The sequence below is a fragment of the Kogia breviceps genome, chromosome 6, assembly GCF_026419965.1.
Source record: "Kogia breviceps isolate mKogBre1 chromosome 6, mKogBre1 haplotype 1, whole genome shotgun sequence".
Classification (NCBI taxonomy): domain Eukaryota; kingdom Metazoa; phylum Chordata; class Mammalia; order Artiodactyla; family Physeteridae; genus Kogia; species Kogia breviceps.
The window spans coordinates 53,417,634-53,519,503 of NC_081315.1; the positions used below are offsets into that span (position 1 = coordinate 53,417,634).

Sequence of the window (101,870 nt, forward strand, 5' to 3'; positions counted from 1 at the left end):
TTTTTTACTGAAGTATAGTTGATTTACAATGTTGCGTTAGTTTCAGGTGTATAGCAAAGTGATTCAGTTATTCATAATATCTATTTTTTCAGATTCTTTTCCCTTATAGGTTATTACAAAATATTGAGTATAGTTCCCTGTGCTATACAGTAGGATATTTTAAATATTGTTCTAAGTGCCTGACGTACAATATTTCATTGAATCTACACATCAACCTTATATAGTAGATAACACCATAAAACTTATTTTACAAGTGAGGAAACTGAGAGTTAACTAACTTGTCCAAGGTCAAACAGCTAGAAAGTAGCTGAATCTGGATGGTTGGATGCTAGAGGTCCTGAGCTTAACTAATGGGCCCAATTTTATATCACTAGTATAAATGAAAGCCAGTATTTTTTAAAAAATTTATTTATTTAATTTATTTATTTTTGGCTGCGTTGGGTCTTCGTTGCTGCACACGGGCTTTCTCTAGTTGCGGTGAACGCGGGCTACTCTTCGTTGTGGTGTGTGGGCTTCTCATTGTGGTGGCTTCTCTTGTTGCAGAGCATGGGCTCTAGGTGCGCGGGCTTCAGTAGTTGTGGCACACGGTGTCAGTAGTTGTGGCTCACGGGCTCTAGAGTGCGGGTTCAGTAGTTGTGGCGCACGGGCTTAGTTGCTCTGCGGCATGTGGGATCTTCCCGGACCAGGGCTCGAACCCGTGTTCCCTGCATTGGCAGGTGGATTCTTAACCACTGAGCCACCAGGGAAGCCCAAAAACCGCTATTATGTGTCTCATATAGCAGAAGAACATGTAAATAAATTCAATTAGAGCAAAATACTATTAGGCTCTAGCTAGATATTGTTGCCTGCTGAAGTCTCTGGGTCTAAAGCCTGGGGCTCTTTTATAAAAAGGGATACTAAGTGTTAGAGAGGTGTTAAAGACATACTAGCATCAAGCCAATACTTTCTTTTTGATATAATCAGAAGAAATGAAAATGAATTTAAAGGTGACAATTTCCTTATTATGTAATTCAATATTATATAATGCTGTGTTTGTGTACTACCTAAAATTTCAACTCTTTAAATATACAAAGCTCTAGGATTTTTTTTTTTTTTGCGGTACGCGGGTCTTTCACTGTTGTGGCCTCTCCTGTTGCGGAGCACAAGCTCCGGACACGCAGGCTCAGCGGCTATGGCTCACGGGCCCAGCCGCCCTGCGGCACGTGGGATCTTCCCGGACCGGGGCACGAACCCGTATCCCCTGCATCGGCAGGCAGACTCTCAACCACTGCGCCACCAGGGAAGCCCTCTAGGATGTTTTGATTCCCCATGAAATAAATAGACCTAGTTTCAAATTTTGGATCTACTACTTATTACTGGTATTACGTATATTAGATATGATTTAATATCCTCATCCAGAGAACTGGGACAATAACATCTGCCTCATAAGGTTGTAGTGAGAATTAAGTGAGATATAAAGAGCTTTGCAAGGTACTGGCAGAAAATTATACAACAGAAAGTAAATATTAGTTCCTCTCATTTCCCGAAGATTCTGTGGTCCCTTTCCAGCACTGGCTTAGATTCTCATATGCTTCCATGATTATACAAGTTCTCTAAGAGCCATGGCAGGACAGGCAGCCACAGTTGGCTCCAGAGTACCACAGGGAACAAAGAGCTGCTTTATCCAGAGTAACCACTGAGGCCTCCTGGGAGGAACTGGCCTTTTGAGCCATGCTGTGTAGCCAACACCTTCCCCCCTACCCCCAGCTCCTGTGAAGGTTGTTGATGATCTGGGGAAGATTTATGGAATTTGCAAGCATGACAGCCCTGAGACAGTGACTCTGATAGATGACACAGGTCCCTGGAGGTTACCAGAGGGAGGAAAGAACAAGGAGAGAAAAAGGAGGCTTTGTTCCCAGGAACACAGTAGTGGATCCATCCTAATTTCTAAACACACACATAACTGCTCCAATTTTAGGCCTGCCATTTGGCCACACAGCCACTGAGTTTATGGCTAAAGGCTGTATTTTAAATATTCACAGCACCTCTTACTGGACTGGATTTGTGATTCTGTGATATCAGCTGAAGCAGAGTTCAAATGAGCATTGGAACTATTGTCTGCTTTTGTCTTCAGAATTTTGACTCTAAAATTTCTTCCCTACTTGATTCCTGATACCTTTATTCTTCTAAAATTTTCCTTTAATAAGGCTTGAGATTTCATGCCATAATCAGGGATAATTAAAATGCAAATACAACTAGAGAGGTAATACACTGACAAATTCAGAATATCTCCTCCTCACTAGAATGTAAACATCCTGGGGGGAGGGACTTAGTTTTGTACCCTACTATATCCCCAATGCTTCCATAAGTAACTAGCATATAGTTAGTGCTTAATAAATATTTGTTGAATGAATAAGAGTTCATACTCACGTGTAAATGGTTGTAGCAGTCAACAATTCCTTTGCCTATACATGTATTTTTTTCATGACTCTGGGATTTACACGTGCTGCATCATCTTTCTGCAATGCCATTGTCTGCCTCTTACTCCTCCATCACCCCTTCCTTACCTGGAGAAAGTCTACTAACCCTTTAAGACTTGTTTTTTGGGTAAACTCTCTTGGACCCTATCTTCCTCCTCAAATTAACACTCTTTCACTAGCTGGGCTCCTGTAGTCCTTTGCATATAATCCTGTTATAAGAGGGATGGTTTCGTGCTGCAATTATTTGTTTATAAGTCAGTCTCTGCCACTAGAAATGAGCTCCCTGAGTGTGGTAATGTCGCACCTTTCTTTTGTATCTTCATCCTTAGCATGGGTAACTGGTTTATGGTAGATCTTCAAAAAATGTCACTGACGCACTGAATCTTATAAGTGGTCCTTTATCCTGCAGGGCTCCAGGAACATCTCACTCCTTATCCCTTAAGGAGTACATTACAAGATTACTTCCTTTAAAAGCTCTATTTTGGACAGGAAATCTTCCTGCCCACTACTGTTTTATTTTACTAAATCTCTTTGTCCTATACTCAAATGGAATGATTCGTGTGGAAACACAGAGTACAGCTGATATAAATAAGGGATCTGGACATACTTGATCAAATTTCAAGGTGGGACTAATTATCTTGGTCGTCTTCTCTGTAGATGCTTCCTGGCTGCCCTGATGCCATATAGACCTTAAGGACAGTGATATTCTGGGAGGGCTGGAATATTTCTCCTGAGAAAAAACAAATGGTTTGACTATCTAACCAGATTCCTATTGGTGCAGGTCAGGGGAATTATATCGTGTAAAGCAGTAGCTCATGTCTCCAGCTATAAGAGGATTGTGGTCTGCTCAGGTTGCTGTGGTTGTGACTAGGACAACTATGGAAAACATGAGACAGATGCCAAGAAGAGGGTGTGGGAGTGGACACGGGCAAGAGAGAACGAATGGCCAAAGCTAGGGGCCACTTTAGGGTCCCTGGAGTTCAGTGGTTGTCTAGGCAGGGATTCAAGATCTGACTTCCACATTTCATTATTTATATTGATGCAAACCTTGAACTGCTCATAAGGTGATCCCTTTCATTCATCCATTCTGCTTTAAGTTACCCTGAGGAAAGGAATGGCGATGGGGGAGGCAGCATAAGCACCTAGGGCACAACCCAAAGAGCTGCAGCGCTTGAGAACAGGCGCAATTTAATTAAGCCAACTGTGAATTTGTGTGGGTGAAAGTAACAGCTGCTGATCCTTAGGATATTTTTAAGTTGCAGCCAGTTGGGATACTCTCTATGTCTATATATGGTCCTTCATGCTAAAGGACCTCATGGAGATGGGTGGGCTAAAAACTTAGACTCCTTGAAACTGCATCATCATCTCTTGGTCTTTGACAGCACGTCAGCAGCCTGCTCTCTGGGAAACTTCAGCAAGGTTAAAAGGTAAGCCTCTCAACTGACTCAGTAGGGACTCCTCCATCCCCCACCCCTCCCCCCAACATTGTTGCTAGGTTTTTTTGAGGTTAAAGGAGAGACTTATTTGTTTAGTCCCCATATACTTTCAAGCTGCTTAGTTACCACATCTTGTGCACAACACGCACTCCAGGCAAACAAACTTTGAAGAGCACGGTAGATTGAAGCAGCAAGCAAGCCCAGCAGACTGAGCCCCCTGAGTCCATGTGCTATATGAAGCAAACCAAAACATAGCTGGTGGAGTTAATTTTAGGCTTTCTGACCTTGGCAATGTACCGTCAACTGGGGAAAAGCAGCTCTGAATAGGTTCAAAAGGAGCCTTCCTCCTTCTTCTCCCCATGCAGCTGACTGGAAAAGTGGCTACATGGTTTAAGTTTAATGGGAAAAACAATTAATTAATTATAAACCAGGGTAAATTTGACAGATCAAGAAATTCAACATTTATTGAGCAAGTCTAAGGCCCATGTAAGAAATCTTTTAGGATGTTTGTCCTGTGACTAAGATCCTCAACATTATACTCAAAGTAGCACTTTCAGAAAAGTTCTACAAGACTGGCTTCTCATAAACAAAAATAAATTTCTATATCACAGTGCTTTTATTTTATTTTTGGCTGCTTTGGGTCTTTGTTGCGGCTTGTGGGCTTTCTCCAGTGTTTGTTGCGGTGCAAGGGCTTCTCATTGCGATGGCTTCTGTTGCGGAGCACGGGCTCTAGGCACGCGGGCTTCAGTAGTTGTGGCTAAGTAGTGATGACTCGAGGTCTCTAGAGCTCAGACTCAGTAGTTGTGGCGCACAGGCTTAGTTGCTCCGAGACATGTGGGATCTTCGCGGACCAGGACTCGAACCCGTGTTCCCTCCATTGGCAGGTGATTCTTAACCACTGTGCCACCAGGTAAGTCCATATCACTGTGCTTTAAGACACCAAAATGGTTTGGCAATGATGAGTGGGGAGATAGAAGTTTTATTAAATTATGCTCTTTATATATATCAAGAAATTAAGTGCAAGGAGTAAATACATACTATTTACTTCTTAATGTATAGGATCCAATTCTCTGAGCACCAAAATAGGTGAGGTTCCTGTAATACACTCACATACAACATGGACCTTTCCTTCCTGACACACAATTTCTAATTTTGCTTTTCTTTGTTTTACTGCTTGTATTTCCCAATGATCCATAGGATTCGTAATGGCAGCGACTATATCCTTGTTTTTTTGCTCACAGAGGCCCATAATAGACAATAAATACTTGTTGAGTTGATAAATGAATGATTTGCACCTCATCATTACCTTAAATCTAGCATCCTATTGCACAAAATTCACCTTCAAAGGAATGAACATCTTGAAAGGGAGGGTACTGTTTTCGGTTTGGGATCAATGGAAGATCCTTCTTCCATTGTAACACATTATAATGTGTTTTGATGCTCTATGGTTTTTGGTGATAAATGAACGCATTGAGAGACACCAAGCTTTACAAACAACCTTTAATACTTCCGTTCTTTTCTATTACATTAAAATAATGTATCCTCGAAATAAAGATGCAGACGTAGAGAATGGACTTGAGGACACGGGGAGGGGGAAGGGTAAGTTGGGACAAAGTGAGAGAGTAGCATTGACATATATACACTACTAATGTAAAATAGATAGCTAGTGGGAAACAGCTGCATCCCATGGGGAGATCAGCTTGGTGCTTTGTGACCACCTAGAGGGGTGGGATAGGGAGGGTGGGAGGGAGGGAGACGCAAGAGGGAAGAGATATGGGGATATATGTATACGAATAGCTGATTCACTTTGTTATACAGCAGAAGCTAACACAACATTGTACAGCAATTATACTCCAATACAGATGTTAAAAAAATAATATGTCCTTGAGAAGCATTTATAACCATTAACTGGTTTGTCTTTAATGAAGATATAGGATTAAAATCTAAAGACCATTGATAAGGATCAGGTTGAACTGTTAGCTATGTTAAATGGGATCGTGTAGCATGCCAAAATTCCTTTAGAATATATTCATTCTTGGGGCTTCCCTGGTGGCGTAGTGGTTGAGAATCTGCCTGCTAATGCAGGGGACACGGGTTCGAGCCCTGGTCTGGGAGGATCCCACATGCCGCGGAGCAACTGGGCCCGTGAGTCACAACTACTGAGCCTGCGCGTCTGGAGCCTGTGCTTCGCAACAAGAGAGGCCGCGACGCGACAGTGAGAGGCCCGCGCACCGCGATGAAGAGTGGCCTCCGCTTGCCACAACTAGAGAGAGCCCTCGCACAGAAACGAAGACCCAACACAGCAAAAATAAATAAATAACTTAATAAACTCCTACCCCCAATATCTTCTTACAAAAAAAAAAAAAAAAGAATATATTCATTCTAATTTAGGTCATCCTGGGAAGTGGGGGAAATGGACTTTACTGAATTCAGATTGTACTTACGAGCTATGTGATCTTGAGCAAGTTACATACAAAACCTCTCAGCATTAGTTTCCTTATCTATAAAAGAGGGAAAATAACACCTAATATCACCCTCATGGGGAAGTCTAAGAAATAAATAAAACAGAGATAAAAGATACAAAAAGCTTAGCAGAGTGAATGGCCCATCAGGAATAATCAAAAAATGGTAGTTATAAAAGCAAAAATAATATGTAATAAACTAATTAGATGGAATAATTACCACATCAATCTAGATATTATGTAACCAAAACACTCCTGCACAGCAGAATGCATTTTATCAGGTTTCTAAAGATTTGTTGCCCCGGTATACTTTATCTCATGTTTGTTGTTCAGGTATCTATTCTTTCAGAGTCAGATCACATTACCGAATCAGAAGAGAACAGCTACTTAAGAAATCCTGAGGCTCAGATTTAGCTACAGGGTTTGAATTCTGCATTTCTTCTCTCTGGCATTAGGAACATTTGCTTTTAGTTCTACAGATAAAAGAACATTTATATATATATATATATATATATATATATATATATATAGGTAGAAAAAGCTAGCTAATGTGAAGGCAAGGAAAGAACTCCATAGTCCGAAAACTCATCTTCTATATTAAAAATTTAAAACCCCATTAATAGTAACACTTTTTCTAGGCCTTTTCAAACTGAGACCTGCTATTTGTTCGTTTTCTTTTTATTATGGAAAATTTCAAAACTAAACAGAAGTAGACAGCACAGTATAATGATCCTCATGTACTCATCACCTGGTTTTGACAATTACTAACACTTCATCTATACTCTTACTTCCTTTCCCCCTCCCACACTATTTTGAAGCAAATCCCAGGCATATTATTTCATCTGCAATTATGTCAGTACATATTTCTAAAAAATAAGGACTCAAAAAACACAGCCACAACATGATCACTACAAATTATAATTAGTCCTTAGTAACATCATATATCCGATGTTTAAAGTTTTTGGTTGTCTATAAATGACATAAACATTTGCTATTGTTCTTTTTCAGATTGCTTATTTGAATTGAGATGCAAATGATTGTACACGTTACAGCTGGATGATATGTCTCTTATGTTTCTTTCAACCCCTATGTCTCTCCTTCAGCTCTATTGTTTTCTTGCAATTCATTTGTTGAAGAAATTAGGTCCTGCATATTTGCCCCACTGTTTGGATTTGTTGCTTACATCCCTGTTGTGTCATTTAACATGTTCTTTACCATATTCTTCTGTGCCCTATATTTCCTGTAATTTGATAAATCTGATATAGAGGCTTGATCAGATTCAGCTTCTATTTTGTTGGCAAGACTTCTTCACAGGTGATGATATAGTCTTCCATCACACATGGAACACAAGAGGACACACATAAAGTGTGGTTGTCTCTCTTGTGATACTAGCAGCCGTTGGTGATCAATGTCTAGATCCATTAATCCATTGGGGGTTGCAAAAATAGTGATATTCTAATAATAATTCAATCATTCCTATTTCTTTTTTTTTTTTTTTTGGCTGTGTTGGGTCTTCGTTGCTGTGTGCAGGCTTTCTCTAGTTGCCGTGAGAGGGGGCTACATGAACGGGGGCTACTCTTTGTTGCAGTGTGTGGGCTTCTCATTGCGGTGGCTTCTCTTGCTGTGGAGCATGGGCTATAGGCACGTGGGTTTCAGTAGTTGCAGCTCGCAGGCTCTAGAGTGCAGTCTCAGTAGCTGTGGCACAGGGGCTTAGTTGCTCCGAGGCATGTGGGATCTTCCCAGACCAGGGATCGAATCCGTGTGCCCTGCATTGGCAGGTGGATTCTTAACCATTGCGCCACCGGGGAAGTCCCATTTCATTTTTTTAAACTGAAATAGTTCTATAAGGAGAAATTTCCCCTGATCTACTACTTGGAAATTTGGCTTTACCTGGGTGTTATTTTCTTGGAGAAGGGTAACATATTAATTAACACATTGGCAGTGACTAACTTATCCTATAAAAAGATATGGTGAATTATTTTCTTTATGTTTGTAGAAACCTTCACCTTGAAGGAAAAGGAGAATGTAACTACAACTGAAAGAGAGGAAGTAAATGGTGATCAAAAACCTGAGGTATCTGGGAAGAGAAGAAAGAAACACAGATGCTTAAAGGTAACACTTTGCTAAGTCTGTTCTTATCTGGCATATAAATTCCTATTTGGAAGCCCACCTTAAGGCTTTGAATACTATCAATATTTACTTACTGAGGTGTCCTGCATTCTTATCTCCTGTTCAGATCTCTCCCCAGACTTTGCACAGCTGTCAAAACTCTACCTGACATGGCAACTTTGATGTCTAAAAGACATTTCAGAGTTAACATATCTTACATGGAACTTTTAGTTTCACCTCAAAATTGTGACTCAGATCTTCCCTATTTCACTAAGTGGCAGCACCATCCACCCATTACTAAAGCCAAAATAACAGGAGTAGCCGTTGACTCCTTCTTTTCTCCAATCCCTATAATCAATCAATGAATCACCAAGTGCTGTTCATTTTGAGATTATTAACTTCTTTCTATTATTAACGACACCACCCTAAACCAAGTCACAGCTGTTGAGAAACGATCGTGCTATTACAATAAGTCTTCTGGCATCCCTGCTGACATGTTGGCCTCCTCTGGAACATTCTCCACAAGAAGGGAGAGTGATCATCCTAAAATGTTAATCAAGAACCATGAGCTGATAATTGTTGAAGCTGTGTGATGGATTCATTATACTAATTTCTTACCCTCTTTATGGGTTTGAAATTTTCCAAATTAAAAAAATAAAATGTTATTCAGATTATTTATCTTAACTTCTTACTATTTTACTTCTCGGCTGACTCCTCTATGTTCTTAAAATAAAACCAAATGGCTGTGAGCCCCAGCCAGCCCTCAGTCTACATGTCCAGCTTTATCTGATGCCATTCTTCTTGCTCAGCCTGCCCAGGCCATAACCTGTCAGTTCTGAGAACCCTTTAAAGCTCTTTCTTATCTTAGAGCATTTGTACTTTTCATCCCCTCTACCAGAAAATGATCATTCCCTAGCTCTTCTTCCTTCAGGTCTCAGCAAAACTTCACTTCCTTAGAGAGGCCTTTTTTTTTTTTTTTTTTTGCGGTACGCGGGCCTCTCACTGTTGTGGCTTCTCCCGTTGCGGAGCACAGGCTCCGGACGCGCAGGCTCAGCGGCCATGGCTCACGGGCCCAGCCGCTCCGTGGCACGTGGGATCCTCCCGGACCGGGGCACGAACCGTTACCCCTGCATTGGCAGGCGGACTCTCAACCACTGCGCCACCAGGGAAGCCCAAAGAGGCCGTTCTTAACCACTCAGTCTAAATTAGATCTTCCTTCACCACTACTCTCTGTCACATTATTCAGTTTATTTTATACCTTACCACAATTTATAATTATCTTGTTTGTTTATATTTATATAGATATACTTACTTGTTTATTATGATAAGAAATTAACTTGAATGAATATTGAAAGATATGTGAAGGCATATACCCACTCACATTCTATTCTATTCTGTTCATGTTATAATTCCACTTCTTTGAGAAACTGGTGGATAGAATACAAATTTCAATATTCTTGCTTCATAAACAAAATAAGATTTTAACTAGGAGAGTAACTTCTTGAAATTGAAATTTTAGGAAGAGAGTGGTATGAAATTTGGATTGGTGAAGAAGAACATGGAATTATAGATCTCTATTTGAATATAGTCTCTCTTTGACTTTAAACTGCCCAATATTTTTTTAAGTGCTGAATAATTTTAAGTGACAGTCATTGTTTGATTTAAATGTCTAACCTCTGAAATTATATTTTGTATGATTAACATGACATCTCTCTCATTTTTACGACCAATACATTTATGTTTTATCAGCTGTTAATTTCAGGCAATTCTCCTAGTGGTATGATAAAGAACTCAGTATTTTTGCAGATTCTGTCCTCTCCCAATTATTGCCCTGACTCAAGAGTCATAGGATTCATTTAAATTTAGTTAGACCAAAAGCAAGGCTACATAAGCCAGCCTACCAAACCAGGGAGCCGATGGAAATTGTCTGCCAGTAATCTAAAGGATGCCCCTGGCATGACAGAATTTTAGAACTGGAAGATACCTTAGAGATCATGTAATAATCCAAAGCGCTCATTTTAAAGGGGGTGAAACTGTTGTTCTAACAGGTTTACAGACTTACTCTTCCCCAAATAAAAGATAATATCCTAATCTGGTCATTCAAGTCATTGTCAGAAGACTCTTATGGAATTGTATATTAAATTTGTATCATACCAAAATCTGGAACACAGGGTTTTTATGTCATAAATCCATGATTTTCACTATAGTAAGATAATGCCTCCTTCTCCCTCCTTTCCAGCACCTTTGGAGCCTTAAGTCTTTTCAAATTATTCCAGTGACCTCTGCTCTTCCTGAGATAGTATCAACACTTCAATATTTTCTTGTTTTAAAAAATGGTTTGATTTACTAACATGCCAAACTAATAGTACATAAACTCAACAGAACACATTTCATATTGGCACCTCCTTCAAGTCTATTAGCCCAAGGTGGGTTACTAGCTGCACATAATTTAAATTTTGTTCAGATTTTTTGAAAAGTTACTTGTAGATTTGACGGGTGTTGTGAGTAAAGAAGATGGACATCTCTTCGTAAAATAAATCGGTACCCAAATTGATAATGCTGTGGTGGGCTGGTGGCAACGCTGATTAAGCATTTATGGGGCTCAAGTCCATTATAGCCATTGAGCACTCTGATGCACAAAACATTTTAGAAGTTAGAAAGAATTTAGTACCCCCTTATAGAAGGACTTGCATTTCACGTAGTTAAGGGGCCCAGGGCAAGGCTTTATAATCTATTTGCTCCATATAACTTGGATATGTCACCACAGCAATTTTCCCAGCTGCTGATGACAGCCTCACTTGCCTATTCAGACAGTGATGGACCCTAACCATCTCCTTGTTTAGGGTTTTAAAACATGCCCATAAAACGACAGGGACCTTGAAAGCCCATTTAGATCCTTTCCTCTCTTCTGGCGGAACCACACCCAAACCATTCCAACTAGATGAAACTCACTCCTGTTTTTACATACGTAGCAGAGAGACTCCATAACATTTCATCTGGGCACTCAGAGTGGGCAGAACTCTGGTGGCAATTCCATCCCTCACTGACATCCCAGAGCTGCAGCCAATTTCCTTCCTGACCGCTGAAACCCAGCTAAGCAGCTCGGAGCGCTCTGCCACGACCCCCAACCGGGTGGACTGGCCTCGACCAAACGGGTGGCCCCAGCACACTTGCGGGGTGTGGCCCGGGGCTACAAAGGTGCCCAGAAAGTAGGGGACCCGGGGCCGCAACGGGAGGGGTAGGGTGGGCGCGCGCCACTCTCGCGAGAGCTCACGCGGTAGGGGCAGCGAGGGGCTGCAGACGAAGTGCCTGGGGAGCAACGCTGCGGTCGCGGTGGTTGTTCTCTGCGTAGGAGGCGAGTGGCCCTTTCCCCGCCCCTTTTTCCTTCTCCTCCCACTGAGTGATTCGAGCCTTGCGCTTCCCACTTCCGCCCCCTCTGCCAGCCATTGGAAATAGCGAAGCCGAACAAGTTGCGGCCGCCGAGCAGCCGGCGCTCCCCGCCTCCTCGTCCTCTCCTCCTCCTCCTTCTTCTCCTTGCCTGGCCGCCGACGTCGCCGCCACCCCGAGGCCTCGCGACAGCCGAGCCCGCAGCCCACGCCACGGCCGACATGAGCTTCTTGTTGTGAGTAGCCAGGCCCAGCGCGCACCGGCTTTGTTCAGGAGACCTGGGCCGCGGGTCCCCCACCCCTCTCCCAGCTTTGCCCCTAGCTGCTTGACCCGGGCGTTCCCACCCACCAGGTCTCGGGGAACCTGCCCCGAATCCTCGCGCTGCCTGACCGCCGCCGCCTCCTCGGCCCGCTTCGAGCAGGCGAGGAATCCTCCGGCCCCCAAGGAGGCTCTTTCTCCCCGGACCCCAAGTCCCGACACACCCCGATGCCTGTGCCCGCATTTCTCCATCACCCCAACCTTTCCTCTCGCTCTTCTCTTGAGTTTGTTTGCACGCTCTACATAGATACCTCCCACTCTTCCGCAAGACCCGTATCCGACGCGTGCCCGGTCGCCTGTCTCCGTCTCCCCTGTTCATTGCTTTTTTTCTGGGTCCCAAGCACAGAAGATAGAGCTTCTACTTTTCTTCTGTCACCCCAGGACCCTTTTCATTCCCCACTTAGGTTTTAGGAGTGGGAAGTGGGGGTGACAAGTCTTGTGGATTTAACACAACGCGGCTGCTTGCGCGTCAGGATCTTCTGGTGACAACCTGGGGTCTTGGGGACTGGAGCGCCTTGCTTTCCCGAGGTGCCCCTCCTCCCAGCGTGCTCCCCTGAAGAGTATGGGCTCTATCATTTTAGACAACCACCATATAGAGTCTGGGTAGTGTGCCCTGGGTTGATTAGGGAGTTGTTTTGCAAATCATTTGTAAATGCCAACTCAACGTCACATTTAGTGCTCGTCATTATTTCCCTTATCGTTTATTGCAGACGAGTTGAGGGGGATGGGCAGAAAGATGGGGTGGCCGGATGGGAGTATGGTGGCAGCAAACAAGCCTCAGCTCCTCCGAAAACAGGACCTTACACCCTGGGGAATTACTCTTTTGAAGGCTTCGCTGTGATTCACCTCTGTTTAATCTGTGGTTAGAAAGCTAATAAAAACTCGGAGATTGAAACCCACCCCATATGCTCCTTTACCGTTGTGGAGAAAATTAGCATTTAAAGATTTTCTTCTTTCCCCACCTCCCATAATTTTTCGTCATCACATTGGCACTTGAATCCTGAGAATTTAATTAACCCTTATTTTCACAAGCTTATATCTAGAACGTTAATCCTTTCTAGGGTGTTTAAGCAAAACTGAGCCATCACAGAGGCTAACCAGCGGGTGGACTTGCTAATGTTTCTCATATGCACAACGGGTGCCTGGCTTGTGTCAACCTGACCAACACATTTGAGCTTATGAAACCTCTTTCTTAGGCTCATCCTAGAAGTTGATTCTGAGTTTGTCAGATAGGTAGTACTAGATGAGAGGAGTGAGTGATTTCATAAACGTCTGTGCTTCCTATTTTAGTTTGAATCAAGATAACCAAGCATCTCCACTTGAAATTTCTCATCTTTGAGTATTTTGTGCATTGCTGTTTTTTGATTTCTTCAAGAGTTTAAAAGCTGTTTTTGAAATGGCAATGTAGATATGTCCTTGAGTGCTTCTGAGGGGCCTGTGTTTCTTGGAACTCATAGCTAAAATTGTTTGAAGCAGGGAAGAACCAGATTTGGCTGAAACTAGTGGATAGAGAAGGTTTGGGTGGTATTTTCTGAATATAAATACAATAGTATCCTGCTTTTCCATGGCTTAGTAATAATTACAGAAATGTAATGGATAAGTTCATTATCCTGAAGCATATTAGCTGCATAAGAAGAATCTTGCCATAACTAATGTAGATGGCACATTAGAGGGTTGGTACTATTTGGAACACAATTTTTCAGTCAGGTCACACGTAGCAGTTAATAAATTCTCAAGATATTTTGCCCGTGTGCTGCTTGACAGTCCAGAAAAGTTAATCTCATATTTTTGGTTTTGATTTTTGTCCACCGATAGTTTAAAATCTGAAGTGAACACCTCGTAAGTAGAAATAATTATTATCAGAAGTGAAAGAACAAAGTTTTGGTTATTATCTATTTGTTATTTGGTATAATTTCCTGAATATTATTTCTGTACAAACAGATAAGCAGAGAAAATTATTGTTGCAGTTTAGGAGTTAAATACAAATATTTCTCTCCGGTTCTTGGAAGCTTATTTGTAAAGTGTCTATAAGTGGATGCAGCTGCAAAAATAAGGGCAATGTGAGATAGGGTTATGAAGGTGATGACTCATAACTCTTGAGGGTTTTAAGATAGAAGAAAAGAACTATTGATTTAAAAAACATCATTCATTGTGCAGGCACTGGTGTGCCTGGTTCAGAATAAATTTGCACTGCTTTGATTCTAACTGGGACAAACCTTTGGTTGTGCTGCATATTGGCCTGTGCTCCATATTGGCCAGATTAAGCTAAACTCCCAGATAGTGCATACAAAAACTTCACAGGAACCTAATTTAACTTTGTAGACTCAAATCTTTAAACACATCCATGGTACCTTCTGTGTGCTAGGCACTGTGCAAGATGTGAGACTCTCGAAATGGTAGACAGTGTATAAACAGTCATCTGTAATAGATGCAATACAAGCATAGGGGTCCAAAGAATATAGAGCATTGGGTTCTATTTGAGCAGGGGAAGATTTCATGGAAGAAGTGATGGATAGTTAATGGAAGGGATAATGAGTTCTCTAAAAGGGTAAGGGGAAATGGGAGATTTCAGTTAGAGGGAACGTCATGGAGGTATGAAATTGCCTGTGAATTCTCCATTTTCAGGTTTGTTCAAGAGGCTGTAGAATTTGGGAGCTAGATGGGGTCTATCAGTAACACAGCTTACTCCTCTCTTTTCTGCTAAAGTGGCAAAATCACCAACCTCACGTTACTGGCCTAATTATTGGCCTGGGTAGAATTGGAACACAGGTCTCTTGACTTAGGGTTTTTCCTCTCCTGACATTTTATGCATATAAAATTGAGGGAGATTTAGGATCAGAGTTCTTAACAGTCATTCAAAAACTATATAGAGGGCTTCCCTGGTGGCGCAGTGGTTGAGAATCCGCCTGCCGATGCAGGGGACACGGGTTCGTGCCCTGGTCCGGGAAGATCCCACATGCCGCGGAGCGGTTGGGTCCGTGAGCCATGGCCACTGAGCCTGCGCGTCCGGAGCTTGCTCCGCAATGGGAGAGGCCACAACAGTGAGAGGCCCGCGTACCAGAAAAAAAAAAAAAAAAAAAAAAAAAAAAAACTATATAGAGTGTTCTCTATGTTTCTAGCATTTTTAGATTGCAAGTCTCTTCTGACATGGAATTCCACAGAAACATTTGACTAGGAAAAAAACAAGGTGTAATTTCCTAATGTAAAACTGCTTGGTTGGAACAGAGTTAGAACAAATATAGTTAACTTTAAAACAGAAGTTTGTAGGAAGGTGGTTTAGGAATGAGAATGAATATAAACCAGGTCTGTTTCTGTATAGGAAAAAACAAAGAGGTTGGGAAAGGAAGGAAATATTTATTGAACATTATGCTAGACAGCTGCCATTTGTGTTTTCAAAAGAATAGCAATTTGGGAAAGGGACCCAGGGTTTTAGCTGTGTTTATATGTGTCTCTCTCTGTCTCCCTCTCTGCTTCTCTCTTCTCTCTTACCTCCTTCTTTCCTCCAAACACCTCCCCCCACCCCGCCCCCCTTACCAGCATCTTTGTTTTCAGGCAGATGATTCAGCTGATTTGTGCTTCAATATCCTCACCTGTAAAATAAATTAATAATAAAAATAGCCTGCTAAGTGCTTACCATGTGCCAGACACCAAATGCTTTAGATAAGTAACTCAATTTAATAACTAGCAGGAACCCCATTTTTACAGATGAAGAAACTGGCAAAGAGAGGTTAAATAATTTGTTCAAATTATGTAGGTAGTCATTGGGGTCACTGGGATTTGAATCCTGGCAGTCTAGATCCAGAGAACCTACCTCATATTACCTTATCTCTAATTGATAAAATTATATTAAAAGGTGGTATTCAGATAGGCCTTGTTTTTAAGAAAAGTCTTTCATGACCAGGTATTAATATCTCATACTGTGAGGACTGCTTTCTAAGGGTCATCAAGAATATAATGGTGGAAGAGAAAATAGAAAACTTTAAATTTAAATAATACTTTAAAATTATCTTTGACTTTTATTTTTAGTGTAAGAATAATACTAGTTGATTCACTTTGTTATACAATGGCAACTAACAACAGTGTAAAGCAATTATACTCCAATAAAGATGTTTTTTAAAAAAAGAAAGAATAATACATTGGAGTAATCACAAAATACTTATACGAAAAGGAAGAAAATAAAAATCTCTCATAATCACACCTTCAGAGATAACTGTTGTATTTTGTGATATCACTTCCTAATCTTTTCTGTCATGGTTTTGTTTATACATATGTAAAAATACACAAATGGATCCCTACTGTCCATAGACCAGGTTTTTCACTTGTGAATTTTTTATGTCAGTATACTTCTACAGCATCACTTTGAGTGGCTGTTGACCAAGTATTATCTTTACAGTATTGTTATCTGACCAACCAATTTAATATGTTACGCTTTTTCGGGGGTTGGGGGGAGGGAGTTGAAGTAAGTATGGTCATCTTTTCAGAATTATAGTTTTGGGAATTGCAGATATCAATACTTGGCTGTCCTTAGTTTACTCTTACCATCTGATACAGGATTGCTTTTGTTTTACATTACTGAGTGCAAAATAATTACTATGTGATTACTTTTACCATTAACGACTTTTTTTCCTTGAGGTACTTGAAGAGTTTTTGTATCTTTTGAGTTTCTGATATATGAAAGCACATGTAGTACTTGTCTTCAACTGTATATTTGATTAGGAGGTATTGAAGCAGAATACTTGTGTTACTTCTTGAAAAATACAAGAAAAATGGTATCTATTAGGAATGTTAAGTCCTATAGAGAAGTTTTAAACTCTCCTTTCTTCCAACATTCCATTTTTAAAAGATTGAGATTTAATTGACGTATAACATTAGTTTCAGGGGTATAACTTCCAGTTTTGTTCTGTATCTATTAACTAACTTAAGGCCATCTTTTATAGCATGCTTAATTAAAGTGTAGCTGTGAAAACTGTTCATTTGCAGAAGTGATTTTTTTTTTTTTTTTTTTTTTTTTTTTGTGGTATGCGGGCATCACTGCTGTGGCCTCTCCCGTTGCGGAGCACAGGCTCCGGACGCGCAGGCTCAGCTACCATGGCTCACGGGCCCAGCCGCTTCGCGGCATGTGGGATCTTCCCAGATCGGGGCACGAACCCGTGTCCCCTGCATCGGCAGGTGGATTCTCAACCACTGCGCCACCAGGGAAGCCCTGCAGAAGTGATTTTTAAGTTTTATTTTGAAACATTTTCAAATTTTTAGAAAAGCTGCAAAGAATAGCGCAAAGAACTCCTATATATTCCTTATCCAGAGAATCCATTTAGTTTCATTAGTTGCTCCAATAATGTCATCCTCAGCAAAAGGATCCAGTCAGGAATCATGTATCACACCCAGTTTTGTGTGTGCTGCCTTCTTCAAACTGAAACATACCTTAGTTTTTCCTTGACTTTCAGGATTTTTATATCTTTGAGGGACTACAGGCCAGTCATTTAGTAGAATATCTCTCAGTTTGAGTTTGTCTGGTGTTTCCTTGTGGTGAGACCTGGTTGTGTATTTGAGGCACAAGTATCACAGGTGTGATGCATCTTGTTCTTACAGCATCTTATCAGGTGCACATAATGTATGTTTGTCCATTGTTGGAAGTGATTCCTTTGATTAAAATGTCTATAAAGATTCTCCAATATAAAGTTATTATATATTTTTTCTTTTTGTGATTAATATTTTGTTGGGAGCTATTTTGAGATTATGTAACTATCTCCTTCCATTTTCACCTACTAGTTTGAGTGTTCATTGATATTTCTTCTCTATGATACTTGCCAATATTCTAATTCTGTCATTGCTTTTACATTTATTATTTGACATTTTTACTGTAAGGGATCACTTATTCCCATTTATTTATTTTTTTAGTATCAGTGTGGACTCATGGGTTCCTATTTTATTTAATGAGTTATAATCTGTAATCATTATTTATTTTGGTGCTCAAATTGTCTCAGTTTTAGCTAGTTGGAGTCCTGTTCAGGCTGGCTTCTGTGTCCCTTTGATTTGTTCCTGTCTTTCTCTGAGTACTCCGTTACTTGCCGGCACAACCAGATATTCCAGGTTTATCTTTAAAAAAAATTTTATTTATTTAATTAATTTATTTTTGGCTGCATTGGGTCTTCGTTGCTGTGTGTGGTTTTTTTCTAGCTGCAGTGAGTGGGGGCTACTCTTTGTTGCGGTGCACAGGTTTCTCATGTGGTAGCTTCTCTTGTTGTGGAGCACGGGTTCTAGGCACATGAGCCTCAGTAGTTGTGGCCCACGGGCTCAATGGTTGTGGATCACGGGCTCAGTAGTTGTGGCTCGTGGGCTGTAGAGTATAGGCTCAGTAGTTGTGGCGCAGGGGCTTAGTTGCTCCACAGCATGTGAGATCTTCCCAGACCAGGGCTCGAACTCGTGTTCCCTGCACTGGCAGGCAGATTCTTAACCACTGTGCCACCAGGGAAGTCCCCCAGGTTTATCTTATACTTTCTCTGCATCAGTCCTGGAACTGGCCATTTCTCTAAGGGCCTTGGTTCTGGCCAGTGATGAACAGTATTTGGAAACCAGAATTTAGGTGATAGGTGTGCTTATTACTACATATGTTTTGCTGCTCCCAGGCCCTCTCATTGGACAATGCTAGAAAATACATACCCATGCAAATTTACATCCAAATATTTTAATCTATATCTATCCATATATACCCAATGAGTTCATACTAATTCCTGCAATTCTGAGCACAGGGTTCATCCTAGTCTTATCCCTTTACGTATTTTTCACTTTCTCCTTTGTCAGTGAGAAACCTGGCTCCCATTATCCTCAATATACTTACTTATTTGTTCAGACCCGGGTATATATAGCTATTCTTCTAACTCTGCCTGGCCACCTTCCCTGTGGCTTGACCTCCAGCTGTCATCCAGCCACCATTACTCCTCTCCTGAGCATGTGTGGACCCCTTCTTCGGCCATATTAAGGATGAAAGTAGTCTGAGACTCCACTATGTGTGGTATGAGGGTGATAGTAATCTAATTTTTTTCCCCATGGATCCTGTGTTTAGGACCAGTACCTCAGAGATGTTGGGAGGATTAGATATCCTGAACGTAAAAGGCCTAGCTCAGGGCTTCCCTGGTGGCACAGTGGTTGAGAGTCCGCCTGCCGATGCAGGGGACACGGGTTCGTGCCCTGGTCTGGGAAGATCCCACATGCCGCGGAGTGGCTGGGCCCGTGAGCCATGGCCACTGAGCCTGCGTGTCCGGAGCCTGTGCTCCACAATGGGAGAGGCCACAGCAGTGAGAGGCCCGTGTATGGCAAAAAAAAAAAAAAAAAAAGGCCTAGCTCAATGTGCAGCAGTGATATCTAGTTAATTGTCAATATCTCAACAGTGTGATGGTTGCTTGTAGCTGTTATTATTTTTTATAAACATAGTCATCATTTCTGATTAGTAAATCATAGCCAATTTCTGTAGGTTTATTATCATATGTATTAGTGCTACTTTGATTTTCTGAAGTTAGAACTTAAAAGCAGGAGTTTGAAGGTAAACAAACATTATTTGGGTAATAGTCTAAGTACCTCATAGTCAAGCAGTCTTATTAATATTTGTAATGGAAAGACTGAATCTTATTTTATTGCTACTATTGTTTTATTTTTTTTGCCCAAGTTCTCTTGTTGTTCTCAAATTGAAATTTGATGAGAATAGTTCAGTAGTTATAGTATTGGGTATTAATTTTTGTGTGTTTCTTTGTAGAAATAGTTAATGGTTTAACTTAAATAATTTCTTAGTATTCAGTGTAAATATAGAATAAAGTGGAAACAGTAGGGGTAAAAGTCTTTTATGTCAACTTTTCTGGTATCTCGATGCCCAGATCATGTTCCACACAGATTGGCATCAGCATGACCTTCTCTTTAGAGAATCCGTTTGTTTGCTGGTGCCCTGTAGCATTAGATTTAACTACTGAAATTGCTCTTTGTTTAAAAACTCCCTGTTGGTTATAGGTTGTACTCATGTATGCCTGGTTCCATTCTCCCTAACCCTTCCCCACACCCTGCCAAATGTTCAACTGGTTCTCTTATTTTCAACTCTTAGAAATTGTACTTTTGAGTCAGTGAATAACACCAATTTGTCAAAACTGAAGTCTCAATTGGAACACAGCACTGTTTTGAGGACTGATGCTTGTGTTTCCTCTCTATTGTTAAGGACTCCCAAAGGGGTCTTATTTGTCAGAATGTTCAACCTTTTAATCAATCCTTTGTTAACCTTGTCAAATTTTTTTTTTTTTTTTTTTTTTTTTTTTTGCGGTACGCGGGCCTCTCACTGTTGCGGCCTCTCCCATTGCGAGCACAGGCTCCGGACGCGCAGGCTCAGCGGCCATGGCTCACGGGCCCAGCCGCTCTGCGGCACGTGAGATCTTCCCTGACCGGGGCACGAACCTGTTTCCCCTGCATCGGTAGGCGGACTCTCAACCACTGTGCCACCAGGGAAGCCCGAACCTTGTCAATTTTTAATTTGGGAAATGGCAAGTTATGAAGAACTGAAATAAAAAAAATGTTTTCAGATTGTAGTTAGAGCCGGACTACCAAAAAGTACAATTCTAAGTAGCTAGACATTTGGGAACCAAAATGTTCCTCAGTTGAGCTGTATTAATTTTAGCCTTTGCCAATCTTGAGAACGAAAAACGGAGCTAGAGGAATCAGGCTCCCTGACTTCAGACTATACTACAAAGCTACAGTAATCAATACAGTATGGTGCTGGCACAATAACAGACATATAGATCAGTGGAACAGGGTAGAAAGCCCAGAGATAAACCCATGGACATATGGTCACCTTATCTTTGATAAAGGAGGTAGAAATATACAATGGAGAAAAGACAGCCTCTTCAGTAAGTGGTTCTGGGAACACTGGACAGCTGCATGTAAAAGAATTATATTAGAACCCTTCCTAACACCATGCACAAAAATAAACTCAAAATGGATTAAAGACCTAAATGTAAGGCCAGAAACTATAAAATTCTTAGAGGAAAACATAGGCAGAACACTCTGTGACACAAATCACAGCAAGATCCTTTTTGACCCACCTCCTAGAAAAATGGAAATAAAAACAAAAATAAACAAATGGGACCTAATGAAACTTAATAGCTTTTGCACAGCAAAGGAAACCATAAACAAGATGAAAAGACAACCCTCAGAATGGGAGAAAATATTTGCAAATGAAGCAACTGACAAAGGATTAATCTCCAAAATTTACAAGCAGTTCATGCAGCTCAATAACAAAAAAACAAACAATCCAATCCAAAAATGGGCAGAAGACCTAAATAGACATTTCTCCGAAGAAGATATGCAGATTGCCAAGAAACACATTAAAGAATGCTCAACATCACTAATCATTAGAGAAATGCAAATCAAAACTACAAGGAGGTATCACCTCACACCAGTCAGTATGGCCATCATCAAAAAATCTACAAACAATAAATGCTGGAGAGGGTGTGGAGAAAAGGAAACCCTCTTGCACTGTCGGTGGGAATACAGCCACTATGGAGAACAATATGGAGGTACCTTAAAAAACTAAAAATAGAACTACTGTATGACCCAGCAATCCCACTCCTGGGCATATACCCTGAGAAACCATAATTTAAAAAGATACATGTACCACAATATTCATTGCAGCACTATTTACAATAGCCAGGGCATGGAAGCAACACAAGTGTCCATCAACAGATGCATGGATAAAGAAGATGTGGCACATATATACAATGGAATATTACTCAGCCATAAAAAGGAACTAAACTGAGTTATTTGTAGTGAGGTGGATGGACCTAGAGTTTGTCATACAGAGTGAAGTAAGTCAGAAAGAGAAAAACAAATACCACATGCTGACACATATGTATGAGATCTAAAAAAAAAAAAATAGTACTGATGAACCGAGGGGCAGGACAGGAATAAAGACGCAGATGTAGAGAATGGACTTGAGGACACAGGGAGGGGGAAGGGTAAGCTGGGATGAAGTGAGAGAGTGGCATGGACATATATACACTAGCAAAGGTGAAGTGGATAGCTAGCGGAAAGCAGCTGCATATAGCACAGGGAGATCAGTTTGGTGCTTTGTGACCACCTAGAGGGGTGGGAGGGAGACCCAAGAGGGAGGGGATATGGAAATATATGTATATGTATAGCTGATTCACTTTGTTATACAGCAGAAACACAACATTGTAAAGCAATTATACTCCAATAAAGATGTTATAAATAAATAAATAAAAACGGGGAAAAAATTTTAGCTTTTGCTCAAATGGTAGCATGTTTATAAGGTGTTGGGAATGTATTGTCATGTGATAACTGTAGGTTCTAGAGATATCTTTACCTTTTTTTTTTTTTTGTCATTCAGTATTAAGGAAGTATCACTGTCATTTTATTTAGCACCGTTGGGACGAAAGGCTACTCTTGACCCTCTGGTGACAGAAGGCCACCCCCAGGACTGAGGAGATCATATCTATGCATAACTATAACTTTTAAAAAAAATTTTAGAATATGTTTATTTCTTGATTCCTTTTGGCCACACTGCATGGCTTGTGGGATCTTAGTTCCCTGACCAGGCATTGAACCCTGGCCATGGCAGTGAAAGCATGGAATCCTAACCACTAGGTCATGAGGGAACTTCCATAACTATAACCCTTGAGAAGTCTACTTTAGACACTTAAATTGAGGAGCTTTGGCATCACTTAGGAGCATGTTAGAAATGCAAGATTTCAGACTCCAATCCTCGAATTAGAATGCATTTTAATAAGATCCCTTACTTTAAAGAGCACCTTCAAGTTTTAGAAGCTTTAGACAATAGTAAGTCAATGGATGCCTGTGTATTGAGTTAAGTAATTCAAAGTAAGGTAAAGGAGAAAAAAAATCCTTGGGATTCAGTATAATACTACCTCTGTCTTTGAGAGACTCTGTGAGGCCCTGATGAAGATTCTTTGCCTGACCAAACTTTGGTCAGGTCTTGACCTTTCTAATAGGTCCATCTGTGCACTTCCTTGTAAAGTCTAGTTTTAGCAAGAACCCTGCTAGTCAGGTTAACCACAATCCCCTACCAGCCTCAACATCTGATCAGCTTGCTCCTCTGCCACCATCCCTCAGGTGATGTATGGATCACCCTGCCTGTCTTCAGCAAGAATCCTGTTAGGTCAGGGTCTTCCCTGGTGGCGCAGTGGTTAAGAATCTGCCTGCCAATGCAGGGGACACGGGTTTGAGCCCTGGTCCTGGAAGATCCCACGTGCCGCGGAGCAACTAAGCTTGTGCACCACACCTGCTGAGCCTCCGCTCTAGAGCCCGCGAGCCACAACTACTGAAGCCTGTGCTCGGCAACAAGAGAAGCCATCTCAATGAGAAGCCTGCTCACCTCAATGAAGAGTAGCCCTCGCTCGCTGCAACTAGAGAAAGCCCGTGCACAGCAATGACGACCCAACACAGCCAAAAATAAAAAAATAAGATAAATAAATTTATTTTTAAAAAAACCTGTTAGGTCAATTTAACCAGAAACACAACACCCCCCGCCCCTTCCCCTTCCTCCCTGATATTTCCTCTTAGTAATTTTTCTATCCAGTCACCCCTGCACCCTGCTTCTTTATTATACATTCCCTCTTGCCCATGCTGTATTTGGAGTTGAACTCCGTCTCTCTCCCATACTGTAAAATCCCATTGCAGTCGTCCCTATACCTACCTCATTGTTCTTGAATAAAATCTGTGTTACCATCTTTAACAAATGTTAGTGACTTTTAAAAAATTTATTTTCTTTAACAGCCCTCAAGGTTAGGTTCTCTGGTTGTCTTTGCACACTTGTAATTATTTATAATTATTATTAAAGGTCTTTTCCCCCTTCCTGGACTGTACGTTTCATAAGGTTTGTTCACTGTTTTATTTCCCAGCATGTTAGTACCTTGCTTGGCAAATGTGTCCTCAATATGTAAATATTTTTGATAGACTAAAGGTTGTCATGGAAAGAACAGTGGCCTGTGAGTGAGGACACCTGGGTTTCAGAGTCTTTGGTCTGTCACTAGCCATGTGACCTTGGGCATGTCACTTAATTTCTTCTGTTTCCTCTGTTTACTGGGAGGAAAGGAAGACCTATTCCGTTGGGTAACTGTGAGAATTAAATGAGAGAATGTATATGGAGGTTTTCAACAACCAGAGGATTCTGTGCAAACACTGTTAGTATCCTTGCTCATGAAATTCCCAAGCCCAGTATGTAAACTCTTTCTGAATTCAAATGTTGTTTAGCTGTCTTAACAAATGCATGGTATTGCTGCATAATATAATAAATATTTATTGGAGTCTCCTGTGTATAAGCAAAGTGTTATTAGGTGCTGGTGGTGGGAGGAGAAAGGTAGGGATTCAGAAATAAATAAAATGTGGTCTCTGTCCTCAAGAATCTTAAAATTGGAGACCAGCATATTAACATGGATATACTCTTCAATAAAATTGTTGTAAACTCATAAGTTTTCAGTCCACTGGCTAATGAAGGTTAAAGATTATTGATATTCCAGTGAGAATACAAACTTCTTTGGGCGTAGGTGTGAAATAGTTGTATTCGGTATTTATAAAAGTTATGTGTCTGGTATATTCATGTATTCAAAACAGAAATTTTGCAAATATGTGCTTCTGTATTTTTAGGCAGAGGCCTAAAATATGAATTTGGATGAATTCGGGGGCCTGCCCTGCTTAATTTTGCATTGTTGCCACTATTGCTCCACTCCAGCATCGCGTTTTTTAATAGGGAAAGGAGACGGGTGGAATCCTTTGGCCCACTTTCTTCCTGCAGTTTACTTGGGCTTCTCAGGTAGGGATTAGAATGGGCTGGAAGTGATTGGCAGAGTCCCAAGGCATAGAGAGCCCCCATGATAATGGTGTTTGCTAACACTGCAGCCTCATCTGCTCCTTCCTCCATGTATTCCCTGCACTGAGCTTAGCCATTTATTTGCATTTCTTTCAACATGCATTTTTCCCACATCTGCCTGCTTTTTTTTTGGCCTCTCCCGTTGCAGAGCACAGGTCCCGGACGCGCAGGCTCAGCGGCCATGGCTCACGGACCCAGCCGCTCTGCAGCATGTGGGATCCTCCTGGACTGGGGCATGAACCCGTGTCCCCTGCATCAGCAGGCGGGCTCTCAACCACTGCGCCACCAGGGAAGCCTTGCCTGCTCTTTTAAGTGCTGATCCTGTTGTTCTGGCTGGAGCCCTTCTCCATCCCACCTCCATTTCTTTAGTTCAGGAGCCAACTCTTTTTCCCTGACCTCTGTCCCCTTCCCAATTTGTTTGGTACCATTTCAGTGTCCTCCATAGTCCTTATAACTCGTATCAAAAAGATATTGTACTTGTCAGTTTTCAGGCCTTTCTTCCTCATCAGAGTATGTGACCTCTTTGAAGATGCAGCAGTTTCAAAAATTATTTTAAAATCTCTACCATCTAGCATAGTGCCTGTTATATATTACATACTTGGTAGTAAAAAATTTTGTATATGGTATCACATGTGGAATCCAAAAAAAATGATACAAATGAACTTATTTACAAAACAGAAATAGACTCACAGACTTAGAAAACAAACTTATGCTTACCAAAGGGGACGGGTCGGGGAGGTGCGGGGAGAGATAAATTAGAAGGAAAAAAATTTGTTTTTAACAGGTCAGTGACATTTTCAAGTATTTACATGGTGGTAGGTGGAGGAGATATGAGTGATTCTCTTCATTCTGCTCTAATTTTTCCCTTCCAAAGACTTTTGGGGAGCTAGAAATAGGTGGCTGTTGTGCACAGAAGGATTTGGAACAGCTATTTATTGGATCTTTATTTTATAATTTTGTAGAGACCTTGTTGTTTTACCCTTTTTTCAAGAATCGATGTATGCCAGGCACATTCCCTACCTGCCACTGTAAATTGTGTTCCAGTAGCAGTGAATGTGAGTGCTCATATCCCTGCATCCCCACTGTCGCACGGCTAGGAATAATAATTGTGACAGCTTCTTGGGCTTCAAATATATATATATAAATATATACTTTATATGTAAATCTATATAAATATATATGTATATATGTAAACATGTCTGTACATATAACCAAGTAAACAGGTTAATAATAAAGATTCTTCCAAAGAATTTCTGTTCTCTTTCTCTCTTTTCCTTCCTTCTCTTTTTTTTTTTTGTGGTAAATTTTTTGGCCACGCCACGCAGCATGTGGGATCTTAGTTCCCCAACCAGGGATCAAACCCACACCCCCTGCATTGGAAGCATGGAGTCTTAACCACTGGACCTCCCGGGAAGTCCCTCTTCCTTTCTCTACGCGGGCCTCTCACTGTTGTGGCCTCTCCCGTTGCGGCGCACAGGCTCCGGACGCGCATGCTCAGCGGCCATGGCTCACGGGCCCAGCTGCTCCGCGGCATGTGGGATCTTCCTGGACCGGGGCACGAACCCGTATCCCCTGCATCGGCAGGTGGACTCTCAACCACTGTGCCACCAGGGAAGCCCTTCCTTTCTTTTTTTATTGAAGTATAGTTGATTTACAGTGTTGTGTTAGTTTCTGATATACAGCAAAGTGATTCAGTTATACATATATATATTCTTTTTCATATTCTTTCCCATTATGGTGTATTACAGGTTATTAAATATAGTTCCCTGTGCTATACAGTAGGACCTTGTTGTTTATTTATTTCATATATAGTAGTTTGTGTCTGCTAATACCAAGCCCCTAATTTATCACTCCTCCACCTGCTTCCCCCTTTGGTAAGCATAAGTTTGTTTTCTATGTCTTTGAGTCTGTTTATGTTTTGTAAGTAAGTTCATTTGTGTCATATTTTAGATTCCACATACAAGTGATATCATATTGTATTTGTCTTTCTCTTTCTGACTTACTTCACTTAGTATGATAATCTCTGGGTCCAGGCATGTTGCTACAAATGGCATTATTTCATTCTTTTTTATGGCTGAGTAGTATTCCAGTGTGTGTGTGTGTGTGTGTGTGTGTGTGTGTGTGTGTGTATACACCCCCCCATATTTTCTTTGTCCATTCATCTGTTGATGGACATTTAGGTTGTTTCCATGTCTTGGCTATTGTAAATAGTGCTGCAGTGAACATTAGGGTGCGTGTATCTTTTCAAATTACAGTTTTCTCCAAATATGTGCCCAGGAGTGGGATTGCTGGATCATATGACAAGTCTATTTTTGGTTTTTTGAGGAACCTCTGTACTCTTTTCCATAGAAGCTGCACCAATTTACATTCCTTCCAACTGTGTAGGAGGGTTCTCTTTTCTCCACACCCTCTCCACCATTTGCTCTTTGTAGACTTTTTAATGTGGGCCATTCTGACCTGTGTGAGGTGGTATCTCATTGTAGTTTTGATTTGCATTTCTCTAATAATTAGTGATGTTGGGCATCTTTTCATGTGTGTATTGGCCATCTGTATATCTTCTTTGGAGAAATGTCTGTTTGAGTCTTCTGCCCATTTTTGATTGGGTTGTTTGATTTTTTGTTGTTGAGTTGTATGTCCCCTTTATTTCTAATGGCATAGTTAGGGTGTTTGCTTTTATTGTCATCAACCTGTTTTCTCTTTTATTTTAAAAGGGGAAAAGAATGTCTTTTATGTTAAAATAGAGAATGTAATTTTTTAATAAGTGAAATTTGAAAATTAATAGTCGTGAAAAGTAACAGTAGAATATAATTTTAAAATTCTTTAATAACTTGCTAGGAAAATATTACTTTTCTCCAAGATAGGCACAGATTATTTGTAGAGGTGGATTTTACAAAATGAGGTATTTAACTCCAATCGGATTTCTTGTTTCTAAGTTATCTTTCTGATATTTTAATGAGGATAGGAAATTGATAATTTAATGCAAATGATAAACATGTTTGGGAGGCAGATGACATACTTGGAGCTGTAAAAATGACCTATAGATTATGGAGGTAGATATAAAACTGCTTTTCATTTGTTACTCTCAACACATTTGTTGTCTTTCTCATGGAGTTTGATAGAGAGCTTCACCAGGGCTTTTCTTTCTGGATTATTTCAAAGTGGAGATCTTTTCCCCAAACTTTGAGTGAATAGTACTGTCTAATTGCTTGTGAATCTGAAGAATATGCCTTTATGATAAGCTTGTTGTTTTTGAGCACTTACAGGTCAAACTATTATCAGCATGAGTAAGTTATGTGTTATAAAAACTCAAAACACTATTACTTTATCAGTAAATACTTTGCATAATTGTGTGTGTGAGGAACCCTGCTAGCCTTAATGAATTTGTTCTTTTTATGGCAGTTCTGATATTTACATTTCACTTAGTTCAAAAAGAAACTGGAGAGAAGAGGGGAAGATCTTTTCATTTAGTTTTATGCGTTTTTTACTTTTTTCTCCTCTTTTATGGTTTTCACTCATTTGTGTTATTCTCTCTTACTTTTTTTTTTTTTTTTTTTGCGGTACGCGGGCCTCTCACTGTTGTGGCCTCTCCCGTTGCGGAGCACAGGCTCCGGACGCGCAGGCTCAGCGGCCATGGCTCACGGGCCCAGCCGCTCCGCGGCATATGGGATCTTCCCGGACCAGGGGTCGAACCCGTGTCCCCTGTATCGGCAGGCGGATTCTCAACCACTGCACCATCAGAGAAGCCCCTCTCTCTTACTTTTAAATAGTCACAGTTGAAGCCCTTTCCAGGTACTGGGGAGCATTACTGAATCTCAGATAATGTGAGATGTCACTTTTACAGTTGACTGTATTAGGATTAAAGGGGCTTTTTTTTTTTTTTTTTTTTTTTTTTTTTACTTGTATCTTTCCTGGAGTTTTATACAGCCCTTTCTTTGCCCTGTATTCTCAGGTTTGGCTGCATCTGTGTATTATTTTCACAGGGACTTTCCTGACATTACACTGATATCCACCAGCTGTTGTTGTTTTTTAGCCTTCCTTTAGAAGCATAATGATTTGTCCTATGCTTGGGCACCATAAGCTCATGCTTAAACCATTGGTGGTCTGAAAGATGGAAATCCTTGCTTCTGAACAGAAAGGGAGAATGAAACAATCTTGATTAAAAGAAATATTTTCCCTCAGTTCCTTTATAGAAGAATTCAGTTATTGTGATCTGGAGCGTGTAAGTTGGGTAAAATCGTACTTTTGTGCCTCGTTTTCTTATTTCTAAAAAAGACAGTTTTATATTTGACAACATTCAGTGTTTCTTCCTAATGGTGTTTGAAAAGATTTATGGTGGCTTGTGGGATTGGTAGGAATGAGATTAAATCTCTGGAGAAATAATTTACATTTAGTGATTTTTAGGAATAGAGAAGATTTTGTTCCAACCTCTTATTTTTCGATGAACCAGTTGAGACTCTGGGATCTTGTGATTTTCCAAGGCTACACTTAGTTATATAAACAAATTCTAATGACATTAATCTTGATTATATCGAGAATTCCAAGTGTCTTACTATTTTAGTTGTATTTTTTGACATTACATGACTTCACACTTTACAATTGCTTATTAAAAAAGGACAGTATGTAGCTATAACAAAGCTTATGTATGGTACAGATATATTTAACTGGTATCAGTTATTGAGCACTGATTGTGCAGCAGCATATGTTCTGTATTTCTATACATATCATTTGGTTTTCAGAACCATCCCACATGGTAGGTGATATGATTTCTCTTTTTTGCAATCAGAGCTATTAAGTAACTTACCCAAAGTCACCCAGCTAATACAAGGCAAATTAGGGATTCCAGCCTAGAGTACCCAACTGTAAAATCAAGGTTTCTCCTATTCCTTATGATATAGATAATGCTCAAGTTAAATAATAATGGTAGATGGCTTTTATTGAGCCTTGTGCCAGGCATTGCAGTAGTATTTTACTTACTGGTTTCTAATCCTTGAAACAACTCTGCAGCATAATGCTTTCTTCATTTTCAGATGAGGCAGATAAGTCTCCAGAGAGGCTAAGTAACAAGTAACTAAGTCAAGGTCTCTCAAGTAGTAGAGGTACTCTGTGATTCCAGGGCCCTAGGTCCAGTCAGCATCAGTGTTTTCCCATTACCCTGTGCTGCATGCTACTTTTACAAATTTCAACTTGATGTGTATTTAACTGATGGCTTTTGGTTTCCTCAGGGACCATTGGTATATCAAACTGATTGAATCTGGCAAGTTTCTAAGGTGAATATATGTTTTTGAAACAATTTTGATAATAGAGCTAAGGATGATAGCAATAGCAGCCACCAGCTAATAAACCATTAGGAGAAGTCTGCTTATATATATAGGTGATTTTGGCTTACTTACCCATAGTATACTGTAAATAATACTGGGGTCAGAAATATATTGCACAGTATGTTTAGATTTTAAAGATAGAGCAGTTCATTAACATTTCTGTAAATAACCCAATTTTATTGCCCTGTTTTGGTAAACATTCAAACTTTTTTCATAAGCTTTCAGACTTTTTTAGTTTTAATTTTTGTCAGTATTATACATGTACATGATTTAATTTAGAGTCGAATAATTTTATAAAGCTTTTCATAAAAACAATCCCTCTTTTCTTGCTTCTAGTTACAGCCATTTGAGCTCTTTTACCTGCTTGTTTTGATTTTTAATTTCTTATCTCTAACTAGTTTATATTGTTAAATATTGATTTTTTCATTTCTAGCCATTAACTATTGAATTCTTATTATGGAAGAAGAGACTATCACCCCCTCCCATACCATATATATATATATATATATATATATATATATATATATATATACACATGCATATCCCATCCTGCCTGCTTCTCAGTATAGCAGTTAATACTATATAAACACTGTTGACAGTTGAGCCAAGTATGTACAGTAATTTTATTTTTCCTTTCTTGAACAACTTTATGCTGTTTCTGGAAATTTTTTGTTTTATTTTCTGTGTAGTCAATACTTTTTTTAATCCCCAAACAGTCCCTCAGTTAACCTTCAAATACATTCAGATTCTCTCACTTTATCTTGGGGCTTTCTGACATGCTCCAGTTTGTTGATGTTATCTAAGTCTTGTGTAGCTGTTATTTTTGGAATCTACCTTCACCTTCATTCTGGGGATTCCCTTTGCATGGTTTTTGGTTGGATTTCTTCTTTTCTTGGGTCTCACGTCCTGTCTCTTGGTTTACTCTCTTATTTGGGGCAGACTGTCTAAAAGGTAACTAAAAACAGTAAGTGGAATATTAATATTTTGAGACCTCATGTGTCTAGAAATACATTCTACCTTCATACTTGATTGATGTTATGTCAGTGTATCAAGTTCTAGGCTGTAAATTTTCCCACAGAATTTTAATTTATATGGATGAGGTGTTCTACTTGTTATTGAGAAGTCCAGATGCCTTTCTGATTTGTGATACTTTGTATGAAACTTGTTTTTTCCCTCTGGACTATTGTAAGTTCTTCTCTTTGTTCTGAGATTTCATAATTGCATCTTTGGTTGTGGGTCTGTTTTCATCCACTGAGTTGGTGGTCTCTCAGTCTAAAAAAGGCATTTGGGGGACTTCCCTGGTGGTGCAGTGGTTAAGACTCTGCACTCCCAATGCAGGGGGCCTGGGTTCCATCCCAGGTCAGGGAAGTAGATCCCACATGCATGCTGCAGCTAAGAGTTCACATGCCACAACTGAGGAGCCCACCTGCTGCAACTAAGACCCAGCACAACCAAATAAAAGAAAGAAAGAGAGAGAGGGAGAGAGGGAGGGAAGAAGGGGAGGAGGGAGGGAGGGAGGACTTGAGAAGAAATTTAAAAATAAATAAATAAATAGGTATTTTCAATTCTGGGAAAATTTCCTGGTTTATTTCCTTGATAAAGTATTTTCTTGATAAAATATTTCCTTGTTTTTCTGTTATGTATTTCTGGAATTCTTATTAATTGGATATTGGGCCTCCTGGACAGACCCTTGATATTTTTCTCTTACATCTCTTTCTTTGTTTTCTTTTTTCTTTCTTTGTTTTTTATGCTTTGTGTTCTGAGAGATTAGTTCAGTTTTATATTCTATTCTTTCTATTATGGTTTTCATTTCTGCTACCATTTAAAAAAATTTCAAGGGTCCTCTATATATAGTATTCCTTTCTCATTTCATGAAGCAATATTTTTTTCCTATCACTGAGGATATTAATTTTAGGGGGGCATTTTTTTATTTGTTTTTTTTGTTTTTTGTGGTATGCAGGCCTCTCACTGCTGTGGCCTCTCCCGTTGTGGAGCACAGGCTCCAGATGCCCAGGCTCAGCGGCCATGGCTCACGGGCCCAGCCACTCCACAGCATGTGGGATCTTCCCGGACCGGGGCACGAACCCGTATCCCCTGCATCAGCAGGTGGATTCTCAACCACTGCGCCACCAGGGAAGCCCAGGGGGGCATTTTTATTCTTTGCCATTGTTTATCCTTTAAGTTGCTTTTTTCTGTCTATTTTGATGTCTTGTTTCACATTAGAGGCTTCCCTCAAGACCTGGTAACCCTTTTGCTTTCTGCTTTTATTTACAAGTAGGACAACCGAAAAGTGAATTGGAACTCTGTGCATGTGTGTGGTGGTCAGCTGTGGGCTTTGCTGAAGGGTGATATGGCTAGGCTGTCACCTTGAAGAACCCCTAGGATAAATTACTTTCTAGGTCTTTATGTGGTATGGTCAGATTTGCCAAAAAATAAAAAAATTAAAAAAGCACAATTGGTCTTTGCTTGGAGATTATTATCCTGACTGCAAGGTTCTGGGGATCCTGCTGGGGGAAAAGGCTAAGAGTCTCAAACATTGATTTTTTTTTTTCTTTTTTTTCTTTTTTTCTTTTTTTCTTTTTTTCTTTTTTTTTTTTTTGGAGGTACGCGGGCCTCTCACTGTTGTGGCCTCTCCTGTTGTGGAGCACAGGCTCCGGACACGCAGGCTCAGCGGCTATGGCTCATGGGCCTAGCCGCTCTGCGGCATGTGGGATCTTCCCGGACCGGGGCACGAACCCGCGACCCCTGCATCGGCAGGCAGACTCTCAACCACTGTGCCACCAGGGAAGCCCAACATTGATTTTTTAAACTCATCTAATCACCCAGTGTTAAATATGGTACATCTGCCTGCAGCTGTGCCTGTGACTGTATCTCCCAAGACAGACACCCTCTCTGTTTTGCCCTCTTCATGGAATAAACCTTTAGCTTCTAGTCTTTTCTTAGGATGGGGGGTAGTACAGAAGCCTACTGTGTAGATTGCAGAGGGTGTCTGGGTGTGTAACTCCTTCTTAAACAGACAGTGAAAGTCTTGTTCCATCTTCACTCCTACTTCCAGAGTATCCTACTTGTGCTGATTCCTGAATCTTTTATGGGATCTGTTGTATAAATTAGGTTGCTTCCAAGTTTAGGGTTAGGTTTCCTTAGATGTATGTGGGTTTTAAAAAATTAATTAATTAATTAATTAATTTTTGGCTGCATTGGGTCTTCGTTGCTGTGCTCAGCCTTTCTCTAGTTGCAGAGATTGGGGGATACTCTTCATTGCACTGAGCAGGCTTCTCATTGCTGTGGCTTCTCTTGTTGCAGAACATAGGCTCTAGGCGTTCGGGCTTCAGTAGTTGTGGCACACAGGCTTAGTTGCTCCACGGCATGTGGGATCTTCCCAGTCCAGGGCTCGAACCCATGTCCCCTGCGTTGGCAGGCGGATTCTTAACCACTGCGCCACCAGGGAAGTCCTTCCTTAGGTATGTTAATTCAGTTATTTATTCATCTACTTTCTAATTCCTAAAATTGTTGTTTTCTCCTCTTTTATCCTCTTCATCCTTTTGGGATTGATTTTTTAAAAAAATTCACTTTATTATCACTTTGAGTAGAGAGTGGAAGCTAATGTGTGTTTTCAGCCCACCATCTTTAACCATCACTCTTCAAAATAGTCTTCTTATAGGTGCTGATCCATTTTGTTGCCATGTTCTGTTAAGCATCCACAGTTTTGTGGTGTCTCTAAGAGAAAGGAAATTATATCACTGTGTTAAACTACTTAATGTTTTTTGAGTTCTTTGTTACTGTGACGTATTAGTAGGTAGTGAGTCTAAGAGTCCTTTTCCACCAAACAGAGTTCAATAACTCTAACTTTTACAAAAGTACAGATTAATGTAAATTTGAGCTGCAAGGAGCTTTTATTTATTGTTTATTATCAGTCCTCACTCATACTCCAGATTATTCAGGTTATGCTTCTAAAGTGTGCTTTAGCAAATCTCATTTAAACTTTAATTCCTTTGACCTGAACTACTCATTGGTTAAAAGTTATCTCCAAATCAGGAATTATCTCTGTTTTATTAAAAAAAAAAAAAAACAAGCAGCAAACAAAAAGCAGTTAGCTGCATTTGAAATTAGATTTATAGGAGAAAAATGATTTATAACTTTTGTATTCATGTTTCTAATATATTCCTCCAGTTCCAGTAATAAAAGAAATGGCTTTTCCTGTTTCCCAGGACACTTTATCAGTGTTTATAGGCATTAACATGGGCTTCTTCTTTTCTTAAAACTATTAATTTAATGCATTGACTTTTTATAAATGCCGTGGTTTTGAACTTTAATATAAACTGTTTTACAAATATGAACAAAGCTTTCTATTAGTTACTATTTAATAGAAAAAGAATAAACCATAGAATACAAACTGTAAATGTTTTTAATTGAATAAAAGACCTATACTTATCATCCTAACATTTGTGTGTTTTTATCCAAAAGAATACATCTAAAGGATTAGAAAATAAATGTGGAGCTCTTAGAAGATTTCAGGAGAAAACCAATGTTCTCATGATAGTCTGAGAAAAGGGAGACAGACTAGGGCAGGAGTTCTTTTTCTGGGTTTATGAGCAGGTTTTAGCACGTCCCTGAATTCCTGTATGCAAAATATTATGTCTCTAGAGAGAAGGTTCATAATGTCTTTCAGATTATCAGAGGCTCAAAATAGATTAAGAACTAGAGGTAAAAAGGTCAGTAAAGAAAAAATTGTATACATTTTTAAGAACATTACAGGAGGTATTTCCATCTTATGTACTTAGCTACAACTATGCATGTATAGTATGTACTATGCTTCTGTATCTGTTATGACTGGGCCTATTTGTATAAGCTCAGAATATAAATTTAGCAAATGTTGTCAAAATGTTTGCTTTTACTTTACCGTTTTTGACCTGGAGCCCTTTATCAGTTTAGCTCAACAAACTTTTGTTGAGGATGTGTTCTGACCTAGGCCTTCCTGCTAGGTTCTGGAGATGCAGTGATGGCTTGAAACAGTCCTTGCCTTTGAGAAACTCATGGTGCATTGTAAAATAGAGACACATTTTAGTGTTCTATGTGAACATGGAGAAGGCATCCTTAACATAGCTTAGGATATCAGTGAAGCTTCCTGAGGAAAAATGACCCTTGAATTAATTCTCTAGGGATGACTGGTAAAAAAAAAAGAAAGTTCAGTTAAAAGTGTATGAGATGGGCTCCCCTGGTGGCTCAGTGGTTGAGAGTCCGCCTGCCGATGCAGGAGACACAGGTTCGTGCCCTGGTCCGGGAAGATCCCACATGCCGCGGAGCAGCTGGGCCCGTGAGCCATGGCCGCTGAGCCTGCGCGTCCGGAGCCTGTGCTCCGCAACGGGAGAGGCCACAACAGTGAGAGTCCTGCGTACCGCAAAAAAAAAAAAAAAAAAAAAAAAAAAAAAGTGTATGAGATAAGGATGAGTAGACTCCATCTGATTTTAACTTTTTTTTTTTTTCCTAGTCAGGCTGGCTTTATTGTAAGAGTTTAATTTCAAAGTATTTAGACGAGTAAAACTGCTGTGTCACTGAGTTGATACCTATTGTGTTACTGCTTCATATTTGCAGGCAAATGATGGACTATAGGAGTTGTAGGTGAATCTTTGCTCTAGTGTTAACTTGAGATCTGTATCTGATGTAAAGATTGTTCCCTTACTGCCAAGACTGCAGACTTGATCTTTTGTTGCACTCTTTATAAAGAGCTGTGGTTTTGAAATAGGTGCCAGGGAAATTCTCCACTTGTACTTTGGTGGAAAAAAAAATCCTATTACTACAAGTAAGTGCTTATTAGTTTTTAAAGTATAGTTAAATTGCTCTAAACTATGGGAGGAAACCACAACCTATTTAGTTATTACAATTAACTAAATAAAACGAAAAATAAGAGCTACCTCCTCCCTCGCCCTCCCCTCCCCCAATGGGAGGAGTAGGCTTGCTTTGACTGAGATGTCTTGCTTTGATTGACTTATTTATTTAACTTTTTATTTTTTATTGGAGTATAGCCGATTAACAATGTTGTGATAGTTTCAGGTGCACAGCAAAGGGACTCAGCCATACATATGCATGTATCCCTTCTCCCCCAAACTCCTCTCCCATCCAGGCTGCCATATAACATTGAGCAGAGTTCCCTGTGCTATACATTAGGTCCTTGTTTGTTATCCATTTTAAATATAGTAGTGTGTACATCTTGATCCCAAACTTCCTGACTATCCCTCCCCCTTATCTTTCCCCCTGATAACCATAAGTTCATTCTCTAAGTCTGTGAGTCTGTTTCTGTTTTGTAAATAGGTTCATTTGTATCATTTCTTTTTAGATTCCGCATCATACAGTATTTGTCTTTCTCTGTCTGACTTACTTCACTCAGTATGACAATCTTTCGGTCCATTCATGTTGCTGTAAATGACATTATTTCATTCTTTTTAATGGCTGAGTAATATTCCTTTGTGTGTGTGTGTGTGTGTGTATATATATATATATATACCACATCTTTATCCATTCCTGTGTTGATGGACAATGGACATTTAGGTTGCTTCCATATCTTGGCTATTGTAAACAGTGCTGCAATGAACATTGGGGTGCATGTATCCTTTCGGGCCATGCTTTTCTCTGGATATATGCCCAGGAGTGGGATTGCAGGGTCATATGGTAGCTCTATTTTTAGCTTTTTAAGGAACTTCCATACTGTTCTCCATAGTGGCTGTACCAATTTACATTCCCACCAACAGTGATAAGGGTTCCCTTCTCTTTATACCCTCTCCAGCAATTATTGTGTGTTTATTTTTTGATGATAGCCATTTTGACTGGTGTGAGGTAATATCTCATTGTAGTTTTGATTTGCATTTCTCTGATAATTAGCGATGTTTAGCATCTTTTCATGTGCCTTTTGGCCATCTGTTTGTCTTCTTTGGAGAAATGTCTATTTAGGTCTTCTGCCCATTATTGATTGGTTTTTTTTTTTTTTTTGCGGTACGCGGGCCTCTCACTGCTGTGGCCTCTCCCGTCACGGGGCCCAGGCTCTGGATGCGCAGGCTCAGCGGCCATGACCCACGGGCCCAGCCGCTCCGCGGCATGTGGGATCCTCCCGCACCGGGGCACGAACCTGCATCCCCTGCATCAGCAGGCAGACTCTCAACCACTGCACCACCAGGGAAGCCCGTGTTGTTTGTTTTGATGGTATTAAGCCTCTTGAGCTGTTTGTAAATTTTGGAGACTAATCCCTTGTTGGTCACATCATTTGCAGATATTTTCTTCCAATCTGTGTGTTGTCTTTTCATTTTGTTTATGATTTCCTTTGCAGTGCAAAAGCTTTTGAGTTTAATTAGGTCCCATTTGTTTAGTTTTGTTTTTATTTCCATTCTGGGAGATAGATCGAAAAAGATATTGCTGCGGTTTATGTCAGAGAGTGTATTGCCTATGTTTTCCTCTAGGAGTTAAAAGGCCTAAGGTTGAAAATGAAATTTTGGTGTCAGGGTTAGGAAATCTCCCCAATCCATCTGTTACTTCTTTTGCTGTAGTTTAAAATCTTTTAGATTTGTTGCACCAAATAGATGATGGGTCAATTCCTTTCTTTAATACTGGGAACAATTGCTCCTTGCAATAAGAACAAGATTTTTCTCTCGTTTCAATATCATTATTTAAGATCATAAACATTTATTAGTAAACCTGTTATGTCCCAGGTTCTTTGTTAGATTCTCGGGATTCAAGGATGACCAAGACATGATCCATATTCTTGAGTAACTCACAGTCTAGTGAGAGAGAGAAAGAAAAATGAAAACAAGTAAGCATGAGGAGGTACTGTTTTAATCTGACCCTTTATGGATTAGTAGAATTGTGGCAGGGGGATTGCTGTGGTCTGAATGTGTCCACCCAAATTCATAAGTTGAAATCTTAATGTGCAATGTGATGGTCTTAGGAGGTGAGGCCTCTGAGAGGTGATTAGGTCTTCAGGGTTCCAACCTCATTACTGGTGTTAGTGCCCTTAGGAAAAAGATCCCGTAGAGCTCCCTAATCCCTTCCACCATATGAGGAGGTAATGAGAAGTGGCCAGTGAGAAACCCGGAAGAGGGCCTACAATGCTGACAGCCTGATCTTGGACTTCTGGCCATCAAAACTGTGAGAAATAAATTTTTGTTGTTTATAAGCCACCCAGTCTGTGGTATTTTGTTATAGCAGACTGAATGGACTAAGACAGGGATAAAGTGATGATTATCATATATGTGTGTATATGTATACGTATAAATGCATATACATATATTATCATATATGTGTGTATATGTATATGTATAAATGCATATACATATAGTCCTTCATTCACTGAGCATTTTTAAGCTGTCATTTCCTATACTGCACGTTTGCTGTGTGACAGCTACCTTAAAACTAAGCTGCTTTAGGGGCTTCCCTAGTGGTCCAGTGGTAAAGGATCTGCCTTCCAATGCAGGGGATGTGGGTTTGATCCCTGGTCGGGGAACTAAGATCCCACATGCCGTGGGGCAACTCAGCCCACGTGCCATAACTACTGAGCTCCCGTGCCACAACTAGAGAGTCTGCATGCCACGAAGTACAGAGCCCATGTGCTTTGGAGCCCACGCTCCACAACTGCAGAGTCTATGCACCCTGGAGCCTGCGTGTCACAACGAGAGAGAGTAAACCTGCACGCCACAACTAGACAGAAGCCCGGCACTGCAACAAAGAGCCCGCCTGCTGCAACGAAAGATCCCACATGCCTCAATGAAGGCCTCTCATGCTGCAACTAGGACCTGACACAGCCAAAAAAATAAATAAATGTTAAAAAAAGAATGTAAAAACTTATTTTAAAAAATTAATCTGCTTTAAATGTATTTATTCATTTAATTGTCATAATGGTCCTGCAAAACTGGTGATGTCATGTTCAGTTTTTAGTTGTAGCTTGGAGAAGTTATATGATTTATCTAAGATTTCACAGCTAGTAAGTTACGAAGACAGGATCTGAAACTGGGTCTTACTCCAAATCCTTTGCCCTTTCCTCTTCTGTATCCCAGATACCATATTGAGCAGTGTAGTTACAAAAATGAAGAGGCCACAGCCTCCTGTTTTTTTTGTGTGTGTGTGTGTGGTACGCGGGCCTCTCACTGTTGTGGCTTTTCCTGTTGCAGAGCACAGGCTCCGGACGCACAGGCTCAGCGGCCATGGCTCACGGGCCTAGCTGCTCCGCGGCATGTGGGATCTTCCCAGACCGGGGCACGGACCCGCGTCCCCTGCATCGGCAGGCGGACTCGCAACCACTGCACCACCAGGGAAGCCCCCTGCAGCCTCCTATTTAAAAGAGCTATCTGAAAGAGAACAAACACATATATATGTTACAGGTGTTTTAAGCTACGAGGAGACAGAAGAGAGGATGGAGAGTTTTTCATGGAAGGTTAGGAAAAGTTTTTATAAAAGAAGTGATGTTCAAGCTCCGTGGGTGTTTCTTAGTTGAGATATCAGTATATTTGGAATTACTGCCAACTCAGTTGCAGGTTGATGCTCATTCTGAGCTCTGCATGTGCAAGTTTTGGTTTCTTCAACAGTCCAGCACATTGTAGAGGATTCAGAAAATGCAGTTACTGCTGTTGCATGGAAATCACCTAGATATTCAACTATGGGCACTTCCTAAAATCTCCTGTGTTTTTAGTACCTATTTACTGAATGATGAATTCAGTTCTGGGCAATGGAAATTGCAGTCTCTATACAACTCAGAAGCTCAAGGGTGATTGGAGATGAGTGATTAAACTTTAGTGTCTTCATCTATAGCTGAAATTATGCCTCACATAACTTCACAGATGTAGAAACTAATTGGCCTTTGCTTGTGAAGTACTTTTTATTTTCTAAGGATTAGATTATAAAATTTTATGGGGTATTAAATAAATAGTGAATTGACCAACCCTCTACCTGTTCTTGCACGAAGTCATGGAGTTACATTTTATACAATTGAAGTGTTATGAATATGCTGAAAATTGAGAGGTAACGCAGTTAGCAGTTTAATATACTTGTGCAGTGATCCCTAATATGTGTTAAGGAGCAAGATGTTAAAATGTGGAAGAAAAGTCTCCATGACTAAAGTTGTTTGGGAAGCCCTGAGCGAAACCATAAGCAATTTTCTTTACTATAGGACTTCTCATAGCTTATAAAATACTTGTTTTAATAATATACTAGTGCATATTTTGGCACTGTGCTAACCAGTGAGGATGCCAAGAGTATTAGTTACCTTCAGTCTTATTTTTCCTCTGAGCCTGAGATGTGTAGGTACAATTGCCTGCCTAACTTAACCATTTGGATGTCTAATAGGTATCTCAATTTGTGCAAAATCCATCTCCCCAGACCTATCTTGATAAATGGCTCATTTTCTACCTGCTTGATACTAAAAACCTCGTAGTCTTTTTTTTTTTAGTAGTGAGTACACGGGCCTCTCACTGTTGGGGCCTCTCACTGTTGCAGAGCACAGGCTCTGGACGCGCACTCTCCCGATGCACAGGCTCAGCAGCCATGGCCCACGGGGCCCAGCCGCTCCGCAGCATGTGGGATCTTCCTAGACCGGGGCATGAACCCATGTCCCCTGCATTGGCAGGCGGACTCTCAACCACTGCGCCATCAGGGAAGCCCAAGGAGTCTTTCTTGATTGTCTTTTCTTCCCCGCTCTCCACAAATTCTGAAATCCAAAGTGAGTCCTATTGGTTCTACCAACCAGTATTGGAATCTGGCTTCATCTTTCTGTCCCTGTTTGTCCAAGCGATCGTTCTTTCTTCTTTGTAGTTTCTTAACTGGCTTCTCTGTTTCTACTTTTGCCCTCCTCCCAGTCCATTCTCTACAGGGCAACTAGAATGATCTTTTTTAGACCATTAAATTAAGTCATTTTATACTTCCATTTTTTTTTAATCTGCAAAGTCTTCACATTTATACTTAAAATGATAATCTCTATTCCATACTTTGGTCTCTAAAGTCTTAGCTAGTGTGGTTCTACAAGACTCTGATTTCTTATACCACTGTTGCCATCATTCATGCTGCCCATGCCCCTAGAGCCCACGCTCCGCGGCAAGAGAAGCCACTCTACTGAGAAGCCCACACACTGCAACGAAGAGTAGACCCTGCTCTCTGCATCTAGAGAAAGCCCACACACAGCAACGAAGACCCAATGCAGCCATAAATAAATAAATAAATAAATAAATAAATTTATATATTAAAAAGGGGCTATCCGTTTGAACATCTCTTAAAAAAAAAAGAATTTGCCAACATTAACAGAAGAATCCATCTCTTAAAAACTCTTAAAACCATTTCTAAGATGAGTTTCCATTGATTCATTTAAAAATTATATTTCTTTGTGTATACATACACACATTTAGAAATTTGAGCAACCATATTGTCTAGCTACTTATCTGCATACCTGGGATTCTGGATTAAGATTGCTGTTGCTTCCTATAATTGGATAGAAGCACATGTAGCTTTTCTTTCTTGCTCTAGGATTTTTGTGCTTTATTGATATAAAATTATACCTTTATGTGTTTTATACAAAGGAAACATTATTTGTATTAGGATGAGAGACTTAGAATAGGGGTAAAAAGGAATACAGTGACTAAAGATTATCACAGAAGTACTTTTTTGTTTTTTGTTTTAAATATTTATTTATTTATTTATTTGGCTTCACCGGGTCTTAGTTGTGGCACACAGGATCTTCGTTGTGGCTTGTGGGATCTTCGTTGCGGCACTTGGGATCTTTAGTTGTGGCACGCAGGCTCTTAGTTGCAGCACGCAGGATCTAGTTCCCTGACCAGGGATTGAACCCGGGCCCCCGCATTGGGAGCACAGAGTCTTAACCACTAGACCACCAGGGAAGTCCCCAGTACTTTTTTGTTTTTATAGATTACAATTTATAATCCTGAATCAGTAATTTATTGTTAGATTAGTTAGTTGGATTAGTTATAGCTAAAAATTCTTTTTCTCCTTTGGAGTTACAGTAGGGAATGTAGAAAAGGTTTGTAGGAGTTTTGGGTAATCAAACACAGTAGTTACAAAAGTGATGTTGCCAAGATTTAATGTAGCCGGACCAATTTAGGGCTGTTTATTTGTGGACTTTTAGGATCACCACTGTTATTTTATGCAGTAATATAGTGTAGTAGACTCTATTGAAAGTCATGCCTTAAACACTGATGTGTCTTTTTCTTCTTTTCTATTCATAGTGGTAGTCGCTCCTCTAAAACGTTTAAACCAAAGAAGAACATACCAGAGGGTTCTCACCAGTATGAGCTCTTAAAGCATGCAGAGGCCACACTGGGCAGTGGAAACCTCCGGATGGCTGTCATGCTTCCTGAGGGGGAAGATCTAAATGAGTGGGTTGCAGTGAACAGTAAGTAGCCTTTCTGTTTCTCAGTAGACTGTAAATTAGGTTAGTAGCCTCACTGTAGGTGAGTGTTGGGGTGCTCTCTATTCTAGGATTTAGTTAGCAACCTAATACCACAAGATAGTGGTACCTCAATTTACTTTAACCTTTATGGTATTTTATTTCTGAATATGGAGTTACATGAAATTCTTATCTCCTGTTATGTAATACAAAGCATAGATTTACCATTTTCATTGGAAAAGATGATAATAATAGCAGCAATTAATGTTTATGGAATACTGTGGCACTCTGCTATTCTTTCTACATGAATTATTTTTATTTATTTATTTTATTGAAGTTTATTTGATTTATGGTATTAGTTTCAGACGTATAACATAGTGATTCAAAATTTTTAGATTATACTCCATTTAAAGTTATTAGACTATAATGGCTATATTTCCCTGTGCTGTACAATATACCTTTGTGGCTTATTTATTTGATACTTGCTGGTCTGTACCTCTTAATTCCCTACCCCTGTCTTGCTCCTCCTCCATTCTCTCTCCCCACTGGTAACCACTTGTTTGTTCTCTATATCTGTGAGTTTATATCTGTTTTGTTATATTCATTCATTTTATTTTTTAGATCCCACATGTAAATGATATCATACAGTATTTGTCTTTCTGTGTTCGACTTAACTTCACTAAGCATAATACCTTCCAGGTCCATCCATGTAGTTGCAAATGGTAAAATTTCATTCTTTTTTATGGCTGAGTAATATTCCATTGCGCGCGCGCATGTGCGTGTATGTGTGTGTGTGTGATAAAGAAGATGTGGTGTTTAAATATATGTATGTATACATACACACACACACACACACCATTATCCATTTATCTGTTTATGGACGCTTAGGTTGCTTCCATATCTTGGCTATTAGCCTCCATATGCTGCTATGAACATTGGGGTACATGTATCTTTTCAAATTATTGTTTTTATTTTCTTCTACATGGATTATTTTATTTCATCTTTACAACCTCATGATGTAGGTACTATTATTATCCCAGTATATAGATAAGAAAGCTGAGACATAAAGATTGTGGTAATGTGCTTAGGTTATACAGCTAATTGAATGCTAGAGCCTGGGCTCAAATATAGAGCTCTAAAATTTCAGAGACTGTGCTTTAACCCCTATGCTCAATTGCCTCTTTTAGTACCATACTTAGTTATTTGTCTAAACTATGCTTTAAAAAGAAAAAAAGACAATTCAATAGTGATCTTATGAAATTAGTAAAATATGTTTATGATATATTGTTAAACCTCTAGAAAGAAAAAAATATAAGTAAAAAGTAAATATATTCTTGGGAATTAAGCCAGAGTAAGTTGGGGAATAAAAGTGGTACTTAAAAAAAATTTTTTTTTAAAAATTTTATTTTGATTCTGTTCTTTTTTAAAATTAATTAATTAATTTATTTTTGGCTGCTTTGGGTCTTCCTTGCTGTGCGCAGGCTTTCTCTAGTTGCAGAGAGAGGGGGCTACTCTTTGTTGTGGTGCCCGGGCTTCTCATTGCAGTGGCTTCTCTTGCTGAGGAGCACAGGCTCTAGGCACATGGGCTTCAGTAGTTGTGGCTCACGGGCTCTAGGGCGCAGGCTCAGCAGTTGTGCATGGGCTTAGTTGCTCCATGGCATGTGGGATCTTCCCGGACCAGGGCTTGAACCCATGTCCCCTGCATTGGCAGGCGGATTCTTAACCACTGTGCCACCAGGGAAGCCCAAAAGTGGTACTATTAATATTCAAGGTTTATCAGCATTGGTGAAGAAATTAATAGAATTTTATAACTGGAGGAAATTTATATGACTCTAGTTATAATAATGAAATTTAATTGTAAATCTACACTAAATGCCTAGGCTTTGATTAAGGAAAAACAGAGCAGTATTTTTATTGTAATATTTGATGGTATCTTATTGTAACTTGAAACATATCATGGGATTTATAAATTGAGCTGCCACCCACTAACTTTTAGGAACCTAAAGTATTTTACTGAGATGTTTTAAAACCTTACTGTGACAGCAGTTCTGTAAGAGCAGTATTATTAGAGTATGGTTATCCTCCTGGACGCAGAGAGTTTAGTTACTAAAGAGATAATGTGATTTGTTTGCTTTATTGATGAGAGTCATCTATAAGATAGTTCTATGACACTTTAAGGACAATATTCAGAATAAGTTTCCAATATATGTGTACATCCTTTTTTGGGGTACTTGTTTGTGCCTTTTTGTACCATTTATTTGAGAGCTCATTTTCTAATTTTAGAAATCTAAGGAAGGCAGTGTAGAGCTTCTGTACTACATGAGATTGTAACTTTTAAGTATAAAAGCAGGTCATTGTTTTCTGTCTGTATTCTCTCTGTTTCAGTTATCAGAACTGAGTGTCTATACTATTGAAATGTCTAGAACTTCAGGAACTTATAAAATTTCACAGACATTTTGCAGTTATAGCCAGAAAAATATTGCTTTGATACTACATGAGATTGTAACTTTTAAGTATAAAAGCAGGTCATTGTTTTCTGTCTGTATTCTCTCTGTTTCAGTTATCAGAACTGAGTGTCTATACTATTGAAATGTCTAGAACTTCAGGAACTTATAAAATTTCACAGACATTTTGCAGTTATAGCCAGAAAAATATTGCTTTGAACATCCCTGTAGAACATAGAATTCTGCCTTTAAAATATAGCAGTTGACTGAAGTATTGGATTACAATTTTTTTCTTATTTATAGTTATCTTTCCAAGTGACACTTGATGAAGTGAATAGGATTTGAGGCTAGATAGATAATTTCCATTCACTGACAGTGATTAAGTAAACATTTCGGGTACATAAAAGAGTGAAGGGGATTTGTTGATAAGATTGGCATCTTAATGGCCTTTTTCCTTCAGTTTACTTGCCAGATGAAGATAAATGGTAGAAGATGGGAGATTTTACAAATTCAACAACTAGTCTCATAACCAGAAACCAGAGGCTGGTTTTGAACATTCTGCTGCTAGAAAGAGTGATAGCTTAAAGAAGATACAAGGAGTTTTGGAAAAAGTGGGTGGATGGCTTATAATTAATTTTTGTGGCACAGAATCTTGAGGCCATATCTTCATTTATGGAAGAAAACTAACAATTACTAAATGTCTACTTTATGGTAGACATGTATTTTGTTTTTTAGCACTCTGCAGTAAACTGAATTTTAAAGGTGGGAAACTGAGATTCAGGGAAGTTAAGTAACTCAACTATTAAGTATAGAGTTGGGATTCAAAGCCATAGGTTACCCACTGTTCATGTGGAGGTCAACCCAATTAAAAATGGGCAGAAGACCTAAATAGACATTTTCCCAAAGAAGACATTCAGATGGCCAACAGGCACATGAAAAGATGCTCAGCATCACTATTCATCAGAGAAATACAAATCAGAACCACAATGAGATATCACCTCATACCTGTCAGAATGGCTCTCATCAAAAAGATCACAAATAACAAATGTTGGTAAGGATGTGGAGAAAAGGAAACCTTACAGTGCACTCTTGGTGGGGATGTAAATTTGTGCAGCCACTATGGAAAACAATATGGAGGTTTCTCTAAAATTAAAACTAGAACTACCATATGATCCAGCAATTCTACTGCTGGATGTATATTTTAAGAAAATGAAAACATTAATTTGAAAAGATACATGTACTCCAGTGTTTATAGCAGCATATGGAAGCTAATAGCCAAGATATGGAAGCAATCTAAGTGTACATCAACAGATGAATGGATAAAGAAGATGTGGTGTATACACACACACGCACACACACACACAATGGAATATTACTGAGCCATAAAAAGAATGAAATTTGCCATTTGCAACAACATGGATGGACCTGGAGGGTATTATGCTTAGGGAAATAAATCAGAGAAAGATGAATATTATATGTTATCACTTATATGTGGAATCTAAAATATAAAAAAAGAAGAATGAATATAACAAAACAGAGACAGACTCACAGATATAAACTAGTAGTTACCAGTAGTGAGAGGGTAGGTGGGAGGGGTAAGATAGGGGTAAGGAATTAAGAGATACAAACCTCTATGTATAAAAGAAATCAGTTACAAAGGTATATTGTACAGGACAAGGACTGTAGCCAATATTTTATAATAACTTTAAATGGAGTGTAATCTATAAAAATATTGAATCACTATGTTGTACACCTGAAACTGATAAAATATTGTAAATCAATTAATACTTCAATTTTAAAAAAAAAAGAAAGGAAAGAAAGAACCAGTCTTTCTAAAGCTTTTATGTGGAAAGGAGAAAATACTAGTGCTATGAGTTCTATGTGGACATATAAGAAAGGAAACCAGGTCATCTAACTTATGAACCTAGATGTAAAAATCCTAATAAAAATATTAGCAAATTGAATCTAGCAATATTTAAAAATTATAACATCATAACCAAATTGTTCTTATTCCTAGAAAACAAGGTTGGCCTAACACTTGCAAATCAGTTGTAATTCACTGCATTAGCCAAAATAAAGGAAGAGGAAGAAATCATATGATCATCTCAGTATAAGCAGAAAAAACATTTGGTAAAATTTAAAATCAATTCGTAATAAACTTATGAAGTAAAAGTTGAGAACTTTTTTCTGATAAAGCATATCTACAAAAAAGATACAGCAAACATCATATTTGATAATGAAATGTTGAAGTTTTCTCTCAGATTAGGAATGAGTTAAGGTTAGCCACCATCACCACTTTCCTGGAGTCTTAGCCAATGCCGTAAGGCAGGAAGAAGAATAAAAGATAATAATAACTGGAAAGGAAGAAACAACATTTATGTTCATAGCCAACATGAATGAATGTTGAAAAATCAAAAGACCATGATTTTATTACTGCACCATCACTATTACTATGAATAGGTAAATTTAATAAACTTGTTGGCTTTGAGGTCAATATAAAAAATTATGAGTAGAATAAAAATTATAAAAAAACAAGGAATAACAGTTTTCCAGTGAAACCTATGGAAAACTATTCCTTTATGATTGGTGCTTTCTGTGCTCTTCTTAAGAAATATTTGCATGCCAAAGTTCATGGACATATTTTTCTATGCTCTTTTAAACTTTATTGTCTTGCCTTTCACATTTAGGTGTATGATCCACTTTGAATTGCTTTTCAGGTATTGTGTGAGTGAAGAGTCAAGTTTTTTTCTTTTCCATAGAGATAACCAATAGACTCAGAAACCGTCTCACAGTTTTTTATGGTGTTGTCTTTTTCTTAGTGATCTATAGAAGTTCTTTATATATTCTGAATATAAGATTTTTATTGATTATATGTGTTGCAAATAATTTCTCCTACTCTTGCTTGCCTTTTTATTCTCTTAAGGGAGTCACTTAATAAACAGAAGTTCCTAAATTCAGTGAGGCAAATATTGTTTGTTTATATTCTTTTCACCTGTTCTTTGTTGAGGAAAGAACACTGATAGAGCTGAGATTCTGCTGGAATAAAAGATTGTTTGAGTAAAATTAAAATTTAACTTTTTACTTATAACTGATATTTGCTTTGCAGCTGTAGATTTCTTCAATCAGATTAACATGCTTTATGGAACAATCACAGATTTTTGTACAGAAGAAAGTTGTCCAGTGATGTCAGCTGGCCCAAAGTAAGACATGATTCATGATCAGTTCTCATTTTTACTTTATCATACAGTTCTTAGATAAGAAGAAAATTTCTGACCTTATAATTTCTGTATTTAGCTAATCTCCTTCAGTGATTTACCAATGACTAATATTTTGAGTCCAGATTCCTTAGCCTGAACTTTATAATCCTCCCTATTGTATTGTCCTCCATTCTGCCTTTCTTCTGTTTGCTTATGCCTCTCTATCCAAATATTTTTAAAAATCGAAATATAGTTGATATACAGTATTATGTTAGTTTCAGGTGTATTGCATAGTGATTTGACATTTCCATACATTATAAAATGATCATCATGATAAGTCTACTAACCATCTGTTCCCATACAACGTTATTACAGTGTTTTTGACCGTACTCCTTATGTTGAATATTATATTCCCATAACTTATTTATTTTATAACTGGAGGTTTGTATCTTTAAATCCCTTTCACCTATTTTGCTCTATTCCCACCACACTCCGCTCTGGCAACCACCCTTTTGTGTGCTGTATCTGTGTTTGTTTTCTAGATTTCACATGTAAATGAGATCATATGGTATTTGTTTTATTCTGCCTGACTTATTTTACTTAGTGTAATACCCTCTAGATCCATCCATGTTGTCACAAAGGGCAAGATTTCTTTCCCTTTTTATGGCTAAGTAATATTCCATTGTCTCTCTGGGTGTGTGTGTGTGTGTGTGTGTGTGTGTGTGTATACACACACACACCCTACATCTTCTTCATTCATCTGTTGATGGACACTTAAATTACTTTCATATTTTAGGTACTGAAAATAATGCTGCAATGAAAAACGGGTTGCACATATCTTTTCATATTAGTGTTTTTGTTTTCTTTGGGTAAATACCCAGAAAAGAAATTGCTAGATCTTATGGCAGTTCTATTTTAAATATTTTGAAGAACCTCTATACTTTTCTCCATACTGGGTGCACCAATTTGCAATTCCACCAACAGTGCATAAGTGTTCCTTTTTTGTCACATCCTTGCCAAAACTTGTTATTTGTTGTCTTTTTGATAATAGTCATTCTAACAGGTGTGAGAAGTATATCATTGTGGTTTTAATTTGCATTTCCCTCATGACTGATGAGGTTGAGCATCTTTTCATGTGTCCCTTGGCCATGTGTATGTCTTTGGGAAAAATGTCTATTCAGGTCCTCTGCCCATTTTTTAATTGGGTTGTTTATTTATTTATTTATTTTTGATGTTGACTTGTATGAGTTCTCTGTATATTTTGTATTTTAACCCCTTATTGGATATATCACTTGCAAATATCTTCTCCCATTCAGTAGGCTACCTTTTCATTTTGTTGATAGTTTCCTTACTGTACAAAACCTTTTTAGTTTAATGTGGTACCATTTATTTATTTTTGCTTTTATTTCCCTTGTCTGAGAAGACAGATCCAAAAAATATTGCTAAGACTGATTTCAAAGAGTTTTCTCCTGGAAATTTTATGGTTTCAGGTCTTACATTTAAATCTTTAATTTATTTTTATTTTATTTTATTTATTTATTTTAAAAAATATTTGTTTATTTGGCTGCTCCAGGTCTTAGTTGTGGCATGTGGGATCTTTGTTGCAGCATGCAGGATCTTTAGTTGTGGCATATGGAATCTTTTACTTGTGGCATGTGGGCTCTTCGTTGTGGCATGTGGGATCTAGTTCCCTGACCAGAGCTTAAACCCGGGGCCCCTGCATTGGGAGTGTGGAGTCTTAACCACTGGACCACCAGGGAAGTCGCTCATTTTTATTTTAGTTTATGTTTATACATGGTGTGAGAAAGTAGTCCAGTTTTATTCTTTTGCATGTAGCTCTCCAGTTTTCCCAGTATCATTTATTGAAGGGGCTGTCTCTTTTCCCCTGTTGTATATTTTTGCCTCCTTTGCAATTAATTGACCATTTAAATGTAAGTTTGTTTCTGGGCTCTCTATATTCTATTCCATTAATCTGTGTTTCCCCTTTTGTGCTTGTACCACACTGTTTTGATTAATATAGCTTTGTAGTATAGCTGTAGTATACTATATGTATGTTTGTTTGAAATAGGCAGTGTGATGCCTTCAGCTTTGTTCTTCTTTCTCAAGATTGCTTTGGCTATTTGGAGTCTTTTATGTTTCCATACGAATTTCAGAATTAACTTGTTCTAGTTCTGTGAGAAATGCCACTGTTATTTTGATAAAGATTGCCTTGAATCTGTAGATGGCCATGGGTCATATGGTCATTTTAAAAATAATAATTCTTCCAGTCTGTGAGCATGTTATATCTTTCCATATGTTTGTGTATTTTTCCATTTCTCTCATAAATATCTTAAAGTTTTCAGAGTACAAGTCTTGTACTTTTTTAGGTAGATTTATTCCTAGGTATTTTATTCTTTTTGATGCAGTTGTAAATGGGATTGTTTTAAATTTATCTTTCTGATAGTTCACTATTAGTGTGTTGAAATGCAACAGGTTTCTGTGTATTAATTTTGTATCCTGCAACTTTATTGAATTCATTGATGATCTCTAGTAGTTTTCTGGTAGCATCCTTAGGATTTTCTATGTATAGTATCATGTTATCTGCAATGACAGTGACAGTTTTACTTCTTCCTTTCCAATCTGGATTCATTTTATTTCCTTTTTTTGTCTGTTTTGACTAGGACTTCCAATACTATGTTGAATAAAAATGGTGAGAGTGGGTGGGCATCTTTGTCTTATTCCTGATCTTAGAGGAAATGCTTTCAGCTTTTCACCATTGAGTATAATGTTGGCTGTGTGTTTGTCATATATGGCCTTGTTATGTTGAGTATGTTCCCTCTAAGCCCACTGTTTTGAGAGTTTTTGTTAATCATAAATGGATGTTGAATTTTGTCAAAGGCTTTTTTCTGTATCTGTTGAGATGATAATATGATTTTTATTTTTCAGTTTGTTAGTGTGGTGTATCACATTCATTGACTTGTAGATATTGACCATCCTTGCATCCCTGGGATAAGTCCTGCTTGATCATGGTTTATGATCCTTTTAAAGTATTGTTGGATTCGGTTTGCTAATATTTTGTTGAGGATTTTTGCACCTAAGTTCATTGGTGATATTGGCTTGAAATTTTCTTTTTATGTGGTGATTTGTCTGGTTTTGGTCAAAGTGATGCTGGCCTCATAGAATGAGTTCAGAAGTTTTCCTTCCTCTTCAATTTTTTTGGAATAGTTTGAGAAACATAGGTAATATAACTCTTTAAAAATGTTTGGTAGAATTCACTCGTGAAGCTGTTTGGTCCTTGACTTTTGTTTGTTATGAGTTTTGGGGTTTTTTTTTTAATTACTGATTCAGTTTCATTGTTGGTAATCCATCTGTTCATATTTTCAATTTTTTCCTGATTCAGTTTTGGGAGATTGCATGTTTCTAGGAATTTATCCATTTCCTCTAGGTTGTCCATTTGACTGGCTATAATTGTTCATAGTAATCTCTTATGATCATTTGTACTTCTGTGTTATTGTTTGTAACTTCTCTTCTTTCATTTCTGATTTTATTTGGGTTTATCAATTTTGTTTATTTTTTCTGAGAGCCAGCTCTTAGTTTTGTTGGTCTTTTCTTTTTATTTTATTATTATTATTAGTTTTATTTCATTTAATTATGCTCTATTCCTCATGATTTCTTCCCTTCTACTAACTTTGGGTTTTGTTGTTCCATTCTTCTGGTTACTTTAGGTATAAGCTTAGTATTTGAGATTTTTCTTATTTCCTGAGGTAGGCTTGTATTACTATAAAATTCCCTCTTAGAACTGCTTTTGCTGCATCCCATATATTTTGGATCATTATGTTTTTGTCTTCATTTGTCTCCAGATATTTTTTGATTTCCTCTTTGATTTCTTCAGGGACCCATTGGTTATTGGGTAGCATGTTGTTTAGACCCGACCTGTTAGTATTTTTTGTACTTTTTTTCTTGAAGTGGTTTCTCAGTTACTATTTATTATCATTATTAACCAAGAAATGAACATTTTGGAATTTGTAGTTTGTAAGTTCATACCATGATGACAGAAATAAATTTCAAAGACAACGGTCTGTCAAAGGTGGAATAAAAAAATCAGTGGGTGCAAAATAGAGTTAGAAGATGAAGTCATCGTTAAGTATAAACATGACAAAAGAAAAGGAAAGAATCAGGGAATCATAGTTATAAACTCTAGAAGTATAAACAATATACAGTTGTTTTATTTTTCAAAAAACCTTAGGACATTGAATATTAGTATTTTTTATAAAGCTTCAGGATATTGAAAATGATTTTTCGGTTTACTGTGCCTGCTTTTGACTTCTGCATTTAAAAATGAATAGGGGGAAAAAATGAATAGGGGAAAAAAATGAATAGGAAACACCTGAGAATCATTAACAAAATGAAAAACATGGTTATGAGAGAAATGCAAAAACATTGAGGCTTCATAACATAAGGGAAAAAACATGGATGAGTTCCTGTCTTTAAATGAAGACTTAGTGATGATGGCTAAAAGTCCTACCATTCATGTTCTCTGTCTCCTAAGAGGCTCAAACAAGAAGAGGCTTAAGTCACACTTGAGACTTTTGTTTTATGTTAGGAAGAATCTCTTGGCTGTGAAAGTGATTAAATAGTGGAACAGGATGCCAAGAAATGTTGGGGAATCTCCTCTTGGAGATCTTTGAAGTAGACTTGACATTCATCCCTATTTCCCAGGGTTAGTATGCTGTCAGAATATTTATTCAGGTGTATCCTGTTTAATATTTACTGTTCAAGTGTAAGTAACTATGATTAAATAGAAAGCATCCTTGTTGTCCTATCTCAAGATACTTTTCATTGTTTAAAATGCCCTGTAGTATTTTTCCATTATATTTTCTTCCAGCTCCTTTGCTAGGCTTAATCACCTATCATTATGTCAGTCCAAACTCTGGGACAAGATTATAAAAACAATTGATTCAAAGAGAGAAGCTAAATGGCAGAGGTAACCTTCAGAAACTAAAAAACTAAATGCTAGTTCAGTTTAGATAATTTTGTACATGGAGTTTCAGCTGCATGCTTATTCCTTGTCTTAAAAATCAGGTTGTGGTTGTATGTGTGTGTGTTTAATTAATTCCATTAGCATTCTGTTGTACTGTTTTTACATACTCATTTACAAGTCTGTCTTCTCTACTAGTCTTTTTCCTTGAGAACAGAGAAAGTGTCTTTCATTTTAGTGTCCCTTGTTCAAGAACAGTATTCCTTGACACAGTATTTCTCACATGGTAGGTGCACATTAAATGTTTATTATACCAAAGGATAGTGTCTGGTTAATACCCAGATACTATAGGCATCTTTATTTGGGTTGCCAGTTTTCCTCAAAGGCATGTTTATCTCCTCAACCAAATGTACTCAGATACTGAATCATTTTCTTTTTCATTAATCTTACTTAGGTGTGCTTCCATGTCATTCTCTAGTCTTAACCCAAAATTTAAAGCCCCAAGTTAAAAAGAATTGTACTGCCTAAGGAGAAACGTTTTTTGAGGAAGAAAACAATAATCATAAAGATTAAAGATGGTCATAATAGAAGTGGGAAGTAAACTTAGGGTTTTTACTATGGCAGTTTATACTATGTGTGATTCTAAAATATAACTGCTATATATGAAGGAAAGCTCACAAAAAATGGGTTTGGTGGGATCTGCTTAGTTTGTATCCTGATAAATGCAAAATAGTCCAATAGCAATTTTTTTTTTTTTTTTTTTTTTTTTTTTTTTTTTTTTGTGGTACGCGGGCCTCTCACTGCTGTGGCCTCTCCCGCCGTGGAGCACTGGCTCCGGACGCACAGGCTCAGCGGCCATGGCTCATGGGCCCAGGCACTCTGTGGCATGTGGGATCCTCCTGGACCGGGGCACAAACCCGTGTGCCCTGCATTGGCAGGTGGACTCTCAACCACTGTGCCCACCAGGGAAGCCCCAATAGCAATTTAAAAATACTAAATTTAAGTGCCAAATGCAAAAAATCTTTATTTGGAGGAAGAGATTAAAATATGTCCTGAATACATTCCTAATAAACTTATATATGTAATATAAAAATATACACATTATAGATAGGTATACACTGATATTCTGTGTACTTTTTATCTTTCTAATACAGATATGAGTATCACTGGGCAGATGGAACAAACATAAAGAAGCCTATTAAGTGCTCTGCACCAAAGTACATTGATTACCTGATGACTTGGGTTCAGGACCAGTTGGATGATGAGACATTATTTCCATCAAAAATTGGTATAATTGTTTAACTGGGATCCATCATGATTTATCTAATTTCATGCGTTTCTAGGGTTTATTGCCTCTCTATTCCAGGAACCATGTTAGATTACCATATCTATCAAAATATTGCTAATCTTATGTACTTGAAAGTGTCTATCGTTTTCATACCAAGTTTATCATGAACATTAGGTAAACCTCCCTATAATTTTAAACAGTAAGAAAATCGGTATATCTTGGATAGTAACAAATCTGGCCTGTGTTAGGGAAAAAAGAGACTGGTCATTGGGTAAGCAGCCAGTATCATCTGCTGCAGTCATATCCATTTCTTGTTTAGGAAGGGAGTTTATATGACTTCAAAACAGTTTTTACCTTATATTTGTGGCAAAGAGGGCATTTGTATTCATGACCCACGGTGTGAACCTTGCAGGCTGTGAAATCAGGCTAGGTGAGAAGAAAACAAGATTTGACAGGTTGGCCTGTTATCAACTGAGTGACTTTTATATATGCTGACCTTTTAAAGGGCTGACCTTTCAAGTGGAAATTATTTACATTTAGACAGTTCATATGACTTTACTGTGTCAAACTCCTTACAACTGTGTTTTCTGAAAAAAAATTAAGCATTTGCTCTTTTTCAGCTTTTTGACTGTATTTTATGCTTTTTTAGTTTTGGGGAGAAGGATATAGTGGAGGAGACAGCAATGTAAATAGTTGCTGTTGTTATGGCTTGTTTTAAGCACATTCATTGAATGCTTTAACTACTTTGGAGCCTTTGTAATAAAAGGTCTATTTTTCAAGACCGCATTACTTATATACATAGTAATGGTTTGGGATAAGTACTCTCATCTTATCTTTTATCTTCATAATATAATTTTTTTTTTTTTTTTTGGTGGTATGCGGGCCTCTCACTGTTGTGGCCTCTCCCATTTCGGGGCACAGGCTCCGTATGTGCCGGCTCAGTGGCCATGGCTCACACAGGCTGTGGACGCGCAGGCTCAGCGGCCATGGCTCACGGGCCCAGCCGCTCCGTGGCATGTGGGATCTTCCTGGACCGGGGGCACGAACCTGTGTCCCCTGCATCGGCAGGCGGATTCTCAACCACCGCGCCACCAGGGAAGCCCCATAATATAATTTTTAACTTTTAATTTTAACCCAATTTCAGGCTTCCAGGACATTTGTAAGAATTGTGCAAACAATCCCTATGTATCCTTCTTCCAGATTTTTTAGTTCCAACATTTTAACACATTTGCTTTCTCTCTTTCTCTCTCTTTCCCTCCCTCCCCACTCCACATTCTTTTCTTTTTCCTGAACTGTTTGAGAGTAAGTTGCAATTATGATGCACCTTTCTTTATCTGTATGTGCTTCAATGTGTATTTCCTTAGAAAAATCCCAGTATAACTGTCAGAACCAGGAAATTAACACCAGTACAATACTACTGTCTAATTTACAAATCTTATTCAGATTTTTCAAAATTTCCCAATAATATCTTTTAGAGCAAAGGAAAACCTTTGACATTTGTTTTCATTCAGTGTCATGTCTCTTTAGCCTCCTTTAATGTGGAATATGTGAATTTCTCAGGCTTTTTTGGTCTTTTCATGACACTGACATTTTTGAAGAGTGTAAGCATACTATTTTATATAGTGTCCCTTCATTTTGGGAGACACTTACGTACCCCAAAACGTCTTATGTTTTCTTGTGATCTATAATATTTTTAAATGGGCAGTAGGCAATGTGATGACATTGAACCCAGTAGTACCAGCATTTGCCTTGTGTTTTGCCAATCTGGATCATTTAGCCACTTTAACAAAGGATGTAGACTTTTGTATTTTTCTAGTTTTGTATTTGTTTAATGCTGTAAAAGTGCTCTAATTCATAAAACAAGTCTCTCTAATTGAGCAGAGACTGCAGCTAATTTCAGGGTAAATGTAGATCTGGTGTAGTAATGAAATAATTTCCATAGAAAAAATATGAAAATGCACTGCAGGCATTTTAAACAAAACTAAACATAGTAATACATTATTTGTGTTCAGCATAAGAAATCTGAGGATCTGAATATACATTTTAGCTCTATTACCATCTTAGACATTTATTTGTTTCATTTTGGTAAAGTGGTGGTATATTAGAGGCCTAAAGGGCTAAACTGAAGACAAATTCTTATTCCATAGAAGCATTGAAGCTTATTTTCATTCATGATATGTTGAGAACTTTTAAAAAGTACAATGGGTATTTTAAGTAGTAATTCATAAATACTTCTTATTTTCAGCCTTGTCTTGGTAATTTATATTGCCATTTGCTGATAATGCCTTGTTCTCTTCTTGTTAATAGAGGGGGTTGTTTATCTATTTACTAGGTGTCCCATTTCCGAAGAATTTCATGTCTGTGGCAAAAACTATACTTAAACGCCTCTTTAGGGTTTATGCGCACATTTATCATCAACATTTTGACCCTGTGATCCAGCTGCAGGAGGAAGCACATCTCAATACGTCTTTCAAGCACTTTATTTTTTTTGTCCAGGTAAGTTGGATTAGGAGATCTTTTTTGCTCAGAAAAAGCAGTTATCTACAGAGTTATGAGGTGAATACTACATCCATACTGTCAGGATAAAATTTGCTATATCTCTCTAGTCTTCATCCTCCTTAATACTTGCCATGATGGTAAAGATTGGCCTTCGGTTTCTGAATTCCATTGCAAATCTACAGTGAATCTGAGAGGTCTTACCTTGGATTTGCTTCAGTTAACAAGCCATAATGGAACTGCTGAATAAAGAACCTGGCTAGTTTGGTAAACATGTAGATGAACTTGGTCTTGCACACTCCTCCTACTCCTGTTAACCCTCAGTTCCTGTCTGCTCTGGATCTTTTTTTAGCATACTTTGGCATGGAAATGGACTCTAAATATCATACCTTTTTTCGTCCTGTTTAAAACCATATTCCGAGTAACTTTTGAATTAGGTACTGTCCATTATTCCAAAGAGGAAAAAAAATGTCCCAAAGAGTGTTGAAGTTCCAGAGGTCCATTAATTTTGGATCTGAATCCTTAGTTGACCTCCTCTTCCTTCTCTCTTTATTTCTCAGAGAATGGGCCTTAGAGTTGTAGACTAAAAGGAGTGAGGCTATTCTTGTCCTGCTATAATAATTAGAGAACTAAAAGGTAGGAGTGAAAAAGAGGTAGAAATGCAGAAGCTGAGCAGCTATTTTTCAGTTGGAGTTTGGAGAAGGGAGGTGGCAGAAGTCCAAAGCCTGAATCTGTGTTGTTTTTGTATATCTGTGGGCATAAACTTATAAATACCTTTCCCATGCCCCATCTCCACAAAGAAAAATGTTTATTTTCCCTCTATACACACTCCTCATAATGAGGACACACATTTTGTATCTTAATTTCACCTATATAAACAAATTTTAGGAGATAGTAACTTGCCAAAACTGTTGCCCTGAGCAATTATTTTACTATGTTTTCCCATCTATAGACACCAATAGAAACAAAATGTTATCCTAAAATTTGCATCTGTGCTTTGGTTTAGGCAGAACATGATTGCTTGAGGTTTTAGTGGTTTGGGAGAGGATATTCTCCCACCAGAGGTTTAGTTTTACCTTACTGTATGATCTTAAACACACTGTATCTCCCAACTCCTAGCAAATAGTAAGGGATTGATATGTTGCATTTACCACAGCTGAGCCTAGTTACATCTCAGGACACTGTGACCTTCTTAAAGGTGGGTCCATTAGTTATACAGTATCACCACTTTGAGCGAGATTGGCCTCTGCCCTGGGCCTCACAATTTAGAAGTTCTGCTCTGGCCCTTCCCCATACTCCTCCCCACATGGAGTGAGAAATCCATAGGGCCAAGAACATACCTACATAGATCCCTTCTGGTATGTGTTTGGATACCTGAGATTCAGAATTCCCTGCCCACATGGTCTCAAGTGTATTGCCAGGGTTTGCATGGATCTTTTCCTTTGGTCTGTTCTTTTAAGGGACAGTCATATTTCTTATAGCCAGACCTAAGGGATAGCCAGATGGCAGCTGTTGGTGAGTGTGTGTGGACATTGCCTTTATCAGCCTGTCAGGGTGTCCACACTCCTGCATGTGAGACCCATTGAAGTACAGGATGGAGCTGTGGTTTTGTAGATCAGGGAGGTTTGCTGAGGGTCAGGGACTGGCCCTCCTCATTTCACTACTTTCTAGTGTAGACTGAGGAGTCTTAAGAATTCTAAATTTGAATCTGCTTTCCTGGCTACTATGGTGTGTTTGTTAAGGTGGGAGAATTGAACATATATAACGATATATTAGTTTAATGTAAAATACAGTAATTTAGTCATGTGATACATATCCATTTGTGCTCTTGGTCTAGACCCCGCAAGTCTTAGTGGTAGACTTGCTATTGAATGCCCCTTAATGCCTCTTCCTAGTACTTATTGCAGTGCTTGGCACGTGATGGTTGCTAATAAATGAGTGTAACTGTGAGCTCAGAATGCCCCACTGTGGCAGAATATCAAAAGATCAGAAGTATCAACAGCCACTTTTTATTAGCCTTATAATTTATAGTTCAGGGGAAATCTATTCATAATTGAATTTCAGAATGACAGTGGTAGAACTTCTAAAGAAGCACTATTTAAATCCAAGCTTTCTTATTTGTTCTTTACAGGATTTATTTATCATTTGTGGACTCCACATTATTCATGTTATTCTCATACCACATTCTATGGTAGCTTGCAGATATGTTAGTTAATAACATAAACTAACTTTTTTACTCTTCATATAATGCTGAAATTTGCCTGAGATTTTTTTGATCCGTGCTTGGTTGACTGTATCTAAAAGGTGCCCTGGTTATTCCTTTTAACAGGAAGCAGCAACTCCCATTTATTGAGCGTTTACTTTGTGCCAGGGATTACATGAAGTGGTTAACATACAGTATTACATTTAGTCCCCATAATAATCTTATGAGGTAATTTACCCTGATATTATTACAGATGTAAAATATAATATCAGAAGTGGTTAAGTGATTTGCCTAAGACACAGAGGTAGGGAATAGAAAAAATTTTCTTGAAAAAAAGATTTGACTTTTATTTAGTTTAAAAGCTAATTTCCAACAAATGTTAATGGAAATCTGTTTTGGAATGAGATGTAAATTATATGTTTCTGCTATTTCTTCTGCCTTTGTCATACATAGGAATTCAACCTTATTGACAGAAGAGAACTTGCACCGCTCCAGGAACTGATTGAAAAACTCACCTCAAAAGACAGATAAAAGGATGCAGATATGTGCAAATTATTGCTCAAATGAAGCTATGTGGAGTGCATTTGGATTTTGTTTTATTTTGTTTTTATCTTGGTTGTTTTTATGTTAGGTTTGGGGGGCTTGTTTGGGTTCCTTTTTCTTTATTCTGAATAAATGAAACCATATACTATTGCTAGAGGAAGGCAAGAACCATTGTCTATTCAGTTGAAAGGGGTAAATTTTGTCTTAGTGGCATACAGTATTTTTTCTAACTTGGGGAATTTTTGATAATACTATATGTTGAAAGAAATGCTTATTGATTGGACTGCTGATGGGTGGGGGGTTCTCCATTGTGTAAATTGTGGTTGATTTTTTTTTTTTTTTTCAGTATGTGGGCCTCTCACTGTTGTGGTCTCTCCCGTTGTGGAGCACAGGCTCCGGACGCAGACTCAGCGGCCATGGCTCACGGGCCTAGCTGCTCTGCGGCATGTGGGATCTTCCCGGACCGGGGCACGAAACCGTGTCCCCTGCATTGGCAGGCGGATTCTCAACCACTGTGCCACCAGGGAAGCCCTGTGGTTGATATTTGAAGTCCCCAAAAGTCTTATGTTTTTAAGTGCCTTGGCAGGCTCATTTCTGAGGTGCAAAGCACAGACATAGAACTTAACAGGGCTTGAAATAATATTAGGATTACTACCCAGGGCACTTACTGATGCATGTTTCAAAATACCTATTGATAAAAGCCATAGTTTACCTAAATTGGTGATCTCCAGCTTTTACTACATTTAAGAAACACAGTTTGTAAAGGTGTGCATGTAGAGCATAAAAAATTAGTATTTCTTAATTATTTTTGATATTGATAGTAATTCTGTTCAACAGATGCTTAAATTTCTACAAGCAGGTCTTTTCCATCTCTTGATATCTGTGATATTGAAACTTGAAGATGTTGAAATGTAATACCGATTACATTTTGGCTTCTTTCTACATGTTAACTGCACTGTAGGTGTAAAAATTCAGGTTATATATAGGTTTGCCATCTTCAGAGATGATGCTGAACTGTGAGGTTTCTTAGCAATTGCCAAATGAGCCATAAATCTGCAGAATCCCCTTCAACTTTGAAGAGGAGGTGATAGGAGTGTGTGTTTGTTTGCAAGGGGTTAGTTTGAATGATGCATTATAGATGGGATTAAGTACGAGGAGTCAAGTTCAAGAAAGTCCTTTCTCAAAATTCTTGAATAGAATGGCATGAATATTTTAATAATATCTTGTAAACAAAGTCTTAGAGACTTCCTTTTAGGAATCAACTTCCATGAGAAGTTAAAAATAAATTACTAACTTTAGATATAGACATAAACATGGAATTTAAGGACTTTGGGGAAATTGATCACTTTACAGCATTTCCATTCAGTGAATGGAGCTGGTGTTTGTCTGTCATATTAAAATGATACAGTACCTTCTTTACTTGTTATAGGCCCAACTTGAAGCATTCTGACTTCTGATTTTTCCACTGTGAAAGGAAATCTTTCTTTGCAGTGATATCAGATAATGAAAGTGCTAAAGTAGTAGTTATTAACTTTTACATTTTTTTTTTGCTATGACTTTCTAGTGAACTATTCCCATTAAGTAAAAAGTTCAGAAACTTAGTTTTTAAAATAAATGTTAACACTTTTCACTTAGTTTTACTCTTGCGAAATATCCTTTTTAGACTCCCAGTTTTAATTTTGTCATTTCTGGTAAATCTGTTTCCTTCAGTTAGAAATATATACTCTTCCTTTGTTAGGAATATATACCTTTTTCCTTGTAGAATAGAGATCTTACTCTGAAATTGTATAGACTAAAAACAGTAGAAAAGAATCTAAAATGAAATCAGTTTGTTTTTGCCATTAACAAATAGAATAGTGATACAATTTAATGCCATTACAATTATGATCAGTAGGAACTGCCTTTTTCTCATTTCTAGCAATCATTCTCCAAGTACCAACAGTAGAAAGTAACAGGAGAGCCTGGCAGAGGCAAATATATTGGACATTCATTGGTCATACTTATTTATAAACTGCAATGAGAACTAGCTGATTTCCTTAAAACAAATCTTTTAGTATCCAAATATATAATATCAGCCACTGTGGGTTGATTCAGAAACAAAATCTGGCATGTAGTGATTTGGGGTCCTATCTATTTAGGAAGATGAAACATATGATTATTCAAATAGTCTTCCAATACTGCATTTGACTTCATATCAACCTAGTAATAAAGGGGTTGCAAGAGCCAAGTGTGGAGAGACAAGTGAAACATTGTTTTTGTTCATTTAAGCCTTATACAGTAGTACACTGTACAAATGTTATTATAAATTAATGTTTAGTAGTCGGACTTACTTTTCCGCTCTATGTAGACAGGAGTTTTCTTATCACTGTGCCAGAATCTCAGGTGCCTGCTTCTGAGTATTCCTTTAAACAGAGGTATTGGGAAGTAAGGAAATATGTATGTGTATATATGGTAACAAAGTAGGGACGTTCTCCCAGAGAGAGGCCTGGCGTTGTGCATGGTGTTACATGGCTGCAAATAGGGAAACACCAAAGCATGTGAGAAATAACTGACTTAATAAAAAGGTGCTTTGATTCATTTGGTTCCCAGGAGCATTAGTAAGATGCCTTTTATAAAATAAGGATCAAATCTTGGTTTTACAACATAGTTTGCTTATAAATGTCTATTGGATTCTTTCCAGATTTCTTAATTTGTAAATAACCAGGATAGTGATTTCCCCCCTGCTCTTCATATGGAGATATAAAGCAGAAGTTGGTTTTCTCATCTGCTAATGAAGGCATAAAATATAAAGTAGTAAGTTAACATAGTATTGTCACAAAGCTTTGGTTAAATGTTGATAGGAAGCAAGTTTTAGTAATTCTTTTAAATGACGGTGTAATGGTGGTGGAGAGAAATTAATAACAGAGTGAAAATCTTTCCATTAGCTGTAGGTGGTGCTACTGGCTTTCGTTTACTGGCTTGATTATTCTGTTTCCCATAAAAACCATGGCACTAGGCTGCACTAAAACATTAAGTATGTGTTAGCTGGTAGAGGCTTTGGAGGTCAGTTTACCTTAAATTGAAAGATTTTAGATTGCTATCTCTTCCTACCTTTGTCATTTTTAAATGCTAAATGGTCAGCATAAAATTGAGTAGGAAAAGATATGTTTAGTGTATAATATGTCGCAGACTGAGTTACTGCCTGACTTATCAGGAAAGATAAAGCACTACAATCTCTTATATTCAGGAATTACAGATAATGTGGATATTTATATTTTACATGTAATCACCACACGGCATTTTATGTATTAGCATTTTCCTTGCTTAGGGGAAAATAGCAAAATGACAGATTTCTTTTATACCTTTGTGTACACCCTCTCTGAGAGAGTTTTTGATAACCACTGAAATGGTAAAATATGTGAGATACAATTAATTATTAAGTTGTAGGACTTCCTTTTAAGATAAATATGTCATACCTTGAACATCTCAAATGAGAGTTGATCTTCAGAGTAGTTTCTTTGGGATCACTACTTATTCCAGCTATGCTGCAAAGGTGTAATGTTTCTGGAGCACTTTCAGAGATGCCTTGAGAATTGGTTTGTGTCTATGCAAGAAAATCTGTTTTATCATTTCAGTTGCACCGAAAACTTTTCTGGAAGCTTAATATGACCTATCTCATTCACCAAAACGACTCTACTTTGGCTGTTTTCTTAGAACTAAACTATTAAGGAAGTTCAAAAGAATATGCCTGAATAGGCTCTGAATTTGCAGAAGAGAATGTTTTGAGCATTGATTTGTAACATCATTTAATAAAACAATAGTTTCTTGATGTCACTGCTTTGAAGTAGGCAGTATCGTTTGGATGTACAAGTTTTATTTTATTTTTTTAATTTAGTTTAATTACCTTACAGTTAAATATAATAGTTTAAAAAAACCAAAGTCTTTTTCTTATTTTCTATTTTTGGTCCATTTCCCTGATAACTTTTGGATTATATCTTGAGTACTATAGGGTAGTTTTGATTGAAGGTATATTAAAAAAAATGGATCCAGTATTTAAGACAGAAGTAGCTTAAGGAAGCAGCAGCCTTTACCTCCATGCTTTTTTTTTTAACTTATTTTCACGCAAATGAACAATTTGAATTTAAAGACTGGAGATCATTGTAAAATGAAATTGGAATACAGTTTATGTATTAATTATGCTGAATTTAAGTCTGTGTATCACAGTAAAATATTTCAAATTGTATAATCATTTCATATGTGATTTATAACTTTAACATTTTGAATGTCTTTTTAAAAGATATGAGACAAGAAGTATATTTGAAAATGTCGCTGCATACCAAGAGGAAAACTTAACTTAGTTTGAAACTTATCTGGGATATTAAAGAATATACTAATTCCTAGAAACACTATTCTAGATCTATACTTTAAGGACTGCTTCTAAAATGATTTAAATACCAGCGTTTTGTCATAATATTGTTTCACCATAGGAATTACAGTTGTTGAGCTATCAGTTTAATGGTATATGAGATAACTGTTTAGAGCTAAAGCTATTTCATGACTTAATGGAAAAGTTTAATTTTAAGATATAATAACAATTCTGACTGCAGACAATTTGAATATTTGAGGCTCTCCTAATGGGCTAATTATAGAGAAAAATTCATTTTGAAGGTATAAAACTGTGCTCCATGTCTGCCACTTGTAGCTGAACTGATACTTAAATTTTGACAAAAGAGAGGAAATACAGATTAAAATACTGAGTACTCTCACTTTTGCAAGTGTGATACAAATTTCCTTTTCTGCATATAATACTACACAATAGAAAAATTTGGATTAGAATCCTCAAAGATATTGAAATCACTGGCCTTTCCAAGCTTATGTTTACTTGTCATCTCCTTCTCCTTGGAGGTAAATTACTTCCTTACTGGTGTTGACTTTCCATATACTCCTCTCTCCCCCCTCTCACAACACACACACACACACACACACACAGACGAAAAACAAAACAGATTGATTATATAGGTCCTCACAGTTAGTGATTCTGAAGTGATTGCTGTCAATACATAGGTTGCACCTGAAGTGTTGGATGATACAATTTACATAAGCATGTTTGGTTTGTTTTGGTTGACAGCTTTCTTTAAACTGCGTCACTGAAGCTGAGATTACTAGAGATATAAATTTAAATCTTTTATTAATATTTAATTTCTGTTATATATTATTAAATTCTTATATGTGTGGGTGTTTCTTACAGGTTTGCAGGTTTTCATTTTTATTTTGTTTGCTTAATTGTGCAAGTTGTAAAATAGGTTCTCGCATTTCCATTTTAAGAACACTATTCTCCTTAAATTGTTCTTCAGAGATAACTGGTTTTAGAGGAAATAGTGTTTTACAGCCACTAAATTGTATTTGTTATTTTTGTACACGCATTACTAGGGTGGTAAGGGCACTAATCTTGTGGGAAAAACTGAAACTTGTTTTATTTGAACTTCCCCTATACATTAATACTAAAAATTATCTAGGAACAGTATCATGAAATCTAGGTTGAGAGAGAATACAATAAACATGAGAATACCTAAAAGTTTCAATAGAATCATTTCTGAGGACAAAACCAGAAGAATACTGCCAGTGCCATAAATGGAAGTGTGAGGCAGCATTTACACTGTGCAACTGTTGCAGAGAATGAGTAAGACAGGATCCTGCTCTAATGGAGATGGACAATTTCTCTCTATTAAAGTAGCTGAATCTAAAACATGAAATGCAACATGGGGCTATATTGTAAACTGTGCCAAGATTACTCAGATTGTAGTTACTTTTGATCAGACTTCAACTGTTTTATTGTTTTTGTTTTAAAAGGGGATACTGAGGGAATTCCCTGGCAGTTCAGTGGTTAAGACTTGGCCTTTCACTGCTGGAGGCCCAAGTTCTATACCTGGTCAGGGAACTAAGATCCCACAAGCCATGTAGTGTGACAAAAACTAAAAGGGGATACTGAATGTTAGAAAATCTGTAATATGTTTTAATTGAGAGATGTAAATAATGTATACAGACTCGTATGTGATGGGATTGGAAATATTTAAATTCTTGGGTTTTTTTTTCTTTAAAGGAAGAAACAATGTTTATTTAAAAAAAATAATAAATAGTTATGTTTGGCCATGAATCCTGACTTTGCATTACTGTTTATTTTTGCTGTAGGTGTTCCCACACTGCACAGATTCCTAGAGAAATATTGAAGGTATATGAAATATGTTCAACATTTAAAACTTGTTTGGCATTTTTTATAATGCTCACAACAACCCTGGAAGTTAGTGGCTCAGTGTCTTCTATACTAGAAAACTAAAGTTTAGAAATTATAGAAGTCACTGATTAGTACTAGGGTGTGAAAACCCAAATATGCTTGACCTTGAGGCCAGTGGTTTTGTTCATTTTCTTTAAATATACTATTACCATGAGAATAATTAGCAAAATAATTATTTGTTCACCTTTCCATTAAGCTTTTATCTAATATTTTGTCTTCATTACAGACCATTAAAGGATAAACAGTATGGGAGAATCCTCATTTTACCCTGATACCTATGTTCCAAAAGGAAATGTATATTTTAGAGTATTCTTAGAGTATCATTATTTAGAGGTATTTATGTTTAGACCATTAGGTTGAGAATATTTTGATGGTAGTAGCCATAGTTGCCAGTGTCACTAATTGGTATTTGAGATGAAGACTAGGAGTAGAAAATGCTAGTCCATGCTGATGTGGACTGTGTCTGCATGCTTTAATAAAAAATACCTTGTCATTATGCATATATAGTACATATAAAGCATCTACTGTATGTAAAGAAATATACACATAAAAATTAACTGTTGATAATTAGGTTCATTTGCTTCTAATGTACCGAATTTATATGGTTCTTTACTATATAATATTGTATGGAATGATGCATTTTGGTAACAAAGGTTCTAAATTATTTCTTTAATGCTTAAACAGCCATGCTTCATAGATACTGTTACGAACAGCATAATGATTACAGTGTCATGTTTTCTTGATGACTTAAGTTCACCTTTACAAGCATGCAGCAAAATATAGTTTCCTTTGTTAAGGAGCTATATAGGGCTGCTGGCTTGCTCCTATGCTCTGCTAGTATGTTATTTTGCTGTCACACTTCAGATTTGCTGGACTCACTCTGACTCCCAATCTTGCTGTTATGATGGCTTCTGCATCCTTCCTTTTTCTAGACAGTAATGAAGGTTGCAAGGAGAAATTTATAAGCAAGTTTATTAAGTTGATAAGTTGACCCCTTTTACAGAAGTTGTTGGGTTGGTGTACACAAGTGCAGGGGGCGTGTAACCACTACTTATCGATGTTCAAGACCTTATTTTTTCAGCCTTTGCTCTCATTTTCTCAGTTGGTTTAGAGTTTTATTTATTTATTTATTTGGCTGTGCTGGGTCTTAGTTGCAGCACGCGGAAATTTTTTTTTTTTTAATTGCACATGTGGGCTCTTATTTGGGGCATGCGGGATCTAGTTCCCTGACCAGGGATCGAACCAGGGCCCCCTGCATTGGGAGCTCGGAGTCTTACACTAGACCACCAGGGAAATCCCTAGAGTTTTCTTAATAAACTTGTATGTTATCAGTTAGGAGACCCTGTCTCATTCTCTAGTTATACCAGCATTCCCGCTGGAGAAAAGGAATTCCTAAATTGAAGTAGTAAAATTTCTGGCAAGGAAGGGTTAAGCATGTGTGCATGCTCACACCTGATTGAGTGCTCTAATACAGAGGTCCCCAGCCTTTTTGGCACCATGGACCGGTTTTGTAGAAGACAGTTTTTCCACGGACAGGGGCCGGGGGGAGCGGGGGTGGGGTTCAGGCGGTAATGCGAGCCCTGGGGCGTGATGGGGAGCCGCAGATGAAGCTTCCTTCGCTCACCTGCCATTCACCTCCTGCTGTGCAGCCGGGTTCCTAACAGGGGGTTGGGGACCCCTTCTCTAATACCCTGTATTTTATCTGTAATTTCAAAATCTGAAACGCTCAGAAAACAAAGTATTTTCTTGAATTCACTGCAAACTTAACCTGATCTGAGGTTAATAGTCTTTATTCTACTTAATGTGAAAACATGTTTCACTGCAAAATGTTAGTGTACTTAACACTTTTGCAGGAGGGTGAGGAATGGTTACATAATATATGTGGTATATAACTATATTTCTTTTCTAAATTCCAAAATTAAAAAATTTATTTACTTGGTTGTGCCAGGTCTTAGTTGCAGCATGTAGGCTCCTTACTTGTGGCAGGTGGGCTCCCTAGTTGTGGCAGGTGGGCTCCTTAGATGTGGCATGCGAACTCTTAGTTGTGGCATGCATGTGGGATCTAGTTCCCCAAACAAGGATTGAACCCAAGGCCCCTGCATTGGGAGCACAGAGTCTTATCCACTGCCCCACCAGGGAAGTCCCATAAATTCCAAAATTTTAAAAATTCTGAAACAGAGCTGACAACAAGAGTTTCAAATAAGGGATTGAGGACAGAAATCGGGGAGGTACTTTTGAGAGTGCTTTTCTCTAGTCTCTTTCTTGTGTTATCCACTGGTTATGCAGCATAATGGGAAATTAGGCTGAAATTGATGTCAAAAGAGCTAGGTTTCCTGTTTCCCCATTTGTATTTTTGAGGTACACTCTTCAGCTTGGAGGAACTCAAGTTCTCACAGCCAGACACTGGCAGAACTGGGATTTGAAATGAGTCTTTAATTTTCCAGTGCTTAAACTCTCAATCACTGCACTATACAAGTACTTCTTTTGTGGTTTTTGTTTTTGTTTAGTTTTTTGTTTGGTTTGGTTTGGTGGAGGGGGAACCACACTTGGAGATTTCTAATCCTCAACCCCAAACATCTTTGTCAGATCCACATGGGACTTACTGAGTTCCATTTTCCTCGTGTTGAACGTCTCAGAGACTTACCTTGCCTTATTACTTTCTCAGTACCTGCCAAAACCCTTACCATTACATGTTATTTCCCCCCAAGTTTGGGTGTGGAATATAATACCTAGTAGCAGGAATTCCCTGGCAGTCCAGTGGTTAGGACTTCGCGCTTCCACTGCTGGGGGCCTGGGCTTGATCCCTGGTTGGGGAACTAAGATCCCGCAATCTGCTCAGTGGGACCAAAAAACAATAAAAAACCTAGTAGCTTCCCAGCTTCCTTGCCATCCCCATGACAATTATTCAGGCCTTTTTCATTTCAAGGATCCTGCTACTAATTACTGTGGGGATAAACAAAAGTAATATACATAAAATACTACCATAATGAAATAGGGAATTTACAACAAATGATTTTTTTCTGTTTTCATCCTAGACTTCCCCATGGAATCACATTTTGATTTCTGCCTTCTATTTCTGGGAACAGATTCACCTTTTACCCCCTTCTTACTCCACCTTTTGATGCATTTCAGGTCTGATGTTGGTTGTAAAGTAGAAGAGAATAATAGGGCCTTTGGTTTATGTAGACAATTTGAACTTGGGAACTTCTAGACTGTGGAGTGGCCTGTTTACTAGGTCTTTACCATGATTAAAAATGAATTCCTCGGGGCGTTTCTACACTGCATTTGTCCCCAGCTAGATGAGTCATCTAGCAGAGGACATGGCACATAAGTAGGCATTCAAAAATTCAACATACATTTGTTAACTATGTGCTAGGTGTAGGGTATGGAGATTTAATTAAGCTTATAGTCATGCTGAACAGAAACCTACCCAGTGTGGTAACTTCTTCACAGCATTGTAGGGCAGAGAAATTTTCCGTCTTTAGGTGCTGGTCTAATAATGAAATTGACATAAGATTAACAAGAGAAAAACATTTAATTACATAGGGGAGCCCCATAAAAATGTAAGACTCAATGAAATGACTAAAGCAGGAAGCTTTTATATCTTTTAGACAAAGAAACAATAAATTTGTGATGAATTGACAAGACAAAGGGGTTTGGGCCTGGTGTAGTAAATTGTTGAAGCAGTAACAAGGTGTATTTATCCAGCCTTCTTTGCCCTAAATTCCCAGTCTCTGGCGATAGGATGCCTTCTACCCTCCTGGTACAGGGAAGGTAACTTTTATATGGGAGAGTTAGCCCCCGCCTTCAGGAGGATAAAAGGACGGTCAGAGTGTCCTTATTTAATTCAAAGTAGTATGCCAAAGTGGCAAATTTGGGGGTTGCACCTTCTGCTCCCCTTCAGCATAAATGGGGCATCCAAATCAGAATATGAGAGATCAGAAAAGGCTTCCTGTGGTGTGGCATCTGAATACTTCAATTCCCATCCCAGTTCCACCACACTGACTTTGAGACTCAACATCCCTCCTCAGTGCCTGTTTCCTCACTGATAAATGGGGCTAATGGTAGGATCTCTGGCACTTGATTGCTAGTTAACCAGGGAAAAACGTTCAAAATAATGTCTGGCACACAGTAAGACTGCAATACATTCCCAGCGCCACCTGGCCTGATGATGGCCTCCAGGCTGAGAACACAGGGTAATCCGTTTGGTTTTTCTACTACTCACTGCCTCACCCCTGACAAGTTCAAAGTTTCAGGTCCAACCAATTCGGCCCAGACGCTCAGAACCCACAAACCCCAAGGGACAAACGAGTTCCCCAAAGCCCGGCCCACTCCTGGTGACGAGGGCAGGTGGTGCCCTCTACCCTCGAGCGCCTCTCGACCTTGGGCACCCGCCCGGATTCCCACAAGATTCAGGGAACGCCCTGCCACCGCCTTCTGGGCAGAGATGCGCCTGCGCGCGCGCGGCCCCGCCTCCCCGCTTCCCGTGACCCTTCGTGCCGGGCGCGCACGCAGGGGCCCCGCGCGAGGCGGGCTCCGGCCGAGGGACCCGGGAGGGATCGCAGGTTTAGGGGAAGGCGGGGGCGTGGCTTCCCCGCTAGGCGGGCGGCCACTTCACAGTCCCGCCTCCGTCGTCAGCTGCAGCCGCGCGCCAAAATCAAACCCGAGTACCCGTCGGCCAGAGAGCCTGCAGTTCAAGGCGAGCTCCGCGGCGGCGTCGGCACTGCCGCGCACACCCTTGGCCGCCTCCCAGCCCTCCCTGCCCGACGCGCTCGGGGCCGCCACAAGACAAGGCATGGCCACCCCACCCAAGAGGAGCTGCCCATCTCCCGCAGCCAGCTCTGAGGGGACCCGCATCAAGAAAATTTCCATCGAAGGGAACATCGGTAAGGAGCCTCGGGAAGTGTTGGTCCCAAAGCAGGGGTAGTCGCGGCAGCGGCGGCTGAAGCGCCCCTTCGCTTCATCCCTGCTGCTCCTCATTGGGGGCTTTCCTCTCAGCCTGCTCCTGTGCTTGCGGACGCGCCCTCAAATTCCCCAGCCGCCGAAAGCACCCTTCTCTTGCCTCTCCAGCTTCCCTCCCGTGCCACGAGGGTGTAAGTGACCTCTGGGCGTCAGGCGGCGGACCTAGAACTGCGGGCCTTGTGAGGCGCGCTTGGGGTCCCTTTCATCCTCTTTTGTTTGGATCGCGCAAAGGGAAGGGTTTTGTTTTTGCGGTGTGTGGTATTTTTTTGGGGGGATGTGTCTGTATGTCAGTTCTTGAGGTGCAATATACATAAGTTAAAGGATCCCTTTTTAGGTATACCCCTCTATGAGGTTTGACAAACATACAATGTTTTATTAGCCCCAAGATCAAGATTCAGAACATTTCCATCCCAGAGGAAACTCCCTCTTGCTTCTTTGTAGTCAGTCGCCTCTCCATTCCTATCCCCTGGCAAGCAGTGATCTGATTTCTATTCCTGTAAGTTTTGCCTTTTTCAGAATGTCATATAAATGGATTCATAGAGTATGTAGCCTTTTGTGTCTTGCTTCTCTAGTTTAGCATAATGCTTTTACATTTATTCATGTTGCTTGTATCTGTGGTTTGTTCTTTTTTGTTTCTGAGTAGTATTCCACTGCACGGATATACCACAGTTTCTGTCTCCCAATTGTGGACATTTGGATTGTTTTCAGTATTTAGATTATGAATAAAACTGCTGTAAACGTTCAAGTACAAGGAAAGAATTTTTAAATGATCTTAGCAGAACGAGTTCCTCACTCCCTACCCAACATCCAAGTAAACATTGTGTTATGATTCAAAGACCACTGCTGTTTCTGTTCTTAACCCAGATGTCATTTTGCAAGATACATGAGAACTTAACGATTCTTCTCAATTTCCTACCACAGGAAACCTATGCCTGGTACTTCCTATTTTGACAGGATTTTGTTTTTTTTGGTTCCAAGTTAGGTACTGGCCATTCATGCATACAGCAAATTTTAATTCTTACCGTGCTGAAAGCACTTGTACTTCTTTAAAAAGGCAAGGCAGACAGGTGCTTTAGCAGCATTGCAAGGAATAGAAAAAGCTGAACACACTTCAAAGAGGACATCTTGTTTCATTGCTCCAATATTAAGGCACCAGTGGGAAAGATCCATGTAATAGACTCTCATTTCTTAGCTGGATAAGTTCTTTGAAGGTGAATGTTTACTAGTATGATTCCTCACAGCTGCATATTGGTTACAGAAGACCATAAAGACAGGAGAAAGCAGATGAACAAAACCTTTTCAAAAGTAAATTTGAATGAACAACCTCTCAGATCTATACCACAATCCCTTCCCTTTCTTAAATCCACTGAAGCAATGTATCATATCTGGAAATTTACTTCTTTCCAAGCATCTTTAATCTTCTCAGCACCTAAAATAATTTCCTAATATGTCACCCCCTCTCCAGTTTCTCAAAATTCTTCCAGAGCAGTCTTTCTGTATACAAATGTGATTGTGTTATCCCTTGCTTAAAATTCTCTGACCACCCCATTACCTACACTGGAAGGAGTTGCAAACTGATGGCCTGCATTTACACAATATTGGCCTGCCCATATTTGAAAAAAACATTTTAAATTAGTTGCTAGCATTTACAAATGTTGAGATTTCCCATAAATATCTAGATTCTTGGCTTCTCTTGAAAAATCTGAAGATCTGGTAGCACTGAGTTTCTGTAAGAGAACCATTTGCTCTTTAGATGGGATATGTCACTTACCACTTAACTGTTTTCCCTGACACTGCAGCTTTGTCATTTGCTGTTTATTAATGCTCTTATACTGTTGTTCATGTGCCCTCTGCCGTATTTGCCAGACCCAAATAAGCTATATATGTACTAATTGCTAAACTTTCATGATTCCTCTATTTTCTAGAATTTGAACTTTAACCGGTCATTTTCATTTCATACTCATGTAACTTGTTTTCTCATGTTCTCTAACTAAAATACTCTCTTATGTTAGATTTTGGAGTCTTTACCTACTTCTCATCTTAATGGTCTGTATAGAATGATTTTTGGCATCATTATGCCTACTTGGCATTAATAATTTTGTTAGGTCCCATGACTTTTAAAAGTATTAACATCAGTGTCCTTGGTTCTTGTTCTCCTTTGCCTTCCTAGAATTTTAATTTATTAATTAGCTTATTTTCAAGCTCCCCATTTCCTCCCCAAAAGTTAAGGAACTGGATATTAGTCTGATTGGGAACTGCAGGTAACTATTTTTACAGTGCTTGAACTAAAGAGTAATTTTATTTATTTATTTATTTATTTTTTTTTTTTTTGCGGTATGCGGGCCTCTCACTGCTGTGGCCTCTCCCGTTGCGGAGCACAGGCTCCGGATGCGCAGGCCTAGCGGCCATGGCTCACGGGCTTAGTTGCTCCGCGGCATGTGGGATCTTCCCGGACCAGGGCACGAACCCGTGACCCCTGCATCGGCAGGCGGATTCTCAACCACTGCGCCACCAGGGAAGCCCTAAAGAGTAATTTTAGAGAGTAACTGTTATTACTCTTAAAATTTCAGAGTATGACCACAGAACTTTTTCTGTTTGTAAGCAGTATCAGAAGAAAGCTGAATGCTCTAGTCTTAAGTGCTTTCAGACTCTAGCTGATGGCTGGTGTTTTAGTGTGTTCCTTGGGTGCTCTTTCTGAACACCATGTTTTCCTTCCTTCCTCCATCTAGCTCAGTGAATGTCTGGTGAACGTTTTATATGCTTCCATTCATTTCTTCTAAATGCCTTACAGTTTCTGTGCTTACCGTCTTCACATGAAATCTGTGGTCCACCAGTGTTTTTCCTATGATTAAACCTCATGGTCATCTAGTTTATCATTAAAAGGTTTTTTTGCCTGTCCTCTGGTGGTAGTATGACTTTTGTGTTTTGCTTCTCAACTGTTCTCTCTGTGTTACCTTCTGATTGACCCTCCCTCCTTTTTTTTTTTTTTTTTTTTTTCTATCGACCTATGTCATGTTTTAGGTTTGATTATAGTTCTTCAAGTCAAAGGTAAGTTCTTTTTTGCCTTCTTTGGATCCAGTTTATAAGGAACAGGAGGCTTTGCTTCAGTTCCTTTTTTAAATATGTTTATCTATGTGCGTGTGCGTTTGTATTCATATATATGGAGAGAGAGAGAAAACATCATGCTGACCAGAGATGACTAATAATCACATTTGGTGACTTCAGATAGGAAGGGTGTGGTGGTCATTAAGAGTATTGTTAAACCGTGTCAAATTATAGATCAGGACTTTCCTTACTATTAAATTGAATGAATTCCCAGATAATTTTAAAATAGTGAATATAACGTCTTGGTTACACCCAAACTGTTTTCTTTTTTTCCTTCTAGATATCTCAGAAACTAGTGAATGATCAGGGAGAAGTAAAGTCTATACAACATTTTTTTTTAAGGAGTTTGATAGAGTACACAGAACCATAAAAGTGAAGCAGAAAAAACATGGCTATTGCTTGTAGGAAGTGTTTTGCAAAAATATTTTTATAATTTCTGTTAGCCATAGTGTCGTATGATAATTAGTGTCATATAATAATAATCATATTATTTCCCATCCTAAAACTCTGGGAATTGGATGCTTTTTTTTTTTTTTTTTTCTGGCCACACTGCTTGGCTTGTTGAATCTTAGTTTCCCAACCACGGATTGAACCCTGGCCCTTGGCAGTGAGAGCTCAGTGTCCTAACTACTGGACCACCAGGGAATTCCCTGGATGCATCTTTATATTAATTTTGTGGTTTATTTGGTTGTTTCGAGATTGGTTTTAGATAGGAAAAACCTGAGTTTGTTTGTAAACTGAACGAATAGAGCCAGTAGAGAGGAAAATTTTGAAAATGCAAGAGCCTGGAATGACTGTCACTGTTGTGATAGTTTACTTATTTATAACAGCAGTTTCCATGAGGAGGGTATTATCATTACAGTCTCCATTGTATTATGAGGAAACAGGCTCTGAGAGGTTCAGTGACTTGCCCAAAATTACATACCTAATTAAGTTGGAGAGTAGCCTTAACCACTTTCCACAGTTATCTCTGTTTTGTTAAAGAAAGTCAGTCTAGGACTAGAATTTTTACTTTTCTTTTTTTTTGGCCGCGCCAAGCAGCTTGCGGGATCTTAGTTCCTCGATCACGGATGGGACTCATCCCCCCTGAATTGGAAGTGCGGAGTTCTAACCACTGGACCTCCAGGGAATTCCCTAGAATTTTAAAAATTCTGTTCCACGGCTTTGGTAAACTAAAAACAGTAACAAACAAATGAGCTTAATACAGGTGGGCAGGGATCGTTTTACTTTTCATTTAAAAAAAGTCTAAAAGAGAAAGTTTAGAAAATTGAATGCTTTTCTTTTTTGTATTGTTTGCTATTATAAATTTTGTAAAAGCTGATGGCTGTCTTGGCATTTTTTTCCTGATAAATTTCCTTCCTCAGTTTCACTTTTCCTCTCACAACAGCTGCTGGGAAATCAACATTTGTGAATATCCTTAAACAAGTCTGTGAGGATTGGGAAGTGGTTCCTGAACCTGTTGCCAGGTGGTGCAATGTTCAAAGTACTCAGGATGAATTTAAGGTATGAAAATAAACTTTATTTAATAAAATAAAAATTTTTGATTTAGAGAACAGTTGTATTCTTGGATTTTTTTTTTTTTCCTTTTGCAATAAAACTTTCAAATATAGGGCTTCCCTGGTGGCACAGTGGTTAAGAATCCTCCTGCCAGTGCAGGGAACACGGGTTCAAGCCCTGGTCCTGGAAGATTCCACATGCCACGGAACAATGAAGCCTGTGCGCCACAACTACTGAGCCTGCGCTCTGGAGCCCGCAAGCCACAACTACTGAGCCCGTGTGCCTAGAACCTGTGCTCCACAGCAAGAGAAGCCACTGCAATGAGAAGCCCGCACACTGCAATGAAGAGCAGCCCCCGCTCGCCGCAAATAGAGAAAGCCCACACGCAGCAACAAAGACCCCACGCAGCCAAAAATAAATAAATTAAAAAAAACAAACAAACAGACTTTCAAATATAGCTCTCTAAGTCTGTATCTTCATTTGGGCAGTAGTTACGTGGAAGTGTATATATATATATATATATATATATATATATATATATATATAAAACACGCATTGAACTATGCACTTAAGATTATGCACTCCATTGCATCTAAGTAGAATTTTAAAAATTAATTAAAACGTTTTAAAAAAATCTAATTATAAGTTAAATTTCTTGCGTGGCTTTTTACATTTTGTTTAAAAATAGGTAAATAAGAAAAGCAAAAACAGCTATCCAGTAGCTGAATTTTACTAGTTTATTTTTCAGGACTTTTGTCTTAGAGACAGCCATTATTTTTGTACTTTCATTCTTGTCAGACTTTCACCCTGGACACAAGTTTCAATTTCCCAGAACTTTCCATCCTACATTGCAAATGAGAAAGAGGGCATAATCATTAAATTCTATTCTTTACAGCAAACTTTATTGTATGTGTATGAAGAAGAGAGATTTGATTGCTAAGATTTTTGTTTCTGGAGAAATGAAAATTGAAATTGAAAGCAGCATAGCAGAAATGGAAAAATGGAAATGTGTGCTAGAAACTTACTTTGTTAGGTCTGAGGAGGACAGAGAGGTTTTGAAAAAAAAATGTCTAATTTTAAAAGTTTAGCTGTTGGTCTAGGGAATCTAGGAATAATAATTGAATATTTAAAATGTAAATCATCGGGCTTCCCTGGTGGCGCAGTGGTTGAGAGTTCGCCTGCCGGTGCAGGGGACGCGGGTTCGTGCCCCGGTCCGGGATGATCCCACATGCTGCAGAGCGGCCCGTGAGCCATGGCCGCTGAGCCTGCGCGTCCGGAGCCTGTGCTCTGCAGCGGGAGAGGCCGCAGCAGTGGGAGGCCCGCGTACCGCAAAAAAAAAAAAAAAAAAAAAAAAAAAATGTAAATCATATATACAAGGACAGTCACCAGCCAAGGTACTCTGCAGACTTTGAGGACATTGGTTTTGAATAACCAAAAGTATTTTCTCATATACCTGTTTGCCAAACATAGTTAACTTTAGGTCTGGGACACAGCTCACTACAACCCAATCCTTTGAATAATCTAGGATTAAACCCTGAAGGGACTTCCTTCCCATATGGACTCCATATTCTTAAGAAATTGGTATTTCAGTCTGGTCTTTCAGGAAGGGCAGAGTTAGCCTTAAGTAGAGTTTTAAAGTGGGTAAATTTATTTGCTTCTTTCAACATTTTTTATTGACATATGATATAACTATAGAAAAGTATATAAACCTATGTATAGTTTAAAGAACAATTTGAAGGCTATCATCTTTGTAACCATCACCCAGGTCAAGAAATAGACCATTACTTTCTCGTTCAAGAAGTCCCTGTTTGTTCTTCTCAGGTCACAGTATCTCCTTCCCAAGGGTAATAACTCTGCTAGGGGTAATCACTCACATAAAATAATTCTTGTGATAATAATTTTTCTGCTTTCTAAAAAGAATTTGATGTACATGAACATATCTCTAAGAAATATGTTTTGTCTGTTTTTTAATGCTGTATAAATGAAATCATCTGTTTGCATTCCTTTTCCTCTTGCTTATATTTTGCTTAATAAGTTTGTGAAGTTTGTCTATATTGTTGCATGCAGCTATAGCTTGTTCATTTTCATTGCCATATGGTATTCAGTTGTATTCATATATCACTGTTTGTCCATTCTATACCTTTGATCAGTTTTTGAGCGGTTCCTAGTTTAGTTGCTGTAAAAACAGCCCTGTTAGGAATATGAATCCTGGTGTACACATGCAAGAGTTTCTCTTGGAATAAGAAGTAAAATTACTGGGTGCTGGGTATGTGTATGATGTCTATTTTCTGAAGTGGTTTTACCAGTTTACATTCCCCACAGTGTACTGAAGCTGTAACTGGTCCACCCCTTTGTCAATATTTAGTATTGTCCAGCTTCCTAAATTTTATCATTCTGTTGAACATTTAATATCTTTTATGTTTTTAGTTTATATTTCCCTGATTGCTAATGTGATGGTGCTCCTTTAATTAATTATTTGCCATTTGGATTTCTTTTGTAAAGTCCCTTTTCAAGTCCTTTTGCCCATTTTCCTTTGGATCTTCTGTCTTCCCTCACCCTGCATTTTTACCTCTTAAAGTATGTCTTGTGGCCTCTTTCAAAGTGCCCTATTCAAGTTTGTTTACCTTTAGAAATGAGAGACCTGTGTTCTACAAATAATCTTTCTCCCCCTCATTTCTGGGGTCAAGTGCAGTCATTCTCAGGGGTTAGGTGGAAAGTAGCCAAATTAAACCAATGTGAGAAATACAGAAGGAACTCTTTCATTGGGGGAATGTTAGACTAGATTGGATTAGGTGACCTTCATTTAAGGTCCATTCTAGTTTTAATATCATAGCTTCTAACTCATATTAAACATGTATAACTGGTTTGTTGGCACATTAAATGTTTCCGCCTCTCAGTGTACCTTACTTTTTTTTTTTGGTCACACCACACTGCTTAGTTCCCCAACCACCAAGGATTGAACCCGTGCCTCCTGCAATGGAAGTGCAGAGTCCTAAACACTGGACCTCCAGGGGATTCCCAGTGTACCTTATATTAACCAAGCACACAGGAACATATATGAAAACCATAATGTCAAAAATTTTAATTTGTGGAGAGAAATGTAATTATCAGATTCATTGATGTAGGTCAGCCCATTCTCTATATAGGCCCAGTAGAAGGAACTTATAATATTTCAAGGATTTGGGGTGTTTTTCAAACAACAAACAATCCCTTGGGAATTTAAATATGTGGGATGGATGCCTCCTGGTTAAAAATGACTGCCCTAGTGAATCACTGTTAGTGTTAGGAGTGTATTGAACCCTTTAGTTGTGTTGGAGAGGAGAGGTTGAAAACATTGCATTAATATACATGGGAAGACAGTTTATGATAAGAAGGTTGTCTATTAAGCTTAGAATCAGAGCTCAGGGGAATTAGTTATATTATCTTAATTACTGATGTCATCAGACTAAGATGCATTGATGCATCTGTCTCCATTTTAAGAATTGGCTTCATGGATCTGATATTCATGTTTATGGGCTGGAGCATTTTCTTCCTGTGTACTAGAGTCAAAATTCCAAACTTTCTTTGTAACTACCATGCAAGTGAACCTACTATTATTGTTAACATATACTTTCATCCGTTTCCTGTAATCCAGTCATGTCTCCACCATGTTACAATTTGGTAACCTTCATTGGATTTTGTATATTTGTGTACATTCTTGGAGGATAGTTTTATTTTTGTGTGTGTATTGAAGGCTACTATGTTGTTAATCCTCTCTACTTAGGTGGAGTTTCAGATTGTGGGGATAGTATTTTGGGGATAAGGTAGTGGAATGTAAGGGTAGTAATGAGTGGGTGGGTTCTCAGTATCTTTGGATATTTTCTTCTTTTCTCCTGGACCTCAAGAAATGGAATTTCTTCCCTCATCCTGGGGCCCTTCTTTCCCAGACCCATCCCTGACCTATTCCTTGGGATTATAGTGTGAACCACCATCCAAATCTAAGCTTTCTTAGCATGCTGTCAATAGTGAGAAGTAGACTGTGTTCAGACCCAACTCTGGTAATGCCAGTCCTACTTCGAATGTTCTCCATTTAATCACACTTCTTGGCAGTAGCACTGGGATCGGAACAGTTGGGCTGCTGGTACCTTTGATCTCTTACCCTAGTCAATAATTTAATTTGCACCTGCATGTTTAGCTGGTTTTGTTTTTTACCTGCCACCTAGTGGCTGAAATGTTGCTATACTATCGATGAGCTCCCACCAGTTTTAGCAAAATAAAGAGGGAGAAAGTACCTAGAAAGATTATGTAGTCTCCCCTCCCTTCCCCTCCCATGGTAAGATTATCTTTAAATCATATGACCCAGATGATTATCAGTCTTTATATTAAAGATTTATTTTAAATAAGAGTGTGCTTTATTTGGTGATTTGTGTTATTATTTAGGCCCAAAGCTTTGATTTAATTGCTTTCTTTTACCTTATTTTTTGAGGTCTAGAGACTGTTAGGAAGATATTTTTAGTCTGTTTCTCTTAGTGAGCTGAATTCTTTTGGGAGATCTTTATTATTTATTGTGAAATGCTATTTTACTTTTTTCTAACACTTCTTACCACTAAGAAGTCACTGAAAAATTAGTAACTCTGCAAAAGAAGGGGTAAAATATACTTATCTGTGAAACAACAGAGTATTTTTTGATGTCATTCTTTTTTTTAAATTTAATTTTTATTTTTGGCTGCATTGGGTCTTTGTTGCTGCCCACAGTCTTTCTCTAGTTACGGTGAACAGGGGCTACTCTTCATTATGGTGTGCGGGCTTCTCATTGTGGTTGCCTCTCTTGTTGCGGGAGCATGGGCTTCAGTAGTTGTGGCTCGCAGGCTCTAGAGCGCAGGCTTAGTAGTTGTGGTGCATTCTTAACCACTGTGCCACCAAGGAAGTCCGTATCAGGTAAATTTAAGGTAATACTTGCTGCTATAGTAAAGTCTCTGTGGTTTAAGATGATAAAATTTCATTTCTCAGGCAGTGTGCAGTACAATATGGTATTGAGTGGATGGCATACCATGCTGTCACTTGGAGACGCAGGCCCCTTCTAATGTGTGGCTCATCTAACCTCTAGGACAGTGCTTCAAACTTTAGTGTTCGTTGGAGTCACCTAGAGGTCTTGTTAAACCAAAGACTGGGCCCTCATTCCCAGTTTCTGATTTAATAGGTCTGGCAGTGGGGTGTTGAAAATGTGCATTTCTCACGAGTTCCCAAGTGATGTTGATGCTGCTGTTATGGGGATCATACTTTGGTACCCCTGCCCTGGAGTTGAAATTGAAAACTGCTGCTCTAGGGCCTTGGTGTCTTTTGCTTCCAGTTGATGAATAAAGAAAGAATCATCACTTTTGAGAGGTTTTTATGGGTCCAGCCTGGACATGATAAACATTGCTTCTGCCCTACTTCCACTGGCTAGAACTGAGTCTTGTGGCTATAGTTAATTACAAGGGAGACTGGGAAATAAAGCCTAGCTGTGTGTCCAGGAAGAAAAATAACCTGGTTTTAGGGAACACATAGTAGTATCTGTCACATGCAATTTCTAAATAGAAGTACTTTAAATATATTTGTTAATGTAACAAACTCAAAAGTGCCATGTTTAATTAATTAATGTAGAAGTTGTTGAAGTTTATTTTAAAGTTAATGGGTTATTTTAGGGAATACTCTGGTGGTCCAGGTGGTTAGGACTCTGCTTTTCCATTGCAGGGGGCACGGGTTTGATCCCTAGTCAGGGAAATAAGATCCCACAAGCCGTGGGGCACAGCCAAAAACAAAACAAAACAAAATAAAGTTGATGGTTATTTTGGTAATAGGTATTTGTGCACCAAAGACAATCTGAAATAGCCCAGATAATGATGAAGACAAAAAATTGTTTTTCACGGTTAGTTTTATTTATAAAAATAACCCAGATGTATTTTCACTAGTGAATTTGTATTTTTGTTATTAGTGAATTCTCTATTGTATAATTATGTAAAGTTATCCATGTCTAAGATAAAATTATTAAAATACAGGGCACCAGCACCAGTTAATTATCCACATAGTATCTGAATATTTCCCTTCAATAAATCAAATTAAGTATTACTTACTTTATAGATATAACTTCAGTATTTAATAGCAGATCAACATTTTGGAAAGAATATGGCTTTATTGTCAGTCTTAGGCTTGAATCCTAGTTTTGCTGCTTACCAGATACATTGATATTAATGAGTTATTCAACCTATTTGAGCCCCATTTTTAAAATTTATAAAATAGTGTCAGTAATGACTATTTCATAGGGTTGAGATAATATATGTAAAACTTTTCATGTCATCCCTAGCATAAAATAGATAATAAACAGTAGGTATTATTATAATTATCATCATAATTGAAGTATATTTTCTTAATGAAAGGATATTTTGTGTAATGAACTTACTAGTTCTTCAACGAAAATTCTTTATTTTCTAAATCTAAGACATAAAAAATAAACTTTTAAGAAAACTTAAATATGGCCTTTGTGTTCACATTCCTAAGCACATTCTTTTTTGAAAATATGCTAAGTAAGCTACAGATAATGCAACCAGAGATAGAGCAGACTAATCCAAGATTTAAATTTTGTGTTTTGAATTAACATTTATACTGCAGAGAATTCCATGTATATGTAAATACCACTACACCTCTGCCCCTCTTTTTTAGTGTCAAGTAAAAAAACTTTTTAATGTATGTTTTTTGATTATTTGATAATTAATAATTTAATATTATGTATTTAATATTTAAATATATTTTATTGAGCTATAATTGACCTATAATATTGTATTAGTTTCAGGTGTCCAATATAGTGATTCAACATTTGTGTACATTGTAAAAATGATCACCACAGGAAGTCTAGGTACTGTCACCATACTAAGTTGATACAATATCATTGACTCTATCCTGCATGCTGTGCTTATTTATTTTATAACTGAAAATTTGTACTTCTTGATCCCCTTTATGCATTTCACCCCACATCCCCTACCTCCCTCCACTCTGGCAACCCTGCATCTAGACCTGTGAGGCTGGGGGTTTGGTTTTGTTTGTTTGATTCCACATGTAAATGATATCATGTGGTATTTGTCCTTTTCTGTCTGACCTGTTTTACTTAGCATAATACCCTCAAGTTCCATTAATGTTGTTTCAAATGGCAAGATTTTGTTCTCTTTTATGGCCAAGTAGTCCATTGTATACATACACCACATCTTTATCCATTCATCTGTCTACAGACACTTAGGTTGTTTCCATATTTTGGCTCCTGTAAATAATGCTGCAATTAACCTAAGAGTACATACATCTTTTCATACTAGTGTTTCTGTGCCTGATATATTTTTAAAATTTTTTAAAAATTAATTAATTTAAAAAAAATGTATGGAATAGCAGCTTGTGCTGTTTAGCTAACTTCTCTTATAAATCCAGCAGTCAGTGTTTATAAAGTTGTCTCTGTTACTAAGAGTAATTTCCAAAATGCTATGCTTACTAGGGTAGGAAAATAAAATAGACACTATTGTCCTCTTTATAAAAATAACTACACGAAAGTTTTGGTTGAGTTGATAAAATTCATTTAGCTGGAAAAATTCACTTGTATGAAACATTTTCTCCCTGGATGATGATGAATAAGTGGAAAGTCAGTTTATAATTAAATTAACAAAGGCCCTTGAAGCTCTAATAAAATTAAATTTATTCTTTAAGCAGTTTGGGAAGGCAGTTACTTCACCCTTATTTCAGTTCATCATCTGCTCAGTGTTTCTAAACAGCCCTATTGTTGACTGTTAGCTTCTTGCCATTTTATGCTTTTTTTCTTCCAGTTTTGAGAAGAAGTTTCACTTAATTATGTGGTTTGTGGTATGAAATTTAAATTCTGCCTCAAAGTGCCATGTGTTTGTGTGGTTTTTAGTTCTTAACTGAAACTGAGGTCCGTTATAATGTTTACACTTCTGGATTTTTTTTTTTTTCCTCAGAGGAAAACCACCTACCTTGAGCATGAACTTTCAGGAAGTGTTCAGGGGTATTTGAACTAGGATTGAGAATAGGAATTAGGCAGTCATATTTTATTCCTTGAAAGTTAGAAAACAAGATTAAAGACTATAACTTTTGGGGGAATCTTTATATAGCTTGACAGAGAAAAGATGATGAAGCATCCCTGGGTCCTGGGTTTTGTTTTTTCTTTCTTTTTTTAAATTTTTATTTTATTTGGCCACACGGCACGTGGGATGGATTTTAGTTCTCCGAACAGGGATCGAACCCATGTCCCCTGCATTAGGAGTGTGGAGTCTTAACCACTGGATCGTCAGGAAAGTCTCTTGTTTTTTCTTTCTTAATCTGACAACTCTAATATCAAAAGTATTCTAATATATTCTATTACTGTGCAATCAATTTTAATTTAAAAATAAAGAAAATACTGTCACTCAAAGGAAGAAATTTCAGGGACTTCCCTGGTGGCACAGTGGTTAAGAATCCGCCTGCCAATGCAGAAGACACGGGTTCGACCCCTGGTCCTGGAAGATCCCACGTGCTGTGGAGCGACTAAGCCCGTGTGCCACGCCTACTGAGCCTGTACTCTAGAGCCCGTGTGCTGCAACTACTGAAGCCCATTCGCCTAGAGCCTTTGCTCCACAGCAAGAGAAGCCACTGCAACGAGAAGCCCATGCACCGCAATGAAGCGTAGCCCCCGCTCGCCACAACTAGAGAAAGCCTGCACGCAGCAATGACGACCCAGTGAAGCCAAAAATAAATAAATAAATTTATAAAATTTAAAAAAGGAAGAAATTTCAGTGACTTCTTTTTCTTTACCCACCCCCCCCTTTTTATTTTGATTTGGAAGCTTCGAATGTTAGAATTTGCTGACTTTGGCCTATAGTAGTGAAGTGGCAATGGATAGATGCTCAGAATTATTTTCTATATTTTTTGCAAATGATTCATTGAGGATACCAAGCCTCTTTAAAAAAAGTTCATGGTTTAAATCAGATATTCCCTAACGTAAATGACTTTAATCAGATTATATAAAAATCTAATAACAAGAAATTGGCTCTACAGAATATAGAAAAATGGATGCTGTGGTTGGAGAGAGATTAGCAAATAGATACCACCAAGGTATCTCAGGAGTTTTTCAGTGTGGAAGGGACCTAAGAAGGCTTTGCCTGTTTAATTACTTAAACACATCGTACTCTGTCCAGGGAAGGTGCTAGGCTAGAAATCTGAACAAAGCAGTGTTACTAGTAAACTTTTGTGATATTCTGTAAGAGCAGTAAGTAATTTCACTGTGTTCAGAGGCAGGTGTGAATATCTCATTGTCTTGATTTGTGTTTCTCTAAATTAGCAATGTTGAGCATATTTTCATATGCCTGTTAGCCATCTGTATATCTTTGGAAAAATGTATATTCAGGTCTTCTACCCATTTTGAAAATTGGGTTTTTTAAAATTTTATTTATCCAATTTTTTAAACTTAAAAAAACATTAAAATAGCCCTATTGATCATTGCTTTTTGTTTCTTTTTTCAAATTCAAAATAGGAACTGACAACATCTCAGAAAAGTGGTGGGAATGTTCTTCAGATGATGTATGAGAAACCTGAACGGTGGTCTTTCACCTTCCAGTCATATGCCTGCCTCAGTCGAATACGAGCTCAGCTTGCCGCTCTCAATGGCAAGCTCAAAGATGCGGAGAAACCTGTATTATTTTTTGAACGATCTGTGTATAGTGACAGGTATATATAAATGACTGTACTTGTCAGTTTGGAATCTTGGCTTAGAAGTGGACTTTTTTTTTCCTGTTTCCTGGGAATAAAAGTAATAAGAGAGGCTGAGTTGGAGATTTGAGATGGAAAATGACATTTAATACCTTCAGCAGTTTGGTACTAATGTCATTAGGGAAGTTCTAGCATAATTGCTAGCTGCCATGGAAACTGGTATAGTGGCCATCTCATCTCTTTCAAATTTGCAGAGAAATTGTTTTTTCTTCCAACCCTCTTAAAATTCTTATCTGCTCTGGTTAAATCTGGATCTGTATTCTAGACTTGCACCTGGAGCTAGGAGATCATATGTCTCTAAGGGAGGCTTAGAATTACCCTGCTTATTATGTAAGGATTGTTTTACTAGAGTTAGATCTGAGGTTCTCAAACTTTAGGACCCCTTTCATTCCTAATAATTATTAAGGAGCCCAAAGAGCTTTGTGTCTTATTGATATTTATGTTATTAGATATTAAGGTTGAGAAATATAAAAAACATTTATTAACTTATTTAAAGTTAGTAATAATAAATCCATTACATAGAAACATAAAAAAGATGTGAAAATTATATCTTTCAAAACAAAAAATTAGAAGAGTAGCATTGTTTGAAACTTTGCAAATCTCTTTAGTGTCTGACTTAATAGAAGTCAGCTGTATTCTCATTTGTGCTTCTGTTTTTAAGCAGTTCTAAGCTTTTCGTTGAAGTACGGTGTATAAAGTAATCTGGTCTCTTACAGAACCCCTAGAAGTGTCTTGGGGACCACCAGGGGTTCTCACACCACATTTTTGGGAACGGATAGCCAAGTACAGATTTTCTGTAGTTGGAGATAATGTGTTGTTTTCTTCTGTTGTTGTTTTTTTCTGCTAACCAAGGCATTATCTGCCATGGGTTTAGGAGACTGTTTCATGTCCATTTAGTAGATCCATTTTTTCTTTGTGCTTTTTGGAAAGAATTTATGTGTTGATGTAGACTCTCTTTCAGGTATATTTTTGCATCTAATTTGTATGAATCTGACTGCATGAATGAAACAGAGTGGACCATTTATCAAGACTGGCATGACTGGATGAATAACCAGTTTGGCCAAAGCCTTGAACTGGATGGAATCATTTATCTTCAAGCCACTCCAGAGGTGAGAAACAATAAAAATTTGTTTTGTCCATTGACATTTCAGAGTAATATTTAGAAATCCTTTCAGTGGTATGCAATGAAGGTGATTTAGTTAAACTCCACTCCCCAACTCCAAATTAGAAACTCATAACTGTGTAGATAGAAACATTATTTTTTCCTAAGCAAACTGTAAGCCCACATTTGGAAGTTGCTCTTTTAGGCCGCTTCTCTGTTCTTCCTCAGTTCTGTTCTTCATTATTTCTTCCTGACTTTCTCAGGGTCTGTTATCTATCACAGCTACATTAAGAAACTTTCTAAAGCAACCCCTGGAATGTAGGCTTCATGAGGTGGAACTTTGGGTATTTTAATTACTTTTGGATTTCCAGTGCCTAGAATAGGGCCTGGGTACATAGTGGGAGCTCAGTAGATGTTAACTGAAGGACTAGCCAAATTGGTGGAGGTCCATTTCAAGAAATCCTTTATGGTTGGTTGTGGCTTGGAATGGGTGGGCAGTAGCAGCTGTAGTTGAGAAGAGCCTTAGAGGACGCTTGGCATTTTCAGTTAAGGGAGCTTACTTGAAAATGTGCCTTTTGTCATAGGTTGTAAATAGCTATTCTTGTTTACATATGAAATTATGTTATGAATCCAGGAAGAACAAGTAGATAGATGCCTTTCATAAAAGTAACCTAAATAAGAACTTACATTTGTTAAGGAATTTCTGGTTTTGGTGCTTGCATCCCCATTTTTCTCTGTTTTTTATTCCTGTTTCTTCCCTAAGTCACAAAGGTAGGCTCCGGTGAATGTAAATGCCATGACTTCTAGCCCAAAAGAATACTGTATTGCTACTGAAGCTGAATTTTCAAAGAAACTAGGTTTCTGATTCTAAGGGATGATTTTGTTCCTCTTCTAATGTCAAGTAAGCCAGAATTTAACAATAATAATTTTGAAATTCACTTTTATTTTTGAAAAGAATTTTTGTTTTTAATTATGAAAATAGTAAATACAAATATAGAAGAAAACATGAAGAATACTAATAATTTCATTCTGCTAGAAACATTCATAGTCAATATCTTAAACTCTAATGGGAAACTTTATTTTATTTAAAAATTTTTTTTATAAAATAAATAAATTTATTTAAAAAAACAAAAACAAAAAACATTCTATTCTGGTTACCCCTCTTTATTACAGTCTATTCCATTGTAACTCATTTCTATTTTTCCCATGGTCGTTAGAGATAAGAGCCTCAAGGGTATGGAACAGTTCGATAGTAATTCTTCATCGTGAGGATTCACATGCAATGTCAGTTGTGTGAATTAGCACCCCAGTGCTACATGTATCTGAGGCCTGTGATTTCAGGTTCTCACTGGTGAATTATTTATTTTCAAGTCATTGTCTTGAAATGCTTTCAAGCTCCCTCTCACTCCGGCTTGTGGATGGAATTTTACTAGCTCTTTTTTTTTTAACATCTTTATTGGAGTATAACTGTTTTACAATAGTGTGTTAGTTTCTCGTTTACAACAAAGTGAATCAGTTATACATATACATATGTTCCCATATCTCTTCCCTCTTGCGTCACCCTCTCTCCCACCCTCCCTATCCCACCCCTCTAGGTGGTCACAAGCACAGAGGTGATCTCCCTGTGCTATGTGGCAGCTTCCCACTAGCTATCTAATTTACATTTGGTAGTGTATATATGTCCCTGCCACTCTCTCACTTTGTCACAGCTTACCCTTCCCCCTCCCCATATCCTCAAGTCCATGCTCTAGTAGGTCTGTGTTTTATTCCCGTCCTACCACTAATCTCTTCATGACATTTTTTCTTTTCTTAGAGTCCATATATATGTGTTAGCATATGGTATTTGGTTTTCTCCTTCTGACTTGCTTCACTCTGTATGACAGACTCCAGGTCTATCCACCTCATTACAAATAACTCAGTTTCATTTCTTTTTATGGCTGAGTAATATTCCATTGTATATATGTGCCACATCTTCTTTATCCATTCATCTGTTGATGGACACTTAGGTTGCTTCCATGTCCTGGCTATCGTAAATAGAGCTGCAATGAACATTTTGGTACATGACTCTTTTTGAATTATGGTATTCTCAGGGTATATGCCCAGTAGTGGGGTTGCTGGGTCGTATGGTAGTTCTATTTTTAGTTTTTTAAGGAATCTCCATACTGTTCTCCATAGTGGCTGTATCAATTTACATTCCCACCAGCATGCAAGAGGGTTCCCTTTTCTCCACACCCTCTCCAGCATTTATTGTTTCTAGAGTTTTTGAAGATGGCCAATCTGACTGGTGTGAGATGATATCTCATTGTAGTTTTGATTTGCATTTCTCTAATGATTAATGATGTTGAGCATTCTTTCATGTGTTTGTTGGCAATCTGTATATCTTCTTTGGAGAAATGTCTATTTAATTCTTCTGCCCATTTTTTTTTTTTTTTTTTGGTGGTATGTGGGCCTCTCACTGTTGTGGCCTTTCCTGTTGCGGAGCACAGGCTCCGGACGCGCAGGCTAAGCGGCCATGGCTCACGGGCCCAGCCGCTCCACGGCATGTGGGATCTTCCCGGACCGGGGCACGAACCCGTGTCCCCTGCATCAGCAGGCGGATTCTCAACCACTGCGCCACCAGGGAAGCCCTTCTGCCCATTTTTTGATTGGGTTGTTTGTTTTTAGACTATACTACAAGGCTACAGTAATCAAGACAGTATGGTACTGGCACAAAAACAGAAATATAGATGAATGGAACAGGATAGAAAGCCCAGAGATAAACCCACACACATATGGTCACCTTATCTTTGATAAAGGAGGGAAGGATATACAGTGGAGAAAAGACAGCCTCTTCAATAAGTGGTGCTGGGAAAACTGGACAGCTACATGTAAAAGTATGAAATTAGAACACTGCCTAACACCATGCACAAAAATAAACTCAAAATGGGTTAAAGACCTAAATGTAAGGCCAGACACTATCAAACTCTTAGAGGAAAACATAGGCAGAACACTCTATGACATAAATCACAGCAAGATCCTTTTTGACCCATCTCCTAGAGAAATGGAAATAATAACAAAAATAAACAAATGGAACCTAATGAAACTTAAAACCTTTTGCACAGCAAAGGTTACCATAAACAAGACCAAAAGACAACCCTCAGAATGGGAGAAAATATTTGCAAATGAAGCAACTGACAAAGGATTAATACTAGCTCTCTTTTAATGAAGGCACAACCTCTCAAGACTCTTTGTTTTCTTCAGGAAGATTAGCTCCAGCTCCTTATACTACATAGCCTACTGCCTCAAATCTCCTGGAATGACTCAAAACCTCAAAGCTCCATGCTCCAGCCTGGGCTGGTTGTTCTGCCATTCTGTTTCAAATTTGCTATTTTTGGATATTTTATTCTTATCCTCTTGAGACATCTATTCACTTATCTCTTGTGGATCCTGTATTGCCTGGCTCTTCTTTTTTTTTTTTTTTTTTTTTCTTTTGGTTTATTCTTTTTTTTTTTTAACATTTTTATTGGAATATAATTGCTTTACAATGGTGTGTTAGTTTCTGATTTATAACAAAGTGAATCAGTTATACATATACATATGTCCTCATATCTCTTTCCTCTTGCATCTCCCTCCCTCCCACCCTCCCTACCCCACCCTTCTAGCTGGTCACAAAGCACCGAGCTGATCTCCCTGTGCTATGCGACTGCTTCCCACTAGCTAGCTATTTTACATTTGGGAGTGTTTATCTGTCCATATATACACAACCACTCTCGCACTTTGTCCCAACTTACCCTTCCCCCTCCCTATGTCCTCAAGTACCTTTACTAGTAGGTCTGGTTCTTTATTCCCGTCTTCCCCCTAGGTTCTTCATGATCATCTTTTTTAGATTCCATATATATGTGTTAGCATATGGTATTTGTTTTTCTCTTTCTGACTTACTTCAGTCTGTATGACAGACTCTGGAGCCATCCACCTCACTAACTCAATTTCATTTCTTTTTATAGCTAAGTAATATTCCATTGTATATAGGTGCCACATCTTCTTTATCCATTCGTCTGTCGATGGACACTTAGGTTGCTTCCATGTCCTGGCTATTGTAAATAGAGCTGCAATGAACATTTTGGTACATGACTCTTTTTGAATTATGGTTTTCTCAGGGTATATTCCCAGTAGTGGAATTGCTGGATCATATGGTAGTTCTATATATAGATTTTAAGGGACCTCCATACTGTTCTCCATAGTGGCTGTATCAATTTACATTCCTACCAACAGCATATGAGGGTTCCCTTTTCTCCACAACCTCTCCAGTATTTACTGTTTGTAGATTTTTTTTTTTTTTTTTTTGGCGGTACGCGGGCCTCTCACCACTGTGGCCTCTCCCGCCACGGAGCACAGGCTACGGACGTGCAGGCTCAGCAGCCATGGCCCACGGGCCCAGCCTCTCTGTGGCATGCGGGATCCTCCCGGACCGGGGCACGATCCCGTGTCCCCTGCATCAGCTGGCGGACTCCCAACCACTGTGCCACCAGGGAAGCCCTGTTTGTAGATTTTTTGATGATGGCCATTCTGACCAGTGTGAGATGATATCGCATTGTAGTTTTGATTTACATTTCTCTAATAATTAATGATGTTGAGCATTATTTCATGTGTTTGTTGGCAATCTGTATATCTTCTTTGCAGAAATGTCTATTTAGGTTTTCTGCCCATTTTTGGATTGGGTTGTTTGTTTTTTGATAGTGAGCTGCATGAGCTGCTTGTAAATTTTGGAGATTAATCCTTTGTCAGTTGCTTCATTTGCAAATATTTTCTCCCATTCTGAGGGTTGTCTTTTGGTTTTGTTTATGGTTTCCTTTGCTATGCAAAAGGTTTTAAGTTTCATTAGGTCCCATTTGTTTATTTTTGTTTTTATTTCCATTTCTCTAGGAGGTAGGTCATAAAAGGATATTGCTGTGATTTATGTCATAGAGTGTTCTGCCTATGTTTTCCTCTAAGAGTTTGATAGTGTCTGGCCTTACATTTAGGTCTTTAACCCATTTTGAGTTTATTTTTGTGCATGGTGTTAGGCAGTGTTCTAATTTCATTCTTTTACATGTAGCTGTCCAGGTTTCCCAGCACCACTATTGAAGAGGCTGTCTTTTCTCCATTGTATGTTCCAGCCTCCCTTATCAAAGATAAGGTGACCATATGTGTGTGGGTTTATCTCTGGGCTTTCTATCCTGTTCCATTGATCTATGTTTCTCTTTTTGTGCCAGTACCATTCTGTCTTGATTACTGTAGCTTTGTAGTATAATCTGAAGTCAGGGACCCTGATTCTTCCAGCTCCATTTTTCTTTCTCAAGATTGCTTTGGCTATTCAGGATCTTTTGTGGTTCCATACAAATTGTGAAATTTTTTGTTCTACTTCTGTGAAAAATGCCACTGGTAGTTTGATAGGGATTGCATTGAATCTGTAGATTGCTTTGGGTAGTAGAGTCATTTTCACAATGTTGATTCTTCCAATCCAAGAACATGGTATATCTCTCTATCTATTTGTATCATCTTTAATTTCTTTCATCAGTGTCCTATAGTTTTCTGCATACAGGTCTTTTGTTTCCCGAGGCAGGTTTTTTCCTAGGTATTTTATTCTCTTTGTTGCAATGGTAAATGGGAGTGTTTCCATAATTTCTCTTTCAGATTTTTCATCATTATTGTATAGGAATGCAAGAGATTTCTGTGCATTAATTTTGTATCCTGCAAGTTTACCAAATTCATTGATTAGCTCTAGTAGTTTTCTGGTGGCATTTTTAGTATTCTCTATGTATAGTATCATGTCATCTGCAAACAGTGACAGTTTTACTTCTTCTTTTCCAGTTTGTATTCCTTTTATTTTTTTTTCTTCTCTGATTGCCGTGGCTAGGACTTCCAAAACTATGTTGAATAATAGTGGTGAGAGTGGACATCCTTGTCTCATTCCTGATCTTAGAGGAAATGCTTTCAGTTTTTCACCATTGAGAATGATGTTTGCTATGGGTTTGTTGTATATGGGCTTTATTATGTTGAGGTAGGTTCCGTTTATGCCTACTTTCTGCAGGGTTTTTATCATAGATGGGTGTTGAATTTTGTCAAAAGCTTTTTCTGCATCTATTGAGATGATCATCTGGTTTTTATTCTTCAATTTGTTAGTATGGTGTATCACATTGATTGATTTGCGTGTATTGAAGTATCCTTGCATCCCTGGGGTAAATCCCACTTGATCATGGTGTATGATCCTTTTAATGTGTTGTTGGATTCTGTTTGCTAGTATTTTGTTGCGGAGTTTTACATTTATATTCATCAGTGATACTGGTCTGTAATTTTCTTTTTTTGTAGTATCTTTGTCTGGTTTTGGTATCAGGGTGATGGTGGCCTCATAGAATGAGTTTGGGAGTGTTCCTTCCTCTGGCAGGTGGATTCTTAACCACTGCACCACCAGGGAAGTCCCCAAACTTCTAAATTTTTAACAAAATTTTATTGAAGAATAGTTGATTTACAATGTTGTGTTTAATTTCTGCTGTACTGCAGAGTGACTCAGTTATACATACTTATATTCTTTTTCATATTCTTTTCCATCATGGTTTATAACAGGTAAATTATTTGTTTTTTAACTAAACTAATTTTATACAGTATATTTCAAGTATGGATGCCAAAGTTTATACACATATTTTGACTTATTTTTGAGAGTAACACTTGGTTTAGAGCTACCAAATGGTTGAAAAGCACAAGGAGGGGAAAATGAACTACTTCAACTTCCTAGGGAAAATAAATAGAGATTTTGGCTAGCATAACTAAAGAGACACTAAGGATAAATTTAATGGCAGCTGGCAAGAATAATTGTTCCTTGCCTCCTCCACTCCTCCTACCTGTTTCTTATTGCTTGCTTTTAGAAATGCTTGAATAGAATATATTTACGGGGAAGAAATGAAGAACAAGGCATTCCTCTTGAATACTTAGAGAAGCTTCACTATAAGCATGAAAGCTGGCTCCTGCATAGAACACTAAAGTAAGACTTCCTATTCTTATTTACTATTCATTTTAAATTCCTTTATCAAATTTTAATCCAAATCATGTATAATTTTTCATTTTCAGCCATTTTTATTTATTAGTATTGTAGGATCTCCCAGAATTAGGTATGGATTTTGATTCTTTTCATTGCAATGAGATCCTATTTTCTTAAAGTTTTTATAGCTAATCTCCCCCAGCAGTATTTACAGCATAATATATGGAATTTCACCTTAAGGGATAAAGTAGGAAATATACCTGTGTACATTATTTAGGTACAAGCATACCTTGTTGTATAGCACTTCACTTTATTGTGCTTTGCACATGCTGCATTTCTTATAAATGGAAGGTCTGTGGCAACCCTGTGTCAAGCAAGTCTGTTGGCACCATTTTTCCAACAGCATTTCCTAATGTTGTGTCTCTGCATCACATTTTATAAATTCTTGCAGTATTTTAAACTCTTCACCAGCAAAAAGATTATGACTCTCTAAAGGCTCAGATGATGGTTAGCATTTTTTAGCAATAAAGTATTTTTAAATTAAGGTATGTACATTTTTTTTAGACATAATGCTATTGCACACTTCATAGACTTCAGTATAGAGTAAATGTAACTTTTGTATGCACGGGGAAACCAAAAAATTTGTGTGACTTGCTTTGTTGCAATATTTGCTTTGTTGTGATATTCACTTTATTTCAGTGGTCTGGAGCCAAACCTGCAGTATCTCTGAGATATACCTATACTCTTTCAGAGAGAATTTTAATATATTTTAAGTTTGTTTCTTAGATCACTGTACTTTGTCATTAGTCACTTCTTGGTTCAGATGCATCTCACTTATTAGTATGCAACCTTAGACAATCTCTGAGCCTCAGAGTGACCTCCCTGAGCTTTAGTTTTCTCATCTATAAAATGCAAACATTCCTGGACTTCCTTGGTGGCACAGTGGTTAAGAATCCGCCTGCCAATGCAGGGGACACAGGTTCGAGCCCTGATCTGGGAAGATTCCACATGCCGTGGAGCAACTAATAAACCCATGCGCCACAATTACTGAAGCCCTTGCACCTAGAGCCTGTGCTCCGCAACAAGAGAAGCCACCACCCACGCTCCGCAATGAAGAGTAGACCCTGCTCTCCACAAGTAGAGAAAGCCCATGAGCAGCAATGAAGACCCAACACAGCCAAAAATAAATAAATAAATGTATTTTTTAAAAAAAGACAGCAAAATTCTAAGAAAAAGCAAACATTCCTACTTTATGGTATGACTTTGGTTTTTGAGGAGAATTACATTTCACAATGCCTAACTTTATATATTTTATACCTGAGATTTTTAGACATGTATAGTAAATCTAGGTGAGAACGAAGGGGCTGCCAGATGAAGTACTTGGCAGGATAATTTTAATATAAAATGATTGATAACAGTTTGTTTTCCAGTGAAGACATAAGAATAAATTTTTAGTATTTCTCTTTTATTTGTTGCTTTTTCTAATTATTTTGTTCATCTCTCTCTTTTCAAACAGAACCAACTTTGATTATCTACAAGAAGTGCCTATCTTAACACTGGATGTTAATGAAGACTTTAAAGACAAACACGACAGTCTGGTTGAAAAGGTAGATTTATACAAAGACTATAAATAATGTTTGTTTTGTCTTGTCTAAAGAAGTGTTCTAACTTTGTGAGAAAACAATTTTCTAAGGAAAGATTACATAAAGTTATGTTAAGAGACAGTTAAGAGCTTTAGAGTGATTTAGACTGTTTAGATTCTCATCTTAATTTCAACTTCTAGCTTTGTAGCCTTAGCTAAAATGAGGAGCTTCTTTATCCTTTAGTTTCTTTATCTGTATTATAGGGCTAACCACGTTAACAAAAGTTCTTGCTCACTCTCCTCTGCTTTGTTCCCTTTTCTTCTCCTCTTCCCTATATCACCAATCTTTAGATAATAATAAACTATTTGTGAAATTAATCTTTTTCAACTAAATTCAGTATGGAAGATGTTTGAAGCTGTAGGATATGGATCTCATCAATTTTTCTAGTAACTAGAGTCTTGAGATTAAAGATTTTTAGTTTTGAGTTCTATTTGGGACCTTGTCAGTGATAACTTGGAACTGCCTAGTCATTGAGTCATTGTCCTAATCAGAGTTGATCTATCCTCCATATATTTGGAAGTTGACTATATTCTATAAAGTGAGTGGTGCTCATATTCATAAAGGGACTTGCAGAGAACCTATTGATGAACACTTGAGTGAGAATAGTAATGGGATTTGTATAACAAATATCCTTAATATCCATGTTAATTAACTTAGTGATCTAAGAGCTAAAGAAGAAGCCACATTTTTTTGTTGTTTGTTTAGTTTTGAGAGAAATTTTATTTTTCTTTTTTCCTGTCACAAAATGTCTGCTGTTTACTACAATAGGTATTTAACATTTATAAGGGATGTATCTCAAGAATTTTTAAAATCTCACCATTTATAACTACTGTAGCATATAGTTGTTTTTCCCATGATATAAAGAAAAGCATATCTGGAAAATTCAAGTGACCTCTTCATACTAATTTAATGATGTTAAAAAACATAGTACAGAATTCACTTGTGATACTGTTAAAATAAAATAAATAAAATTAAGTCAGCCATTGCAGTGCTAACAGCCAATCATCATTTTAACTAGATGAATCTGTAAAACCACTTTTTAATTTTATCTAACACTTCTGTATTTTGATTAATAATCACCATTTCATATTATTATTTATTTTTGGTTTAATTAGTTTTGCTAGAAGTTTGCTTTCTTTTTCAGGTATCTTTGCAAGGCAATAATCTTTGTCTATTCAGGAGAATTACTGTGCAGTCTAGAATATGTAGAGAGCAGTGTCTTGAATTGTGACATTGGCCAGTTGGCTAAGTTCATTCATTACTTATATGACCTTTCCTCACATACTAATATTACAGTGTGTATGTATGATTCAGATTTGTGCTTCAGAAAAATTATAAATCTGTTACATAGATTACATACATAATCAGGACCTTTAGACTTATTAAACTTGCAATTATTAATGTTATCAATACTAAAGCTGCACATGTCAGTAGTCTGTGGTATTATTAAGAGATAATAAAATTAGTGTTATGGCTATTATAGAACTATATCAATCTTAGATGTAAATTTAATAACTCCTGTGATGACATTTTAGGTCATTCATCTTCTAATACTGAAGTATTTGTTAATATTTCTTTTGAAACTAAATGATATGGCTTTGTGATAGAGTTACTTATACAGTTGAGGTCTTCAACTGTGTAGATACTTTTAATTGAAAATGAATATTAGATATCTCAAATTAGCCAAGGAATTATATTAATATTTTTTTCCTCCCCTCAGGTAAAAGAATTTTTGAGCACTTTGTGATCTTGCTGAAGACTACAGGCAGCCAAATGATTACACATACTTCAGCTTTGTGTATCTTCATAGGTCCATATTCATACAAGTCTCTCTTCTAAACCCAAGTTTTTAACTATTTTTGTTCCAAGAAAAAATTTTTTTTTAATGAATCCTATACAAAAGTCTATAGCTAGTTTTTCTTTTTTCTTTTTCTTCTTTTCTTTTTTGGGGCTTTAAAAAAAGAAAGACATTTAAGTATCCCTTACAACAAGAAGTCTGGAGGTAGATGGTTCCAGAATCACTATAGTGGTTAAGCTGCATCATAAAGGACCCAGCCTCCTGTCTTTCTCTTCTATTATCCTCCTCAGCCAGTTGACTTTTTTTTTTTTTTCTGGTGCTTCTCATCTCACTGACCATTTCTTAACTACAAACTTTAATGTTACATAGTAAATGGTAATGTGTCCTGTGTAAATTAGTGTACCTGTTAAAAATTGAAAAGTGGAATTTAAGGAATTCCTAGAAAAAGTATGATGAGGTTTTATTTTAAATACTTTTGATCAGGTGCCTTCCCTTCTACCTTAATTTATGTGGAAGATAAGACCAGGTTTAGTATTTAATTACTTCACTGATTTATTAATGTGTCTATAATACATTTGTAGAGAAGCAGGTTAGACTATGTTCCCGGTTTGTAATGGCATAACTTATAAATCATTTAATATTTTTCCTGCCTTTGTTTCTACATCTATGGTATGAGCGAGGCTTCATCTTTTGCATAGGATTTTGTAGGATTAAAGAGAAAATGTTTCTATACTTAAAAGATAACTGAAGATTATTACATGAATAGAAAGATTGAATTTATTTGGAACTTAAATAGCTACCTGCTTTTTCCCTTCTCAGACCATTCTTTTAGAATGGAGTATTACTATTATAGTTAAAAGATTGGCTTAAACTATGATTGTCTTTAAGTCATTTGAGGTGGAATTATAGTTTTCCTTAATTTCTTCCCCTTTTTTTTTTTGTGGTACACGGGCCTCTCACTGTTGTGGCCTCTCCCGTTGCGGAGCACAGGCTCCGGAGGCGCAGGCTCAGCAGCCATGGCTCACGGGCCCAGCTGCTCCGTGGCATGTGGGATCTTCCCGGACCAGGGCACGAACCCGTGTCCCCTGCATCGTCAGGCAGACTCTCAACCACTGCGCCACCAGGGAAGCCCCTCTTCCCATTTTTATAGGTAAAATGTTAGTGGGACATAGTGAGGGATACATTTTTCCACTTTATTTTTTATTGATGCTATACTGGGAATGAGTAGTCTTTCTTTATACTTGGTGAGCTGTCAAAAGGGAAACTGGGGCTTCCCTGGTGGCGCAGTGGTTGAGAATCCGCCTGCCGATGCAGGAGACACGGGTTCGTGCCCTGGTCCGGGAAGATCCCACATGCCGCGGAGCAACTAAGCCCGTGAGCCATGGCCGCTAGGCCTGCGTGTCCGGAGCCTGTGCTCCGCAACGGGAGAGGCCACAACAGTGAGAGGCCCGCATACCGCAAAAAAAAAAAAAAAAAAAAAAAAAAGGGAAACTGAAGACAAGGTAGATTTTCTTCCTAGCAGTTAAGTCTGTTTAGTTAGTCCCAGCTCTTATTTCCTGCCTCCTACTTTCCCTACTGTCTGGATTAATTAAGCAGCCTACTATTTAAAGTTTTATTTAAAAGTAAATAAAAGTCACACATTTCTACTTTGAGAACATCATCATCTCTTTTCACTTCATAGTTTGCTTTGCTTCTCTGTTGGATTATACCTGAAGTTTTTTTCTCCCTCCTTTAAGAGAAATTACTGATAAAAATGATCTTGCTTTATGTTATATATCTTGAAAGCATTATCTTTTTTGTTGATTATATGTTAGTAAATACATATATTAATAAAGAAGGCAAGGGGTAAAATAGTTGTAATTTAAAAAAATCTGCATGGGTTCATTTTAGGTCTGTATATATAGATTTAGGTCTGTACGTATAGATTTCTTTCAACTTTGTTTAGTTAAGGTGTGCAGTGTGCAGTGTGTTTTCTTTGTATTTAACCTTTCTACTTGACATTTTAGAAAAATTCTGTGGTTTTAAATGAGAGGAAGAGTTACTTTTACTTTGAAACTATCATTTTCCTTTTAAAAATATCATTTCTTATTTTTGGTTTCTTGATATTCAAAGATGATAATTTAGTGAGTTAAACAGTTTAGATGCACTGATCTTTGAAGAAGAGACTTGTTTCAAATCTGTAATTGCCGTAAATTATTAAATTGTCTCATGATATTGTATAGATTTGTTTTTGTTTGATATAAATGAATTTGTTACTAAATTAAATATTTACTTAATAAATAAGTAAAAATATCATGAACTCTAATGTAGCTACACTCATTGAAATGATTGTATCTCTTTTAGAATTAAAATTTATTCTACTTTTGAAGAAAATTATGAATATATAAAGATTGACAGTGGTTTATATAAATTAACGTTGACTCTATTTTAAGTGGAGACATATTTCAGAGATTTTCCATAATCTTTAAAAATGTTTAGTTTAATGACTTTTTAAATCTGTAAAATTGAAAAGAAGCTTAAAAAATTATTATTTGTCATGACTTAAAATAAAAGCTGTACCACTGGGTGAGCACAAGGGTATTGAGCCTAGTGGTCTGCATTATCTCTTGAATCCTGTCTCCCCTATCAGATCATCTTTCTTCAAAGTATATGTACTACTTTTTATAGTTTACTCTTCTAAGAAGGTGATTAATTGTACAAGACTTATCCCTTCATTCAGAGTTTTCTCATCTTTTATGCCTGAAACTTAGAGCAGTGTTTACCAAGCCCCTAGAAATCAGGTCTGTTGTATTTTAAAAGACAAGAAGTCCCAAAGTGTTTTTTACATAGAGGTATAAATCTCATTACCTACAGAAAAATGCTAGATAAGTTGCTTAAAGTATTTATAAATCCTGGTAGATAATAGCCTTCCTCATTTGAAAAATCTTACCTCTTTCCTTCATTTATTTATTTATTGATTTAATTTATTTTTTTGCTGCATTGGGTCTTCCTTGCTGCACGCAGGCTTTCTCTAGTTGCGAGTGGGGGCTACTCTTTGTTGCGGTGCTCAGGCTTCTCATTGCGGTGGCTTCTCTTGTTGCAGAGCATGAGCTCTAGGCCCACGGGCCTCAGTAGTTGTGGCTCGCGGGCTCTAGAGTGCAGGCTAAGTAGTTGCGGTGCACAGGGTTAGTTGCTCCGCGGCGTGTGGGATTTTCTAGGACCAGGGCTCAAACCCATGTCCCCTGCACTGGCAGGCGAATTCGCAACCACTGCGCCACCAGGGAAGCCCTTACCTCTTTCCTTGGAAAAAATTTTTTTGGGGGAGGAAATAATTTTAGATTCACAAAAGTTGCAAAATTATTAGAGTTCCTGTGTACACCCATGGTAGCATTTTACTTAACAATAGTGTATTATCATGACTAGGCAATTGACTTTGGTATACTACTGTTAACTAAACTACAAAACTTATTTTTAATAGTTTTTATTTTCATTTTTTAGAACAGTTTTAGGTTCACAGGAGAATTGAGTGGAAAGTACAGAGTTCCCATGTACTCTCTGCCTTCATACTTGCACAGCCTCCTCCAATATCAACATCTCCCAACAGAGTGGTATGTCTGTTATAATCAATGAACCTACACTGACACATCATTACCCCTCAAAGTCCATAGTTTGCATTAGGGTTTACTCAGTATTGTATCTTCTGTGGGTTTTGACAAATGAATAATGACATGTAACCACCATTGTAGTATCATACAAAATAGTTTCCCTGCCCTGAAAATCCTCTGTGTCTGCTCATCCCTCTCCCCTAAACTCTGGCAATCACTCATGTTTTTATTGTCTCCATAGTTTTGCCTTTCTTCAGAATGTCGTAGAGTTGGAATCATTCATTAGGGAACTTTTTCAGTGGCTTCTTTAACTTAATAACTTGCAGTTAATTTCCTCCATGTCTTCTCATGGCTTGATAGTTCATTATTTTTAGCACTGAAAAATATTCTGTTGTCTGGATGTACCATAGTTTATCCTCTCACCTACTGAGGGACATCTTGGTTGCTTCCAAGTTTTGGCAATTATGAATAAAACTACTTAAAACATCGGTGTACAAGTTTTTATGAGGACATAAGTTTTCAGTTCATTTGAGTAAATTCCAAGGAGTGCAATTGCTGGATCGTATGGTAATTAGGTTTCTGAGAAATTGCCAAACTGTCTACCAAAATGGTTGTATCATTTTGCCTTTCCACCAGCAATGACTGAGAGTTCTTGTTGCTTTACATCCTTGCCAGCATTTGTTGTCAGTGGGTTGGATTTTGGCCACTCTAATAGGTATGTTGTTGTATCTTATTTTAATTTGCAATTCCCTAATGACATGATGTTAATCAACTTTCCATCTGTGTATCTTCTTTGGTGAGGTGTCCGTTAAAGTCTTTGTCTTTTTTTAATTGGGTTCATTTTCTTAATACTAAGGCTTAAGAATTCTTTGTATGTTTTAGGTAATAGTCCTTTATCAAATATGTCTTTTGCAAATATTTCTCCTATCTATGGTTTATCTTATTCTCTTGACATTGTCTTTTGCAGAGCAGAAATTTTTAATTTTTTTTTTTTTTTTTTTTTTTTTTTTTGGTACGCGGGCCTCTCACTGTTGTGGTCTCTCCCGTTGCGGAGCACAGGCTCCGGACGCACAGGCTCAGCCGCCATGGCTCACAGGCCCAGCCGCTCCGCGGCATGTGGGATCTTCCCGGACCGGGGCACAAACCCGTGTCCCCTGCATCGGCAGGCAGATTCAACCACTGCGCCACCAGGGAAGCCCAGTTTTTAATTTTAATGAAGTCCAGCTTATCAGTGATTTCTTTCATGGATCATACCTTTTGTTTTGTTTTGTTTTTTAATTTAACTTTA

General features: G+C 38.1%; 2 protein-coding genes across 3 annotated transcripts; both read left to right on the forward strand.

Moving 5' to 3' along the window:
• The first annotated feature begins 11,576 nt into the window (after positions 1–11,576).
• MOB1B (MOB kinase activator 1B) lies at positions 11,577–66,000 on the forward strand. Its single transcript, XM_059065786.2, has 6 exons — positions 11,577–12,088; positions 42,579–42,745; positions 48,290–48,383; positions 54,492–54,625; positions 56,958–57,121; positions 59,778–66,000. The coding sequence occupies exons 1-6, from the start codon at positions 12,075–12,077 to the stop codon at positions 59,853–59,855; spliced, it is 651 nt and encodes a 216-aa protein (XP_058921769.1). The 5' UTR covers positions 11,577–12,074; the 3' UTR covers positions 59,856–66,000.
• Positions 66,001–70,585: 4,585 nt separating this feature from the next.
• On the forward strand, positions 70,586–100,956 carry DCK (deoxycytidine kinase). 2 transcript variants are annotated; one of them, XM_067035813.1, is made up of 8 exons: positions 70,849–71,024; positions 74,122–74,148; positions 75,593–75,708; positions 85,226–85,419; positions 86,423–86,570; positions 93,445–93,560; positions 95,074–95,164; positions 100,476–100,956. In XM_067035813.1, exons 1-8 carry the CDS (start codon positions 70,934–70,936, stop codon positions 100,605–100,607), a joined length of 915 nt encoding a protein of 304 aa, XP_066891914.1. In that variant the 5' UTR covers positions 70,849–70,933; the 3' UTR covers positions 100,608–100,956. The 2 variants fall into 2 exon arrangements, with proteins under 2 accessions (XP_058921768.1, XP_066891914.1); XM_059065785.2 differs by lacking the exons at positions 74,122–74,148; positions 100,476–100,956 and adding an exon at positions 96,921–97,444 and having other exon boundaries at positions 70,586–71,024.
• Positions 100,957–101,870: the final 914 nt, after the last annotated feature.

Bases quoted from the DNA above. Each gene is read 5' to 3' on its own strand.
- DCK (XM_059065785.2), top strand. From the start codon at position 70,586: ATGCGCCTGCGCGCGCGCGGCCCCGCCTCCCCGCTTCCCGTGACCCTT. The intron at 85,420-86,422 runs GTATATATAAAT...ACTCTCTTTCAG, and splicing joins CGATCTGTGTATAGTGACAG to GTATATTTTTGCATCTAATT. The intron at 95,165-96,920 runs GTAGATTTATAC...TCCTCCCCTCAG, and splicing joins ACGACAGTCTGGTTGAAAAG to GTAAAAGAATTTTTGAGCAC.
- MOB1B (XM_059065786.2), top strand. The intron at 42,746-48,289 runs GTAAGTAGCCTT...TTTGCTTTGCAG, and splicing joins TGAGTGGGTTGCAGTGAACA to CTGTAGATTTCTTCAATCAG. The intron at 48,384-54,491 runs GTAAGACATGAT...TTTCTAATACAG, and splicing joins GTGATGTCAGCTGGCCCAAA to ATATGAGTATCACTGGGCAG.